The 142,808-nt window shown below is 45.1% G+C and overlaps 2 protein-coding genes across 2 annotated transcripts in view; both read left to right on the top strand.

The window, feature by feature from the left end:
• The first annotated feature begins 29,822 nt into the window (after positions 1-29,822).
• LOC143984226 (beta-1,4-galactosyltransferase 4-like) lies at positions 29,823-84,921 on the top strand. The gene is made up of 6 exons (XM_077484512.1): positions 29,823-30,216; positions 35,392-35,624; positions 38,592-38,779; positions 55,302-55,424; positions 80,997-81,101; positions 84,705-84,921. The coding sequence occupies exons 1-6, from the start codon at positions 29,955-29,957 to the stop codon at positions 84,838-84,840; spliced, it is 1,047 nt and encodes a 348-aa protein (XP_077340638.1). The 5' UTR covers positions 29,823-29,954; the 3' UTR covers positions 84,841-84,921.
• A 25,669-nt stretch (positions 84,922-110,590) lies between these two features.
• Positions 110,591-142,808, top strand: part of LOC143981701 (beta-1,4-galactosyltransferase 4-like) — a 181,186-nt gene continuing 148,968 nt past the window's right edge. The window contains exon 1 of the mRNA XM_077479720.1: positions 110,591-110,731. The gene's annotated coding sequence lies outside the window, so the exon portion shown is untranslated. The remainder of the gene's footprint in view (positions 110,732-142,808) is intronic.

Genomic DNA, 142,808 nt, shown 5'->3' with positions numbered 1-142,808 from the left:
GGGATGGAGGGATGGACATGACAGAGATGTGACGGAGAGAAGTATGTATAATAAATAAGGCAGAGGGATTGATGAGCAGACATAGGGATGGAGGGATGGATGAGCAGACATAGGGATGGATGAGCAGACATAGGGATGGAGGGATTGATGAGCAGACATAGGGATGGAGGGATGGATGAGCAGACATAGGGATGGAGGGATGGATGAGCAGGCATAGGGATGTACATGAGAGAGATATAAAGCTGGGATGCATGTAAAAATAATATTACTGCCTAGGCAATGTGGTTGGGGGGTGGGGCGTTTTTGTTTATATTGTGTATGAGCAGTACATGCTTGCTGGTGCATGAATACAGTAAAGGAAATCATCTAAATAAACATTATATTGCAAATTGACAGTAATTAAATAGTCCCCTATAATGCTTGGTTAAAGATTACCTTGTTGGTTAATATAAACTTTAGAGGCTGCAGCTGTTTTCTTGTCTCTTTGACTTTAGTTTTGAAGATCTTACGTTATGATTCTAGTCTGCAGACTGCTAGGGGGCGGAGCCAAGGCGGGGCTGTGTAGATCAGTGCAAAATCCTAATAAGGAATAGAAGGAGGTGCTGCATCACTGCAGACACACCCACAAACCACCAGCCTCTGTGTCTCTCTGTTACGTACAGAGCGTCTCCACGCAGGGCTGTAGTACTAGCCTGGGGCGAGCATAACTCCTCACCACCACACACCAACGGCTCGAGAGACAGTGAGAAGCAACCAGGAAGTACTACAGAAAGAGAAGATTTTGAAGAGGGACCAGTGACAATTGGAGAGGAACAGAAAGAACAGGTAAGTGAAATAGCACTGCCTCAGCTTAGAAGAAGATAATAAGCTAATAAAAAAAATAACTTTACAACCCCTTTAAGCACCACACTTTCTTTTTCACATCTATTTTGTTGCTGTTTGTCTATAGCAGTGTTGGCTGCTAAGTTGCACTATTAGTTCTTCCACAGCGCAGTACATATCATTTTTTCTCTAACAAAAAACAGGAAAAAAGAAAAAAAACATCTAAAATGCATCAAAAACACATCAAAAAAACGCCCAGAACGGTTTAAAAAAGTGCATGCAGAAACCCATCTGGAACTGATATTGAGCGTGTTTTAGTAGTGGGAACCAGCCCTGTCAATGCACACCAGTGGCGGCTGGTGGTAAACTTTTTTTTCTGGGGGGGGGGGGGGCAGTAAACAGCACCCCCCCCCCCCCCAAAAAGGATTACCACCAGCCATCACTGGTGTAAGCCAGTACTGTCAGAGCTGGTTCACACCACTAAAACGCACCCCATATCAGTCCCAGATGGGTTTCTGCATGCACCTTTTTGGACGCATTCTAGAGCATTTTTAAATGCATCCAAACCCAAGAACAACAATGTAATATATTGCAGCTTACCAGTCTAAAGATGTGCTGGCTGCATTAGTTTTCTTTATCAGTCTTTTTATCCTCACAGGGAAGGGGGTACAAAGGATGCTGAAGAGTTGATGGGCAGGGGGTACAAGTGATGCTGAGGAGTCACAGAGAAGGGGGTGCCAGGGATGCTGAGGAGACAGAGGGAAGGGGGTACAAGGGATTCTGATGAGTCAGAGGGAAGATGGCACAGGGGAGGCTGAGGAGTCCTAGATAGGGGGTGCAAGGGATGCTGAGGAGTCTCAGGGAAGGGGATGCAAGGGAGGCTGAGGAGTCCTAGAGAGGGCGGTGCAAGGGATGCTGAAGAGTCAGTGAAGTGGGTACAAGGGATGTTGATGAGGTAGTGGGAAGGGGTTGCAAGGGATGCTGAGGGGTCAGAGGGAAGTGGGTACAGGGGAGGCTGAGAAGTCAGGAGTGGTGGTGCAAGGGATGCTGAAGAGTCAGAGAAGGGGGTACAGGGGAGGCTGAGGAGTCACAGAAAATGGGGTACAAGGGATGCTGAGGAGTCAGATGGAAGGAAATATAACAGATGCTGACAAGTCAGAAGGGAGGTGAAACAAGGGAGGCTAAGAGGTCACAAGGAAGGGTGTACAAGGGATGTTGAAGAATCAGAGGGAAGGGGGTACAAGGGATGTTGAAGAGTCAGGGGGAAAGGGGTACAAGGGATGTTGAAGAGTCAGGGGGAAGGGGGTACAAGGGATGCTGGAGAGTGTGAGAAAAGAGAGTACAAAAGAATTCTGAGAGTAGTTACCAGACTCTCTCTCAGTTCAGTATGAAACTCTTTCTATATTCTCTTGTTTGATGGTCTGAACAATTGAAACCAATTTCTGCATATAAAGCACACAGCATGCTGCCTCCAAAGGTGTATTGTGGTGTTGATGACTTTAACTAGGCTGAGATGATGTCATCAGTCTGAGCGTTGTCACCTTATACCATGAAGTATGTGACCAGCGGCCATCATGGTGGGATCACCAAGGATTTATTAATAGCTGTAGATTTAAAAAGATTGAAAATAACTTTTGATCTGATATTAACATGTTGAAGCTTATAATACACACTATTGCCTTTACACACACATGAACTTTAAAGCGGAGGTCCACCCTAAAGTGGAGCTTCCACTCATTGGAACCCTCCCCCCCTCCGGCACCACAATTGGCACCTTTCAGGGGGGGGAGGGGGGTGCAGGTACCTGTACAGTACAGGTATCTGCACCCACTTCCGGCATAGATATCTGCAGAATATACGCCCCTTTCCGCAGAATCTACGCCCCTTTCCGCAGGTCCCCCGCTGTCTGCTGGGAAACACACGGATCCCAGAGACAGCGGGGACCATCCTTATTGCGCAGCACGACTCGCGCATGTGCAGTAGGGAACCGGGAAATGAAGCCGCAAGGCTCCACTTCCTGATTCGCATAGCCAAGATGGCGGCGGCAGCACCCGAGAGACGATTGAGAGATCGGCTTCGGGTGCCGACATCGCGGGCGCGCTGGGCGGTTAAGTGTCAATATTTTAAAAGTCAGCAGCTGCAGTATTTGTAGCTGCTGGCTTTTAAAAAAAAAAAACTGCGGAACTCCCACTTTAATATCATCTAAGTCTTAGTCCGTAGGGTACAATACTGAGTTGGCCCACCCTTTGCAGCTATAACAGCTTCAACTCTTCTGGGAAAGCTGTCCACAAGGTTTAGGAGTGTGTCTATGGGAATGTTTGACCATTCTTCCAGAAGAGCATTTGTGAGGTCAGGCACTGATGGAGATGAGAAGGCCTGGCTCGCAGTCTCCACTCTAATTCATACCAAAGGTGTTCTATTGGGTTAAGGCCAGGACTCTGTGCAGGCCAGGCAAGTTCCTTCACCCCAAACTCACTCATCCATGTTTTTATGGACCTTACTTTGTGCACTGGTGTGCAGTGATGTTGGAACAGGAATAGGTCATCCCCAAACTGTTCCCACAAAGTTGGGAGCATGAAATTGTCCAAAATGTCTTGGTATGCTGACAACTTAAGAGTTCCCTTCACTGGAACTAAGCGGCCAAGCCCAACTCCTGAAAAATAACCCCACACCATAATCCCCCCCTCCACTAAATGATTTGAACCAGTGCACAAAGCAAGGTCCATAAAGACATGGATGAGCGAGTTTGGGTGGAAGAACTTCACTGGCCCTGACTTTAACCTGATAGAACACCTTTGGGATGAATTAGAGTGGAGACAGCATCAGTGCCTGACCTCCTAAACCTTGTGGACGGCCTTCCCAGAAGAGATGAAGCTGTTATAGCTGCAAAGGGTGGGCAACTCAGTATTGTACCCTACGGACAAAAACTGGGATGCCATTAAATTTCATGTGCGTGTAAAGGCAGGTGTCCCAATACTTTTGGTAATATAGTGTATTTTGGTGATTGGGTTTACATGTACTTTAAATATTCAGTACTATATCTAACCACCAAGTGGCACTGTTATTCTATTCCTTTATCCAGGATAAGCAAGGTTTTTTCAGATATTTAACTACTTCAGCCCCGGAAGATTCGGCAGGTAATTTTTTGCAATACGGCGCTGCATCGCTTTAACTGACAATTACGCAGTCGTGTGACGCTGTACCCAAACATACGTTTATTGCCACAAATAGAGCTTTCTTTTGGTGGTATTTGATCATCTCTGCTGTATTTATTTTTTGCGCTATAAACAAAAAAGAACGACAATGTTGAAAAAAAACACAATATTTTGTACTTTTTGCTATACTAAATATCCCCAATTTTTTTTTTTTTTTTAAAAGCTAATTTTTTTTCTCAGTTTTGGCTGATATGTATTCTTCTACATGGTAATAAAAATCGCAATAAGTGTATTTTGATTGGTTTGCGCAAAAGTTATAGTGTCTACAAAATAAGGGATAGATTTAAGGCATTTTTATTATTGTTATTATTTTATTTATTTTTTTACTAGTAATGGCGGCGATCTGCAATTTTTATCGGGACTGCAACATTATGCACATCGGACACTTTTGACACATTTTTGGGACCACTGGCATTTATACAGCCATCAGTGCTATAAAAATGCACTGATTACTGTATAAATGTATCTGGCAGGGAAGGGGTTAACAGTAGGGGGCAACCAAGGGGTTAACTGTGTTACCTAGGGAGTGACTCTAACTCTGGGGGGGGGGGTGGGACTGCCTAGGTGAGCAGAGCAAACGTTGTTCATACTTATAATGAACAACAGATCGTAAACAACATGTTTACATTGACAGATCTCCATTCTGTCTCTGTGTGGAGCGATCGCGGGTGCTTGGCGGTCGCACGCGCATTGGCTCCCGCGTCGCAACCCATATTGAACAAAAGGCGAACTGATGTACAGTTACGTTGGTTCGCCCAGGGGAGCCAACCTAGTCAGCGGTAGGAACTGAAGCTGATTAAGCCTTGACAATGAACTTCTCTTTTTTGGTTGTTTTTTTTATCTGTTTAACCACTTAAAGAGGGAGTCCACCTAAAAAAAAAAAAAAAAAATTAAAAGCCAGCAGCTACAAATACTGCAGCTGCTGACTTTTAATAAGTGGACACTTACCTTTCCTGGAGTCCAGCGATGTCGGCAGCTGAAGCCGAGCAATCGCTCAGCTCTCGGCTGCTGCCGGCACCTTTCTCGATGAGGGAATCAGGAAGTGAAGCATTGCAGCTTGCGCATGCGCGAGTCACACAGCGCAATGAGAATGGTCCGCGCTGTCTCTGAGACCTGTGTGTGTTCCAACAGACAGCATCACGGGACAGGAAGAGGCGTAGACTCCCGTGGGAGTCTATGCCCAGAAGTGGGTGCAAATACATGTCTTAGACAGGTATCTGCACCCCCCTCCCCCTTGAAAGGTGTCAACTGTGACACCAACGGGAGGGAGGGTTCCGAAAAGCGGAGGTTAAATTTTTGTGTGAACCTCTGCTTTAAAGACCAGGCCTATTTTTCACAGTCCATATGAGTACCTGTCACAGTTCTTACCAAGTACCTGTCACGACCCTTCAGAGTACCCAAATACCAGTCACCAGCCCATCAGAGTACCAGAATACCTATCTGTAGTCCATCAGAGTACCTGAGTACCTGTCACCAGCCCATCAAAGTACCCGAGTACCTGTCACCAGCCCATCAGAGTACCCGGGTACTTGTCACCAGCCCATCAGAGTAACCAAGTACCTGTCACCAGCCCATCAGAGTAACCAAGTACCTGTCACCAGCCCATCAGAGTACCCTAGTACCTGTCTGCAGCTCATCAAGTTACTCAAGTACCTGGCTCCAGCCCATCAGAGTACCCGAGTACCTATCTGCAGCCCATCAGAGTACCCGAGTACCTATCTGCAGCCCATCAGAGTACCCGAGTACCTATTTGCAGCCCATGCCTCATAGAATTTACGCTGGGGTGTTTGCTTTCCAAAATGGGGTCATTTTGTGGGTAATTCTACTGTCCTGGTGCTCAAGGATCTTCAAAAGTGTGATAGGTATGCATGAAATGAGATGTGTAATTTATACTCCTAGAACGCCTGAAGGTACTACTTCAATGTTGTGCCTCTGTATGTGTCCAGGCTGTGTAAAAGTCTCACACATGTGGTATTGCCATACTTGGTAAGAGTAGCAGAATGTATTTTGGGGTGTAGTTTTTGCTATATACTTGCTATGTGTTAGAAATATCTAATAAATTTAAGTTTGTGTAAAAAAAATGCGTTTTCATTTTCTTTGCACATTTTCCAAAAACTTCTGGAAAAAAATGAGCCATTCAAAAGACTTATTATGTCTCATAGATTATACGTTGGGGTGTTTTCTTTCCAAAATGGGGTCATTTTGTGGGCAATTCCATTGTCCTGGTGCTCCAGGGCCTTAGAAAATGTAATAGGTGGTTGAGAAATGAGATGTGTAATTTTTGCTTGTAGAACGCCTGAAGGTGCTACTTTACTGTTTGGTCCTCTGTATGTGGCCAGGCTGTGTAAAAGTCTCACACATGTGGTATCGACACACTCAAGAAGAGTAGCAGAACATATTTTGGTGTGTAATTTGTTGTATGCATATGCTGTGTGTGAGAAATAACCTGATAATATGATAATTTTGTAAAAAAAATAAAAAATAAATCTTAATTTTGCAAAGAATTGTGGGAAAACGTAAAAAAACTCACCACCCTACGTACTTAATACCTTGGAATGTCTACTTTCTAAAGAGGGGTAATTTGGGGGGTATTTGTACTTTCCTGACTTGTTAGGGTCTCAAGAAATGAGGTACACCTGATGTACTGAAGGCCTGATCAGAAGTGATCAATTTTCAGCGATTGGCACCATAGTTTGTAGACTCTATAGCTTTTACAAAGACCAAATAATATACACTAATTTGGGTTATTTTTACCAAAGATATGTAGCAGTATAAAGTTTGGCCAAAATTTATGAAGAAAAATTACTAATTATCAAAATTAGAAACAAAAAAAGGCATTTTTTTCACAAAATGTACGGTCTTTTTTTATTTATAGCACGAAAAATTAAAAACCCAATAGTTTGGTTAGTTAGTGCTTAAATACCACCAAATGAAAACTCTATTTGTGTGAAAAAAAGGACGCAAATTTCATACGGGTACAGTGTTGCATGACTGAGTAATTGTCATTCAAAGTGTGAGAGCGCTGAAAGCTTAAAATTGGTCTGGGCAGGAAAGGTGTGTAAGTGCACTGTATTGAGGTTAAAAAAAAAAAGGATCACTTTTATTCCTATTACAAAATACTGGAATAAACATCCCTTGTAATATAAAAAAAAACATGACATGGTTAATGTGAGATCTGGGGTCAAAATTCCTCAGATCTCACATTTACACTTAAATGCAATAAAAAATATATTAAAAAAAGTTAGTTTTTTTTTTGCATTAAAAAATCAATGTCTCTTTTAGGCTGCATTCACACCTGAGCGTAGCGTTTTCAAGCGTTTTTTGCAGCGTTTTTTACCGCAATTTGCGCGTTTTTTCCCGCGATTTGCAGCGTTTTTTTACCGCGATTCGCAGCGTTTTTTAACGCGTTTTGTCGCGAATTTGTGCAGGGCAAAAGGTCACCAATGTTAAAAGAAGAAAAACGCCCAAATCAGCCCGATTCGTAGGGCTTCAGGCGACTTGGAGTGGAGATGTGAACCATCTCCATTGAGAATAACGTATTTTTTCCCCTCCAGCGTTTTGTAGCTTCAGGCGTCAAGCTACAAAACGCTCAAGTGTGAATGGGGTCTTAAGGCCATTGGGCGACGCAACCTTTATCGTCGCTTCTGTCATCCAACCTCACTGAGTCGAGTGGGGGGCCATCTTTCCCTCACTCGACTTAGTGCCTCTGAGGGGAAAAGATCGGATCGTCTAGGCTGCTACCGATGGCTCGGTAAATGGCGGAGACAACCGGAACTCAGCAGGAGGAGGCACCTCTCCCGACACCGATTAAAAGTGATCTTGCGGCGAATGGAGGGGGGGGTTGCTCTGTAGTTCAGTCCTAGGATGACAATTCTGCACCTTTTTATAGATACTCTATAGTGAGCATTGCCACCCTGGGAAAGGAAGTGTGTTGTTGGCAGGATCGCATGGTGAAAAGGAAAACAAAAAGCATGAAAAATGAAAGCTAATGCAGCCACTACATCTAAAGGCTGATAAACCACAATATATTAAATTTTGCTTCTTAGGTTTAGATACACTTAAAGGCCTCATTCACAGAGGGGCCTGAGGCCCATACAGTTTGAATGGGGTTTGGCACGCGTGTAAATGAAGCTCCACAAGTTTATTTTGACCTTTTACAGTGCAGTATCTTTGCATTGCTTCCTTTATGTACAATACCCCGTCATCCTGCCGATCCTCCTGCTTTCCTATTTCAAAACTGACCACACCAGGGCATGGAAGCACATCCGTCTCAGTGTGGTCAGTTTGGTTGATTTCGCTACCCATTTACCTGGAGGCACTGCCATGCTGGGCCAGAAGATGGGATCATGGCGCTTGGGAAAATTTGTAGCAGATTTCAACATGCTTCATTAAAAATTGGTTGGTTTCCCATCTACCTGGCGGCACCCCAGGGCCAACAGAGGGGATTGTGGAGCTTTGGAAACACGGCAGGGGTTCGCCGCTGCTGCTGACACATGCCATGCATCGTGCCGGTGAAAAATGTTAAAGTAATTTTCTATCAAAATTTCTAGCAGATTTCAGCACATTATGTGAAAAATTGGTTGTTTCCCTTCCCATCTACCTGGCAGCACCACCGTGCCCAAGCCCAGGCTGGCAGGTGGTATCGTGGAGCTTGGGAAAATTTCTAACATATTTCAACACACTTCGTGAAATATTTGTTGGCTTCCTTTCCCATCTACCTGGCAGTACCGCCATGCCGAGTCGGCAAGTGGGATCGTGGAGCTTGTGAAAACTAACTTATAGTAGATTTCAGCACATTATGTGAAAAATTGGTTGGTATCCCTTCCCATCTACCTGCCGACACCACCAAGCCCGGGCCAGCAAGTGGGATCGTGGAGGTTTGGAAAATTTCTAGCAGATTTCAACACGCTTCCTGAAATATTGGTTGGTTTCCCTTCTTATCTAGTATCTACCTGGTGGCACCTCCGTGCAGGGCTCAAGTCCAGTCTGGCAAGTGGGATCATGGAGCTTAGGAAAGCTTCTAGCAGATTTCAACACGTTTAGTAAAAAATTGGTTAGTTTCCCTTTCCATCTACCTGACGGCACTAGCCGCACCACCATGCCGGGCCCGAGCCCAGTTCGGCAAGGGGGATCATGGAGCTTGGGAAATTTTCTAGCAGATTTCAACACGCTTCAAGAAAAATTGTTTTTTTTTACATTCCCATTTACTTGGAAGCACCACTGTGTCAGACCTGAGCCTGGGCCGGCAGCGGGATTGTGGAGCTTGGAAAAATTTCTAGCAGATTTAAACATAATATGGTAAAAATTGGTTGGTATCCCTTCCCATCTACCTGAAGGAACAGCTGTGCAAGGCCCAAGCCCAGGCCGGCAGGTGAGATCGTGGACCTTGGGAAAATTCTAATAGATTTCAGCACATTATGTGAAAAATTGGTTTGTATCCCTTCCCATCTACCTGCCGGCACCACCAAGCCCAGGCCAGCAAGTGGGATAGTGGAGCTTGGAAACATTTCTAGCAGATTTCAACATGCTTTGTGAAAAGTTGGTTGGTTTACCTTCTTATCTAGTATCTATCTGGTGGCACCTCTGTGCTGGGCCCGAGCCCAGTCTGGCAAGTGTGATCATAAAGCTTGGGAAATTTTCTAGCAGATTTCAACACGTTTTGTGAAAAATTGGTTGTTATCCGTTCCCATTTACCTGGAAGCACCACTGTGTCAGACCCGAGCCTGGGCTGGCAGCGGGATTGTGGAGCTTAGCAAAATTTCTAGCAGATTTCAACATATTATGTGAAAAATTGATTGGCATCCCTTCCCATCTACCCGGAGGAACCGCTGTGCAGGGCCCGAGCCCGGGCCGGCAGGTGGGATCGTGGAGCTTGGGAAATCTTCTAGCAGATTTCAACACATTTTGTGAAAAATTGGTTGGTATCCCTTCCCATCTACCTGGCTGTACCACCATGCCAGTCCCGAGCCCAGTTCTGCAAGTGGGATCATGGTGATTGGGAAATTTTCTAGCATATTTAAACACGCTTCAAGAAAAATTGTTTGTTTTCCCTTCATATTTTCCTTGGAAGCACCACTGTGTCGGACCCGAACCTGGGTCGGCAGTGGGATTGTGGAGCTTGGTAAAATTTCTAGCAGATTTCAATATATTATGTGAAAAATTGTTTGGTGTCCCTTCCCATCTACTTTGTGGCACTACCGTACCAGGCCCGAGCCAAGTCTGGCAAGTGGGATTGTGGAGCTTGGGAAATTCTCTAGCAGATTTCAACACATTTTGTGAAAAATTGGTTGGTATCCCTTCCCATCTACCTGGCAGCACCACCGTCCTGAGCCCAGGTCAGCAGGTGAGATTGTGGAGCTTGGGGAAATTTCTAGCAGATTTCAACACCCTTCAAGAAAAATTGGTTGGTACCTCTTCCCATCTACCTGGCGGCACCACTGCGCCGGGCCCAAGCCTGAGCGGGCAGGTGGGATCGTGGAGCTTGGGAAAATTTCTAGCAGATTTCAACACACTTTGTGAAAAATTGGTTGGTTTCCCTTCTTATCTAGGTTCTACCTGTTGGCACCGCTGTGCTGGCCCCGAGCCCAGCTCGGCAAGAGGGATCGTTCAGCTTGGGAAATCTTCTAGCAGATTTCAAAAGGTTTTGTGAAAAATTGGTTGATATCCCTTCCCATCTACCTGGCAGCACCACCGTCCCGAGCCCAGGCTGGCAGGTGAGATTGTGGAGCTTGGGAAAAATTCTAGCAGATTTCAACACGCTTCAAGAAAAATTGGTTGGTATGTCTTCCCATCTACCTGGCGACATCAGCGTGCTGAGCCAAAGCCCGGGCCAGCAGGTGTGATCATGGAGCTTGGGAAAATTTCTAGCACATTTCAACACCTTTTGTGAAAAATGTATAAAGTGTTTTAAAAAAATGAATGAAAAAAAGGACAGACTGTCAGGGCTGGGCTCAGCCCTTCCTTCTCCAAGCTGGCCACTCAGCTGTCAGCTAATTGCCTCCTTTCTCTCCACAGTGACTCACATGTTGTTGATATCCTGCTCATCAATCCTGCCTACTTAAGCCGTCCAGCCCAGATGATCTCTGCCTTCGCCTTGGTCACATCTCTAGAGAAGCTCTCCTGTTAAAAACTTGCTTGGCTGACATTCCTTCTGGCTCCAGATCCTGCTTGCTGTTCTACTACGCTCATCTTTGGCTCCCTGACATTTTGGCTTGTTTGACTATCCGTTCCAGTTCCTGAACTCTAAATATGTTTTGACTATGTTTACTCTGTTTACCTTTTTATTATTATTATTATTATTAAACAAGTGTGATTTAACTGTAATTCTGTCTCAGTCATGGTTTCTGACACAGACACAGATAGATATAAAGTAAAGCTGGAAGCACACAAAAAATAAATACAAATAATGACTCCACATGGGGTATCGTGTTGCCATCCTTGCGTACATCACACCGTCCCCCCAATTGTGCAGCCAGCATCCCCACTGCTGTGCCTGTGTGGTAAGGCAGCAACCCAGGCTGTCTGCCACATGGCACATAGGCTGCCCTGTGTACATGGGGAGAGGAGGAGGAGGAGGAGAGGAGGAGGATCAGAGGAGAGGCACTACTCACACAGGCTTCGCTCGCTCTGCACATAGGGATGTTCACTATTTATTCCAAGCTGGCAGAAAACTCCCCACACAGAGGCCCAATTGTTCCTGAGAGGAGCCCCAAATCTGCTGCTTGGAAGGATGACACTTGGCAGGTGAGTGGAGATCCTTTATTCTGCCATATTTATCTACTGTGAAGCCTTTACAGGGGTGCATTTATAAAAATAAAGTTGTATCACTGTTTGGCAAGTATATTCATTGTGTGTGAATTAATCGTCAATCACTGCTTAATTTTAGGGCTTGTTTATAAGAGCAGCAATTGTTACCACCCCTCTAAAAAGCAATTAAGTGTGGACTTCTTTTCAGACGGGTGATATGTTGCCTCCTCTCGGCCTGTTTTAACTCTGAAAACGCAGACCCATCTCACTGCAACCGCATGCATTGCCCGCAGTTGCATTGCCCGCAGCTGCGATGCGGTCTCGTTCACTTGAATGGATTGCGTTTTGCGGCGTTTCGCAGCGGTACTGTCATTTGAATGGACATTATTATTATGTTCATGCAAATTGGAAAAAAATCTAATTTTGGAGTATCTTCTCTTTTGATCGAATGTTCTTGGAATGTTTTCTATCCAGTACTCCTTATAACCACCAAAGAAATCCATACAATAATGTGTATGATAGTTGGATTATAATCCAATCCAATCCAATTTTTTTTGGGTGGGGGGGGTGTGGCTATTAGTTGTCTTTGTCCCCTGGTGTTTCATTAGGGAGAATTCCCTTAACTTCCTGTCTTTACAAGTAGTAAAGAAGAATCCTTATCAATGTGGGGAAAATGCCTCAGAGGGCTTGTCTACGTTAGCCTTACCCACTGAAGAGCGATTTGCTGTACATTGTTTTTCAGAGGGTGTTTGACAGGCCGTGCAGTGTGACTTGATTTCAAAGTTGGATTCAGTGTGAACGGGGGGTGGGGTGGGGGGGCATAATGTCACTGGTGATGGCAGTGGCAGTTAGTCAGTTCCCCCCCCCCCCCAGCATCATTGACCACCGCACTATCACAGTCCCATTAAAACACGCTGATCACCGCCATCGCTATATAATTTACATTACAAATAAAAATTCCAGTATATATATCCCATAGTTTGTAGATGCCATAACTTTCACACAAACCAATCAATAGACAATTATTGGGATTTTGTCCGTCGGATCTTGTCCGAAACTGTTGCATACACACGGTCGGACTAAGTTGTCGAAAAATCCGATCATTCAGAACGTGATGACGTAATTTTGTTACGATGGGACTACGTTCAGGCTAGTAGCCAATAGCTTTGATGTGGGAATTTGATCTGAGCATGCGTGGCACTTGGTCCGATAAAAATTCTCTACACATGATCGGAGTATGTCCGATCGAACCAGTTGGTCGGGAAATATTTCCAACAAGTTGGAAAATTGGGTCCGACGGATATTCTGACGGAATCAGTCCGATGCATACCACACACAGTCGGATTATCCGACAACACGGTCCGATAGGACACATTCCGACGGATTCTCCGACCGTGTGTACAAGGGCTAGGAGTACCTGAACTTCCTTTTCCAACCCTCTGATCCCAAGTTAAAAGACTGTTTAATTGACTGAGTTTTTGTAAATAAAATCCATTCAAGTGGATCTGTTGTCAGTCTTGAGTTACTGGGCTATTTACCACGGGACATCCCCTAGACATGCCAGAAGAAGAAACAAAGGTAACAGTAAGCCCAAGAAAAATTTGAATATCGTGCAAAAGTTCATTTATTTCACAAATGCAACTTAAAAGGTGAAACTAATATAGACTCATTACATGCAAAGCACAATAGAATATCAGATCTCAGAAAAGTATAAGCATGCATACTGTATGTACTCAGTACTTGGTTTGGGCCCCTTTTGCAGCAATTACTGCCTCAATGCGGTGTGGCATTGAAGCGATCAGCCTCTGGCACTGCTGAGGTGTTATGGAAGACCCCAGGATGCTTCAATAGCGACTTCAGCTCTTCTACATTGTTCTGTCTCATGTCTCTCATCTTTCTCTTGGCAATGCCCCGTCAATTCTCTATAGGGTTCGGGTCAGGTGAGTTTGCTGTCCAATCAAGCACAGTAACCCCCCACGGTCATTGAACCAGGTTTTGGTGATTTTGGCAGTGTGGGCAGGTGCCAAGTCCTGCTGGAAAATGAAGTCATCATCCCCATAGAGCTCGTCTGCGGAAGGAAGCACAAAGTGCTCCAAAATCTCCTGGTAGATGGCTACGTTGACCCTGGACTTATTGAAGCACAGTGGACCAACACCAGCAGATGACACGGCTCCCCAAATCAACACAGACTGTAGAAACTTCACACTGGACTTCCAGCATCTTGCAGTGTGTGCCTCTCTATTCTTCCTCCATACTCTGGGTCCTTGGTTTCCAAATGAGAAGCAAAATTTGCTCTCATCAGAAAAGAGGACTTTGGAGCACTGAGCAACAGACCAGGTCTGCTTTTCTTTAGCCCAGGTTAGACGCTTCTGACGTTGTTTGTTGTTCAGGAGTGTCTTGACAAGAGCAATACGACATTTGAAGCCCATGTCCAGGATCCGTCTGTGTGTGGTGGCTCTTGATGCAATGACTCCAGCCTCAGTCCACTCCTTCTGAAAGTCCTCAACTAAGGATGAGCTCGGGCGTGTTCGCACAGCCCACGTGCAGAGCCCGCCAGGAAGTTGGCACTGTGCTGTGCTAATCACAGGCAGCGAGACATTTCCCCGATCTCTGCAGCCGCGCATCTGGACAATGTCTCACTGCCTGTGATTAGCGCAGCACAGTGCCGACTTCCTGGCGGGCTCTGCACGTGGGCTGTGCGAACACGCTCAAGCTCATCCTTATCCCCAACACTTTTGAATGGCCTTTTCCTGACAATCCTCTCCAGGCTGTGGTCATCCCTGCTGCTTGTGCACCTTTTCCTTCCACACTTTTCCCTTCCACATAACTTTCTATTAATGAGCTTTGATACAGCACTTTGGGAACATCCAACTTATTTTGTAATTACCTTTTGAGGCTTTCCCTCCTTATAGAGGGTGTCAATGATGGTTCTCTTAGGGGGGTACTCACTTTTGTTGCCAGCGGTTTAGACATTAATGGCTGTGGGAGGGGACAGCAAATTTACACTGTTATACAAGCTGTATACTCACAAACTGTAGCAAAGTGTAATTTCTTCAGTGTTGTCACATGAAAAGATAGAAGAAAATATTTACAAAAATGTGAGGGGTGTACTCACTTTTGTGAGATACTGTATGTATGTGTATACATAGCTATCTATCTATCTATCTATCTATATATATATATATATATATATATATATATATATATATATATATATATATATATATATATATATATATATATATATGCTGTATATATGCAGTGCAGGACACCGCATGTGATTCAGATAGGAACTGCGCTGCATTCTTATTCACATCACACGCAATATCTGTGTGGTGCGATTTGAGCGAATGATTTCTATGGCTCAAAATCGCACCAAAGCCGCACAAAAAAAGGTGCCGGATCCTTTTTTTTTTTATTGGATCACATGGGTGTTCACATGTACCATTTTGGGGGTGTCATTAACATTTGCATGAAAGTTGTGTGATTTCAGTGTGGTGTGTTTCCCTCACCGCATATACAGTATGTGAACTGAGCCTTCAAGACACCTCAAAACGAGGTTGCAAACGCAGTGTGTTTGCCTGCACCGGATCACATGGTACAGTTGTACCATGCAATGTGGTTCCTGTGCGATTTTATAAAGTAATGCATGCGAAAAACTTTTGGTGCGGTCCGGCGCATTTTCAACCCATTCTTTTTTAATCGCACTGCACCCGGATCGCACAGTATTTAATCCCTTTATCTCTGCATGCCCTTCACTTTTAGCGGGCCATGGATGGTTGGAATCTTGATCTATCCAGCTGAGTATTGATCTATGTATGCACAGGCTGATCGTACCTAAGTTGATCCACCGATTGACTTGGGTACTGCCAACATGTCGGATTTTTAGCTTGCGATTATTGTGTTCTCCCAGCCAGGATGGCGCCCCGCTCCACAGCAGGTCCTTCTTCTTCTTGCCAATTGCGGCATACCTGAATGCTGCCAGGTGCTGCTGACCGTGGTGAGCGGGATCCTCAACTTCATACAGAGGCCACCGATAAGCTCTGTTGATTCTACACAATGGTGAATGCTTTTTAAGATTGTTTATTTGATTCAAGTGCCCGTATTGCACTGAGTCAGGGTACTATTGTTGGTTTTATTTTGTTGCCAGCGCTGGCAGTTGTTTCTACATCATTAGGCAGAGCTGCAGGATCCGCGTGGTGTACTCATTTATTTAGTGGATCCCTCTCTTTTTTTCGGACTGATGCCAGCTGCTTTAATTATTCATCTAAAACACTAGACAGTGGTTGCATAAGCGTGCACCCTCTTATAATTCGGGATGTGGCTGTGTTCAGAAATAAGCAATCACAGTCAAACTCATGTTAACCACTTCAATACCGGGCCCTTTCTTCCTCTTCCTGCCCAGACCATTTTTCAGCTTTCAGCCCTGTGCAACTTTGAATGACAATTGCGCGGTCACGTAACACTGTACCTATATGAATTTTTTTAATCATTTTCTTCACACAAAAAGAGCTTTCTGATGGGCACTGATGGGCAGAGATGTGCACTGATGAGGTGGCATTTATGGGCACTGTTTAGGTGGGACTGGTGAGGATGCACTAATATGTCGTGTTGATGGTCACTGATAGGTGGCAGCACTTATAGGTGGCACTGATGAGTAGCACTGATAGGTGGCACTGATGGGCACTGATAGTCAGCACTGGCGGGCACTGATAGGTGGTACAGATAGGTGGCACTGATGAACAGGCACTGATGGGCATTGATGGGCAGCACTGATGGGTACTGAAATGCAGCACTGACTGGCATCACTGATGGGCTCTAATTAGGTGGCACTGGTGAGTATGCACTAATATGCTGCGCTGATGGGCGGCACTGATATGCCTCACTGATGAGCACTGATGGGCAGCACTGGTAAGCACTGATAGGTGGCTCAGGTAGGTGGCACTGATGAAAGGCATTGATGGGCAGCACTGATGGGTACTGAAAGACAGCACTGACTGGCATCACTAATGGGCACGGATTGGTAGCACTGATGGGCACTGATTGATGTCACTGGGGAGCTTTACTGTAATCAGGGCACTGATGATCAGATGGCTAAATAGGAGTCAGTACACACCTGCCATCATTTAATTTCAGACCAGTGTGGAGTGGTAAGTGGGGTACCCCAAGGCTCTGTCTTGGGACCAATTCTGTCTAATTTATTCATAAATGGGATAAATAGCTCAATCTCAGTTTGGATGATACAAAAATAAGCAGGGCAAAAACTTAACGTCAGTATATAGACATTTTACAGAAAGACCTGAACAAAATAATGGGTTGGGCAACTACATGGCAAATGAGGTTTAATGTGGAGAAATGTAAGGTAATGCACTTGGGGGCAAAAAACATAAATACAAACTACTCACTGGAGAAAAACCTCTGGGGGGAACCAAGGATGGAGAAAGATCTGGGGGTCCTAGTGAAAGATGGACTGTGCAATAGCACGCAGTGTCAAGCTGCAGCGACCAATGCGGGCAGAATATTAGCATGCATAAAAAAGGGGATACACTACAGAGATAGAACGATACTCCTGCCACTTTATAAAACTCTGGTCTGGCCACATCTGGAGTATTCTGTCCAGTTCTGGTCACCAGTTCTTTAGAAGAGATGTGCTGGAGAGAGTCCAAAGAAGGACAACAATAGTTGGGGGGGATGGAGGCTCTCAATTACGATAAGCGATTAAAAGCACTAAATGTATTCTCACTGGAGAAAAGAAGCTTGAGAGGGGACATGATAGCGATTTACAAATACCTCAATGGTAATCCCAGCATAGGAAAAAAGCTATTCAATCGCATGGGGTGTAAGAGGACACTGGGACACACAATGAGATTGGAGAAGCAGTTAAATCTTAAGCAGCTTTGGGGGTTTTTCACTGTCAGGGTAATAAGATTGTGGAACTCTCTTCCACAATCGGTGGTTTCAGTGGGGAGTATTGATATTTTTAAAAAGACTCTTGGATGTGCATCTTAAAGAACACAATATACAGGGATATGTGAAATGATTATCAACGCTGGCACACATACTGTAACACCTACACAAGAATTTCCAAGACATTAGATATACCATGGAACACAGTGAAGACAGTCATCATCAAGTGGAGAAAATATGGCACAACAATGACATTACCAAGAACTGGACGTCCCTCCAAAATTGATTAAAAGCAATATTAAAGGAGCTGCAGGAATATCTGGCAAGTACTGGCTGTGTGGTCCATGTGACAACAATCTCCCGTATTCTTCCTATGTCTGGGCTATGGAGTAGAGTGGAAAGACAGAAGCTTTTTCTTACCAAGAAAAATATCCAAGCCCAGGTAAATTTTACAAAAGCACATCTGAAGTATCTGAAAAGCATGTGGGGAAATGTGTACTGGTCTGATGAAACCAAGGTTGAACTTTTTTCAGCATGACAACGACCCAAAGCATAAATCCAAATCAACAAAAGGAATGGCTTCACCTGTAGAAGATTAAAGTTTCTGAATGGCCCAGATTGAATCCAATTGAAAATCTGTGGGGTGATCTGAAAAGGGCTGTGCACAGGAGATGTCCTCGCAATCTGTCAGATTTGGAGTGTTTTTGCAAAGAAGAGCGGCAAATATTGCCAAGATGTGCCATGCTGATAGACTCATGCCCAAAAAGACTACAGAGTACTGTAATAAAATCAAAAGGTACTTCAACAAAGTATTAGTTTAAGACCCATTTCACACCAAGGGCATTTTGCAGGCGCTATAGCGTTATAAATAGCGCCTGCAATCCGCCCTTAACCACTTCCCGACCAGCACACGACGATGTACGTAGACAGAATGGCACGGGCAGGCATATTGGCGTACATGTACATCCAATCTTCAATGCCGCCCTGCTATCAGGAGCGCGCCGCCGGCGGCGCGCTCCCGCGCTGGTCGGGAACCCCGTGAGTCCGGTCGCGGGACCCGCGGACTCGATCGCCGCGGGCATCCCCGCGATCGTCTCACGGGACGGCTGAATGGAGGAAATGCAGTGTAAACAGCATTTCTCCATTCTGCCTAGCAACTAGTGATGCTGATCTCTGCTCCATATGATTGGAGCAGAGATCAGTGTTCACTAAATGAAAGCCCAACCCCCCCACAGCTAGTAACACACCCCTAGGAACACTTAACCCCTACACTGCCACCCACTGGTTAACTCCTTCACTGCCAGTGTCATTTACACAGGAATCACTGCATTTATATAGCAGTGATTACTGTATAAATGACAATGGTCCCAAAAATGTGTCAAAAATGTCCGATGGGTCCCCCACAATGTCGCAGTCACAATAAAAATCGCTGATCGCCGCCATTACTAGTAAAAAAAAATAATAATAAAAAATTATTAATAAAAATGTTATAAAACTATCCCTATTTTGTAAACGCTATAACTTTTGCGCAAACCAATCAATAATCGCTTATTGTGATTTTTTTTACCAAAAATATGTAGAAGAATACGCATCGGCCTAAACTGAGGGAAAAAAATGTTTTTTTATATATTTTTGGGGATATTTATTATAACAAAAAGTAAAAAATAATGCGTTTTTTTCAAAATTGTCGCTCTATTTTTGTTTATAGCGCAAAAAATAAAAACCGCAGGGGTGATCAAATACCACCAAAAGAAAGCTCTATTTGTGAAAAAAAAGGACGTCAATTATGTTTGGGAGCCACGTTGCACGCCTGCGCAATTGTCAGTTAAAGCGACGCATTGCCGAATCGCAAAAAGTGGTCTAGTCTTTGACCAGCAAAATTGGTCCGGTCTGAAAGTGGTTAAACTGCTGCTCCATTGTCTCCAATGTGAAAGCCCGCTCCTCCACCGCTGCTCCCCATCGAAATCAATGGGGCAGTGCTGCAATACCGCTGGCAAAACGCCGCTATTGCAGCGTGTTGCAGATGGATTTAACCCTTTCTCGGCCGCTAGTGGTGTGTAAAAGCGCCCCGCTAACGGCCGAAATACGCTGCAAATCCGATGGTAAAACTGCGTTTTACCGACGATCTTGGTGTAAAAGGGTGTGCACTCTTACGCAAACAAAATTATTTTTATTTTTTTATCTTTACTTTCACCTAAAAGATTTCAGTTTGTTTTTCAACTGGGTTGTACAGTTTATAGGTCACATTAAAGGTGGAAAAAGTTTTGAAATGTGTACTGTATGTTCCTAAAGCTGAGCTCCACCCAAAAGGGGTAGCTCCGCTTGTATGCATTCCCCCTCCACTGCCGCATTTGACATTTTTTTTTTGGGGGGGGGGGGGGCGGATACCTGTCAAACCCAGGTACCCGCTTCCACTTCCACTTCCAGGTAAGATCGCCACCGCGGCAATCTATTAAATTTCAAGCCCCTCCTCCTTTCCCCCCCTGCTGCCTTCTGGGAGACACACAGAGGTCCCAGAAGTCATCAGGACCATTCAGAAAGCGCAGCGTGACTCATGCATGCACAGTAGGGAACAGGCTGTGAAGCCGTGAGGCTTCACTTCCTGTTTCCCTTAGTGAAAATGCCACCGCCCGATCCCACAGCCGATGGGGTGCTGACATTGCGGAATATGTGTTCTTATATTAAAAGTCAGCGGCTACAGTACTGATAAGCAATGGTGAGGCTGCATTGATGGGCACTGGTGAGGTTGCATTGCTGGGCACTGGTCAGGCTGCATTGAAGGGCACTAGTGAGGGCTGCATTGCTGGGCACCGGTGAGGCTGCATAGATGAGCATTGGTAAGGCTGCATTGCTGGGCACTGGTAAGGCTGAATTGCTGGTTACTGGTAAGGCTGCATTGCTGGGCACTGGTTAGGCTGCATAGATGGGCACTGGTCAGGCTGCATTGCTGGACACTGGTCAGGCTGCATTGCTGGGCACTGGTGAAGCTGCATAAATGGGCACTTGTCAGGCTGCATTGCTGGGCACTGGTCAGGCTGCATAGATGGGCACTTTTCAGGCTGCATTGCTGGGCACTGGTCAGGCTGCATAGATGGGCACTGGTCAGGCTGCATAGATGGGCACTGGTCAGGTTGTATTGCTGGGCACTGGTGAGGTTGCATAGATGGGCACTTGTCAGGCTGCATTGCTGGGCACTGGTCAGGCTGCATAGATGGGCATTGGTCAGGCTGCATAAATGGGCACAGCTGAGCCCTGCATTCTTTATGTAGCACACTGCTGAGCCCTGCTTTTATGCAGCACACTGCTGAAACTTGCATTCTTTATGTAGTGCACTCCTGAGCCCTGCATTCTTTATGTAACACACTCCTGAGCCTTGCATGCTTTATGTAGTGCACTCCTGAGATCTGCATTCTTTATGTAGCACTAGGGATGAGCTTCGTGTTCGAGTCGAACATACGTTCGACTCGAGCATCGGCTGTTTCGCCCGTTTGGCGAATTCCAAACTTTATGGGCCATCGCGCCAAATTCGTGTGACGCTCACGGCCCACAATGCACTGCGATGGCACAGTGCATTGCTGGCTCTAGATTGGCCAAGCATGCACTGTGACCCCGCATGCTTGGCCAATCACAGCGCCGGCAGCGAGGAGAGCCATGATTGGCCACAGGCAGGATGCCTGTGGCCAATCATAGCTCAGGCTGTGTAGTACACGCCCCACACTATATAAGGCCGCCAGCGCGGCGGCCTTGTGTAGTGTGTTGGCGTCTGTAGCAGTTAGTGGGTGTTCTGTGTACCTTCAACACAGTATACACCGATCGTTATCGGCCGATTTTTCGTTCTTGCTCTTCTGTAGTGGTTGTTGTCTGCGTTCCCTGACCGCAGTATACACCGCTATATTCACCTATATAGCTAGCGATATATCTATCTTTTATGATAGAGCTTGCAGTCAGTGTTAGGAGATTGTGTGTGCTGTCTGCGTGCTCTGAACCCAGTATACACCGCTATATCCACCTATATAGCTAACTATCTTGCTCGCTTTAAATAGAGCTGTCAGTCAGTGTTAGGAGATTGTGCGTGCTGTCTGCGTGCTCTGAACGCAGTATACACCGCTATATCCACCTATATAGCTAACTATCTTGCTCGTTTTAAATAGAGCTTGCAGTCAGCGGTAGGAGATTGTGCGTGCTGTCTGCGTGCTCTGAAAAAGACGGATGGCAAAACAAATTATACAGGGGTAATAACCCTTCCCTATGTTTTCCAAAAAGCTTAAAAATAGTTTTTTTGACTGGAGCTACACTTTAAAAATGTACCAGTTGAAAATTACAAACAGATTCAACTTAACACAACAAACCTACACAGTCCCTGTCTTGTATACTGCTGTTCTGAGTATATAGGGCCTGGGGGGCCATACGTATTTCCTTTTTTTAATATGGGTACAGGGTTCTCCTTAATATGCGTACAAGACCCAAAGGGGCTGGTAATGGGCAGGGAGGGCTACCCATGCCATTTTTCTCAATGATTTTCAACCATATTGCAGGAACCAGATATAACATTAAAACCGCAAGCAGTTTTAAATGACGTTATTTCCGTTAAATGTCATTTTGTGCAGGGACTGTTCTAAACACGGGAAACACGTGGCACTTCACAGGCATACTACAGACACCCCCCAGGCACCATATTTAAAGGAATATTTCACTTTTTTTTTCACTTTAATCGTCATTAAAATCAGTGCTCCCGCCAAAACTGACGTTTTTAAAACTTTTTTTTGCATTGGTCCATGTCCCCTGGGGCAGGAGCCAGGTCCCCAAACCCTTTTTAGGACAGTATCTTGTATATTAGCCGTTAAAATTAGCACTTTTAATTTCGAACGTTCGAGTCCCATAGACTTCAATGGGGTTCTAACGTTCGTACGAATTTGGGGTCCGTTCGAAAGTTCTGGTGCGAACCGAACCGGGGGGTGTTCGGCTCATCCCTATGTAGCACACGTCTGAGCCCTGCATTCTTCATTTCGCGCACTCCTAAACCCTGCATTCTTTATGTAGCGCACTCCTGAGCCTTGCATTCTTTATGTAGTGCACTCCTGAGCCCTGCATTCTTTATGTAGCGCACTTCTGAGCCCTGTATTCTTCATTTAGCGCACTCCGACCCCTGCATTCTTTATGTAGTGCACTTCTGACCCCTGCATTCTTTATGTAACGCACTCCTGAACTCTGCACTCTGTTTTTTCTTTATCTTATCTTCATAAAATTTGTTAGTCATACCTCAAACGATTCTATGAAGTATCTTTTTTTTTTTTTATCTCGTTGACGAAATGTGAGAAATAATATATATATATATATATATATCATACAATCATTCCATAAATACATACCACATACACTGCATACATAATAAAAAAAATAAAAAAATATTAAAAATAGCATGTATATGTAGAAATTGTTATGTCACGAGTAGGTTTTGGTAAATGCAGCAGGCCAAAATTAAATGTGGATCATTGGCATTTCCTATATTTCTAGTGTTTCAAAAATATAAAAGAGAGAGGGAGTGGCAATTATCGAGTCCTGTGACTTTATTACCACTGAATACCTGGCATGCTGGCTGATCGTGTCCTCATGGTGCACCTGCTGCCAGCTCTTAAAAGGCTTGTGTCTTCTTAGATATTTGGTGTCCAGGAACCTGTCAGTGGATCTTGTAAACCATAGATTCATGTACTACAGGACAAAGGAACAGTACAAAGTCATATAGGAAGAACAAAAGACAAAACTATTTATTGTGGTACTTAGACCTCATGTACACTGGGCGTTTAGCCCCAGTGCATGTGATCCTGGCATTCTCATGCAGTCTGAAGGTACAGACACACCATCCAGCTCCACTACCGGCAGCCTTAAACTGTATGAGGGGCTCACTCCTATAGTCTCCTCACGTATCACTAATTTACGAACAGACATATCTGCCTGGATGTCACACCACTTCCTTCAACTCAACCTATCCAGAACTGAGCTCATAATTATCCCTCCCCCACATGCCCCTTCCCCTGATCTCTCTGTCAAGATCGATGGCACAACTATCTGCCCATCCCCGCACGCCAAGGTTCTAGGTGTAATCCTGGACTCCGAACTATCCTTTCGGCCTCACATCCAATCACTGTCCAAATCTTGCCGCCTTAGCCTCTGCAACATCTCCAAAATACGCCCATTTCTAACCAATGACACCACAAAGCTCCTAATTTACTTCCTGATCATCTCTCGCCTCGACTACTGCAACTCCCTCCTCATTGGATTACCTCTACATAGTCTATCACCTCTTCAGTCCAATATGAATGCTGCTGCCAGGCTCATCCAGCTTACCAACCGCTCTGTGTCTGCTACTCCTCACTGTCAATCCCTCCACTGGCTCCTGCTCACCCAACTAATTCAATTCAAAATGCTAACAATAATTTACAAAGCCACCTACAACTCTGTCCCCAACTACATCACTAGCCTAGTCTCAAAATACCAACCAACTCGTTCTCTTTGTTCCTCCCAAGACCTCCTGCTCTCTAGCTCCCTTGTCACTCTCGCCTTCAGGACTTTTCCAGAGCCTCTCCTATTCTATAGAACTCCATACCCCAATCTGTTCGATTATCTCCTACTCTGTTTGCTTTTAGACGATCTCTGAAAACCCATCTCTTCTAAAAAGCCTATTCTGCCCCCACCTAACAACTGCACTTTAATTTTCTCCATCTCCTCCTCTCCCCCACAGCTATTACCCTTTGTATCACTTGACCCTCCCTCCTAGATTGTAAGCTCTAACGAGCAGGGCCCTCTGATCCCTCCTGTATTGAATTGTATTGTAACTGTACTGTTTGCCCTCATGTTGTAAAGCGCTGCGCAAACTGTGCTATAAAGTCATGGTCGAAATTGTTGGCACCCCATAATTTTTTCCAGAAAAGCAAGTATTTATCACAGAAAAGTATTGCAGTAACACATGTTTTGCTATACACATGTTTATTCCCTTTGTGTGTATTGGAACAAAACAAAAAAAGGGAGGAAAAAAAGCACATTGGACATGGACATGGACATTGGACAAAATTCCAAAAATGAGCTGGTCCAAAAATTCTTTGCACCCTTTCAAAATTATGGATAAATAAGATTGTTTCAAGCATGTGATGCTCCTTTAAACTCACCTGGGGCAAGTAACAGGTGTGAGCAATATAAAAACCACACTTGAAAGCGGATAAAAAGGAGAGAAGTTCACTTAGGCCCCTTTCACACTGGGGCGGTTTTCAGGCGTTACAGCGCTAAAAATAGCGCCTGTGTAGCGCCTGAAAAAACCGGCCCCTTTCACTCCAGTGTGAAAGCCGTAGGGCTTTCACACTGGAGCGGTGCGCTAGCAGGACGGTGAAAAAGTCCTGCTAGCCGCATTTTTGGAGTGGTGAAGGGGCAGTGTATTCACCGCTGCTAAACCGCTCCTAACTATTGAAATCAATGGGACAGCGCGGCTATACCGCCGGCAAAGCGCCGCTGCAGCGGTGCTTTGCGAGCGGTTTTAACCCTTTTTCGGCCGCTAGCGGGGGTTAAAACCACCCCGCTAGCGCCCGCAGACCGCCGTTAAAACGACGGTAAAGCGCCGCTAAAAATGGCGGCGTTTTACCGCCGACGGCCGCACCGCCCCAGTGTGAAAGGGGCCTTAGGCCGCGTACACACGGGCGGATTGTCTGCCCAACTAAGTTCGTCAGACAATCCGACAGACAGTCCGTTCAACTTTTGAATGAACGGACTTGACCACACACGATGAACAGACAGTCCGCTGAAAACTTGCGCGATGACGTGTACAGCACGTACGACGGGACTAGAAAAACGACGTCCAATACACTGCAATGCAACCTTCGGCCGTGTAAATCCTTTCTGAGCATGCGCCATACTTAGTCCGTCCAACTTGCCTACACACGAGCGGACTGTCCGCTGAAACCAAGTTTGGACGGACAAAACCAAGTTTGGACGGACAAAATTACGGAAATTCCGAAAGACAAAGTCCGTCAGACTGTCCGCTGAAAAAGTCAGCTGAAGCCCACACACGAGCGGATTGTCCGCTGAAACACGGTTCAGCGGACTAAGTTGGGCAGACAATCCGCCCGTGTGTACGCGGCCTTAGTCTTTGCATTGTGTGTCTGTGAGTGCCACACTAAGCACGGACAACAGAAAGAGGAGAAGAGAACTGTCTGAGGACTTGAGAACCAAAATTGTGGAAAAATATCAACAATCTCAAGGTTACAAGTCCATCTCCAGAGATCTAGATTTGCCTTTGTGCACAGTGCGCAATGTTATCAAGAAGATTGCAACCCATGGCACCATAGCTAATCTCTCTGGGCATGGACGGAAGAGAAAAATTTATGAAAGCTTGCAACGCAGGATAGTCCGGATGGTGGATAAGCCCCAAACAAGTTCCAAAGAAATTTAAGCTGTCCTGCAGGCTCAGGGAGCATCAGTGTCAGCGCGAACTATCCGTCGACATTTAAATTAAATGAAACGCTATGGCAGGAGACCCGGGAGGACCCCACTGCTGACACAGAGGCATAAAAAAGCAAGACTACAGTTTGCCAAAATGTACTTGAGTAAGCCAAAATTCTTCTGGGAAAACGTCTTGTGGACATATGAGACCAAGATACAGGGCCGTCTTTAATATTGATTGGACCCTTGGGCAAAACTTTTTTTGCCCCCCTCCCCCCCCATGCATTTTTTCTCTATACCTGCTCTGAGACATACAATAAATAGCAGCTAGACTCAAAATCAGTTTACTGAATCAGATCAGGTAGCTATTGCGATTGGTTGCCAGAGGTTACAGTGTATCATTACTGCTCACTGACTGGTTGCTAGACATTACAGTACACATTACGGCTCACTGACTAGTTGCTAAAGGTTACAGCACATGATTTCTGCTTGTTGATTGGCTGCTAGAAATTACTATGGATATGACCTCAGGGGGGCATGATATACATATCAATGCCGCCGGCCATTCATATTCACATATGAATGCCAGTAATTTACATGTAAACACAGGGTCTGCAGGTGAGTCATCTGTACACAACAAAAGGGCAGAGCTGGGCAGCATTAGTAGCAGCACTTCACACTGAGATCTTGGGACACAGCACGGGACTAAAACCTCAAGGAACAAGGGAATTTAAACCAGGATAGTTGGCAAGTATGAGGCAGCTGCTTTGGGCCCCACAACAATGATAGGGCCCAGGGCAACTGCTCCTTTTGCCATGCCTTAAAAACGGCCCTGCCAAGATAGAGCTTTTTGGTAAAGCACATCATTCTACTGTTTACTGAAAACGGAATGAGGCCTACAAAGAAAAGAACATAGTACCTACAGTGAAATTTGGTGGAGGTTTAATGATGTTTTGGGGTTGTTTGCTGCTTCTGGCACTGGGTGCCTTGAATGTGTGCAAGGCATCATGAAATCTGAGGATTACCAAAAGATTTTGGGTCCCACTGTAGAGCCCAGTGTCAGAAAGCTGGGTTTGCGTCCGAGATATTGGGTCTTCCAGCAGGACAATGACCCCAAACATACATCAAAAAACACCCAGAAATGGATGGCAACAAAGCGCTGGAGAGTTCTAAAGTGGTCAGCAATGAGTCCAGAGCTAAATCCCATTGAACACCTGTGGAGAGATCTTAAAATTGCTGTTGGGAAAAGGTGCCCTTCCAATAAGAGAGACCTGGAGCAGTTTGCAAAGGAAGAGTGGTCCAAAATTCCGGGTGAGAGGTGTAAGAAGCTTATTGATGGTTATAGGAAGTGACTGATTTCAGTTAATTTTTCCAAAGGGTGTGCAACCAAATATTAAGTTAAGGGTGCCAAGAATTTTGACCGGACCATTTTTGGAGTTTTATGTGACATTATGTCCAATTTGCTTTTCTTCCTCCCTTTTTTTTGTTTTGTTCCAATACACACAGAGGGAATAAACATGTGTTACTGCAATACTTTTCTATGATAAATACTTGATTTTATGGAAAGATTTCTGGGGTGCCAACAATTTCGGCCATGACTGTATATACAGACATTGAAAAAAACTCAAAATGTATCTAAACCCCAAAACCAAAAATGTAATATATTACAATTTAGCAGCCCTTAGATGTGATAGCTGCATTCATTTTCTTTTTTTTAGGCTCCCCCCCCTCTTTTTCTACCAGGTTATCCTGCTAGTAAAACACTTCCTGCTGTAGGGTGACCACACTCACTCGCTGTTCTGTATAAGCACAATGGCAACAAGATACAGAATCCAACCCCACCCTTATTCTGCATAACAAAGAGGAATGGGGTTCTGCAGTCCTAGCTGATGTAGATCAAACTGGAAGGGTGGGCTTCTCTACCACATCTTGCCCAACAATCCTGGTAGATGTGAGGGAACAGAGTGGCATGAGAACCAGTGTTGCAGACTGTGCCAGCTGCCAGGTGGGTGGGACAGATGACTGTGAACCAGGTAAGAACCATATGAAGAAACAAGGTAGCACCTGACCAGTAGATAAAAATGAAACAGGACACAAGCTGAAGGTCTTCAACAGCTGGGTAGTGAGGTGCAGGAACATCAGGCAGAGTTCAGTAACAGCTATGTAAGGGGGTAATGGTAAAATTTCCTGTTTGGCCATTAGGAGGCACTCTCTTCATAGATAAGAAGTGGATTGTTTGAAAGATGGGGAGGAGTTTGGGCAAGATGTTGAGACAAACAGTAGTGTGACTCTGGAGCTGCCCCCTAGGAGACTTGGTGGGGCCTATTGTATAGAGATGTAGCTCTTCCAGCTATTGGTATTCTCCCACTGGGGAACACCAGAAAAGTCCTAGTGCCCTGGATAGGCGTGAGTTGGGGACAGAACATAGGTGGCCCGACCTGGGAAAGTGCTGACTGCTACCATGTTGTGTGCTGTGCCCTAAAGTTGCGGCAATAAAACTTTGAAAGTCTATCGGACTTGCCTCTTCTTGCTACCAATGGCCTATCTTTGGTATTGGTACCGGCTCAGCCAGGTAGGTTGTGGGGGAAGCGCTGGGCATGGTCATGTACATGTGCTAGTGACTAAGCACCAGTAAGGGTGTGAAACGCGTTTGCTATATCTGATTTCTCTACCTCCATTTGCTGTATGGACTATGGTTTTTATTCAATAAAGGTGATTATATTGGAGTGTGACTGTCCAGATCCTTTCATTTACATGTGCTGGTGAATGTATGCTACTTGGCTCCCTCAGAGTGCAGAGGAGACACACCAACGTGAAATTAGGGCAGGAGGCTTGTTAGTGGTACCAGAAATGAAAGTTTATGCCCACGTTCATTTGGGCCTGCCTACAGCTGTGTAGCAAGGTACTGAATCAGATGGCAAGGAAGGAGACTCCAAAACACAGGCTGAGGTCAGAGAAGCTCCAGAGGCCGGTCAAAGACAAGCCAGGTCATACTCAGGAAGACATAAGTAGGTCCCAGGTAATTCAGAAACTAGCTGAAGACCACAATCTGTCCATGTGATACTCCAATTTATAGGCTGTTTGGTGCCAATACCAGTTCTTCTAAGCCCTTGTACACACAGTCGGAGAATCTGTCGGAATGAGTCTTATCGGACCGTGTCGTCAGATAATCCGACTGTGTGTGGTATGCATCGGACTGATTCCGTCTGAATCTCCGTCCAACCAAATTTTCCAACATGTTGGAAATATTTACCGACCAACTGGGCCGGACGGACCTAATCCGATCATGTGTAGAGCATTTTGATCGGACCAAGTGCCACGCATGCTCAGATCAAATTCCTACATCAAAGCTATTGGCTACTAGCCTGAACGTAGTCCCATCGTAACGAAATTACGTCATCACGTTCTGAAAGATCTGATTTTTCGCCAACTTGGCCCGACCGTGTGTATGGAACAGTTTCGGACACAATCCGTCGGACTAAATCCGACAGGCAAAATCCGACGGATTTGGTTGCCAAAATCTCCGACCATGTGTACAGGGGCTTATGCTTCCTTTCAAATATCTAAACTGCTCTAAACTCTAAAACTTTTTCTAAATTTCTGCAAGGCTTGAATATCGTTGATACTTCCCTTTTAGTGGCCAAAAAACAGCCTTTGCATTGATGGAAAGCACTCATTTCATCTCTTTTCTTCTTTCAGGTTGGATCGTTGGTGTGTTGGACTTGAGTGATGTGACCTGTCCCGAGGACGGACTGCTTGGTGGTCGACCCTCGAAGATGAGATGACCTGAGGTGGTTTGCGACTTGATATTGGCGGTGCAGCGATTCGGAGCCAGCGATGATGGGACTGGGTAGCACCATTGGCAATTTCTTCTCTAGGAAAGGACTGCTGCTGTCCATCGCTGTTTGTTTGATAGCAATTGGCTGGGTCAGCTTCTACTTGCGGGACAGCACATATTTTATCCCCACATATAAGGCGCTGGATAATTTTTCCAGGTATCTGCCACTTGATGGGAGGTCAGAAGACGAAACCACATCGTCTGTGGAACAGATTGTCCAAGAAGAATCAAACGTTTGCCCTGCTCTGTCTCCATATTTGAGTGAGTACACTACGGTGTTCTGTGATGAAAGCAATCCAATCCTAGTGTGCAGTCTGCAGCATAGGTGCCAAGGCTCAGTGTAGGGAATGTATAGGGAAGGCAACACCTATACACCTGTTTTCCGAGGCTCAATGTGTCTTCTCACACTATATACAATATTTAAGAAAGAAGAGCCATCAACTCCAAAATCATAGAAACACAGAAAAGTGATGGCAGAAAGACTGAGTAGTATATCGAGTCTGATCATTTTTAAATTTGTTTTGTTTTTTTTCATTAACCTTGTTGTCTGACTATAGATTTATGTTCATCCCAAGCATGTTTGAAGCCATTTACCGTTGACTGTCTCACTACCTCTTTTATGAATTTATTCTAATCATCAACCACCCTTTCAGCAAAATAATACTTTCTAACATTTTGAATATTCCTCCAGTTAGTTTGAGGTCATGTTCCCGTGTTCTTGATTTTGGTTTCATATTGAAAATATCGCCTTCCTGAACCTTATTCACCCCCTTGATTTACTGTATGTAAAGGTTTCAATCATGTCTCCCCTTAAAATTTTCAATCATGTCCTTCATGCAAACATTTATTGGATACATATGAGCATTAAAAAGCAAACAGCTGACCCCTTTCGGCGTGAGCTTTAGTCACAGCCATAACTATGACAGATCATTCCCTTCCTACAGAGATCTGTGTTGTTTATCAACACAGGGCTCTGGGCTGTGATTGGACACAGCCGATCAGCAGGTCCCGGCCACGAATCATTGGCTTACTGAGCCCAGCACCACCTCTTCAGAGGCTGCTAGCCCTCCTGGCTGCAGCTGCCTCTCTCCACTTGCCGTGCCACCACAGTCCACTTCACTGGCTCTGCACCCATCCCAGACTGCGCTATCTCAGCCCTTTCAGGCGTGCCTACCCAGCCCTTCCAGATTGTGTGTCACTCACCAGCCCTCCTACCTGCAACCTGTTGTTCCACCCTGAAGACTTTGCCTGGCAGTGCTCTGCTGCTGTCCTCTCCTTGCTCCTATGCCACCGCTCCAGGACACTTCTGGCTGTTCTCAGAGGGCCTTGTCCGCACCCAAGTCCAGGCCCAAGGTCAACCCCCCCTCAGCTCCTTCCAGGCCACAACACCTTAGCACTCCATGTCAAGTTTCCACACCAGACAACTCCTCCCCAGTTGGGCTGACCCTGAGCATTTAAGGATGCCTGCCCCCTGCCAATCCAGATTGGGAATTGGTCAGGGCTCCTCAAAATACTCGAGGCAGCTCCACCTTTCCTCTCCTCCTTCCTTTCCAGAAGACTCTACTACATCCTGGAAAGAAGTGTAAGGTCTCAGTGATGCTGCTTGTGAGTCACCCAGCTCTGCCTGAGTCACTCCCAACCCAGATCAAAGTAAACAGGCCAAGCTGCCAGCAAAGTCTGCCTAAATGTACCTATCCTTAAAGGAGTTGTAAAGGCAGAAGTTTTTCTTATCTTAATGCACTATTGCATTAAGATAAAAAAAAACCTTCTGTGTGTAGCAACCTCCCCAGCACCCCCCTCCCCCCCCCCAATTACTTAGCTGAGCCTCTTCTCTCTCCAGCGATGTCCACAAGTGTCTAAGCCATCCGGCGAAACTCCCCTTGATTGGCTGAGACACAGCAGTGGCGCCATTGGCTACTGCGGCTGTCAATGAAAGATAGTCAGCCAATCATGGGAGAAAGGGGGCGGGCCAGGTCAGGATTCTGTGTCTGAATGGACACACGGAACTCTGACTCGGCTCGGGTGCCCCCATAGACAGCTGCTGGCTGAGGGGACACTCGATAGGAGGGAGGGGCCAGGAGCAGCAATGAGGGACCCGAGAAAAGGAGGATCCAGGCTGCTATGTGCAAAACCAACTGCACAGAGGTGGTAAGTATAACATGTTTGTTATTTAATTAATTTTTTTAATTAGACTTTACAATCACTTCAACAAAGGCACCTACACTACTAGAGGGTGCTACACTAATATGAGATTACATTTATGTAAATCACATTTTGAAGAAAAATATAAAATTTTTCCCTGCTGTGCTTGATTAGACCAATTTGTAATGGAAAGGGTAGGTACAGACCAAGCTAGATTAGTACCAAAAGGAAAACTCTGTTCTAGGTATAAACAGCACTAATGAATCTAGACACTAGGAACACAAGTTTGTAACTGATATTTTTGCTTTCATTACAATTTTTCTCTTCTTTGTACTTTTTTCCTAATATTTACTATAAGAGGGAGTGTCTTGTTGACCACTTGAGTACCAGCCTGTACATATCCCTTCGTTACCGAGTAATTTTTTTCAGGTTTCAGCGCTGTGATAGTTTGACTGACAACTACTTTGTCAAGTAACACTGAACCTAAATGAATTGTAAAAAAGGGTTAAAAACGATCCCACACTGAATTGAACGTCTTCTCGCCCAGCCAAGGCTGGTGCAAGGACTTTTGACACCCTAGGCGAAACCCAATTTTGCCGCCCACTCTGGCTCCATCCACCCCCTGTGCCCCGCCCATGTATACCCCACCTTTTTAATGAAGTGCCCATCAAATGCTACCTCACCAGCACCCATCAAATGCAGCTTCTCCAGTGCCCATCACATGCAGCCTCACCAGCGCCCATCAAATGCAGCCTCACCAGCGCCCATCAAATGCAGCCTCTCCAGCGCCCATCAAATGCAGCCTCTCCAGGGCCCATCAAATGCAGCCTCTCCAGCGCCCATCAAATTCTGCCTCACCAGTGCCCATCAAATGCTACCTCACCAGTGCCCATCAAAGGCAGCCTCACCAGCACCCATCAAATTCTACCTCACCAGCGTTCCATCAAAATCAGCCTCACCAGTGCCTATCAAATGCTACCTCACCAGGGCTCCATCAAACGCAGCCTCACTAGCGCCCATCAAACGCTACCTCACCAGCGCCCATCAAATGCTAAAAAGAAAAAAAAAATCATGTTTCATGGTTTGTTATAAAATTTTGCAAACAGGTAATCTTTCTCCTTCATTGATATGCGCTGATGAGGCGGCACTGGTGGGCACTGATAGGCACAGTTAAGGTGGCACTGATGGGGACAGCTAAGTGTTACTGATAGATACCACTGAAGATGACACTAATGGGCACTGATGGGCACTGGTAGGTGACACTGATAGACATTTGTAGGTGACACTGATGGGCAGCACTCTTGATGAGGCACTGATTGTGGGCACTGATAGGTGGCACTGATAGGTAGCGCTGGTGGGCACTGGTAGGGGGCACTGTTGTGTACTGTTAGGTGGCACTGGCAGTTGGCACAGATGAGCTTGGGGCAATCTCTTTGATCGGGACCGATGTCCCTCTCACAGCCGCCGGTGATCTGCTTTTTTTTTCTCCTCACGGTGTCAGCGTGAGGAGAAAAAAATAGCCGATTACCAGCTCTGTTTACATCACATGATCAGCTATCATTGGCTGACAGCTGATCATGTGGTAAGGTGTGAGGATTGACCCCTTACTCTGATCTGTGATTAGCGGGAAGACGTCAATAGATGTACTCCCGGCAAAGTATTTCTGTGCTGTAACCATCCTTTGGCTATAGTGCGGATCTGAAGCAGTTAAGCTGACCCGCCAACACTGTAAGCACATTTTAGATGATAGTGCGTCCTCCAAACAACCTGAGAGACCAGCCTTCATCTTGGCTCTCTCCAGCAGCTGGATCTTCTCAGCTTGGCTTGGCTTCTTCCACGCTGGGCAAGACAGCCGAAGGACCACCTTAGGATTAGTAGGCCCCAGACAGGCTTCTGGCCCTACTTGCAGAGCTCACTCCAGCAGCATGTACTCAGGCCAGGAGGGCCTGAGGTAAGAAAGAGCGAACACATGGCCCAGCCCAGGGGTCAAGTCCTGGGGAAAAAAGTGTGGGAACTCCCACCCAAGATCCACTCCCCCCCCACCAAAAAATAAATAAATGATACGCTCATATGCACTTCAATAGCACGCTTCAAAAGTGGTATTTTTCATCCAATTTTCGTATCGTGTGTATGAAGCTTAACTGTTAGTATATAAAAAACAAAACAATCCTCAATAAACATAAATACGGTAATTCTCTGAATAATCAGCATTCATTCAGTTGTGCTTCCATGCAAATGTGAACATCATGTTCTGATCTTTATTGGGGAATGTTATTTTGTATACAGAGTGTTTATGTGGTGAGTTTACAGTTTTCATTGAACAGAGTTTGGATAACACAGGGTTAAACGGAAAGGTCATAAATCAACTGCACATTATCTGGACAGAATGCTTGGGGAGATAGTGATGTGTTCCTGCTTAGGAGATGTATGTTAGCTTGGTGGGCTGCAAACTCTGCAGGGCTCCAACACACACTCGCTGCTATTCCAACCCTTCACATATTTCCACATAAACTTCCCTCCTGGCATTAAACTTTGGCAGGTATTGTGCTCAGGTTACCACCCCAAACTGATGTTCCTCCCTCAGCTCACCTCTCTCCCTGCATGTCCTGTGAGCAGAATAGCTGATCTACCCGTCAGCTAGACCTAGACCTGATCTACCCGTCAGCTAGACCTAGACCTGATCTACCCATCAGCTAGCTGTGATTGACAGGTAGATCGAAGCGGAAGGTGTCATGGGGCCCCCTATTGGCAATGCCTGAATGGTCAGGTGTGCGGCACTTACTATTGCAAGCTGTGTCGGCTGCTAATGGGAACTGAGTTCCTGTTGTGGAAAAAGTACAGGAACTCCGTTCCCATGTGTTCCTGCAGGACTTGAGCCCTGGCCCAGCCCAAATAAATATCCTTTCCCAGAATGCACCAGCGGCCAAAAACTTCCTACTGGGCTGTCCGGAAGAAGAATAAATATTCATAGCTCAATCTAGTTGTACTTCTCATACTGACCCGTGGCACCAGTGACACTTACTGGCGACAGTGAGAAATGCACAACCTAACTGAGATTCGGGAAAAAGACCAGATAAACTCTACAATTAGTCTGAGCTGTGTACAGCTCAGCCAAAAATCGAAATTTACATTATTGCCTCAGGTTAGTACCAGGGGGCTACACTTGTAAAGTGTATGTCCTGTTCATTCATAATTTTAACATTTCAAGCCTTTGTAGGCATAAAGGGGTAGGACAGGGAATACTTACTATTGCTTACTGGCCTGCCTTTACAGTACTGACCTTTCATTTTACAGAGGGGGCCATACCACTCTCCTTTGACCCTTCCTTGAATCTAGAAGAATTACATAAAAAGTATCCCAATGTGGACAATGGTCGCTACCACCCAGACAGCTGCAGGGCCCAGCAACGCGTGGCCATCCTCATTCCACATCGGAACCGGGAGAAACACCTCCTCTACCTACTGGACAACCTCCACCCCTTCCTGCAGCGGCAGCAGCTGGACTACGGCATCTACGTCATTCATCAGGTGAGACCACATTGACTTAAATTTAAAGCTAAAATGTAATCTTAGCAGAGGACAGGGGGTCACCTCTGGCGGAGCAGACGACAGGGGTCACCTCTGGCGGAGCAGAGGGCAGGGGGTCACCTCTGGCGGAGCAGAGGACAGGGGGTCACCTTTGGCGGAGCAGAGGACAGGGGGTCACCTCTGGCGGAGCAGAAGACAGGGGGTCACCTCTGGCGGAGCAGAGGATAGGGGTCCCCGTTGGTATAGCAGAGGACAGGGGTCCCCATTGGTAGAGCAGAGGACAGGGGTCCCCATTGGTAGAGCAGAGGACAGGGGTCACCTCTGGTGGAGCAGAGGACAGGGGTCACCTCTGGCGGAGCAGAGGACAGGGGGTCACCTCTGGCGGAGCAGAGGACAGGGGGTCACCTCTGGCGGAGCAGAGGACAGGGGGTCACCTCTGGCGGAGCAGAGGACAGGGGGTCACCTCTGGCGGAGCAGAGGACAGGGGGTCACCTCTGGCGGAGCAGAGGACAGGGGGTCACCTCTGGCGGAGCAGAGGACAGGGGGTCACCTCTGGCGGAGCAGAGGACAGGGGGTGACCTCTGGCGGAGCAGAGGACATGGGGTGACCTTTAGCGGAGCAGAGGACATGGGGTGACCTCTGGCGGAGCAGAGGACATGGGGTGGTCTCTGGCGGAGCAGAGGACATGGGGTGACCTCTGGCGGAGCAGAGGACATGGGGTGACCTCTGGCGGAGCAGAGGACATGGGGTGACCTCTGGCGGAGCAGAGGACAGGGGGTCACCTTTGGCGGAGCAGAGGACGGGGGGTCACCTTTGGCGGAGCAGAGGACGGGGGGTCACCTTTGGCGGAGCAGAGGACAGGGGTCACCTTTGGCGGAGCAGAGGACAGGGGTCACCTTTGGCGGAGCAGAGGACAGGGGGTCACCTTTGGCGGAGCAGAGGACAGGGGGTCACCTTTGGCGGAGCAGAGGACAGGGGGTCACCTCTGGCGGAGCAGAGGACAGGGGGTCACCTCTGGCGGAGCAGAGGACAGGGGGTCACCTCTGGCGGAGCAGAGGACAGGGTGACCTCTGGCGGAGCAGAGGACAGGGGGTCACCTCTGGCGGAGCAGAGGATAGGGGTCCCCGTTGGTAGAGCAGAGGATAGGGGTCCCCGTTGGTAGAGCAGAGGACAGGGGTCCCAGTTGGTAGAGCAGAGGACAGGGGGTCACCTCTGACAGAGCAGAGGACAGTGGTTCCCGCTGACAGGATAGAACACAGGGGTCACCACTGGAAGGAGAAAGGACAGGGGTCACCGGTGATAGGGCACTTAGCATAGCTCCCATCCCTGCACTGTACATACACAGCCTGAGAACAGGGAGCAAGATCTCCTCCTTGGACCTTCCCAATCCCCACACAACACAGAGCTCAAATCGGATTCTCTTTCACACAGCTATGATCTGCACTGTGTGTAGCTGGTGGCTATGTTGCACTTCTGACCTGTGAAATTCCTTGGTCAGAACGGCAGTGCGGCTGTATTAACCAGCTTTACGCAGTGCAGTGCACATAGCTGTGTGAGAATCAGATTTCAGCTCTGTGTTATGTGGAGAAGAGCCGAGGAGGAGATCTTGCTGCCTGTGCTCAGGCTGTACATATACAGTACAGGCATGGGAGACTGCCAGGCACAGCATCAGGTGTGTGTGGGGGGGGGGGTGTGAGTGGAAAACTTTGGGGGGGGGGAGGCGCTGTCTACCCCAGCTCCCACTAGATTCAGCCCTAATGTAAGGGGAGGCACTGACTTGGCAAGTTTAACAGTCGACTGGAATTTACCCAATAAAACATAGGAAAAACCTATTTAAAAAGATCCAACAAGCCTTAAAAAAATTCCTCCATCTGATACCAATGATGGGGCACTATTCTTCCCACTGATACCAATGATGGGGCACTATTCGTTCCACTGATACCAATGATAGGACACTATTCCCCCCACTGATACCAATGATGGGGCACTATTCTTGCCACTGATACTAATGATGGGGCACTATTCCTTCCACTGACACCAATGATGGGGCACTATTCCTCCCACTGATACCAATGATGGGCCACTATTCCTCCCACTGATACCAATGATGGGCCACTATTCCTCCCACTGATACCAATGATGGGGCACTATTCTTCCCACTGATACCAATGATGGGGCACTATTCTTCCCACTGACGCCAATGATGGGGCACTATTCCTCCCACTGACACCAATGATGGGGCACTATTCCTCCCACTGACACCAATGATGGGGCACTATTCCTCCCACTGATACCAATGATGGGGCACTATTCCTCCCACTGACACCAATGATGGGCCACTATTCCTCCCACTGATACCAATGATGGGCCACTATTCCTCCCACTGATACCAATGATGGGGCACTATTCTTTCTCTACTAAACATGTAAACATGCAAACATTTTGTAATGACGTTTTATTTTACTTCCACTGACCACCAATTCTGAGGCATTGCTTACTCCCACTAACGCTGGGGTAAATCAGCCAGAGTGTTGCATTAAAGCAGGAGTCTCCAAACTTTCTAAGCAAAGGGCCAGTTTACTGTCCTTCAAAATTCAGGGGGGCCGGACTACTGTCAGTGGGAGTAGAAAATGTTGTGATGTCCAGTAGGAGTAAATAATGCACCATCTTTGGTGTCTTCAGTGGGAGTAAGAGTGGACCATCAATGCTATTAATAGAAGGAATTATGCCCCATCATTGGTATCAGTAGAAGGAATCGTGCCCCTTTGATGGTGTCAGTGGGAGGAATAGTGCCCATTGTTGGTGTCAGAAATGATGCCCCATTGTTGGTGGTAGTGGATATAATGGTGCCCCAAGGGCCGGATAAAGGCAAGCAAAGGGCTGCAGTTTGGAGACCACTACTTTAAAGTATCCCTTTAATTGCCTGTCTTATTCATTGAAAAGGTGTCCCTTTCATTGTCACCACAGGCCGGTGACGAGAAATTCAACAGAGCCAAGTTACTCAACGTGGGGTACATAGAAGCATTGAAAGAAGAGAAATGGGACTGTTTTATCTTACACGATGTGGACCTGGTACCCGAGAACGATTTCAACACCTACCTGTGCGACACCGAGCCCAAACACCTGGTGGTTGGCCGCAACATCACCGGATACAAGTAGGGAAGCAGATAGTACAGCCATTTCCTTTGTTTTGGGCAATGTTTTAGCCTGTAAAAAGATCTGTGAAATATTTGTTTAATTGATTTTCATAGGAGAGAAGAAAGACTTTTGCACAAGATTAGCTCAGTGGAGTGCCCCTCGACTCGGCTGCAAGAGGGCTACTGTACCATTTGCAGTCTGAATTATCAGTCATAATTTCTTATAAATGAGCTGGGCTTACATAGGAAAGATTCAGGTTGGCTTTCTTATCATGACCAGATTGATATCTAAAAGCCCAGGCCAAACAAAAAAAAATATCTTTAGCCAAATTTCTTTCTTTAATGTTTTGGCTAGAGAGGAGGAGGATTAGAAGTGATCCGGGTGGTTTTATAGCCACTCAATTACTTTTACAGTAATGGAAAGGCCTCTCCTGCTGCCACCAACAGTGGTTTCTGGGCTCCTGTTTCCTCCAATGAGCCTTGGTCTGTAGAAAATGATCAGGAAGGCTCCTGCACAGGGCCGTCTTTAAGGCAGGGCAAAAGGGGCACCTGCCCTGGGCCCTGTCATTGTTGTGGGGCCCAAAGCAGCTGCCTCATACTTGGCAACTATCCCAGTGTAAATTCCCTTGTCCCTTGAAGTTTTAGTCCCAATATCTCAGTGTGAAGTGATGGTACTAATGCTGCCCAGCTCTGCCCTATTGTTGTGTACAGATAACTCACCTGCAGACCCTGTGTTTACATGTAAATAACCGGCATTGATATGTAAATAGTGGCGGCATTACTAAGTAAATAGATGCGGCCGGCAGCATTGATATGTACATAAAGGTGGCATTCATATGTGTATCATGCTCCCCTGCAGTGAGGAGATGATGTGCTGTAACCTCCAGCAACCAATCAGTGAGCAGTATTACTTTACAGTAATCTCTAGTAACCAATTAACAAGCAGAAATCATTTGCTGTAACCTCCAGCAACTAATCAGTGAGCTGTAATGTATGCTGTAACCTCTAGCAACCAGTCATTAAGCAGTAATGATATGCTGTAACTGTTGGTAACCAATCGCAATTGCTGCCTGATCTGATACAGTAAACTGATTTTGAGTCTAGCTGCTATTTATTGTATGTCTCAGAGCAGGTGGAGAGCAAAACTGCATGGGGGGGGGAGCCCCAAGAAATTTTTTGCCCAGGGTCCAATCAGTATTAAAGAAGGCCCTGCTCCTGCACAGGAGATGGAGGAACTTCCATTCCCCTATCCCCTCTGTGATGAATCCTGGTGTCACAGCTGTCATCCCCTGGCTGTTACAGCCAGGGAAGCAACTGATCAATTCTGATTTGTGTTTCATCAGCTGCTTTAGAGGACAGGAGAGACATCAGGAGTCTCTCCATTAAGAGTATATGTCACTGTCCAAAGTTACCACAAAAGGGCTTGTTCACAGTGTCGGCTAGTTCTCAATATTTTATGGGAGGGAGGGCAAACAAACATGCCCCCCTCACTCACACTTGTTTTTCACAAAATTGTCATATTAACAGGTAATTTTTCTCACATGGAATATGCGTATTTGCAACTATACTCCCCTCTGTGATGAATCCTGGTGTCACAGCTGTCATCCCCTGGCTGTTACAGCCAGGGAAGCAACTGATCAATTCTGATTTGTGTTTCATCAGCTGCTTTAGAGGACAGGAGAGACATCAGGAGTCTCTCCATTAAGAGTATATGTCACTGTCCAAAGTTACCACAAAAGGGCTTGTTCACAGTGTCGGCTAGTTCTCAATATTTTATGGGAGGGAGGGCAAACAAACATGCCCCCCTCACTCACACTTGTTTTTCACAAAATTGTCATATTAACAGGTAATTTTTCTCACATGGAATATGCGTATTTGCAACTATACCCCAAAACACATTCTGCTATCCCTCCTGAGTATGGTGATACCACATGTGTAAGACTTTTTCACAGCCTGGCCACATACAGAGGACCAACATGCAGGGAGCACCGTCAGGTGTTCTAGGAGCATAAATGACACATTTAATTTCTTGACTACTTATTACACTTTTGAAGGCCCTGGAGCAACAGGAAAATGGAAACACCCAAAAAGTACTCCATTTTGGAAAGCAAACACCCCAACACTTAATCTAGGTGGCATAAGGAGTGTTTTGAACATGTCATGTCATTTTTTTTCCACAAGTTTTTGGAAAATGTGGAAAAAATGAAAATGCATTTTTTTTTATTTTTTTACACAAAGTTGTCAATTTCTAAGATATGTCTAACACATAGCATGTACATAGCAAAAATTACACCCCAAAATACATTCTGCTACTCCTCCTGAGTATGGCGATACCACATGTGAGACTTGTACACAGCCTGGCCACATACAGAGGCCCAATATTCAAGGAGCACCTTCAGGTGTTCTAGGGACATAAATTCCACATCTAATTTCCTGACTACCTATTACACTTTTGTAGGGCACTGAGAGCACTGTAGTGGCACTGGTGGGCACTTTACTAGCATGGATGCACAGTGATGTGGCACAGATGAGCACTCATGTGGTATGGGTGAGACATGGATGAGCGCTGATGGACATGGATGTGGTTGTGCAGCACTTTGTAAAATTGTCCTGCAGCCTCCTTGGACAGATGATGTGTCCTAGCAGGCTGCGGGAGGTGAGGGGGCAGGGCAAGCAACTTCCTCCTCCCCTAGGAGTGGATTTTGAAAGTGAAAGTGTACTTGCTCCCTTTAATCATTTTTTGGACCGGTATTCTGGCAAAAACTGTCCCCCCATCGGATAGTGTCCGCCCCGTACTGCGCAGGAGCAGCGCTTGTGCAGTACGGAGGACAAGGAGACTCCGAAAGTGTCCGAAGATGAACGGCGCCTGCTCACTTAATAGTACCTTCTGCCCTGAGTCCAGGTTCAAGCCCCACCATGCAAGTTGACATACGGTAGCACTTAGTAACAGGGCCCCTCGCGGGCTTGCCGTGCTTTGGGCACCGCCTCGCTTCGCTCGGCAATTTTTCATTCTGACTCTATATCCACTTGGATGGTGGGGATTGAACCTGGTCTCACTGCACAGGCCTGTCCATCTTTGGAGACCTTCGGCTTCTCCTTGTCCTCGGTACTGCACAAGCGCAGTACAGGGCGGACACTATCCGACGGGGGACAGTATTTGACACAACACCGGCCTACATACATTCACTGCGGCAGGGCGACCCTTTAGCACCAAATCACATAGCTGTAAGTGATTCTCGTCTTCGGCTCTCGTGCACGCTTCCACTGTAATTGGACACAGCAGGAGCCAATCACCAGATCTGGCGATCTTTTGTAGCAAGGCAGAACGCCAGTCTGCCTATGTAAACAAGGCAGAACGCTGTTCTGCCAGAAAGGAAAATGAAGATCTCATGTTTCTGCTAAGCCTACAGTTAAAAAAAACACATAGTGAACACATTTAACTTTTTGATTGCCCCTCATGTTAACTCCTTCCCTGCCAGTGTCATTTATACCGTGACAGTGCACTTTTTTTAGCACTGATCACTTTATTGGTGTCGCTGGTTCCCAAAAATTGTCACTTAGTGTCCAATTTGTCTGCCGCAATGTCGCAGTCACGCTAAAAATCGCTGATCGCTGCCATTACTAGTAAAAAAATGAAGAAAAAAATAAACAGTCCCTAAAAAATCCCATAGTTTGTAGAGGATTAAACTTTTAAGCAAACCAATCAATATACGCTTATTGTTTTGTTTTTTTTACCAAAAATATGTAGCAGAATACATATTGGCCTAAATTTATGAGAAAAATTCGATGTTTAAAATTTTTTATTGGAAATGTTTTATAGCAGAAAATAAAAAATATAGTTTTTTTTTCAAAATTGTCGGCCTTTATTTTTTTTATAGTGCAAAAAAAACAAAAAAACGCAGAGGTGATCAAATACCACCAAAAGAAAGCTCTATTTGTGGGGGGAAAAAAGGACATACATATTGTTTGGGTACAGCGTCGCACGACTGCATAATTGTGAGTTAAATTAACGCAGTTCAGTATTGCAAAAAATGGCCTGGTCATGAAGGGTGGTAAAATCTTCCGGAGCTGAAGTGGTTAAAGCATGTTATACAGCACAAGCACTCTTCTGTATAATGTGCTTTACCTGATTTCCTGTCACGTCACTAGGCAATGGGTGAAAATGTAGCGCTATAAAGATCGAATGGAAAAACAATGTGAAAATATGTAAAAATGTATGTGAACGAGTCCCAACTAAATGAATGCGAGGACAATGAATGGGTTCCAAATAGGTCAGTCCAACCAAGTGAGGGTTCTGCCCAAAACCAGAAATGCGATGACAGCTGAAAGAATGTAACATCCGTAGAATGAGAATATCCAAGAACAGTAGAAATGGTTACTCTTACCAGATCCCAAGGACCCGAGTGCCAGCGGCACCAGGTCACACAGGCATGGATACCGCAATCAACGTTTCGGCAAAGATGATCCAGGGGTTCCTCAGCAGCCTTCAAAAGCCAGGAAAGCTCTGGATGGAATCACGTTGGCAGAGACGATCATGGAGGACGGGATGGAGCAGTCAAGCAGAAAGATCGACATATATATGCAAAAAAAGGAAAGCACTGTTTATTTATTGAAGTTTCTTTCCTTACAAGGTAGACTCTTCAGGCTTGTATCTCCAAGTGTCTTTTCCAAATGTCGAAAAGACACTTGGAGATACAAGTCTGAAGAGTCTACCTTGTAAGGAAATAAACTTCCATAAATAAACAGTGCTTTCCTATTTTTGCATATATATATATGTCGATCTTTCTGCTTGACTGCTCCATCCCATCCTTCATGATCGTCTCTGCCAACGTGATTCCATCCAGAGCTTTCCTGGCTTTTGAAGGCTGCTGAGGAACCCCTGGATCATCTTTGCCGAAACGTTGATTGCGGTTCCATCAGGGCTGGACTGGGACAGAAATTTGGCCCTGGACTTCATTCAGACCGGCCCACTTACATTTTGAGTGTCCCATCAGCACCCACTTACATCAGAGGGCCCCATCACCAGCCCCCTTACAACAGAGTGTCCAATCAGCACCCCCTTACATCAGAGTGTCCCACCAGCACCCCCTTACATCAGAGTGTCCCATCAGCACCCCCTTACATCAGAATGTTCCATCAACAGCCCCTTACATCAGAATGTTCCATCAACAGCCCCTTACATCAGAGTGTCCCATCAGCAGCCCCCTTACATCAGAGTGGCCCACTGAGCCATCGGCCCACCGGGAAACTCCCGGTAGTCCCGATGGCCAGTACATGCCTGGCCTGTGTGACCTGGTCTCGCTGGCACTCAGGTCCTTGGGATCTGGTAAGAGTAACCATTTCTACTGTTCTTGGATATTCTCATTCTACGGATGTTACATTCTTTCAGCTGTCATCGCATTTCGGGTTTGGGCAGAACCCCCACTTGGTTGGACTGACCTATTTGGAACCCATTCATTGTCCTCACATTCATTTAGTTGGGACTCGTTCACATACATTTTTACATATTTTCACATTGATTTACCATTCGATCTTTATAGCGCTACATTTTCACCCATTGTTTATTATGAATGTCTGTCACATTTTTGTGTAGCTGCTTCTTCCTTTTTCACAGAGTAGCGCAGTATTTTTTCACACGTCACTAGGCAGAACGGGGAAATGCCTTGTTCAAAGGCATCTCCCCGTTCTTTGGCTCCGTGACATGATCGCGGGCCCCCGGTGGACATCGAGTCCACGGGACCGGTGGGCACGGTCATGTAGCACGCGCCCACAATGCCGCAATTTAAAGGGGACAAACCGGTACGCCCATTTGCCCAGCCCCACCATTGTGCTGACGTAGATTGTTGTGCGCTGGTTGGCTAGTGGTTAATGGTACAAGTGTAACTAAAAAATGGTAATCAATAAACATACAGTATATTGCTGAAAGTTCATATATAAAATTCATATATTGAATCTATGACATTATTGTTTTTGATTTATAGTGCAGCACTGTTTATTGATTATTAGACTTGTGCACAGCGGAAAATTTTGTTTAGTTTTGGTTCGTTGTCATTCGTAAAATACATAATTTCGTTCTGTTATATTCGTTATGTTACGTTAATAAGTTTTCGGATTATTTGTTACTATTCGTAGAGTGTCGATATTCGTTATACTGAATCTCGAATCCTGACGAATTCATTCGTTATATGCGCTATAATTTCGTTCGTATTTGTTGAAATTCGCTATTTATGTATGTACATGCATTCCTGATAATGATTTGTAGTTTGGAAAGTCGTTTGTTTATTGAATCTTTTAACACACACAATGACAACGTCTCTTCTCCTGGGCTCAAATAAAATACAACACCCTTCTCACTAAGTTCTCAGGAATGCACTTTGCCAGTAATCCAACCTCTGGCACAAAATGAATCAGCTGATTGGACTGTAAGATTTACTTTGAGCTGACCTTTTGTTTCATTAGATCTTTAAATAATTATCGAATCATGTCGAATTTATTTGTTATATCCGCTATAATTTCGTTTGTATTCCTTGTAATTCGTTATTTTTTCATTCGGACATTCGGATGCATCCAAATGTCTGATAGATGCAAAATTGGGCCGAATTTCGATTGGTAACGAAACGAATTGCACAAGCCTATAGATTACCGTATTTTTCGGACTATAAGGCGCACGTAAAAGCCTAAATTTTCTCCCAAAAACGACCGTGCGCCTTATAATCCGGTGCGCCTTATATATGACCTGTTGACATCGCTGGAGTTCTTTGTTAACAGTATCTGTCAGATGGGCGCGCATGGAGTCACAGATCAATAGGGATGGAGATTTGTGGAAAAAGCCACCCGGTCTCTTGACGTTAACCTTCGGACTATAAGGCGCACGTAAAAGCCTAAATTTTCTCACAAAATCGACCGTGCGCCTTATAGTCCGATGCGCCTTATATATATGGAAATATCCATTTTATCAGCCGGTCGTTGCTAGTGCGCCTTATAATCCGGTGCGCCTTATAGTCCGATGCGCCTTATATATGGAAATATCCATTTTATCAGCCGGTCGTTGCTAGTGCGCCTTATAATCCGGTGTGCCTTATAGTCCGAAAAATACGGTATTTGAATCTTGTGGTATAGTACTCATGCAGGACATACATGTGTGAATTCAGAATGATTTGTTAATCGAAAATCAAAAATTTGGTGTGTTTTGTAATCCAATGGTGACATCATTGATTTTTGAAATTCCACCAACCAAGCCTTCAATTTCACCTCATTTTGTTGCGAAGAAAAAAATTTGTGGCCGGGAATCTTCTTGTCTTTCCAGGTCACAGCTAATGCGCATTTATTTATTTTTTTTATTTATATTTCTTGCACGATTCTCCCATCATTGATTAGAAATGCGTTTGTTTTTCAAAAAATTTCCAACTTGCCCGATCACTCAAATTTGATGGCCACCCCAAAATCGGCCGTTGCACTAATGGTCAAAAATCAAACGATTATTCAAAGGTGCGATTTTTTTTTTTCAAACGAAAAAACGGTTGGAATTCAACACGTGTATAGCCGTCATTAGGGGCTGATTGACTAAAACTGGAGAGTGCAACATCTGGTGCAGCTGTGTATGGTAGCCAATCAGCTTCTAACTTCAGCTTCTTCAATTAGGCTTTGACAATAAAAACTGGAAGCTGATTGGTTTCTATGCATAGCTGCACCAGATTTTGCACTCTCCAGTTTTAGTAAATCAACCCCAATGCTGCTATAACACAGTATGCAAACACCCAATACCAAGAGCCTCAAAAAATAATTACATAAACCCCAAATAGTGTTATGATCACAAATAGAAATAATACAGATCAAAAGTGCTTTCCGACAATACGAGGTGTCTATAAAGTTCGGTGAATGGTGTAAAAAAACAAAAACAAAATAGAAGATACAAACAAATTACCTTTATTAGCCTTTAAAATAAATCGGCATTCTTCACAACACACTTTTGCCAATTTTCATAAAGCTTCTGGAAACTGGACATGTGCGGTTCGTTTCATTCCGAATTGAAATTTGAAGACGTTTCGTTATTCGGAAATCCGAATGTATCCAAATTAGAAAAGTCATGAATTTAAACGAATCCGAAACAAAACAAAATTTCGGACGAAATTCGAATAGTTTCCCAATCGAATTAAAATATTTTTAGAATACGAATTTCATGAGGAGAATAAAATAGAATAGAAAAGAAGATAAAATAATAGAATATAGTAGAGCAAAACAGAACAGAATACAAAATAAAAGAATAGAATAGAAAAATAAAACAGAAAAGAGTAGAGTAAAACAGAACAAAATACAATATAAAATAAAAGAACACAATAGAATTAGAATAGGAAAAAAAAAAGAGATTCTGTAGAAATTGTACAAATTGTAAAAGTTGGTTGTCGGGAGTGGGAACTTTTAGCCCTTGTACACACGGTTGGACACTCCGACGGAAAATGTCAGATCGGACCGTGTTGTCAGATAATCCGACCGTGTGCGGGCTCCATCGGACTGTTTCCGTCAGAATATCCGACCGACAAAGTTTTAGAGCTGGGCTGTAAAATTTTCCGACAACATGATCTGATTGGACTTTGTCCGATCGTGTGTAGAGAATTCCGATCGGACAAAGTGCCACGCATGCTCAGATCAAATTCCTAGACCAAAGCTATTGGCTACTAGCCTGAACGTAGTCCCGTCGTAACGAAATAAAGTCATCACGTTCTGAACGGTTGGATTTTCCGACAACTTTGTCCGATCGTATGTATGCAACACCAGTTTCGGACAAAATCCATCAGACAAAATCCAATGGATTTGGTTGTCGGAATGTCCTACCGTTTGTACAAGGGCTTAGAGTAAGAAGTATAGAGCTAAGTTGGTATGAATATTTTTATATACTTCAGGAATATTAAATGTAATGTGTTATGTCAACATGTAATGTACAGTATATGGTTGCATTTTTTTATATGTTGAGTCTTTTTGAACTTTATGAATGTTATGTCTTTTTTTTATAAATAATAAAAAGAGTTGGAAACAGAAAAAAAAAAGAATAGAATAGAATGAAATAGACTATAACCATCTTCTGAAATTTGAATTTCAATTGAATAGAAGCAAAAGAAAAACAATAGAATAGAAAGTATATAACCATTTCCCAAAATAGATAGATAAATAGAAAAGAATAGATTAGAATAGAACAGAAAATAAAAGAATAAACAAGACTGGAATAGAAAATAATAGAATAGAAAGAAACAATAGAATAGAAATAATATAACCATCTTCTGAAAGGAATATGTAAACAAGGCAGATTGTTTTCCTGTCAAAAGGGAAGGTATTGATCCTGTGTTTCTGCAAAGCAAAAAATATTAAGTTGTTTTCAAAATTGTCGTTCTCTTTTTGTTTATAGCACAAAAAATAAAAAAACACAGAGGCGATCAAATACCACTGAAATAAAACTCTATCTGTGGGAAAAAAATAAGGTCTCAAAGAGTTATCAGTTCTAGACTGTTCCAAAAAATCTTTCAATTCATACCCAGAAAAAAAAAAAGTGTACCTCAAATAATAAAATACCCCCAAAAATATTTTATTTTTTTATTTTTTACCAGGGCTCTCGCATCAAATTAACTTTTTTTTTTAATAACAAATGCATTCACAATGCACCATACTTAATGTCATCAAATTATTTTACAGAAAATGACAGTGCTACAGATTGATAAGGAATTGTAATTTTTAATAACATTCAATTACAATATGGCTTGCGTAGCAATTGTATATGGCACATTATTATATATTTTTTTATTTATTTAGAGTTACTCTTTAAGTGTCATATAGACATAATTAAATGTGAGTACATTGATTTAAACAATAAAAATACAATATATATATATATATATATATATATATATATATATATATATATATACACACACACACGCCAGAGCTACAATGGAATGGTTTAGATGATAGCATATTTATGTGTTAGAATGGCCCAGTCACAGTCCAGACCTAAATCCTTTTGCAAATCTGTGGCAAGACTTGAAAATTGCTATTCACAGACGCTCTCCATCCAATCTGACAGAACTTGAGATATTTTTCAAAGAAGAAGAATGGGCAAAAATTTCCCTCTCTAGATGTGCAAAGCTGGTAGAGACATCCCTAAAAAGACTTGCGGCTGTAATTGCAGCGAAAGGGGATTCTACAAAGTATTGACTCCGGGGGGCGCCATACAAATGTACCCCACACTTTTCACATGTTTATTTGTAAATCATTTTGAAAACCATTTTATAATTTTTTTTCCACTTCACAATTTTGTGCCACTTTGTGTTGGTCTATCACATAAAATCCCAATAAAATACATTTATGTTTCTGGTTGTAACATGAAAAAAAATAAAAAGTTCAAGGGGTATGAATAATTTTCCAAGGCACTCTAGCTAGATTAAAAAAAAAAAAAAAAAATCATATATATATATTATATATATATATATATATATATATATATATATATATATATATATATATATATATATATATATATATATTTTTTTTTTTTAAATATATGGTATTATACTATTCGGAGTACGTTTTCTCTTTGGGGGTGAATTGAACAGTATGAACGATGTTTGGAAGGCTTATAGGAAGGATTTAGTACTACTAACAAGCCTTTGAGATTTATCGCATTTAAGGTCAATAAGCTTTGGTGAGTGACCCTGCCCAGCGCTGGGTGTGATGTGTACTCAAGTCGCACTGACATTGTTACAGATTTTTTTTTTTTAAGAGTAAATTGAATTTTTATTTTAGTATTATTTTTTCAACACAAGGTTATCTGTTTAGTCGGATCATTTGGTTGGTGCAAAAGTGGATATATACAGGTGCATATCATAAAATTAGAATATCAAAAGGTTAATTTAGTTCAGTAATTCAATTCAAAAAGTGAAACATTGATTTTTTAACACAGAAACTTTGGCTTACTGAAAAGTATGTCCATGTACAGTATAATATGCACTCAATACTTGGTCAGGGCTCCTTTTGCATGAATTACGGCATCGATGCGGGGTGGCATGGAGGCGATCAGCCTGTGGTCTTGCTGAGGTGTTATGGAAGCCCAGGTTGCTTAGATAGAGGCCTTCAGCTCATCTACATTGTTGGGTCTGGTGCTTCTCATCTTCCTCTTGATAATACCCCACAGATTCTCTATGGGGTTTAGGTCAGGAGAGTTTACGGGCCAATCAAGCACATTGATACCATGATCATTAAACCAGGTATTGGTACTTTTGGCAGTGTGGGCAGGTGCCAAGTCCTGCTGGAAAATAAAACCAGCATCTCTCTGGTCAACAGAGATAAGCATGAAGTGCTCTAGAATGTCCTGCTAGAGGGTTTCACTGGACTTTTTTTTGACTGTTGCTATTCACGGAACTATGACTTTTCAATCATGTACATTTATTACAATTTTTATATGTAAAGTGCTTCATTTAAAGTCCCAGGACCTTTTGGAATTTACCAGACTACAGGTATTGAAGAAACACAGCATCATCTGGGCCTTTGCACACAGGACCTTTTCACAGCTGTGTCTTCAGGTTCAGGTTGTGGAATAGCCAAGTCATCCGTTTACATAAGAACGGATGACTGGCCAGGTCAATGGGCCAAAATGTTTCTCTTTAGATGGAAGACAATAGAAGCAATACATGCTTCTGTAAACTCTGGCCGGCTTCTCGCACCCTGGTACAATGACAGTGAGATTAATCGCCATTTTACTCCCTAACAGTTAACTCTTCTTCAGCCAAGAGTGCTTTTTTCTTTACGTTTCAGCGCTGTCTCAGTTCTCGCACACTGCACATTATACCTTTCAGCGTTGGCAGTGTCTCATAACAAATGATCCATAATTATCTTTTTTCCGGGACAGATTAGGCTTCACCATTTGCTGTCCTAAAGCTGGTTTAAACCGTCCTGGATTTCAAATGGTTAAAACCAAGCTCATGGCTGCAGCTGCACCCATGAGCTTGGTATCATTATTTTTCAACCGGCAATTGGCTGTTCGGTAAAATCAATCAATAGGGATGAGCCGAACCCCCCTCGGTTCGGTTCGCACCACCACCAGAACCTTCGAATGGACCAAAAATTCTTACGAACTTTAGAACCCTATTAAAGTCTATGGGACTCAAACGTTCCAAATCAAAAGTGCTAATTTAAAGGCTAATATGCAAGATATGCAACAGACAACACCAGCAATAAGGGGTATCTTCAGGTGTATACTGCGCTGGAGGCACACAACACCCACTAACTCCTGCAGATGGCTGTATTAGAGAACACCAGCAATAAAGGGTAGATACAGGTGTATACTGTGCTGTGCTGGAGGCACACAACACCCACTAACTACTGCAGATGCCTTTATTATAGAACACCAGCAATAAAGGGTAGATACAGGTGTATACTGTGCTGGAGGCACACAACACCACTTTAACTTTAAGATGCCTGAGAAAAGAACACACTGTCCATCTGTTTCCCCCTCCCCTCTCTTCTCTTTTCATTCTCCAGTCCTTATCCATCCTTGCTCCCCTTTTCCCCTTTACATCCCTATACTTATCTCCTTTCTAAGTCTGTTAGAAAATGGAAAATGAAGGGAGGAGTACCGGCTAATGCCGAATGAGACCCAACAAATTGGTTACTACCGCGACCGTGTCACCATACTTGTTCCCTATCAGAACAGTATTAGCTGTGGTTTGACCCTTATCTTACTCTGTTTTGATCTGTAATGCTGGGAATTCTCCCTTTCTTGGTGTTCAATAAAAATTTTATATTTGAAAAAAAAAAAGAACACACTGTCTCTGCCTATCTAGCTCTTTCCCTACACGCCGGAACACACTACACAAAGCCGCCACGCTGGCGGCCTTATATAGTGTGGGGCGTGTACTAAACCCCCTGAGCTATAATTGGCCTCCTCGTTGCCGGCGCTGTGATTGGCCAAGCATGCGGGGTCACAGTGCATGCTTGGCCAATCATGAGCCAGCAATGCACTGCGATGGCGTAGTGCATTGCATTATGGGGCGTTCATGCCACACAAATTTGGTGCGAACGGTCCACAAAGATCTGAATTTGCCAAACAGATAAACGACTCAAACCCCGAGTTCATCCCTAGTTGTGAGTCATGGTGGGTGCAAAGGTGGTAAAAGTCATTGGGCGCCAGACACTTCTTGGATGTAAAAGAGGTTTATTTCTTTAATAAAGGTCCTTTTTATATTTTGTAGGGGAAAGAGGGTTAGGGCCAGAACACCCTTAAAGAGGAAGTATACCCTGATGGGTTTACTTCTTCTTTGTCTCCCTGCAAAGGTAAAGCATAATGGGCTACTATGCATCACATAGTAGCCCATTATGTGTCACTTACCTGACACAGGACCCAGCGATGTCACCTCTGTCCCCTGTAGCACGGAGCGTCCATCTTGTTCCGGGTATCGCTGCTCCGGCCACTCATAGCGCCGGAGCAGCGATGACGTCACTCCCGCTCATGCGCACGGGAGCCGCCGCTAACGGCATATCGCCATTAGCAGCGGCATACTGCTAACGGCGATAGTGCGCCTGCGCACCGCTGTCTACAGCGCATGCGCCGTAGACAGCTGTGCCTGTCTTTTTGTAAATATCTTCTAAACCGTGCAGGTTTAGGAGATATTTCTTGGACCTATAGGTAAGCCTTAATCTAAGGGTTTACAACCACTTTAAGTAGTTGCAATTTTAAATGGCAGAATCTGAGACTTCAACAGGAGGACAGCCGTACAGGGAAAGGCCCCAGCAAGCTGCCACTTCTGCACGTGCAGGATTGCTGTCTCCTATGGCAACTGTACTTAAACAACTTCTAACTCAAAGTAACATTTATCTTAGCTGTACTACAACTTCTCCTTGTAGTTCTTGAGCTCCTGGTCTCTCACTTGACCCTCTGAATCCCATGAGCTCCTCAAGGCATTTGTGGTGGTATCTCCCTCAAGCGTCACCCACGCTTCCCTGATGGGTCCCTAGCTTGACACTTCGGCTATCTTCAAACTTCACCCTTGCTTACCGGCTTGGTCCCTAGCTTGACACACAAGGCTGCTCTGCAAGCGTCACCTACACTGGATGTGTCACTGATTTGATTACCGCCTGAAGTTTCCAGATTCTCCACCATTCCCGTTCGGTTAGAATACGGCTCTGGTACTTGCTTCAGTAAGTCACTGTGGTCCCTGGAAAAGGCGATTGGTCCCTTTGTGGTGACAACTTCCCTTCTATCTCTGAACACTGACAGGTTCTCAGGCCGGCAGAACCGTCACTTCTGGTTGGACTGCAAGCCGCAGTCCCAATCCTGCGGTGCCCTTTTACTTCTGGATAGGCCCTCACACAACCTGGCAGCCTGATGCCCCCAGGATAGGCCCAATCTCCGGCCTAGCAGCCCAGGGCATATGACACACATCCACCCAGATGGCGGTCTGGGTGGCACACAAGAACCCAGATCACCTGACCTCACCCAAATATACAGGCTCTCCCAGCAGGCCAAGAGATCAACAAAATCCCTGCCCATCTGGTGGTAGAAGAGGAAAGTACAACCAGGCCAAACTTATGGAGAAGCCAATGGATCCTTAGTAATTAACTACAGTAGCTACTCCTGACAGGGAGTTTGGTGAGGAGCTCCCTGACTAAACCCCAGGGGGCGCTAAACTTACAATATTTTTTATTTTAGTGCTCGGCTGCAATATATTTTCCTGAAGAAGCAGGCCATGACCCGTGAAACGCAACTCCGTCGAAGCTACTGCAAGCCTCTTATCCCATAACTGCAGTGGGGCTGATGAGAATCAACACTACGTTTTTCATGTTTGTGGTACATGTGTACATCTCTATGTCTAAATATTATAAAATTGTATGAATAAATCTTTTGATAATTTGTTTACCCATTTGGTACCGTCAAAATCCTTCAAATCCAGTATGTTAGGGCCATTTGTGTAGTCTATTTCCAGGATGAGGTACCGGACATATGCTGTCCATCATTTGAGGTCCCTCTTTTGAGGCCGCCTCCCATTTTTTCTTTCAATTACAACAGCTCACTCTCATCCTCCCTGGATACACTTAATCTCTTCTCTACATACAGATGCTCTTCTCTACATTCGTCCAATGCTGCATCTGTCCCCCGCCGCTTCTAAGACTGAGAACTGAGTGATCAAAATTTGCCAATCACACAGTTTCCAGTCTTCTGTGAGCAGAGAGCCGGTGACTCTCAGTCACCGGTTCTCTGCTCTGGCCCTCCATCACTCACTGTGGCACTGGGCTATGAGGGGGCGGGAGTGGCTGGCTCAGTCTCCCAGAGGCTCACTGAGAGGCTGAGCCATCTGCCAGTCCAGACATCTGGGTGTATCCCAACTGCAAAGTCATGAGCAATCCAGAGCCTGGACCGGTTGAGTGGCATCGGCCAACAGCAGGCTTAAGCTTGTTGTCAGCTGAAAATGGGCCCTAAAACAGTGGAGCAGGGCGCTGGCAGGGCGTCAGAAAAAGTCCTGCCAGCAGCTTTTCTGGAGTGCATTAGGAGCGGTGAACTCACCACTCCTAAAGCACCCCTGCCCATTGAAATCAGTGTGCAGCGCCACTGTAGCAGTGCTTTGTGGGTGGTTTTAACCCTTTTTCGGCTGCTAGCAGGGGTTAAAAGCGCCCTGCTAGCGGCCGAATAGCGTTGCAAAAACGTCAGTAAAGCTAAAATAGCAGTGTTTTACCGTCGAGGCCCGGGACAGCTCAGTGTGAAAGGGCTCTCACTGTAATAGTCAGCACTACTACTAGCCCTGATCTCCCTGCCCCACCGCATACTGATTACATGGGGGGGGTGGGGGGCTCTTGGTTGGCACTGCCACCATTTAATGAATATATTGTTATCTTTTCAGTGAATGCAAGGCTTTCTCTAATTTGACTCCAGTGAGTTAAAGTGATTGTTCTTGCGCTTGCCTTATCGTTGTCTGTATAATCAGGGGTGTGTAGTGGGTGGGTGAACTAGGGCTGGACTTTGTCAGTGGTATGTGGCATGTGGTCTGTCATAGCTTGAGTCATAGTCAGGTGTCCGTCCATGCATTAAGGCGCAAGGAAGACTATATGGCAGCATTTCTGCACACTGGAGACTGAGAACCGAGCGTTCAGTGGTCTTTAAATCGCTCAGTTCTCAGTCTTTAGAAAATGACTGGCAGATTTTTTGCAAGGCATAATATATGGCAGCATTTCTTCAGATTCTGTGCCACTGCTTCACCTCTTGCCTGCTAACCTCCTTAAGAACATCAGCAGGCTGGTGACACCCACCCTGAGTATCCTGTGTCCTGTGAGTCTACCCAAGCAACTCCCACCCAACAGCTTACAAAACCAACACCTTCACCAACGCAATCCTAATTTAACTTTTAGGAGTTGGCCAAGATTTTAGATTAATTGCATGGCAATAATACATAAATGACCTAAAGGTTGCTGTTCATATATTTTTGTGGAGTTATTTTATATGCATTCTCTTATGAGATTGAGCTGCATTCCATCCTCTCTGACTCATGTCTCTCTTCACCTGCAGGTTGCGGTATAAAGGGTATTTCGGAGGTGTGACTGCCATGACCACGAACCAGTTTGCCAAGGTGAACGGTTATTCAAACAATTACTGGGGCTGGGGAGGTGAGGACGATGACCTACGGATCAGGTAAGGGAAATTTTCAGCCCTGGGGCTACAATGTTCTCGCTGTACTATCCTATGGTGCAACTCGTTGACCTTTTATTGGTACTTTCCTTAACACAATTTCACTTTTACATGCCCCGCAGTAAACTTACACTATATTATCAAAAGTATTAGGACATCTGCCTTTACATGAACTGTATTGGAATCCCAGTCTTAGCCCTTGTACACACGCAACCTCAGGCAAAAAGTGTAGCAAAGCATTGCGGCCAGGTGAGGATGTAATGTTAGCATTGGGGTGGGGGCGATAAAAACAGGTGGCTGAGCAGTGCTTATTAGCCCTTGTACACACGGTTGGACATTCCGACAACCAAATCCGTCGGATTTTGTCCGACGGATTTTGTCCGAAACTGTTGCATACACACGGTCGGACAAAGTTGTCGGAAAATCCAATCGTTCAGAATGTGGTGACGTTATTTCGTTACGACGGGACTACGTTCAGGCTAGTAGCCAATAGCTTTGGTCTAGGAATTTGATCTGAGCATGCGTGGCACTTTGTCCGATCGGAATTCTCTACACATGATTGGAAAAGGTCCGATCGGATCATGTTGTCGGAAAGTTTTATAGCCAAGCTGGAAAACTTGGTTCATCTGATATTCTGATGGAAACAGTCCGATGGAGCCCACACGCGGTCGGATTATCCGACAACACGGTCCGATCGGACATTTTCTGTCGGAATGTCCAACCGTGTGTACAAGGGCTTAGTCAGTAGGGTTCAATATTGAGTTGGCCCACCCTTTGCAGCTATAACAGCTTCAACTCTTCTGGGAAGGCCGTCCACAAGGTTTAGGAGTGTGTCTATGGGAATGTTTGACCATTCTTCCAGAAGCGCATTGGAAAAAAAATGTAAAAAATGAATCGGTTCAACATAATGAATACAGTGAAATGAAATTTTTCAATTAACAAATGCTTCCAAAATGAAACGAAAATTTCCAGTGTGCACATGTGTAATAAAAATATACAAATATATAAAAGCACAAGTATTTATTGTGCCAATTTTCCCAAAAAATTAAGGTGAGAAACACCTTACACATATAAAAGGCATTGAAGAATTATAATGCCCCAACAAATTGTTGTTCTGTCACCACTTTTCGTGAGGACCATTTCATCAGGGCATTAGGCACCAATCTTTACAAATGCTGTAGCACAAATATGTCAGACCAGGAACGAAACAAACTGACATAGCATTCATGGGAGTAGACAGTCTCCCCGGTAGAGACTGGACAAGGGATCACCCAGGTATAAATTTATAGAATGCATTCAAAATCTGTACAAAATCTGGGCACAAATCAAGTAGCCAACAATGTATATGCATTAGGATGGCAGGGATGTCTATTTGCACTCATAACGCAACAATATAAACCGTGAAAATGGGGCGCAATCCAGTTTGCCCAAACTTGGTGAACAACCTGGTAGTGATGTAACAGATTCTCGACACCACATGTCCCAGTCTGTTTACGAATGGAAACGTTTTCATATGTTGTTGTGGTTTCCTGAGGGCTATATCTAAAGTCCCATTTTTCCAATAATTTTATTGCTGTTTATTATGGGATGATTCCCTTAGGAGATCTGCAAAAAAATGAAATAAATGTTAATATACTGCAGGATATCTGATGGAAATAAATAGTAATCTGCAAAAAAAAAAAAAAAGAAGTGAAATGGCTGTTAATAGTCTACAGGAGATCTTCTAAAAAAAAGAAATAGACGCTAATAGTCTGCAGGAAATCTGGTGAGAAAACGAAATAGATACCAATAGTCTGCAGGAGATCTGCAAAAAAATGAAATAGATGCTAATAGTCTAATAGTAACAAATAGTAATCTGCAAAAGAAATAAAAAATGAAATAGATAGTATCTATATTCTATTCTGTTCTACTGTTTTTCTAGTCTATTCTCTATTTCTATTCAAATCTTTTCTATTCAAATTCAAATTCATTCTATAAGAAATTCGAATGTCGGAAAGAAATATATATATATATATATATATATATTATAAAACCACCATCTTCCGAAATTCGAATTTAGTATATAATGATTTCGATTTTAATAGAATATAAAAGAATAGACTAGAAAAACAATAGAACAGAACAGAATAAAATATAATATATTCTGTTCTATCGTTTTTTTCTAGTCTATTTTCTATTTTATTATAATCTTTTCTTTCCAAATTTAAAATTAATTAATTAAAAAATGTGAATTCATACTATTCGAAATTCTAATTTATTCTATTTGAAATTTGAATTTCAGAGGATGGTTGTATATTCTTTCCATTTTATTCTATTAAATTATATTTTTTTCTAATCTTTTCTATTTGAATTAGAAATTTTGGAAGATGGTTAGTTACTTACTTATATACATCTGTCACATCAACTTCTCATACTTGCAGTGTACCAGTGCAAAAAAACACACACATCTTATTTCATTTATATTTATCACATCAATGAAGTTGTCAGCATGCCTGATTGAAGAAGTCACAGATGTCGATCGCAAGGCAAGTACATATGCTGTATGTCATTGTCCACTTGCCACAAGTTGTGTATTGTCCACTTGCTACATCACCTGCCATAAGTTGTGTATTGTCCACTTGCAATGACACCTGCCACAAGTGCCACGTGACCTGCCACATGACCAAGTTGTGGATTGTCCACTTGCCACATCACCTGCCACAAGTTGTGGGGTTCCTAGAACCAAGTGACCCAGAGATATGGACAATATGTCAAGTACTTTTCTGCAGAAGAGAATGACCTTTTGCGACCCGACTATTGGGCCACGTATCTCGGGGTCACTTGTAGCTAGGAACCCCAAATTTGGTATGCAAACACAGTAGAACTAGCACTACAAAATCTCCAATTTGGGTTATTTCAACCAAATTCGAAAATATTTCCACCGGATTCTAAATGATTTCAACATGATTCGAAATTATTTCAACCGCATTTGAAACTATTTCAACTGGATTCGAAAATATTTTGCGACCCGAATTTAGGGCCATGTATCTCGGGGTCACTTGGTGCTAGAAACCCCAAATTCTAGTTCTACTGTGTTTGCATACCAAATTTGGGGTTTCTAGCTACAAGTGGCCCCAAGATACGTGGCCCCGAATTCAGGCCACAAAATGTAATTTTTCGAATTTGATTCGAATTTCGTTTAAATTTGTTAGCATTGTAATTCGGTAATTCGGATGCATCCGAATGTCCGAATAATGAAAATTCGTCCGAATTTCGATTCAGAACGAAACGAGATGCACATGCCTATTTAGGTCTGGACTGGGCCATTCTAACATATGAATAGGCTTAGATCTAAACCATTCCATGGTAGCTCTGGCTGTATGTTTAGGGTCCTTGTCCTGCTGAAAGGTGAACCTCCGCCCCAGTCTCAAGTCTTTTGCAGACTCTAAAGCCGCGTACACCCGATCGGAATTTCCAACGGGAAATTTCCGATGTGAGCTTGTTGTCGGAAAGTCAGACCGCGTGTATGCTCCATCAAACATTTGCTGTCGAAATTTCCTTACACAAATGTTTGAGAGCAAGTTCTCAAATGTTCCGACAACAAAACTTTGTTGAACAAGGACACACTTACTCTTTCCCCCATCTATTGTGTATCACCACTGCGCTAAACAAAAAACTATAAACTAAGCCGCCACTTTAAAAAAACAAAATGTGTACAATATTCCTTATCTAAACAGTAGAATAAGCAGCGCTGAATATAAATCCACACCAGTGAATTCAAAAATATTAAAGATGATAGACCCAGTCCAGTGAACATGAATTACTAAATGTTACTACACTGTGCAAGCCCTGCCCCGAGCATACAGAAAATAGAGAAAATTAATTAATAGTTTGTATCGAAATTAATTAACACAAATTATTATATAGTGCATATCACCAGATGAATAGTGATAACAAATATATACGATCTGTTGAAAAAAATATCCTGTGACTAAATATTATTCAACACTAAAAGTAAATAAACAAATAACGAGAATCAAATGAATTGTTTCAAGTTCTATCAAACAATGTCCACTTCCTAAAAACATTGTTATGCCGCATACACACGATCAAACAGTCTGGGGGAAAAGTCCGGCAAACTCAAGTCCGCCAAACAATCCCCCCGTGTGTAGCCTCCGGCATACTTTTTTGACCCGACAGTACGGCGGACTTATAATTTTGGTTTGCACAAAAATTTGCACGCCGTACTCGCATTTCGGCGGACAATCCGGCCGTGTGTATGCCAGTCCGCTGTACTTTTGAAATGAGCAGACTTTTCCCGCCCGGAGAAAAGTCCGCTCATTTCGAGCGGGTCTCCAGGTAGGCGGGGCCCGCGAAGGAGACGTCGCTGGCCCCGCCGCCTGGTATGGACTTAAAGGGGAACCCCAACGCCGAAAAAAATTGGCGTGGGGGTCCCCCCCCAAGTCCACAACAGACCCTTGTCCGAGCACGCTACCCGGCCGGCCAAGAAAGGGGGGCGAGCGAGCGCCCCCCACCTCCTTAGCCGTACCAGGCCGCGTGCCCTCAACATGGGGGGTGCCTTGGGGAAGGGGGGCCGCGCGGCCCCCCCACCCCAAAGCACCTTGTCCCCATGTTGATGAGGACAAGGGCCTCTTCCCGACAACCCTGGCCGTTGGTTGTCGGGGTCTGCGGGCGGGGGGGCTTATCGGAATCCGGGAGCCCCCTTTAATAAGGGGGCCCCGGGATAACGGTCCCCCACCCTATGTGAATGAGTATGGGGTACGATGTACCCCTACCCATTCACCTGTAAAAAAAAGGTACAAAAAAAAACACAACACACGAGATAAAATACTTTATTGCACAGCTCCGGGGGTATCTTCTTGTAGCTCTTTTGCTAGCGGAGGAGTCCGGCTTTCTTCCTCGCCGCCGGCCTCTTCTCCCGACTTCGGGGGTCTTGTCCCCCTCTTTGGTTCTTCTGCCGGGCCACCGCGCCTTCTTATAGCTCTTTTACAGGCGGTGGCCCGGTCTTCTGTCGCCGCTGCCGCCTTCCGTTCTTCTTCTTCTTCTCCTGGAGATGTTGACTCGACGCTCTCTCCGGCCACAATGCCAGGGACGCACTGCGCGGCCACTTATATAGGGACAAGGGGCGGTGTCACATGGCTTTATGTCACATGGGTTGGTGTCACTTGGTGACCCCGCCCCCTTACGATGTCACAGTCCCCATGTGACATCAACCCATGTGACCAACCCATGTGACATAAAGCCATGTGACACCGCCCCTTGTCCCGATATAACTGGCCGCGCAGCGTGTCCCTGGCATTGTGGCCGGAGAGATCGTCGAGTCAACATCTCCTGGAGAAGAAGGAGAAGAAGAAGAAGAACGGAAGGCGGCAGCAGCGACAGAAGACCGGGCCACCGCCTGTAAAAGAGCTATAAGAAGGCGCGGTGGCCCGGCAGAAGAACCGAAGAGGGGGACAAGACCCCCGAAGTCGGGAGAAGAGGCCGGCAGCGAGGAAGAAAGCCGGACTCCTCCGCTAGCAAAAGAGCTACAAGAAGATAGCGGAGGAGTCCGGCGAGAAGACCCCCGAAGACGGAAGACCCCCGGAGCTGTGCAATAAAGTATTTTATCTCGTGTGTTGTGTTTTTTTTTGTACTTTTTTTTTACAGGTGAATGGGTAGGGGTACATTGTACCCCATACTCATTCACATAGGGTGGGGGACCGGTATCCGGGGGCCCCCTTATTAAGCCCCCCGCCCGCAGACCCCGACAACCAACGGCCAGGGTTGTCGGGAAGAGGCCCTTGTCCTCATCAACATGGGGACAAGGTGCTTTGGGGTGGGGGGGCCAAGCGGCCCCCCCTTCCCCAAGGCACCCCCCATGTTGAGGGCACGCGGCCTGGTACGGCTCAGGAGGGGGGTCGCACGCTCGCCCCCCTTTCCTGGCCGGCCGGGTAGCGTGCTCGGACAAGGGTCTGTTGTGGACTTGGGGGACCCCCACGCTGATTTTTTTCGGTGTTGGGGGTTCCCCTTTAAGTCCATACCAGGCGGCAGGGCCAGCGACATCTCCTTCGCGGGCCCCGCCTACCTGGAGACCCGCTCGAAATGAGCGGACTTTCCTTCGCGTGTGTGGGCGAGTCCGTTCATTTTGAAAGTACGGCGGACTTAGTACGGCGGACTTAGTACGCCGTATTAGTCCGCTGAAAAAGTGCCGTGTGTGGGCAAGTAGCCCGTTCGAAAATTCCGACGGACAGTTTGGCGGACGTCCGCCAGACTAAGTACGTCGGACAGACGGCTACGTGTGTACGCGGCTTTACCAACACCACTGTGAAAGCTCATGAGAATATGATGTATCCCAGTAAAATCATAGTCCATACGTTGAATCTTCAGATCATAATCCAAATAATGGAATAGTGAAAAAAAAAACGTTTAACCAGTGTCTCTTGAATAAACAGCAGATTTCATCTACACTCCTCCACCACACCGCTCTAGATGTGACTCCTTTCCCCTTATGTGATTACACTCACCCGCTGTATATGCCTCACACTTTCGTGTTTGGCTGGATGTGCTTTTTCCCTTTACAGGGTTTAAATGGGGTATCCAGGTTTCCACTCCAGAATGCAGGGCTAGTACCATGGCTGTTCTCATAAACGCCACGGATGTTTCCATAGGTGTCACGGCTGTTCCCATAGATACTCTCATGCAACAAAGAAAAGATTTACTTCCATAGCGTGATACAGTATAAATCCTTCATTTGATTCTCGTTATTTGTTTATTTACTTTTAGTGTTGAATAATATTTAGTCACAGGATATTTTTTTCAACAGATCGTATATATTTGTTATCACTATTCATCTGGTGATATGCACTATATAATAATTTGTGTTAATTAATTTCGATACAAACTATTAATTAATTTTCTCTATTTTCTGTATGCTCGGGGCAGGGCTTGCACAGTGTAGTAACATTTAGTAATTCATGTTCACTGGACTGGGTCTATCATCTTTAATATTTTTGAATTCACTGGTGTGGATTTATATTCAGCGCTGCTTATTCTACTGTTTAGATAAGGAATATTGTACACATTTTGTTTTTTTTAAAGTGGCGGCTTAGTTTATAGTTTTTTGTTTAACGCAGTGGTGATACACAATAGATGGGGGAAAGAGTAAGTGTGTCCTTGTTTTACATATTATTTATATAATCACCTGCTGCTATGGATGCTATCAGGATCTGTCGAACAGACAGATCAACCCTGACAACATCTTCTCAACTAATTGTGAGATGAGTGAAGGGGAGTTAGATATATCAGGGATTTTTAAATAAAACCTTGATTACCTGCTGGAGCAGTAGGCTTGAACATGGTGGGATGTTTTGACCTCTGTTACTATCAGAAGGAAGGGTTAATTTTTGTTATGGTACCCCTGCGGATTGGTTTATGTGGGTCGCACCAAACGGATGTTAGGAGTGCGAATCTCTGAACATCCAGGAAACACCCGGAAGGGGTTCCAGTGCCATGGTGTGTCATTGCACTTTGAGGAACACCATTAGTAGGATTTTGTATATATGTGTGTTGCACGCGCACTGCAAGCAGTGTGATCACACATATATAAATATATGTATTTTTATATATTTTTATTTGGTTTATTTTTATTTGGTAACAATGTTTTTAGGAAGTGGACATTGTTTGATAGAACTTGAAACAATTCATTTGATTCTCGTTATTTGTTTATTTACTTTTAGTGTTGAATAATATTTAGTCACAGGATATTTTTTTCAACAGATCGTATATATTTGATATCACTATTCATCTGGTGATATGCACTATATAATAATTTGTGTTAATTAATTTCGATACAAACTATTAATTAATTTTCTCTATTTTCTGTATGCTCGGGGCAGGGCTTGCACAGTGTAGTAACATTTAGTAATTCATGTTCACTGCACTGGGTCTATCATCTTTAATATTTTTGAATTCACTGGTGTGGATTTATATTCAGCGCTGCTTATTCTACTGTTTAGATAAGGAATATTGTAAACAAAACTTTGTTGTCAGAAAGTCAGATCATGTATACACAGGTCCGAAGCACAAAAGTCCACGCATGCTCAGAATTAAGTATGAGACGGAAGCGCTCGGTCTTGCAAAACTAGCCATCATAATGGAAATAGCACATTCGTCACACAGCAAATTTTTAAATCTTTCAATGCAGCGCATTTTCTTCTTTATAATGCTAGAATAATGAAGTTGCTTTGCTGCTGATATTCACACAGAGTTCTGACAAACTGATTTTTTATTATTTCTTGTGATCTGATGAATAATCTTTGTTTTTGTTGTTTTTTTTTTTTTATCAAGATCTCCAGAATATTTATTTATTTATTTTTTATAGTGATCTCCTTTTTTTTTTTTTTTTTTACATTTCTCCAGATCTGCAGAATAGGGTTTTTTTTTTTGTTTTTTGTTTTTCTAGCGATCTCCATAATATTTTTTGTTGTTTTGTGTGTCAAGTTACCACACCATTATTATCTTTATTTTTTTTACCTCAAAGAGATTGGTTGGTGTTGGTGTCCCTTGTTAATTTGACATTGTATTTTTGAAATGTACCTGCCTACTCACAAACAAACTGTCCTGTTTGAAGTAAAACACATAGCCAAGTATTTGTCAAAACAAAAATTAGGCTGTGTTCTTACAACAGCCTTCGTCTTTTGCTAGACCACACCAAACCCAGGCCATCACTCTTAAATAGGGTTGTAACTTTTTCTTCAAGCCAAATCTGAACACTTTAGCGACGCACACCAAAAATATATATTTTTTAGCATACACTATACCAGGGATATGCAATTAGCGGACCTCCAGCTGTAGCAAAACTACAAGTCCCATCAGGCCTCTGCCTCTGGGTGTCATGCTTGTGGCTGTCAGAGTCTTGCTATGCCTCATGGGACTTGTAGTTCTGCAACAACTGGAGGTCCACTAATTGCATATCCCTGCACTATAGGATTGTAACAGATCCGGGACACCTTTGGGCGCTCCAAAGAGAATAGTAATGTGGCGTGCATAGTGCCCCCTCACCCTCCTATGGGGCCCTGTTCTGAGCCACATTCCTGTCTGAATATTGTGTCCGGGTTTCAGGTGGACTGAAACCTGAACACATGATTTAAAACCCGAACTGTCCCGGTGAATCCCGGACAGTTGGCAACCCTACTCTTAAAGTGGTTGTAAACCCTCCCCCACAACTCTGTCCTATGTAAATCAGAATAAAAAACCCTAATAAACACTGCTTGTAGATATCTCCTTACTTGCTTAGTATTGTTGTAATCCTTTTTGTTCCTTAGAATGAAATCACTTAGCATGCCCAGATCTCCCCTGATTTACAGCACACTCTATGTGCTTATCTATCTGTTATTAGGACTTCCTACGGCACAACAGTGAACTTCCAGGAGACTTCAGAATCATTCAGAGCTTCCTCCTACACACCATGTGACCATGTGACATGACATGCAGTGTAAATTTGGCCATTACTGCAGTCTTATCAGCTGAAGCTGATAAGACTGACAAAGGGAAACATTAGACATCGGCAGTATAGTAAATACTATGAAATAAAACAAGTCAGCTATGAACAGGGAAGCAGGGTTGCCATAGAAACATTGGATTGAGAAGGAGGCTTGGTTAACAGTACAGGAAGTGCTCAATGTAAGGGCAGAAATACACTCTACTGTGGATTCAGAAAACAATACTTAAGATGGTGCTGCCTAACCCCTGGAAACAAGTTTTTTAAAGTTTCTTTAAACAGTAAGTAATATGCGATTTGGGTTGGATTACAGTGGCTATAGTCTGATAATTACTTATTATGATGGACTAAATGAAGAGAAGCATCAGAGTGGGAGAGTTTACTTCCTCTTTAACACTTCCTTCCACGCTTCCTTCCAGGCTGCTGTGGTGGTGTCAGGGCTGGCTTAGCCCTTCCTTCTCTAGGCTGGCTGCTCAGCTGTTGGCTAATTGCCAGCTCTCATCTCTCTCCACAGTTACCAGCTGTTCCTGATCATGCTCGTCTGACCTGCCTACTTAAAGCTGTCCAGCTCACTTCACCTCTGCCTTCACCTTGGTCACATCACAAGAAACCATCTCCTGCGGTTCTGTTTAAAGACTGGCTTGCTGACATCCCTTCTGGCTCCTTATCCTGCTTGCTGTTGCTCTACTTGGATCTCTGACTTCTGGCCTGGCTGATTACCCGATCTGGTTCTTGAACTCTGGCCTGGCTGACTACTCGATCCGGTTAATGGACTCTGGCTATGCTTTGACTACGCTTTTTCTATTTACCTTTTTATTTTTATTTAATAAACAATTGTGATTTAATTGTACTTCTGTCTCGGTCTGATTAATGGTTTCTGACAGATGGGTTGGGTGGCTGTGTTGTTGGATGTGTTGTTGGAGCTGTTGCTGGAGGTGGTGGAGGAGTAATATGGTCCAACTCACACACGTGGCTTTTAGTTGTGAGTTGGCCCCTCATCCCCTTGTTTAGGGCCTGAAGTATTACTTCCTCACAGATGAGGCGTTGGCCCTCCTCCATTCCTTTCAGTTTACTGGCCTTCATACAGCCTAAGGACTTGTGGACATCAGGGGTTGTTGTGAGGACCACAGTAGCCTGCCGAATCGAATCAAATCAGATTCTTCGCCTTCCTGGTCCTTTTTGTTGGAAGGCGGAGGGGAGGAACCTGGGATTTGGTCAGGCTGCTGGGCCAGGCTGCTGGGCACGGTCACCTCCTGGCTGCCACTTTCCACACCCTCCTCCTGGCTGAGACTTTCCGGTGTATGAAAATGGGACATAGTTTTAGTTTTTTGGTCATCAATCACACACAATTTTCAGATCATGACTGTTGCAAATTGAATGTTAACAAATAGAAACAAATTGAGACTATCATTCTGACCCCAGCACTTTTCATTCTTGTCCCCAACATTTTTGGCTGCTATTGTCTATTGATATGTAAACCACTTTGTTAAATCAGAAATTAGTGATCAATAATAGCATCTAGTTAACGTCATTACATTTTTGACAAGAAATATGTTGAACAATGCTATACCTGGCTCAAGCTGGGCTCCTCCACATCTTCCTGGGTGGAAGGCCCAGGTTGGACTTCTGAAGCCTCATCTGATGTGGAAGGAAGGGTTGATAACGATGGTCTGGGTTCATTCTGGTCGGACAAAAACCGCAGTCTGTCATAGTACCACAGCCTGGGGACATATATGTCATCTGCAGCTGCTCCTGATCTCATGGAATCCTGGACCTTTTTGCGCTCAGTATTTTATGTGTTCCTCAGGCCACCAATTTTGGCCTTCAAATAGGGGATGTCTGCTGTGGGAGCCACCAGCTTCACCAATTCCAACAGTTTCTCCAGCGCTGCCTTCCTCTTTAGCTTGTTGGAGTAATCTCGGTGTTTGACTTGCCATAGACATGGCAGCTCCCTGTACGTGTCTATAAAGTTTGGTAAGAATTCTGGATCTGTAAATTTATCCATTTTATCTGCAAGACAGAACACAAGACAAACCCTAATGTCAGGCTAAACGCTCCTAATCTTGTCCCAATATAGGCCTCAATCTATAAGCAGTATAGACTACTAACCACTGATGCCCCAAATTAAAATTGTACCTTTTGTTTGTGCGATCGGCATTTACGATACTCCATCCCCCGCTCACAGATCTTACGTATGAAACACGCGTGTTATGCTTTATATACACTGCACATGCGTGAAACTCCGCCACTGACCTTCTTTCTAGTGTATTCTCGCCCCTTCTCTGTCGGCACAGTGGGAGAGCACGCGGCGGAAACAGAGTAGGTGCCTGCAGAGAGCGGCAACGAGGAAAGCCCAGAGCAAGGCAGTTCCTGATTCAGGAGGAGATATAAGGCCTCAAATATGCCCTTTGTAGAGATGGTAGAGATGGTGGACATCTTGAAGAGGGCAGACTATGATGGGAAGTATGGACCTTACCCAAATGTGAGAAAGGCCAAGATCATGACTAAAGTTGTGAGAAGTCTGCACAGTAATTTTGGGGTGCGACGATCCAAGGAGCAATTGAGGAAATGCTGATCAGATCTGAAATTGAGGGAGCATGATCAGTATAGAAGGATCGCATGATCAGTATAGAAGGATCGGGAAACTGCTTCTAAAAGGTACATTTTTGTCGTTTGTTCCTATTATTATTATTATTACTTTATTGCTGCTCCATGTGCTTTTCTTTACTGTTGTAAAGTTTAACCACTTAACCCCCCGGACCATTTTGCAGGCCAAAGACCAGAGCACTTTTTGCGATTCGGCACTGCGTCGATTTAACTGACAATTTCGCGGCCGTGCCACGTTGCTCCCTAACAAAATTGACATCCTTTTGTTCCCACAAATAGAGCTTTCTTTTGGTGGTATTTGATCACCCCGGCGGTTTTTATTTTTTGCGCTATAAACAAAAAAAAGCGTAAATTAAAAAAAAAAAACGCATTATTTTTTACATTTTGCTATAATAAATATCCCCCAAAAATATATCTAAAAAAATTTTTTTCCTCAGTTTAGGCCAATACGTATTCTTCTACATATTCTTGGTAAGAAAAATCGCTATAAGCGTTTATTGATTGGTTTGCGAAAAAGTTATAGCGTTTACAAAATAGGGGATAGTTTTATGGCATTTTTATTAATAATTTTTTTTTACTAGTAATGGCAGAAACATCAGACACTTTTGACACATGTTTGGGACCATTGTCATTTATACAGCAATCAGTGCTATACAAATACACTGATTCCTGTGTAAATTACACTGGCAGTGAAGGATTTAACCACTAGGGGGTGGGGAGGGGTTAAGTGAGCCCTGGGGAGTTTTTCCAACTGTGGGGAGGGCATGGCTGTGCATGACATGTCACTGATCTCTGCCCCGATCACAGGGAGCAGAGATCAGTGACACTGTCACTAGGCAGAACAAAGAGATGCTTGTTTACATTAGCATCTCCCCGTTCTTCCTCTCCGTGAGACGATCGTGGGTTATCCTGTGGCAATCAAGTCCGCGGGACCCGCAATCAGACTCATGGAGGTCCTGACCGGTGGGAAGGCGATGGCATGGCGACAAATTTAAAGGGACCTACCTACACGCGTATTTGCCTGTCCGTGCCATTCTGCCAACATACATTGGTGTGCGCCGGTCGGCAAGTGGTTAAAATGGCAAGTTTGAAGTTCGTGGGCACAGTAATCGTTCGTATTAAACATCGTTCTTTCGCCCGCTAATACGACATTTTTGGCAGATGCAGGTTAACAGGTTAACATGCCTACTTGTATAAAAAGAAGTTTAGTACATTGTTGTCTAGATGTGTTTGTAACTAGAATGAAATGCAAACTTGATTCAGTGTAAGGAGAGGACACTCAGCAGCTGTTTACTATCTGGACGCAGGAGCACTAGTGTGGGACACCAGAACAACCTTGTTAGGGTGTCCCACACAGATGCTCCAGTGGAAACTGGGGGTCTCTCCATGTGTGAAACTTTAACAAAAAAGGTAAGTATTCAGGCTTTGGAAAGGGAAAAAAATCAAGTTTTTAGCTTGGAACTCAGCCAAAACAGACAATTGGACGACACTTCCAAGCAATGTTTCATATTATTATTTCTTGCCTCAAATATCTGTGTGCTAAGTATACCTTTTTTGTATTCACATAGGGGAGAAAAGAATAGGGATATATGAGAACAGCAGGAACCACACCTCTCCTGAAAAAGGGGGAATCCCCACACACCATGAAGAAGATGTGGATTCCGCGGTTCAGGAAGTGGGCGAAATGGTGACTACAACAGGTCAGTGTCTGAGACCACAGCTTCAGGTAATAGATGTATGCCTGCATATTTAGAATACATGGTGTGTATTTTTTTTTTTTAGGTGATGTGAATGTTGTGGAAGAAGAAACTCACTTCAACAGTGCAAGTGCACAGATCCTGATCAGCAAAATAATGGTGTGCAATCGTGAATTAGTGAAGGTCAAGGAAAGCATCAACAATGTTGAAAAAAGACTCACCAACATCATTGACGTTTTAGCCAAAATCTAATAAAAAAAAAAAAAAAAATCAATGTTGTTATTTTTTATTTTTTAATATAAATTTTAAAGTAATTTGAAATCCAAATTTTGAAGATGCACACTATGGGGGTTTATTTGCGAAAGGCAAATCCACTTTGCACTACAAGTGAAAACTACAAGTGCAAAGTACACTTGAAATTGCACTGAAAGTGAACTTGGAAGTGCAGTCACTGTAGATCCGAGGGGGGCATGCAAGTGCACTTTCAGTGCAATTTCAAGTGCACTTTGCAAGTGCAAATTTTATTTGCCTTTCGAAGATAACTCCCGGTGTGTCAACATGTACTATCAGCCATCATGGTATAACAATGTACGCGTTTTGTGGGTGCAACCCCTTCCTCTTATCTACTTTAGTTGTGAGGTAGGGGCTGCACGCACAAAACGCGTACATTGATATCCCATGATGGCAGATTGCACATGTTGATACACTGTGTGTCTTTTCCTTACATCTATCAAAATAGATGTAGGGAAAAGACACACATTTTAGGCATGGGATCATGATGGAAATCCACATTTTGCCTTCACTTTATCAAAGTTGAACTTTGTAAGTTCCTGAGTTGTGGATGTTATGGTTTTAAACATGCCTATTTAGCCACAAAAAGGTCATATACTGTCACACATACATGTTTTATACACCAAAGATGTTGGTTTGTTAAAAAAAACCTTTTATAATGCACATGTGAATGTGATTGGAGTAAAATGTTTTATACGCAACAGTGTGCGGCTTCTTCTTTCAATGCTCAATACCAGTTTTTGGAATACCGTATTTTTCGGACGATAAGGCGCACCGGATTATAAGGCGCACTAGCAACGACCGGCTGATATAATGGATATTTCCATATATAAGGCGCATCGGACTATAAGGCGCACTGGATTATAAGGCGCATTTAATGAAACACAACTCGGATGCGGTACTGTAAGTCAAATTTTATTCAACTCTTTAGCAATAACCATAAAATGGTCTATAACAATAACTCTTAACACTGTTCAATTAAATACAAAACCAGACACTCACTTTTTCACTTTATTCTTCAATAACTCTTAACACTGTTCAGTTACCGGTGAATACCGTACAAAACCAGACACTCACTTTTTCACTTTATTCTTCTCCCGCAAATCCATCAAATTCTTCATCTTCAGTGTCTGAGTTTAACAATTGGGCAATTTCGGCATCAAGCACGCCCGTATCCCTCTCATCATTCTCATCAGTATCCGAGTCAGGCTCGTTGCTGTCATCGGTACCGGTACTTAGCTGTTCAGTGATAATTCCGGACTTCTTGAAAGCTCGGATTACACTGGTGACTGATACCTTCGCCCAGGCATCCACGATCCACTGGCAGATAGTGGCGTAACTCGCCCGGCGTTGCCTCCCTGTGTTGGTGAATGTGTGTTCGCCTTCTGTCATCCAATGCTCCCACGCAGCTCGCAGTTTAACTTTAAACGACCTGTTGACACCTATATCTAGTGGCTGCAGTTCTTTGGTTAATCCACCCGGAATGATGGCAAGCACCGAATTAGTTTTCTTCACTTGGGCTTTGACAGTATCTGTCAGATGGGCGCGCATGGAGTCACAGACCAATAGGGATGGAGATTCGTGGAAAAAGCCACCCGGTCTCTTGACGTAAACCTCTCTCAGCCACTCACTCATCTTCTCCTCGTCCATCCAGCCCTTCGGGTTAGCCTTGATGATGATGCCAACCGGAAACTTTTCTTTTGGCAGAGTCTTCCTCTTGAAAATTACCATGGGTGGTAGTTTCTGGCCATTAGCCTGGCAACCGAGAACTACAGTGAAGGATGACTTTTCATTTCCTGTAGTGCGTATAGATACCGTACTGGTCCCTGTTCTCTCGACAGTACGGTTTACAGGGATATCAAAGGTAAGGGGGACCTCGTCCATGTTGGTGATGTGCTCTGGTCGGATTTTCTGTTCATTGATCTTGTTCTTGCAGTAGGTATGGAAAATGGCCAGCTTTTCTTCGTAATCCTTTGGCAGTTGCTGTGACATAGTGGTTCTTGTGCGGATAGAGAGATTCCGCCTTTTCATGAAACGGAAGCACCAAGAGGGACCTCCTCGAAAGTCGTTGATCTCCATGTCGCGTGCGATCGCTGTTGCTTTGAGTCGAATAGAGACAGTAGAGACGCTTCTACCTGCGGTTCTCTGTTCAATAACCCACTGTTCAATTTTGTCCTCCAACTGTGGCCATCTTGCTTTGTTTCCTCGGAAACTCAGTTTGGTCTTCTTTACCTGGCGCAGGGCATCTTCTTGCTTCCTCCACTTCCGTACCATTGATTCATTAATGTTGAATTCTCTCGCAGCTACTCTATTTCCATGCTCTACTGCATGACTGATAGCCTTCAGTTTGAAATCCGCTTCGTAAGCATGTCTCTTAACAGGAGCCATTTTTGGGGCAGCGGGTATACCGTAGAAAATGAACGAATGAATGCGCACACCTCCTGACTAAGATGGCCGTAATGCTCACGAAGCTGCACTGCTTGGATTGGGCATTACGGCCATCTTAGTCAGGAGGTGTGCGCATTCATTCGTTCATTTTCTACGGTATACCCGCTGCCCCAAAAATGGCTCCTGTTAAGAGACATGCTTACGAAGCGGATTTCAAACTCATCGCTATCAGTCACGCAGTAGAACAACCTGAGAGAGGTTTACGGTACGTCAGTTTACGGTAAGAGACCGGGTGGCTTTTTCCACGAATCTCCATCCCTATTTATCTGTGACTCCATGCGCGCCCATCTGACAGATACTGTTAAAGCCCAAGTGAAGAAAACGAATTCGGTGCTTGCCATCATTCCGAGTGCATTAACCAAAGAACTCCAGCGATGTCAACAGGTCATATATAAGGCGCACCGGATTATAAGGCGCACGGTCGATTTTGTGAGAAAATTTAGGCTTTTACGTGCGCCTTATAGTCCGAAAAATACGGTAAGTTGGTGTAGTTACAGTGGCAATGGGGGTTATTTACTGAAGGCAAATGCACTTTGGACTCCAAGTGGCGTTTCAGTGCACTTGTAGTGCAAAGTGGATTTGCCTTTAGTAAATAACCCCCACAGTGCTCTAAAATTTGACCCAATCTTGCAACCAATTAATTCAACGAGTTGAAAAGGATGATTATTTTTATCATTAATGCATTACATACATTAACAACAAAACAATGTGTGTGTGTGTGTGTGTGTGTGTGTGTGTGTGTGTGTGTGTGTGTGTAGCAAACCCATAGCACAACATAATAGTTAGCTGAAGAAGAGATTATCACCTCATGTATCAATTAAGTTACGTTTGCACTATTGAAGAAAATGGGCAAAAATAAAAAGTCCATTGGAGAACCTGGGAGACAGCTAAAAAAACACAAACAGTAAATCATATGAAATATGAGTTCAGTTTTTAACAACCAATTTATTTAAAACATGTTAGACATTATCTGGCATATCAATGGCCCCCTACCCACAAAGTACTCTAGATATCTTTGCCGTACATCACGGAGCGCTTTGGAGGGGCAAGCTAGGATGGCCAGCTTCAAGTGCCATCAGAGTTGGATCCGGTAAGCCGGCCTCAGTCGCAACTGAGGCCACATAGTTGGCTGCGTTTTTGCATAAAAAGTTGTGTAAAATGCAGCATGAAAGAACAATGTGATTTAGTTTATATTCCGCCATATTTATAGCAGTGAGGAATAGGCGGAACTGGCTGGCCATTATGCCAAAGGCATTTTCCACCACTCTTCTGTCTCTTGCCAGCCGGTAATTAAAAGCCCTCTGGTCCAAAGTGAGGGTCCTCATGAGGAATGGTCCCCCAGCACAAAGGCTTCATCTGCTACAAAGATGAATAGGAGTCCCGCCACGTTGTCTACTGGAGGTGGCAAGCCCAAGCTACCATTCTGGAGCCATCTGTAAAACTCTGTCTTGGCGATAACTCCTTCATCCGACATCTGGACATTTTTCCCCACGTCCACATACAAGGCATTTACCGCCGGATTTGCGGCGCATTTCGGGTGCTTTTACCCCCCGCTAGCGGCCGCGAAAGGGTTAAAACCGCCGGCAATACGCCGCAATAGCGGTGTTTTGCCGGCGGTATTACAGCGCTGCCCCACTGATTTCAATGGGGAGCAGCGGTGGAGGAGCGGTAAACACACCGCTCCAAAGAAGCTGCTGGCAGGACTTTTTTCTGACGTCCTGCCAGTGCACCGCTGTAGTGTGAAATCCCTCGGGCTTTCACACTACATACAATGGTGCAGCTTCTTTAGGGTGGATTGCAGGTGCTTTTTCTAATGCTATAGCGACTGCAAAACGCCCTGGTGTGAAAGGGGTCTAAGAGTCGGTTCACACTGAGGCAGCACGACTTGCAGCGCAACTGCTCCAGGCGACCTGCACACGACCGCAGCGGCAACTTGCAAAACGACTTCTGTCAATGCAAGTCGCCTGAAGTTGCCCCAAAAGTAGTGCAAGAACCCTTTTCTAAGTCGGAGCGACTTGAGTCGCTCCTATTAGAATGGTTCCATAGTACAGAATGGGATACGACTTGTCAGGCAAGTTCCTTTTCCCCAAACTTGCTCATCCATGTCTTTATGGACATTGCTTTGTGCACTGGTCCAAATCATTTGATGGAGGGGGGATTATGGAGTGGGGGTTGTTTTTCAGGGGTTGGGCTTGGCCCCTTAGTTCCAGTGAAGGGAACTCTTAAGGCATCAGCATACCAAGACATATTGGACCATTTCATGCTTCCAACTTTGTGGGAACAGTTTGGAGATGGTCCCTTCTTGTTCAAACATAACTGTGCACAAAGAAAGGTCCATAAAGACACGGATGAGACACGGATGAGCAAGTTTGGGGTGGAGGAACTTCACTGGCCTGCACACTTCTGAGTCCTGAACTCAACCTGGTAGAACACCTTTGGGATGTCTGTGAGCCAGGCCTTCAGTTCAATCTCCATAGTTGCTTTTTTTGATCATATTAGATAATTTAGATATTTATGCATCTCATTGCAGAATGAGCGTGCTTGCTCCTGAAGAGTGATTTAATGCCACGAAACGCGCCGAGCTAACATATTCCATGTTCAATACCCACCATAATATTTTTACATCAAACTGTTTCATATGCATTATGTGTCCGTAGGAATATATATGTGTGTGTGTGAATTTTGTTGGAATTTTCATTATAATGTAATACTGTTTTGTACTTTCATATATACTTACATAAAGATTATATAGGAAATCCCTCAGGGTTTTTTTTAGCAGCAAGATGATATTCAAGGCAAATGACAATAGTTTCTTAAAAATTAGTAGTTCTTTATTTATATCATAGTATCAAAAGGGGGGGGGGGGGATATGGGCATGGATGCATGGGAGTCGTAAAAAGCAATTCTGGTAAAAGGTCTTCTTCAGGGGTTTTTATTCAATGTGAGACTGCTGCTAAAAAAAAAAAAAAAAACCCTGATGGATTTCCTATTCAATTTAACGGATTGGGGTGTGCAGCCTTAACAACTCATACACTGTTTTCCCGAAAATAAGACCTAGCGTGATTGTCGGTAATGGCTGCAATATAAGCCCTACCCCCAAATAAGCCCTACCCTGTTTCCCCGAAAATAAGCCCTACCCTGAAAATAAGACCTACAACTAGGGCTTATTTGGGGGGTAGGGCTTATATTGCAGCCATCACCGACAATCACGCTAGGTCTTATTTTCGGGGAAACAGGGTATATATGTAGAGAGAGAGTGAGAGATCACCGTTCCTGGTAGGTCAAGCGACAGTAGAAAACCTTCTCATCCAGCTTGGAAGCCCAGGTGCCGGCAATGCATATAGCAATCAAAAACAGGAAGAAGATCTGGACAGCCGCACTCAAAAAACATTTATTTTTTTGCCTTTCATTCAAAAATCCTTGTGAACAAAAATACAAACCACGGCAGGAACAGACAGGAGCTAACGCGTTTCACACGTCAATGCAGTGCTTAGTCACAGCACTACATTGAAGTGAGAAAACGAGTTAGCTCCTGTCTGTTCCTGCTGTAGCTTGTATTTATTTTTTTTCACAAGAATTTTTGAATAAAAAGGCAAAAAAAGTTTTTGGAGTGCGGCTGACCAGATCTTCTTCCATATATATGTGTTATCTATTCTACATAAAGATTATATATACCCATTATGTATTAAACGTAAACCCGATTTATGAAATTTGAGCTGAGCACACGTATCTGCAGTGTTTTCTTATCTCATCTCTTCAAAGCACTAAGTCCCCTGGCTTTCCCCTGCTCCGTTCTTCTGTTATCAGCATGATAACTTCTGACAAGTTCTCAGACACGTGTGATAAAACCAGCCTGAATTTTGTGTCCGGGAGGGTGCTATAAATCGATTAGCAGAAAGCTGCTCTACTCACGGGACAGCTCTCTAAGTCCCTGCCTATGTGGAAGGGGGGTGTGTTCCTTCCTTCCAATCAGCTGTCTCCCAGTGTAACCCAACACTACACTGCTACTGCTGAATGAGGACCTGGAAATTCTAACACAATGTGCACTTTCTAAACAGTATATAAAGCTGAAGACAGCAGATATACATGTACAACTTATGTAGGGAGTTTTGTTTCATCTGTGTATCATCGGCAGTTGTTCACTTCACTGGGTATATGTGAGGGCTTATCTAGCAGTGTAGCAGTGTAGATGACATCATTTTGTGCCTGCAGACTGAGGTTGGAGAATGTAAACAACATCTTCTGTCTGTCATCCCCTTCCTGATATCGCATGTCCTACAGAGCCATTGCATGCCATACAGTGTCATCACATGCCGTACAGTGTCATCACATGCCATACAGTGTCATCACATGCCATACAGTGTCATTACATAGCCTGCAGAGCCACTGTATGGCATGCAATGGCATTGCACAACATGCGATGGCATTGTAACGGCATGCAATGTCCCTGTAGGGCATGTGATGACACTGTATGGCAATGCAATGACACTGTATGGCAATGCAATGTCTCTGTAGGGCATGTGATGACACTGTATGGCATGCAATGGCTCTGTAGGACATGCGATATCAGGAAGGGGGTGACAGACAGAAGATGTTGTTTACATTCTCCAACCTCAGTCTGCAGGCACAAAATGATGTCATCTACACTGCTAGGAGTGACATCCCCTATAGCTGCACTCCCCTGGGCCTCCCCTTACCTGCATCCACTGGAACTCATCCTCTGGCAGAGCCCGCGCCATGTCCCTGCCTGACACCGGAACTGCACCTCCACCTCTCTGCTCAATGGTATCCTTATAGTCCAGGGTCGCCAAGTTTCCTGTCCCTGTCACTTATGATTTGAGAGCAGTGCCATGTCAAGCTACCCAAGATTTCTCAAAGACACCAATGTTAACAACTTCAATACCCGGCACTAAATGTCTATCATTTGCTTCCCACAAATAGAGCTTTCTTTTGGTGGTATTTGATCACCACTGCGGTTTTTATTTTTTGCTAAACAAATTATGTTTCTGTTATGAAAATGTTTCTCTTTCACTGACGGGCACTGATGATGTTGTACTAATGGGCACTGATAAGGCAGCACTGGTTAGGTGGCACTGATGGGCGGCACTAATATGTAGAATTGATGGGCACTGATAGGTGGCACTGATATGCAGCACTGATGGGCACCGATAGGTGGCACTGATATGCAGCACTAATTGGCACCGATAGGTGGCACTAATAATATGCAGCACTGATGGGCAACTATAGGTGGCACTGATGGGCACTGATGGTCGGCACAGATGGGCAATGATATGTGGCACTGATATGCAGCACTGATGGGCACCGATAGGTGGCACTGATGGGCACTGATAGGCGGCACTGATGGGCAATGATAGGTGGCACTGATATGCAGCACTGATGGGCACCGATAGGCAGCACTGATATGGAGCACTGATGGGCACCAATAGGTGGCGCTGATATGAAGCACTGATGGGCGCCGATAGGCAGCACTGATATGCAGCACTGATGGGCACCGATAGACAGCACTGATATGAAGCACTGATGGGCACTGATAGGTGGCACTGATATGCAGCACTGATGAGCACCGATAGGTGGCACTGATATGCAGCACTGATGGGGCACCTATAGGCGGCACTCATGGGCAATGATAGGCGGCGCTCATTTGCAGCACTGATGGGCACCGATATATGGCATTAATGGGCAATGATAGTTGGCACTGATATGCAGCACTGATGAGCACCGATAGGTAGCACTGATATGCAGCGCTGATGGGCACCTATAGGCGGCACTGATGGGCAATGATAGGTGGCGCTGATATGCAGCACTGATGGGCACCGATATGTGGCACTAATGGGCATTGATAGGTGGCAATGATATGCAGCACTGATGAGCACCGATAGGTGGCACTGATATGCAGCACTGATGAGCACCAATAGACGGCACTGATATGGAGCACTGATGGGCACCGATAGAGGGGCAATGATAGGTGGCACTGCGCCACCATTCACCGCCCGATGCAGCAATGTTTCGGGCTCTGTTCCCTGGCGAGTGTTGTGACGCAAAGGGGCGGAGCCCAGTGGCAAATTCAAAAAAGTACAAAAAACATAACACACACAATACATTGTAATCTGTAAATGACATTACTGAATCGTTGCTGTCATCACTTTGTGTCTGATGTCGAATTTCCCCACGAACCACTATCGTTCAATTCTGCAAGTGATTCTAATTCACTATTGCTGTTTTCTAGCTGTTATAAAAACGCTTTTGATGTAGAGGGATGCTTTCCATTGTCCAGATTGTGATAGGCCCTCAAATAGCCCAGTAGCCAGATGCCCCCAAGATAGGCATCAGGCTCTGGCCTAGCTGCCCGGGCAATACAACACATGTCCACCCAGACAGCTGTCCAGATATCACAAAACACCGATCACCTGACCTCACCCAATTAAATAGGCTCTCTCACCAGGCCAAGGGACCCAAGAAGATCCCTCCATTGGCGGAGATACCCTATCTATTCCTAATCTGTCCTTGCAATGCCCATGTCTTTTCTAATGCCATCAGATACCCGGCCACCTAGTGACAGAAGAAAGAAGTGCAGCAACTCCAGAATTAGGGTGGAATCAATTGATCTCCTATCAATTGGCCAAGGCAACTATACCTTGCAGGTAAATTTGCTAGCAACCCTGCCTAAAAATCAGGGTGCTACAATTACATTATTGAATAAAATGTATTATTATATTATTTTGTATAATTATTTATAGTTATTTATTATAATTTATGATTTCGTGTTTCAAACTTTATCATACCCAGGATGTCTACTAGATTCTTGTTTGGACAGATTTAGGTGTGTTATTCCTAAAGCCGCGTACACACGGGCGGACTGTATGGCCAACTTAGTCCGCCGAAACATATTTCAGCGGACAGTCCGCTCGTGTGTGGGCTTCAGCTGACTTTTTCAGCGTGCAGTCTGGCGTACTAAGTATTTCGGAATTTCCGTAATACTGTCCGTCGTACTTTGGTTTCAGCGGACAATCCGCTCGTGAGTAGGCTAGTTCGACGGACTAAGAATGGCGCATGCTCAGAAAGGATTTACACGGCAGAAGGGTGCATTGCTGTGTATTGGACTTCCTATTTCTAGTCCCGTCGTACGTGCTGTACACGTCATCGCGCAAGCTTTCGACGGACTGTTTGTGCATCCGTGTGTGGTCAAGTCCGTTCATTCGAAAGTATAACGGACTGTCCGTCAGATTGTATGACGGAATAAGTAGGCCATACAATCCGCCCGTGTGTACGCGGCTTTAGAATTACAAGCCTGCAATATAAAACAACAAATTTCCATGCAAAACAATGTACAGTTGTCACATTCAAAAATCAGACATAATCATACCACCAGGGAGGCTAAGGTTGGTAACATGGATTCCCCTAATTTCCAGGGATTTCTTCTCACTTCCTGTTTGGCTGTGGTATAAGGAAGTAAAGGTAAATTCCCCCCAATGGGACACAGATGGAAGAACAAAAATGACTGGTTATAACCCTCCCTTAATCCAAAATGAAAAAAAAAAGGTTTCTACTTTAAGCTCCAATGACTTTGCCTAGGCTTAGATGATATAATCAGTCTGCTGCAGGTAGCAGGAAGCATATCTCCCCTCCCCCTCCAGTGATCAGACAGCAATAGTGGCGGCTGGTGCTCCAAATTTTTTGGGGGGCGCAAACTGAAAAAAAAACTAAATTGCCGCCACTGTGCCCATCAAACACAGCCACTGTGCCATCAAAGGCAGCCACTGTGCCCCATAGAATGCAGCCGCTGTGCCCATCAATTGCCCCCACTGTGCCCATCAAACGCAGCCACTGTACCATCAAAGGCAGCCACTGTGCCCCATAGAATGCAGCCACTGTGCCGCATAGAATGCAGCCACGGTGCCCATCAATTGCCCCCACTGTGCCTTCAAACGCAGCCACTATGCCCATCAATTTTCACCACTGTGCTCATCAAACGCAGCCACTGTGCCCATCAATTGCCGCCACTGTGCCCATCAAATGCAGCCACTGTGCCCATCAAATGCAGCCACTGTGCCCCATAGTATGCAGTAGCCACTGTCCCCATCAAATGCAGCCACTGTACCCATCAAACGCAGCCACTGTGCCCATCAAACGCAGCCACTGTGCCCATCAAACCCAGCCACTGTGCCCATCAATTGCCTTCACTGTGCCATATCAAATGCTGCCATTGAGCCCCCCCGCCGTCCCACCATCTGTCTCCGTGGGACAGCTTCTCGATGTCTTCTCCCATCCTCTCTTCCCGTCCTCTGCTATGATTTGATGCCTAGTGTCCAATCACCGCGCCTGTCGTTTCAGCCAATCAGGTGACGGGTAACAGATACAAGGACCTGATTGGTAGAGAGGTGGTTTAGTGTTAGGAAAGGGAATATTCATTTGTTGACCTACAACCGCCCAGTTGACCTGCGAGCGCCCAGCTTTGCGCTCGCAGGTCACCTTGACACCTATTAGAGCCTATGGCTCTAATCAGGTGCTTCAAAAACACCTCTGCCGCTGTAATTCAGGTGCCCTGCGCATGAAAAGGGGCCGGCGCCTGAATGGGGGGTGGCAGCGGCGGCCATAGATAGATTCATGCAATGCATGAATTTATCTATTGGCGATAGAGAGGGGACTGTGCCTGTGCTCCCTTATGGACCCACCGCCACTGGACAGCAATATTGTAACTTTGCAGGTGGGGTCGTGCAGCAGGGGCAGACCTGAGTGAGTTAGACATTTGTAAACACAGTCAGGAACTGCACAGATACCAGGATTTGCGTCTCTGAGCCTGCATCTCAGTCCGGGAAATAAATGGTGACTCTCCATGATGCCTGAACAAAGATGATGCCATCCTTCTAGGGAGAAAAGCAGATGAAGGCAATTGTCAGGGCGAGAGCTGTGACCTCTGTAATAAATACCTGGAGGTGGTACACTTTGGTAACAATTTAAATGGCTGGTGGTATGATATGCGTGTAGTTGTACTTTAGGTCATTATCTAAACCCAGCGTTCATATTTATTTCCAGGGTGACCTATAATAAGATGATGGTGGTCCGGCCACCCCAGGAGATCGCCCGGTACACCATGCTCTTCCACACCAGGGACTCCGGAAACACAGAAAACAGAAGGAGGTGAGATGGAGATACATTGTAACCTTATATACTCGGACCTCGTTATCCTGTCTGAGTGTTCCAGCCAATCATTACATTCCGTGGTCCCCGTCCTACGTCTGCATTAGGCCGCATTCGCATTTGGAATCATGGGTGGAATAAGCGCAGTTCTGCCTGCGATTTCAAATTGTGGTAAAACGCACATTTGTACCATTTATCCTGCGAGTTTGCCATGATTGTCGCACAACAAAACTTTCCGAGAATTGAGGCAAAAGGCACGTGTGTAAAGTCATGCCTGGCTCCAGACCAAAATTTGGTCCCCAAGGTTCTCTGCCGCAGCAAAAGCACATAGGCAGACTGTTCACGTGAATGGGCTGCTCAATGCTCGAAAAAGCGGAATCGGGTGAAAATTGGGCACACAAAATCACAAGTGGGCATTAGGCTGCATTCACACCTGGGCGTTCTGAAATCAAATTTCAAAACTCTCTGCTAAAATGACAAATTGCACAACGAGAATTTCAGACGTCATTCATTTGAACCAATTGCCGACCACAATACGTATATGTACGTTGCAGTTTGCAAGTGATTTACTGGGGTTATGGCTGAAGGTATCAGACAGCCATAACCTTGGTATTTTTTTTTTGGCTGGCTTTCTTCTGAAAGGGTTCACTGAACTGCTTTCCAAAGCCGGCGTCTCTTCGGCTTACCGTTTTCACCAACGCTCCTTAAAAACGATCCCCCTGCTGGTCACAGAGGTGAACAAAGGCCAGATCATCTTTGATCGTCTCTATGGCTTCGGAGGACTGGAGCGACGTCATGACATCACTTCCGGTCTAGGGTGGAAGTAAATACTTTTTTTTTTTTTTTTTGAAAGCAAAAGATCACACTTTATTTTTTTTGCTTTTAAAGGTAAAGAAGAGATTTGGGGTATTTTTGATCTCTCCATAAAGAGGACCTGTCATCATTATTACAAGGGATGTTTACATTCTTTGTAATAGGAATAAAAGTCATCAAAAAAATAAATGAAAAAAAGAATAGTGTAAAAATAAAATAAATAAATAAATAGGATTTATTTATTTTTTAAAGCTCCCCCATTCCTCTGCGCTTGCGTGCAGAAGCAAACACATAAGCATGTCGCGCACGCATATGTAAACGGTTTTTCGCACCGCACATGTGAGGTATCGCCGCAAACGTTAGAGCAAGAGAGAGCAATAATTCTAGCACTGGAACTTCTCTGTAACTCTAAACAGGTGACCTGTAAACAATTTTGAAAGTGTCGCCTATGGAAATTTTTAGGTACCATAATCTATTTACTCGACGTAACATCATCTTTTTTTCTTTTTTTTTTTTTGTGTGTATTTTTTACTGAAAATATAGGTTTGAAAAATTGCACAATTGCACAAGGTGGAGGTTTAAATAATAAAATGTATGTTTTATCATGTGTGCTACAAATGAGAAAAAAAATCTCCAGCAGCAAAAAGGGTTAAAACATTTATATATCCACTGTGATGCGCCAAGGAAGGACATGGACATAGTGTTTGTCAACCCAAGTGAAGCCCTTCATATTGGCAAAGGACCACATATAACGTTCAGTATATGTAGTGCTGGAAAGGACTGCCAGAGATTGCATATGCCCTAGAGCGGCCTTTCTCAAAATGTTTACTCTATTGCAGTGGTGGTCTCCGAACTGCAGCCTGGAGGGGGCTGGACGTGGCCCTTTCCTTGCCTTTATCCAGCCTCTGGGGCACTATCCCTCTCACTGACACCAATGATGGGGCACTATCCCTCTCACTGACACTTTTGCTCCACCTGACCCCAATGATGGAACACTATCCCTCTCACTGACACCAATGATGGAACACTATCCCTCTCACTGACACTAATGATGGAACACTATCCCTCTCACTGACACCAATGATAGAACGCTATCCCTCTCACTGACACCAATGATGGAACACTATCCCTCTCACTGACACTTTTGCTCCCCCTGACCCCAATGATAGAACACTATCCCTCTCACTGACACCAATGATGGAACACTATCCCTCTCACTGACACTTTTGCTCCCCCTGACCCCAATGATGGAACACTATCCCTCTCACTGACACCAATGATGGAACACTATCCCTCTCACTGACACTAATGATGGAACACTATCCCTCTCACTGACACCAATGATGGGGCACTATTCCTCTCACTGACACCAATGATGGGGCACTATTCCTCTCACTGACACCAATGATGGGGCACTATTCCTCTCACTGACACCAATGATGGTGCACTGTTCCTTTCATGGATTTATTCCTCCCACTAATACCAATGAAGGGACCGATATTCTCCCCACTGACACCAATGATAGGGCACTATTCCTCTCACTGACACAAAAAATGGGGTACTATTTCTCTCACTGACACCAATGATGGTGCACTGTTCCTTTCATGGACGCCAATGATGGGGAACTATTCCTCTCAGTGACACCAATGACGGGGCACTATTCCCCCCACTGACACCAATGATGGACCCTTTTTCTCTCACTGACACCAATGATGGTGGACTGCTCCTTTCATTGATGCCAATGATGGGGCACTATTCCTCTCACTGACACCATGACAGGGCACTATTCCTCCCACTGACACCAACAATAGGGCATTATTACCAACACCAGGACATTTTCTATTCCCACTGGTCACAGTCCAGCCCCTCTAAAGGATAGTGAACTGGCCCTTTGTTTAGAAAGTTAGGAGACCCCTGCCCTAGAGGAACTCTTAAAATAGATTATAGGTCTTAGAGTCTAATATAATGCATAGGGAAACATTGGGAAAATACCTCTTACATTGATGGTCAGTGGGAAGACTGTCCTCCTTACAGTGATGATCCTAATGCCACTCTTAGCCCTTGTACACACGGTCAGACATTCCGACAACAAAATCCGTCAGATTTTGTCCGAAACTGGTGTTGCATACACACGGTCGGACAAAGTTGTCGGAAAATCCGATCGTTCGTAACGCGATGACGTTATTTAGTTATAACAGGACTACGTTCAGGCTAGTAGCCAATAGCTTTGGTCTAGGAATTTGATCTGAGCATGCGTGGCACTTTGTCCGATCGGAATTCTCTACAAACGATAGGACAAAGTCCGATCGGATCATGTTGTCGGAAAATTTTTATATCCAGCTCTCAAACTTTGTTGGTCAGACATTCCGACAGAAAAAGTCAGATGAAGCCCACACACGGTCGGATTATCCGACAACGCGGTCCGATCGGACATTTTCCTTCGGAATGTCCGACCGTGTGTACAAGGGCCAAGAAGTGTTGGCACTAAAAGTTTGCCAGAGAAGAGGTCAGTCAGCCACAGCTCAAGGAATCCATAATAAACTTTGTAGGAACCCTAGAGTTCCACAAAAACCTTATTGAGAATGGTTTGCCTAGAGGAAATGATGGTCAGGCACTGTGGCTATAATACGGTTGTGGTTAGAGGCTGAAGACAAGCCTCAGAAGATGGGCACACAACAAATACCAAAGGTTTGCTGGTTGGGCTACAGGGGCATAGATCTCCCTAGGCTGGTCATTAAGATATTCATTTGTTTAATCCCCACATCACATGATCTCTTCTCTCATACACAGATTGGAGCTCTTGAAGGAAGCATCCAAAGTCTGGAAGACGGACGGTCTGAATTCCTGCACCTACCAGCTGCTGTCGGTGGAACACAAACCACTTTACTTAAACATCACAGTGGACATAGGAAAGGCACCGTATTAGTTGGACATTCACACATAACTAGTTTTGCTATAGGGACTGCAGCCTGTGCAACCGGAACTGTCCTGATTCTATAGATCTCCTTTTCACATATCAGAAGAGAAGGCGTTCAGAAACCCCCCCCCCCCCTCCCCCCCAATCAACAATCCAAACCCCAAGGGAAGAAAAACTTTTCTAGTGACTATATCAGAAGTACAGTAAAAAGATCGGAGCTCCACAAGTGTTGAATAACTCCAGTAAGATTAAATTTTTTGCAACAAGGGGTCAAGAAGCCAACATGTTTGGGGGCTCATAGCTCCCCATTTATCAGGGTTCGAACGATGACAGTAAAGTTGTAAAATCAACATATAGCAAGATAGTGCTTTAGAGCTTTTAGTCAGGCAACATGATGCAAACGTGTTACCAGACTTAGCCCTTGTACACACGGTCGGAGATTCCGACGGATTGTGTCCGATCGGACCGTTTTGTCGGATAATCCGACTGTGTGTGGTCTTCATCGGACTGTTTCCGTCGGAGTATCCAACGGACCAAGTTTTCCAACTTTCCTGTAAAATTTTCCGACAACATGATCCGATCGGACCTTGTCCGATCATGTGTAGAGAATTCCGATCGGACAAAGTGCCACGCATGCTCAGATCAAATTCCTACACCAAAGCTATTGGCTACTAGCCTGAACGTAGTCCCGTCGTAACGAAATAACGTCATCACGTTATGAACGATCTGATTTTCCAACAACTTTGTCCGACCGTGTGTATGCAACAGTTTCGGACAAAATCCATCGGACAAAATCCAACGGACAAAATCCGATGGTTTTGGTTGTCTGAATGTCCGACCGTGTGTACAAGGGCTTATTCAAGCTTTGTGATGCTCTCTCTCTTGTATTGTCCTTCAAACTGCTCCAGGGACCTAGGCCATCTCCGTTTACAGAGATCTGTCTCTAAAAGCTTAATACTCACCTCCATATCTGCCATTCCCAGGGTCCAGTACTCCAACACATATCTTGTTGGAGACCACATTAGAGTGGATAAAAGACATTACTGAACTTTTCTAAAAGTGACCCATGAACCAGTTATATGGAGCAGGGCTGGATTAACGTAGGGGCTATTGGAGCTGCAGCTCCAGGCCCCTACCTTAATATAGGCCCAGCCACCCAAAAACATGACATGGAAAGCAATCGGTCAACGGGAAGAGATCTCCCCTGACGGGCTTTCCATTCCACATGCACCGCCTGGGCAGGGTGGTGAGATTGATAATGTGCACTGCATGAGCAGTCCTAACAGAAGCCTGGGGCATGCCAATGCAGGGCTCTTACAGAAGTCTGGGGCTTCCATAGTGTTAGGCCTGCACAGCTACACTCTTTCAGCTCAGAGTGCACGCCAATGCACGGCCCTTACAGAAACTTGGCAAATCAAATGTCAGGCTTCCCTAGTGTTATGCCTGTGTGGCTGCACACTTTTTAGTTTGGGGGCATGCCAGTACAGGCTCTTAGAAAGCAGAAGGGTGCCCAGTAAAAAGCCCACCAAAATCCTCAGCACCAAGCACATGATGCTCTTAATCCAGCCCTGATATGGAGATGTAGCCTATTGAATCATTAGGAATTGGTTCCATAACTCCTGTCATGCTATTTCCTAGAAGATCAATAGGCTGAGCGTTGTTTCTTGCTCACAAAGGCACACAAGTGCACCTAAAAGGGGCACTAAGGGCCCATTCACTCTAGTGCGTTGCAGCAATGCTCGTAAATTTAATTGCGGTATTTCCACATTAATGTTGTTTTGTAGGTACTTCATTTTGAATGAGCTGCTAAGGTACCACAATGCGCATTAAAGGCTAAGTCCACCTTTTAGACCGTGTTGGTATTACACTCAAACTTAGGGTGTATTGTGAAACACTGTTGCAATGCCCAACCTCAACAACCACATGCCCTCCTCCCCCCTTACCTGAATCACGGGGTGCAGTATACTGGTCAAGTCAAATCACCCAAGTTTGGGAATTATGAATGAAAGTTCTTTCAAGTTCTATTCACCAGCATGGCAAAAGAATTCAGTAAAAGGGGGATGACATCGCCACAATAGTAGTTGAGCCACATTTCATCTGCCCCCCTAACAGAAGGTTTGTACTTCTATATTATAGACCTGGGGCTGGGGATGAACACTGCAAGAACCTGTGTATTGCACCTGATTTAATGCAAAAACAAAAGTAGAAGAGCACATTGATCGATAATATCAGTGTTGCTGTATTTAATACTTTTAAGGAAAAGATGGGCCGAGCCTTTAAACCGGACTTGTCTTTTTTGTTTTCTATAATGCACAAAAGGACTGCACAGTGTTTTAAGTGTTATGTGATATCAAGTTGGCCTAAAAAAGCCACATCACTATTTAAATTCAAAAGGACTAAAAGTGACTAAGCATGGCAGGACTTTAAAGGCACAACACAGATTAGCAGTTTAAAGTATACAGTTTATTGTACATTCACAATATGTATAATTTTAAAAGCATTTATAAATTTAGTCAAAATTCAGATTTTACATGAAAAATAAAATGGACCTTTTGTTCTCAAAACTATCCCAGTTAGGGTACATGTGCTTGTAATCCAACATTTTGCTTAATCATCAAATTTGATTGTTTCTGCAAACTCAACACGTTTCTTGTAATTAATCCACTTCATCAGGAGCTTAAAGTATAACTAAAGGCAAAACTTTTTTGATTTGGATAGAGAGGAGAGGGATTAGAAAGCTTGTCAGTTTTTAGTGCTGTCTGTGCCCTCTGTTATGGGGGTTCATCCTCTCTATTTGTCATGTATACCATTATTATTAAATGTGTAAGTAAAAGAAAATCCCAAATTTTGGGTCGTCCGCAGAAATGTAATAGAAGTGAAATCTTCCAATGGGTACGCTAGTTCTGGTGAGCTTGCAGTCCCCAGGGAATCTCTTTAATTTGCAGAATTTTCATCTCACTTCCTGTTTGGCTATGGGACAGGAAGTGAAGGGAAATCTCCGTAGTGAGACACAGATGGTGAAAAAAAAATCTGACAAGGGTTATAACCCTCCCTTACTCTATCCAAAATGAAAAAAAAAATATTGCCTATAGTTCTACTTTAATAACAGAATATATAAATATAAAACTACATAAAGCTACACCATATTTATAGCAATTACAGTGCAAATATATATGTTATGGAAAAAAGTGTTCCTGCAAGTACCTGGACTCATACCAGGAAGGGGAGGGATAAGCCAAAACCCCAACAGGGATATAAGATCAAGGGGTAGAGCCCCTCAAAGGCTTTAACCTTTAAGGTTCCCTTTTTTTCCCCTTTTAAAAAAACATGCATGTCATACTTGCCAGTTGGTTTTGCACAGAGTGGCCCCGATCCTCCTCTTCTGGGGTCCCTCCGAGGCGCTCCTAGCTCCTCCCCGCATCGAATGACCTGACTGAGAATCGCCTGCCTTCGGGTCACCTGTGCGTGAGCGCTCCTGTGTCCTGCTGCTGCGTCCATAGACACAGGCAGAAGGATTCGGCACCGTCCACCGGCGTCCAGTTCATTGGATTTGATTGACAGAAGCAGGAGCCAATGGCTGTGATGCTATCAGGCTATCCAATCAAGAGCCGAGACACTGGCCAGAGAGTGTGTGCGCGTGTCCGGCGTGGGAACGATCATGCTCAGGTGAGTAAAAGGGGGGGGGTGCGGGACTGCTGCACTACAAAAGGGTTTTTCACCTCAATGCATACAATGCATAGAATACATTGAGGTGAAAAACAGGCAGGGCTTACAACCCCTTTAAAGGGTAAAACACTTGAGAGGCTTGAGGAGCTCTACCCCTTGATCTTACCTCCCTGTTGGGGTTTTGGCTTATCTCTTCCCTTGCTAGTATAAAATCAAGGGGTAGAGCCCCTCAAGAGCTCTACCCTTCAAGGGGTAGAGCCCTTGAGGGGCTCTAGTACTTGATTTTATCACTCTGTTGGGGTTTTGGCTTATCTTTCCCCTTGCTGATTTAAAATCAAGGGAGGGGTAGAGCCCTTGAGGAACTTGAGGGGCTCTACCACTTAATTTTTTACCAGCAAGAGCAGGGATAAGCCAAAACCCCAACAGGAAGATAAAAGTTGTAGAGCCCATCAAGGGCCCCTTGATTTTATCTCTCTGTAGGGGTTTTGACTTATTCCTCCCTTAGCTGGTATGTGACCAGGTAATTTCAGGAACTTCATAAGATATATATGAATTTGCACTGTGATTGCTATAAATATGTTGAAACTTTATATATTGTTACATCTTTTATATATTCTGCTATTAAGCTCCTGATGAAGTGGATCAATTCCAAGAAATGCATCACGTTTGCAGAAAGAATCAATTGAATTTGTTAGTCTGATTAACCACTTCAGCCCCGGAAGGATTTACCCCCTTTCCTGAACAGAACATTTTTAGCGATTCAGCACTCAGTCGCTTTAGCTTACAATTGCGCGGTCGTGGAACGTCGTACCCAAACAAAATTGATGTCCCTTTTTCCCCACAAATAGAGCTTTCTTTTGGTGGTATAAACAATTTTGAAAAAAAAAAAAAGCTATATTTTTTACTTTTTGCTATAATAAATACTCCCCCCCCCCAAAAAAAAAAAAAAAAAAATATATATATATATATATATATATATATATATATATATATATATATATATATATATATATAAAAATTCTTCATCAGTTTAGGCTGATATGTATTCTTCTACATATTTTTGGTAAAAGAAAAATGTGCAATAAGCATGTATTGATTGGTTTGCACAAAAGTTATAGCGTCTACACAAACTTTATACTTAAAGTGGTTGTAAACCCTTACAAACCACTTTGACCTACAGGTAAGCCTAGATTAAGGCTTACCTGTAGGTCCAAGAAATATCTCCTAAACCTATACGGTTTAGGAGATATTTACCTGAAGACAGCCACCGCTGTCTACGACGCATGCGCCGTAGACAGGGGTGCGCAGGCGCACTGGGTAAGCTGCAGATCGCGGCGATATGCCGTGAGTGTCGGCTCCCGTGCGCATGTGCGGGAGTGACGTCATCGCTGCTCCGGCGAATCACAGCGCCGGAGCAGAGAGACCCACCAAGAAGATGGACGCTCGGAACTACAGGGGACAGCGGTGACATCGCTGGCTCCTGTGTCAGGTAAGTGACACATAATGGACTTCTATGCGATGCATAGTAGTCCATTATGCTTTACCTTTGCAGGGAATCAAAGAGGAAGTAAACCCATCAGGGTTTACTTCCTCTTTAAAGGCAGATTAACAGTTAAAGGTCCTGACATGTTTGGTCATTTTAGTCCTTTTGGTTTTTCATGTGTTGCTGTATCAAGCAGTAAATCACATGTTTTGTAACTATTAGCAGGTCATTGAATCATGTGCTTGGAAGCTTGTTGTATGCAGAGAATACTTTACTTTTATGGAGAATTAGCAATGCATGTCTAAGCCCCTGTACACACGGTCGGAGATTTCGACAACCAAATCCGTCGGATTTTGTCCGTCGGATCTTGTCCGAAACTGTTGCATACACACGGTCGGACTAAGTTGTCGAAAAATCCGATCATTCAGAACGTGATGACGTTATTTCGTTACGATGGGACTACGTTCAGGCTAGTAGCCAATAGCTTTGATGTAGGAATTTGATCTGAGCATGCGTGGCACTTGGTCCGATCAAAATTCTCTACACATGATCTGAGTATGTCCGATCGAACCAGTTGGTCGGAAAATATTTCCAACAAGTTGGAAAATTGGGTCCGACGGATATTCCGACAGAATCAGTCCGATGCAGACCACACACAGTCAAATTATCCGACAACGCGGTCCGATAGGACACATTCCGACGGATTTTCCGACCGTGTGTACAAGGGCTTACAGTAAACAAGACAATACAAGTACATATATTGAGGAAAGACAAGCACTTCCTCTAGTTACCTTACCATAGAATACACATTATAACACTGCAGTGCCATCTGCTGGATAGAAAGGTATAATGCGTATATATATATATATATATATATATATATATATATATATATATATATATAGTTCACATTATAAAGCAACTTTACATTACATGTTGTTGTTCTTCCAACAGTAACATACTAGTTTTAACCACTTAACAACCGCCCATTGCCAATTAACGGCTTCAGGGCGGTTGTTTAACTCTGAGAGGCCGTTAATTAACGGCCTCCCAGAATTCTGCTCTCGCGCGCCCCCTGGGGCGCGCACACGAGAGCATCCGTGACCGCTGGGTCCAGTGGACCCGGCGCATCACGAATCACAGTAAACGGCCACTCATCGCGGCCATTTACCACGTGATCGCTCCGTCAAATGACGGAGTGATCACTTGTAAACAAGCCGGCGTCATGTTATGACGCCGGTTCCTCCCTCCCCCTCTCTGTACCGATCGGTACAGCGGAGGGGGAAGAGATCGGTGTCAGCAGCGATGTGGGCTGCATCTGCAGTGCCCACATCGCTGCTCACCGAAAATTAACCCCTCAATTCCCTGCATTATTCTGCAATACCCTGCCATTACTCTGCAATACCCTGCCATTACTCTGCAATACCCTGCCATTACTCTGCATTACTCTGCAATGCCCTGCAACACTCTGCAATGCCCTGCAACACTCTGCAATGCCCTGCAACACTCTGCAATGCCCTGCAACACTCCGCAATGCCCTGCAACACTCCGCAATGCCCTGCAACACTCCGCAACACCCTGCAACACCCTGCAACACCCTGCAACACCCTGCAACACTCTGCAACACCTTGCAACACTCTGCACCACTCCACAACACTCTGCAACACTCCGCAATACCCTGCAATACTCTGCAACACCCTGCAACACCCTGCAACACTCTGCAACACTCTGCAACACCCTGCAACACCCTGCAACACTCCGCAACACTCCGCAACACTCCGCAACACCCGCCAATACCCTGCAACACTCTGCAATGCTCTGCAACACCCGCCAATACCCTGCAACACTCTGCAATGCTCTGCAACACCCGCCAATACCCTGCAATGCTCTGCAACGCAGTACTCTGCAATGCCATACTCTGAGATACCCAGCCATAGTCGGTGATACCCTGCAATACCCAGCCATAGACATCCCCCCCCGTCCCGCCGCCCTCCGGTGCTTCTACCGAATCGCTAATACGATCAAAGCCAGAATCTTTTTTTTTTTTCAGGCTTCCCAGCTTAGAGGTGAGATGTGGGTCTTATTGACCCCACATCTCACTGTAAAGAGGACCTGTCATGCCATATTCCTATTAGGCCGCGTACACACGCGCGGACTGTTCGCCCAACTTTGTCCGTCCAACAGTTTCGGCAAACAGTCCGCTCAAACTTAGCATGGACGGACATGGCCACACACGACGGACGAACAGTTTGCTGAAACCGTGCGCGATGACGTGAACGGCACGTACGACGGGACGAAAAATACGACGTCCTATACACTGCATTATAGCTTTCGGCGTGAAAATCCTTTCTGAGCATGCGCGCAACTTTGTTTGACGAACAAGCCTACACACGGGCGGACTGTTCGCTCAAACAAGGTTTCAGCGGACAGTTTTTCGGAAATTCCGAAAAACCTTGTCCGTCCAACTGTCCGCTGAAACTGTCCGCTGAAAGCCCACACACGAGCGGACTGTCCGCCCAAACACTGTTCAGCGGACAAAGTTGGGCGAACAGTCCGCCCGTGTGTACGCGGCCTTACAAGGGATGTTTACATTCCTTGTAATAGGAATAAAAGTGATCAAAAAAATTATTTTTGGGGAAAAAAATGTCAAACTAAAATAAATAAAGTAAAATGAACAATAAAAAAAATGTTTTTTTTTAAAGCGCCCCTGTCCCCATGTGCTCGCATGCAGAAGCGAACGCATACGTAAGTCCCGCCCACATATGAAAACGGTGTTCAAACCACACATGTGAGGTATCGCTGCGAACGTTAGAGCGAGAGCAATAATTCTAGCCCTAGACCTCCTCTGTAACTCAAAGCATATAACCTGTAAAAAAAAATTAAATCGTCGCCTATGGGGATTTTTAAGTAGCGACGTTTGGCGCCATTCCACGAGCGTGTGCAATTTTGAAGAGTGACATATTAGGTATCTATTTACTCAGCGTAACTTCATCTTTCACATTATGCAAAAATTGGGCTAACTTTACTGTGTTTTTTTTTTTAAGCACAAAACTGTTTTTTTTCCAAAAAAAAGCATTCGAAAAATTACTGCGCAAATACCGTGTGAGATAAAAAGTTGCAAAGACCACCATTGTATTCTCCAGGGTGTTTGCTAAAAAAAAATATATAATGTTTTGGAGTTCTATGTAATTTTCTAGCAAATAAATGATGATTTTTACATGTAGGAGAGAAATGTCAGAATTGTCCTGGGTGCTCCAGAACACCTGATGGCGCTCCCTGCATGTTGGGCCTCTGTATGTGGCCACACTGTGTAAAAGTCTCACACATGTGGTATCGCCATACTCGGGAGTAATAGCAGAATGTGTTTTGGGGTGTAATTTGTGGTATGCATATGCTGTATGTGAGAAATAACCTGATAATATGACAATTTTGTGAAAAAAAAAAAAAAAAGTAAAAAGAATCTTGATTTTGCAAAGAATTGTGGGAAAAAATGACAACTTCAAAAAACTCATCATGCCTCTTACTAAATACCTTGGAATGTCTTCTTTCCAAAAAGGGGTCATTTGGGGGGTATTTGTACTTTTCTGGCATGTTAGGGTCTCAAGAATTGAAATAGGCCGTCAGTACTTCAGGTGTGATCAATTTTCAGATATTGGCACCATAGCTTATGGACTCTATAATTTTCACAAAGACCAAATAATATCCACCAATTTGTACTTATTTTTACCAAAGATATGTAGTGGTATAAATTTTGGCCAAAATTTATGAAGAAAAAATTACTAATCTGCTAAATATTCTAACAGAAACAAAGAAAAATTCATTTTTTTACAGAATTTTCGGTATTTTTTCTTTTATAGCACAAAAAATAAAAAACCCAGCGGTGATTAAATACCACCAAAAGAAAGCTCTATTTGTGTGAAAAAAAGGACAAAAATTTCATATAGGTCCAGTGTTGCATGACTGAGTAATTGTCATTCAAAATGCGAGAGCACCGAAAGCTGAAAATTGGTCTGGTTATTAAGGGTGTTTAAGTGCCCAGTGGTCAAGTGGTTAATGGGCTCAGCAAGCCCAAACCAACCTATACCAAAATCTGCATTGTGTTGCATGAGCAGTGCATTCAAAATATATGGACTGCCTTACCGCAATGTACTGCTATGCACTAAAGAGTGCTAGAGGTCCAAGTTCATATATGTGGAAGAACTTTTAGTAACATTCATGGTTACATGTATACTGTATGTAAACGTTTTCAGGGACTTTTCATAAACTAGTACATTCCAGACAAAGGCCTTACACTGGAGATCAATATTTTATTACAGCTGATTTCCTGTCCAGATAACTTCCAGAGGTAAACTGCCAACTTACCAGTGGATGCTAGTGCTCAATTTTCTAGGGCTCCCGGGCAATCGCTTCCTGATTTGCTGGGAGAAGGAGACATTAGCAAATACAGACATTATAAAATATTAATTCGCTAATGTCACACAACTGGGTGCAGTGCTCTGCAACCCAAGCCCACCCATTTTGAAGCCAATTACATGTCTGCTCCTCTGTGCAGTTCCTCCTTAGCACCTCCTGGCCTGACACCTTGTCAGAAAGGAAGTAGGAAAATTCCACTTTACTTTCTGTTGTGTATTACCCCAGCAACACTCACCGGAACATAAGACTGTCATTACAACAGCAAAAACCTACCTACCGCCTGTGACTCATAAAGAGTTCCCTAAGTGTGGCAATACACATTCAATGGCACCTTATGATAGGTTTCAAGGACAGATAAAGCTCACCATGAGCCAAAAGTTATTTTCAATAGTGTAGTAGTTTTTATTAAAAATGGGTTAAAATCTCAAATAAACATATACAAATGTAAACCACTTACATAGAAAGCTGCTGCCGACCTGTAACGGGGCAACATCAGCAGCACTAGAAACTCAACCCTGACGTGTTTCATCCAGTTTTTACTTGGTTCAAAAAGTACAGTACTGCTGCTTTTATTGATCTTGTTATTCATACTTGTTTACCTTTCAGTCAAGTTATTTATGTGGTTTATACCCAGAACGTGTGTTTCCTTGGAAAAGTACCCTGCACTACAAATGCAACTTCTGAATAGAGATGTCCCAAATCAGAGCATTATGTCCCAGATCCAGAGCGTTATGTTTAATGGAGACCTACAATGGACCCTTGCAACCATACACCCAAAACCTGAGGGAATGGCCTCGAGAAGACGGAAGGCCCTTGGCCATTAGGAAGATGCCTGCCATGTTCCTACCTGGACATTCCTTGGGACAACAGGCAATACTTTTACCTTTCATTTCAGGGTGATATCATCGAAAAGTGGGGCGGTCGATAAAGATGAACCTTTATAGCACTGCTTTAAATATAATACAAAATGGATACTAGTCTACAGAAGTTATCAAGGGGTCCTAATACTGACGCGTTTTGTCCAATCAGATGTTATCAAAGGGCCCTGACCCCATTAATACATCCAATTGGACGAAATGTGTTGGGAAGAGTTTCTAGTGCTGACGTCAACTCACGGTGAGTTTTATCTGTCTATCAGAAGGTGCCATTGAATGAGGATTGCTCCACCTACTCCAGAGGGAACTTGTGAGCCACAGGCATTTTTAGTGTTGTGATGACAGCCTTATGTTCTGGTTTCCTAAGCACTTTGGCACGAGCAAGCATGTAATATGGTGGTGGACGGTCATCTCTACTACTCACTTTCTTGATTTACTGTGTATTGAATTTATGGGGCTTTATGATCATCATTATTTATGGACTTTTCTGTTAATTTTTGTTGAGTTGCGCTACACATTTTGTTGTTTATATGTTCGTTTTGGGTTTTGCTATGCTACCCTTATGCGAGAGCAGCCACGTTTTTATTTTTCACAGTGCAGATTAATTTATTTTCAATAATTCTACATTGCACAGCCTACTGGACCAATCTTTTCCTGGGAAGGTGGTATAGCAACTAATGAACTGCGTTTTTTAGAGTATAGAATGTGTGGAAAGTACACCTTATTTTGAATTACATTTTGTTATAGAGTAAAGCAAATCATAGAGAGATGTGACGTTTCGTATAGGTTAAGGGCTCTTTTATTAATAGAGCAAAGTCACCCATACTGAGGACTTTTAACTACAATGCACGGTCCATACAATGATTTATTAAAGTGCAATACTGAGTTCTCCATGCTTGGAAAATAGCCTCAATATGTTGAATTTCTTCATGGAGGATTTTGCATTTTACAGAATGTTTCTAAACCTTTTTTCAGTCATGCTAGCCTAAATGTTTACAAAATCACAAGGCACCACAGTCTAAAGTGTAAAAAACAGAAATGTTCCTTACCATCAATGGGAAACCTGAACCTGGGGTGATGCACATAACCACGATGAGTCATGATTAAGGCTTGAGCGGGTGAAATGTGTTGGCGTTCTTTCTGACTGTATTTCACTGTCTTACAATAAAGAATAATAATTTTGCTGATTATATCGATGTCTTGGCATTTCTTCATGGACAATATATTTGGTAAGATTCCACAGACCTTAGAACTTTGGCAGTTGGTTTTTGAGCCATCCCAGGACTATAGGGGAGGTTGCAGCGTGACCACAGTTGTCTTCATGAGGTACACAACTGAAATGATGAAATTCACTTCTTATCAGAAGTCCCGCTTTATATTAGAGCTGCCCAGCTTACATCAGAGTGCTCCTTCCCCTGAGTCTCTCCCTATCATATAAGAAGCTTCCCTTTCCATCAAAATTTCCCCATCACATCAAAGGCCCCCTCATTACATCAGCACCCCCCCTTCCCAATGTCCCCTCATTATATCAGAGTTCCCATTAGCAGTCCATTAGCATCACATCAGAATCCTTCCATCATAGAATCCTCTCATCATATCTGAGTTCCCACCATTTTCATGAGAGTCCCCCATCGCAGAGTCACTTCTTCCCATAAGAGGCCTTACAGCTTACAGCTCCAGCAGCATAGCAGAGCAGATCTGGATATAGGTGCACTTCTGTCCTCTCCTGAATGTCAGGGGCAGCCTTCATGTTGCCTTCCCTGGATCAAGGTCATGAGTTTGGTGCCTGGTCCCAGAGCTTCATTGTTTTTTTTATGGTGCTGGCGGCAAGCCTGCCCACACCATTACAACACGATGGGCAAACTGCTTCCCGTGTTAGTGGCACTCTAGTTGAGAAATGCTGCTTTAGCCTGTTGCTGCTTATGCACTTTAATAAATCACTATATAGAGTAAAGTGGTTGTAAACCCTTACAAACCACTTTGACCTACAGGTAAGCCTAGATTAAGGCTTACCTGTAGGTCCAAGAAATATCTCCTAAACCTACATGGTTTAAGAGATATTTACAAAAAGACAGGCACCGGCGATATGCCGTTAATGGCGGCTCCCGTTCGCATGTGTGGGAGTGACGTCATCGCTGCTCCGCCGCTGTGAGTGGCCGGAGCAGTGATACCCGGAAGAAGATGGACGCTATGTACTACAGGGGACAGCGGTGACATCTCTGGCTCCTGTGTCAGGTAAGTGACACATAAACGGCTACTACGCGATGTATAGTAGCCCATTATGCTTTACCTTTGCAGGGAGACAAAGAAGAAGTAAACCCATCAGGTTGGGTTTACTTCCTCTTTAATAACAATGGGTTCCACCATCAAGGCATAAGTGACAAAGGTGTGATGGTAACTTATTCTACCAAATTAGGACATAAAGAGGAAGTAAACCCTGATGGGTTTACTTCCTCTTTTTTTCCCTGCAAAGGTAAAGCATAATGGACTACTATGCATCGCATAGTAGTCCATTATGTGTCACTTACCTGACACAGGAGCCAGCGAAGTCGCCGCTGATCCCTGTAGTCCGCCGCGTCCATCTTGCTGGTGGCGTCTCGCAGCTCCGACCAATGACAGCGGCGAAGCCGCGATGACGTCACTCCCGCGCATGCGCACGGGAGTCGCGCCTCGCAGCTCCGCCGCTGTCATACGGCGAAGCCGCGATGACGTCACTCCCGCGCATGCGCACGGGAGTCGACAAATTTGGCAAATCCATTCTTGGATTTGCCGCATTTAGTGCGCATGCGCGCCGCTGTCTACGGCGCATGCGCCGTAGACAGCGGTGCCCATTTTCGGGCAAATATCTCCTAAACCATATAGGTTTAGGAGATATTGCTTGGACCTACAGGTAAGCCTTAATCTAGGCTTACCTATAGGTCCAAGTTGTTTGGAAGGGTTTACTTCCTCTTAATCAATAAAACAGAGTTCTAAATCTTCAACCATCTATCAAAAAAAAAAAAGAATGTTTGTGTCTAATCTAATCCACAACTATTTAAGGAGAAATTCGTTGAACTATGTTGCCTCAGTTGGGCCTGAGGCCGGCCTTATTACTGAACAAACCCTGACAGCACTTGAAGCTGGCCGTCCTGGCTTGCCCCCCCAAAGTGCCGCGAGGTCCATATAAAATATATGGAATACTTTGCGGGTAGGGGGGCCATTGATATGCCAGCAAATGTCTGAGACATTTTTTAAATAAATATATTTTTGAAACAGAACTAATATTTGCTTTGATTTACTGCTTGTTTTTTTTTAGCTGTCTCCTAGGTTATCTAATGGTCTTTTTTTTTGGCCTTTTTCTTCTATAGTGCAAATGAAATTTCTTTGATACATGAGGTGACAATCTCTTCTTCTGCAAACTATTATGTTGTGGGTCTGCCACACACACACCTTGTTTTTGTTGTTAATGTATATAATGCATTACTGAGAAAAATATTCAGAATTTTCAGCACCATGAATGCAATTTGGGGAGTCATGAAAATGGCGTGATTGTGGCAAATTATAAAGCACTGTGGGTGTTATTTACGTAAAGGCAAATCCACTTTGCACTACAAGTGCACTGCAAAAATGCACTTGAAACTACACTGAAAAGTGGATTTGCCTTTAGTAAATAACTCCCATTGTCACTGTAAACACCAACGTTTACTCCAAAAACTGCTTTTGAGCATTGAAAGAAGAAGCCACACATTGTTGAGTAGAAAACTTTTTACTCAAAGCACATGTGCATTTAGAAAAGGGTTTTTGAACAAACCAACATCTTTGGTGTAGAACATTATTTTTTGGCACATTAATTAGAAATAGCCTTTTTTGGTTAAACAAGCATGTTTGAAAACATAGCATACACAACTCAGGAGCTTACAAACTTCAACTTTGATAAAGTGAATGCAATATCAGGCATTAGTGTGTCAAAACTGTGTTGATATTGCCTTCATCAGATGGGGTGATGTCACCCCTGTAAAAGCCAAATTTTGAAGATGCACACAAATTGAGAGTCAAAATGGGGATTTCCCTCCTGATCCCATGCCTAATGTCAACATGTGCCATCTCCCATCATGGAGGATCAATGGACATGTTTTGGGGGTGCAACCCCTTCCTCTCAGCTACTTTAGTTGCAAAGATGGGGTTGCACCCACAAAACGCATACATTGATATCCCCTGACGGCAGATAGCACATGTTGACACACTGTGTGCATCTTCAAAATTTGTTTTTTAAAATACTTTAAAACCTTTTTTCAAAAGCAAAAATATACGATAAAAAAGGGTTACATTTTTGTGTGTTCTAGATTCTCCCTAAAATATCGATGATATTCTTCATTTTTTGTTGAACATCATTGATGTTTTGCTTTAGATTTTCTAAATCATGATTGCACTCCATTATCTCCCCGATGAGGATCTGGGTACTTTCACTTGTAAAATCACATTCTTCTTCCACAACATCCACATCACCTAAAAAAAAAAAAAAACACCATGTATTATAAATATGCAGCCATCCATCTATTACCTGAAGCTGTGGTCTCAGACACTCACCTGTTGTGGAGAATATTTTGCCAACTTCCAAAACGTCTCCTTCCTCATCCTCTGCTTGTGTTTTGGTGACTTCCCCTTCTTCAGGAGGTGGGGGTCCCTGGTATCTTCAGACATCCTGTGTATTTTCTCCCCTGTGTGAATAAAAAAAGGTATACTTAGAACAAAATTATTTGAAGCCAGATATAGGAATATGAAACATTGCTTGGAAGTGTCATACAATTGTGTGTTTTGGCAGAGTTCCAAGCTGAAGAAATTTTTATTTCCTTTCCAATGCTGGAATACTTCCCTTTTTTGGACAAGTTTCACACACGGAGACACCCCAAGTGTCCACTGGAGCACCTGTGTGGGACACCCTAAAAAGTTTGTTTTGGTGTCCCACACTAGTGCTCCTGCGTCGAGATGTGTAAGCAGCTGCTGAGTGTCCTCTCCTTACACTGAATCAAGTTTGCACTTCATTCTTCTTACAAACCCATCTAGACCACAAACTTCTTTTAATTCAAATAGGCCTGAACAAATGTAGTTAACCTGCATCTGCCGAAAACATTGTATTTTAGTGGGCGAACAAACAATGTTTCCTACGACCGATTAATGTGCCCATGACCATGAAAGTTGCCATTTTAAACTGTACAACAGTAAAGAAAAGCACATGGACCAGTATGCAAGTAATAATAATTATAGGAAAACAAGACAATTACTTACTTTTTAGAAGCACTCTTGATTTTTTTGTACTGATCCTGCTCCCTCAATTTGAGGTTTCCTCAGTTGATCCTTGGATCGCCGTACCCCAAAATTCTTCTGCAGACTCTTCACAACTTTAGCCATGATCTTTGCCTTTCTGATATTTGGGTTTGGGTAAAGTCCATGCTTCCCATCATAGTCGGCCCTCTTCAAGATGTCCACCATCTCCACCATCTCTACAAAGAACATATTTGGGGCCTTAAATCTCCTGTGGGATCAGGACGTTCGTGGCTTCGGGCTGTCGTAAAAAAAATGATATTCATGAAATCACAAGAAATAATAAAGAAATCAGTTTGTGAGAACTCTGTGTGAATATGAGCAGCAAAACAACTTCATTCTTCTAGGATTATAAAGAAAAAGAGAATGCTCTGCATTAAAAGATTTCAAAATTTGCAGCGTGACGAATGTGCTATCTCCATTACGAATGCTAGTTTTACCAGACCGAGCACTTCCGTCTCATAATTTATTGTGAGCATGCGTGGAACTTTTGCACATGATCGGAATTTACGTGAACGGACTTTGTTGTCGGAAAATTTGAGAACCAGATCTCAAATTTTGTGCAACGGAAATTATACTACAGCAGGTCCCACGAGCCGTCGTAGCTATACATTGGCTCCTTCAAATTGGATAGAAGGCACGCGCCCGCTGCACTGCAGGGGTTCCGCTGGTTCTGGCCGACGGTTGCGTCGACCGCCAGCCACGAGCGATCACGGGCACGAGAGGCAGTACAGGGAGGTGTGTGTGTAAACGCATAAATCCCTGTTTTGTTCTGTGAGGAGAGACAGATCGTGAGTTCCTATTAGCTCGTAACCACGATCTGTCATCCCCTCTAGTCACTCCCATCGCCCTACAGTTAGAACACACAGTCAGTGAACACAGTTAACCCCTTGATCACCCCGTTAACCCCTTCCCTGCTAGTGACATTTATACAGTAATCAATGCATTTTTATAGCACTGATCGTTGTATAATTGTCAATCGTCCCAAAAATGTGTCAAAAGTTTCCGATGTGTCCAACATAATGTCACAGTCCCAATAAAAATCGTAGCTTGCCGCCATTACTAGTAAAAAAAAATAATAATAAATAAAATGCCATACAACTATCCCCTATTTTATAACTTTTGCACAAACCAATCAATATACGCTTATTGTGATTTTTTATTACCAATAATATGTAGAAGAATACACAACGGCCTAAACTGAGAAAAAAATTTGCTTTAAAAAATAAATAAAATTGGGGATATTTATTATAGCAAAAAGTACAAACTATTGTGTTTTTTTCAAAATTGTCACTCTTTTCTTATTTATATCGCAAAAAATAAAAAACTACCAAAAGAAAGCTCTATTTGTGGGGAAAACAGGAAATCAATTTTGTTTGGGTGTAGCAGCGCACAACTGCGCAATTGCCAGTTAAAGCGACGACTACAGGTGTTAACAACCACTAACTGTGAAGGTGAGAGCCACAATTATTGTCAATAGAAATGTTTGCGACACACCATCTGTGTACATAGATATGTGTGCACTGTGCGGCTGCATGCACTGATACCCCCACATTATTATCTTTCCTATAGGTGCTGAGTTCAGGGTGCTTTGAATATCTGCATTTTCAATTTAGATACATATGCTGACATGGCATATCTTTAGGTATAGTATATTTATATATGTATGTGCACACACAGCTATGTATGTGTATGCATGTATATTCACATTTCTGCTTGTGCATCTGTCTCTATATAACAGCCATTATATAGCTATAGATATAGACCCTCCGGGGTGGGTCGTCCTTTCCTGGGCCCCTGGCAATCAGATGCTTTTTGGTAAGAAAATTGATCGTTGGGGGATTCACAGCAGACGCTTTATCTACATAAAATGCTACTATATGTATATATAAAGAATTCATATCTGTTTACTGTATTTGTGATTAAAGTGGAGGTCCACCCTAAAGTGGACCTTCCGCTCATCGGAACCCTCCCCCCCTCCGGCGCCACAATTGGCACCTTTCAGGGGGGAGGGGGGTGCAGGTACCTGTACAGTACAGATATCTGCACCCACTTCCGGGATAGCTCTCTGCGGAAAGGGGCGTAGATTACGCCCCTTTCCGAAAGTCCCCCGCTGCCTGCTGGGAAACACACGGATCCCAGAGGGTCCATCCTTATTGCGCAGCGCGACTCGCGCATGCGCAGTAGGGAACCGGGAAATGAAGCCGAAAGGCTCCACTTCCTGATTCCCATACCCAAGATGGCGGCGGCAGCACCCGAGAGACGATCGAGAGATCTGCTTCGGGTGCCGACATCGCGGGCGCGCTGGACAGGTAAGTGTCACTATTTTAAAAGTCAGCAGCTGCAGTATTTGTTGCTGCTGGCTTTAAAAAAAAATAAAAAATGCGGAGTCCCGGCGGACTCCCGCTTTAATTAGTATTTTCATTATTTTCATAGTTTTGTGATAATCATCTTTTAAACACCATCTAACTGTATAAAGCTCCTGAAGAAGCGGCTAATGTAAAGCTGCGAAACATGTAGAGCAACCAAAATACAGATGGTATCTATGTTCTAGTTGTCACAATGTGGTGCAACTATAGAATTTTGTCTTGATTATCACTATGGGGGTTATTTACGAAAAGGCAAATCCAGTTTGCACTGAAAGTGCACTTGGAAGTGCAGTCGCTCTAAATCTAAGGGGTAGATCTGAAATGAGGGGAAGCTCTGCTGATTTTATCATCCAGTCATGTGCAAGCTAAAATGCAGTTTTTTATTTTCCTTCCATGTCCCCCTCAGATCTACAGCGACTTTACTTTCAAGTGCACTTGCAGCGCAAAGTGTATTTGCCTTTAGTAAATAACCCCCTATGTGTTTTAATCTGTTAAAAATCATCATCATATGTATTTTTGTAATCCATTTTTTCAAATATTTTACTTCTGACTGTCTAGCATCAGTTGATATATGGTACCATTGAACTCCAACATAGCCTCTCCCTTCCTATTTTTATATAGTTCTAAAAGTTGGGTTGGAGATCTCCATAAAAGCAGTCAACGTCAGCTTCTTCAGCGTCAGAGGTCGGTGCATAAACTTGGATTACTGTGATGTTGAGTTGTTTGCCTTGGATACGGATTGAGATCATCCTGTCGTTTTTGGCATTGTACCCCAGTACTGCTTTCTTCACTCTTTTGTTGATTATGAGGTCTACACCATTTCTTCTGAGAGATTCTTGTCCACAGTAGTAGATATAGAAGTCATCTGAGTTGAACTCGCCCATTCCAGTCCATTTTAGTTCGCTAATTCCCAAGATAGCGATGTTCAATCTTGCCATCTCCTGTTTGACCACATCCAGCCTACCTTGATTCATTGATCTTACATTCCAGGTTGCTCTGCAGCATTCTTCTTTACAGCATCGGACTTTACTTTCACTCCTACCATCCGCAGCTGAGAGTCCATGCGGCTTTGACCCAGCCATTTCATTAATTCTGGAGCTACATGTTATTGCCCTCAGCTCTTCCCCAGTAGAACATTGGACACCTTCCTGTCTGGAGGACTCATCTTCCGGTGTCATATCTGGTAGCCTTTTGTTTCTGTTCATGAGGTTTTCTTGGCAGGGACACTGGAGTGGGTTGCCATTTCCTTCTCTGGTAGATCACGTTTTGTCAGAATTCTCCACTGTGACCAGTCTGTCCCGGCTGAGCCTACATGGCATAGCTCATAGCTTCACTGAATTATGCAAGCCCCTTTTCCACGGCAAGGCAGTGACCCACAAAGGGATATCATATGCATATTAGGGCCCAAATTAGACAGGAGCCATGTCTTTGGATTGTGGGAGGAAACCCAGCCAAGCAAACTCCATGCAGGAAGCATCCTGGTTGGGATTTGGACTGAGGATCCTAGAGCTACAAGGCAGAAGTACTAACCTCTAAGCTGAACATGCTACAACTGGACTGATTGGTACCCACATGTTATAAAGCACCACTCAGTCCAGGAGTAATGCCCACCCTATGTAGCCAAGAAGAAGCCTCCGTGACATCACCGGACTGGTTAGCAGACTGCAGGTAAAAGATACAGCTTATGTATAGGATGGCTTTGGTTGATACCTTTACTTCAGATGCAGTTCTGCTTTAAAGAAACACCACTGACACCAGTGCTGAGGGGTTATTATTGCAGGCACTGACACTGATGCTGGGGATCAATATTGTGGTCACTGACACCAATGCTGGGGGTTATTATTGTGGTCACTGACACCAATGCTGGGGGTTATTATTGGGGTTACTGACACCAGTGCTGTGGGCTATTATTTGGGCTACTGACACCAGTGCTGGGGGTTATTATTGGGGTCACTGACACTAGTGCTGGGGGTTATTATTGTGGTCACTGATACTAGAGCTCGGGGTTATTATTGGGGTCACTGACACCAATTTTGGAGGTTATAGCTGCAGTCGCTAACACCAATGCTGAGGGTTATCATTGGGTTCACTGACAGTAGTGCTGGGGATTTTTATTGCACTCAGAGACACCAATGCTGGGGGTTATTACTGTTGTCACTAACACCAGTGCTGGGGGTTATTATTATGTCCACTGGAGACAATGCTGTGGAATGTCATTGCAGCAACTGACACCAATGCACTATAGCTCATTAATTTTGAGTAGGCTGCCTAATTTGACGCAATGCACCTCAATGCACGAAAACATACTGGTCTTGTACGGCCCTGTGGAAATATTAGGGTCCACACTTGAGGTCCTCTATTGTTTTCAAATTGACTCCTACTGCCAAAGAGAGTGTTTCCCTTACTGTGGTGATTCAGTTTTGCCGGCAGCAAAAATGTAAAGGGGAAACCTGATGGAGACTGTGATATAATGGGGGCTCTGATGGGGACCCCAAAGTAAGGAGGGGCTCTGATGTAAGGGGAGACTCTGTGGGAGTCAAGTTTATTTGGAATGTCTTTGCTTTGTTTTAGTGAAGTTCTTTCTCTGTTGTTCATACCATGCTGATTACAAAAAGATCCAGGTAAAACACACAATGTCGCCCTACATTTCACTGCTTTTTGAGGTAAGTGGGTAGGGCTATGATGTACCCGATACCCATTCACATGGGGGGGGGGGTAGGGCTGGGATCTGGGGGCCCCCTTTTTAAAGAGGGAGCTTCCAGATTCTGATAAGCCCCCCACCCACAGACCCCGAAAACCACTGGCCAGGGTTGTCGGGAAGAGGCCCTTGTCTCCATCAACATGGGTGGCAAGGTGCATTGGGTGAGGCGGAAATTTTTTGTTTTCTTTTTTTACATTCAGCTTTCAGCTGGAAATCCTGCAGACAGCTGATGACTCATCGGTTAAGGACATGGCCGCCAGCTTCCCGGCCCCCTGCTTAGCATTCAGCTATATACAGCTATTACCAGCTATATACAGTGTGTTTAACCACTTCCCACCCTCCGGGAAGTGGTTCTTTTATCCTGAGTGGGCGTCATATGGCGTCCAGTAGGATAACATGCCAGCATGCACCCATGGTGGTGTGCAGCGCGGCAATCGCGAGTGCAGCGTGTAAGTCTGAAACGCCGCATCCCCGATTGTGATAAGAAGCCTCTGTCAGATCGGTGGCTCTCCCTGTCGGGGGAGGGGGGTCTGTGCTGATAATCAGCACATTGATTACCAGTACAGCCCCCTCAGATGTGCCAATCACATGCTAATAATTGCCCAGCAGTGACCCATAATAAAAGACTGCCAGTGCCCACCAGAGTACCAATCAGAGTCCACCACAGTGCCAATCAGTGCCCAGCATTAACACCTGTCAGTAACACATCAGTACCTCATCATCAGTGCTGTCCATCAGTGCCACCTGTCAGTGGCAATCAGTGCTGCCTGTCAGAGCCCATCACAGCTGCCTGTCAGTGCCCATCAGTGCTGCATATCAGTGCCGCCTTTTTGTGCCCATCAGTGTTGCATTTCAGTGCTCATCAATTCTACATGTAGCACTAACCCACGAAGGAGATGCTGGTTTTATTGGACTTACCGTTACCTTCTTCTCCGCGATTTGTGTCTAGGGGTGTCCCATGGTAGATGGCCCAGAAACTTCAGAGACCGACGACAGATCCGCTTAAAGGGATTTTTATTTGCAAAAATGTAGTTAACGAACAGTCTCTTAGTATAGGATCAGAGGGTTAGGAGGAAAAGTTCAGGTACTCTTAGTGTCAAAGTCAATAATAAAGAACTTGCTTACTTCGACTGAATCCAGAGAATAGCCATTCACAGCTGAATGTTCACTCAAGTTGGATAGTCCCTCTCTCACAAGGCCTAGCAGCCAACAAGGTACTTAAAGTGATTGTAAACCCTTACAAACCACTTTGACCTACAGGTAAGCCTAGATTAAGGCTTACCTGTAGGTCCAAGAAATATCTCCTAAACCTATACGGTTTAGAAGATATTTACCTGAAGACAGCCACCTCTGTCTACGGCGCATGCGCCGTAGACAGCGGCGTGCAGGCGCACTGGGTAAGCCGCAGATCGCGGCGATATTCCGCGAGTGTCGGCTCCCGTGCGCATGCGTAGGAGTGACGTCATCGCTGCTCTGGCGAATCACAGCGCCGGAGCAGCGAGAACCACGGAGACCCACCTAGAAGATGGACGCTCGGAACTACAGGGGACAGCGGTGACATTGCTGGCTCCTGTGTCAGGTAAGTGACACATAATGGGCTACTATGCGATGCATAGTAGCCCATTATGCTTTACCTTTGTAGGGAGGCAAAGAAGAAGTAAACCCATCAGGGTTTTTCTTCCTCTTTAAATCAGGAATAAGTCTCTGCCACAGACGTTGTTGTAGAACATGTGGGAAACTAGAATTTGTAGAACACTCGTGTAATACCTGGATCTTTCAGCCGGTTTGGCGATACCTACGAGACAGGATTCACTTAAGTACTTCAGCTCTACCAGGCTCTTACTAAGAAGCCAACCCGTACGTGGCCTTCTTCTGAAGAGTCCTCCCCTGGATAGCTACGAAGTTGCTGGGCTTCTCCGCGACCGGAGACGGCACCGGACCACCTCGAAATCCTTTCTTTAGTTTCCTTGCCTTGGGCTAGCCAGCCCCGAGACATAAAGTCAGGTGGATCCGCACCCCAGGCCATAGCCTTCCTGGGGGCTGGTCAGGAGGACCAGGACCATGGAGTCAGAACATACTTCCGGACCAGAAACTCGAACCATGTGAAATCCGCATTTTAAGTACCCTCTTCCAGAAAGCACAGCAAGAGTGACACTCCCACTGGGCGGGATCTGAGAGAAAGTAACCTTAAAGCACCCAACCAGACTGTGGTTCTATGCCTGCCAGAAGAGACAGTGCCCCCTGGTGGCCAGGCTGAACACCCTATAGTCAAGTCAGACTGATGCTGAGGTCAAAATTTTGAATAATTATACCCAAACCAAACTGCAGTTCAGGTGTAACCTTAAATTTCAAAAACATAGCGTGTGCTCTTCAGGAGCCGGCGCTACATACATATCAGTGCCTCCTCATCAGTGCCACTTTATCAGTGCTGCCTCATCAGTGCCCATCAGTGCTGCCTCATCAGTGCCGCCTCATTAGTGCCCATCAGTGAAGGGGAAAACAAAATTGTATGACACAAACTGAGAAAAAGAAAGCTCTATTTGTGGGAAGAAAATTATAAAAAATTTGTTTAGGTACAGTGTTGCATGACCGCGCAATTGTCATTCAAAGCGCAACAGCGCTGAACGCTAAACATTTTCATGGGCAGGAAGGGGGGAAAGTGCCCGATATTGAAGTGGTTAAAGAAGAAAAAAAATTTAAAAGTAAAAAGCAAAATGCATGAAAACTGCATGCAAAAACGCATGAAGAATGGAAAAAGATAGCTATTGCAATATGTCACCAACTTGTTCATTCCATACCTAGAAGACTTGGTGCTGTCCTTACAAATCATGGAGGTCACACGAAATTCTAGATGGAGTCGTTTTTGTTTTGGGGTGTTTCATTTTTGCATCAACTGAAGATTTTGTAATCTAAGTTTTATATATATATATATATATATATATATATATATATATATATATATATTATATAAAAGAACAGAAAGTATATCTGCCTGTTTTTTTTTTGTAATACATGTTTTTTTTTTTTTATTGTTAACTTTTTTGATCTATGTTTATCACAAGCATTTTTTAAAGGGGAGGTCCACCCTAAAAAAAAAAAAAAAAAATACCTAAAAAGGCTCCAACAAAATGAAAAAAAAAAAATGTTTTTCACTTGCCAGAAATGGCTGTTGCTAGGCAGATCGTCCTACTCTGCCTCTCCCTATTCCGCGGTGATCTTCGGTCTTCTCCTCCTCGCGTTGTCTTCTGAAGAATGGGGCGCGGTGTGTTGTGGGAACTGTGCGTGTCCCACAACACAGCGCAATCCATTCACGACTCGCGCATGCGCAGTAGGAAACGGCCTGTTTCCCTTACTTTGAATGGTGGTGCCGGGACCCGAGAGCCGAGGGACGGGTTGGCCTCGGGCGGCCGACATCGCAGGCACCCTAGAAAGGTAAGTGCTTATTAAAAGTCAGCAGCTACAGTGTTTGTAGCTGCTGATTTTTTTTTTTTTTCCGCTTGCCCACCACTTTAAGCGTATTAACTGTTGATTTGGCTCATTTGCCTTTCAGTAAAATAATACTTTCTAGGATTCGTTTTGAACTTTCCTTCAGTTCGTTTTAGGTCATGTCCCACTGACTATATGTATAATAGGGCCCTCTAGTGGCTCTTCTGTGAAACTACATGCGAATATACTATTCAGCTAAAACTTATTCCATACTCACCCCAATTTCCTCTTCCTGAAGCCTAATATATAAACATTATAACATATTAAATGAATTAATTATTTTTGATGCATTATTATTTAATCAATAAGTTACATTTTTTTTAATTGTATGACTTCATTTGTTAAATGGTAAAGTTATTTATTATTACTTTAATAATGTATATCTATTTTTTAAACTATTTACTCATTTATATTGATATTTAATTTATAATTATTAACTAATTATTTTTGATGTATTATTATTTAATCAATAAGTTAGATTTTTTTTTTTATTGTATGACTTCATTGATTAAATGGTAAAGTTATTTATTATTACTTTAATAATGTATACCTATTTTTTTTAAAAACGATTTACTAATTTATGTTGATATTTAATTTATAATTATTAACTAATTATTTTTTATGTATTATTATTTAATCAATACGTTAGAGTTTTTTATTGTATGACTTAATTTATTAAATGGTAAAGTTATTTATTATTACTTTATTAATGTATATCTATTTTTTTTACTATTTACTCATTTATATTGATATTTAATTTATAATTATTAACTAATTATTGTTGAGGCATTATTATTTAATCGATACGTTAGATTTATTTATTGTATGACTTCATTTATTAAATGGTAAAGATATTTATTATTACTTTATTAATTGATATCTATTTTTTTTAAACGATTTACTCATTTATTATGATATTTAATTTATAATTATTAACTAATTATTTTTGATTCATTATTATTTAATCAATAAGTTAGATTTTTTTTTTATTGTATGAATTCATTTATTAAATGGTAAAGTTATTTATTATTACTTTATTAATTTATATCTATTTTTTTAAATATTTACTAATTTATATTGATATTTAATTTATAATTATTAACTAATTATTTTTGATGCATTAGAATTTAATCAATAAATTTGATATTTTTTTTAATTGTATGACTTCATGTATTAAATGGTAAAGTTATTTATTATTACTTTATTAATGTATATCTATTTTTTTTAACTATTTACTAAATTATATTGATATTTAATTTATAATTATTAACTATTTATCAATTTAAAAAAGTTGAATATTTTATTGCTTGTTGTGGAACTTGAATTACTTTGCCATTCCGAACTCTCTGCAATCCTGAGCCCTGTTTTCTAGGGGAGTGTGCCCTTCACAAACATGGCGGTTACCACACTTCCTGCCCACACCAGCTGACCGACCTCTCTCTCTCTCTCTCTCTAGCGCTGTACGTGCCGATCTGTCCGTTCGGTCCTCCCGCTCTCTATAGTTCATAACGGGACAGGAGCAGCAGCGAGTGCCTTGGGGGGAGAGGCAGGTGTAGCGCTCCCCATATGTACCATAGGTAGCGGCGCCCTCCTGTGTTCACTGCCTGTAAGTACACGCTTGTTTATCCGCTGATTGCTATTATTAGTAACATTGTATCGTTTTTTTCTATACATTGTATCTGTGTGTGTTCCTGTGTGCCCAGAGCCTGGATTGGCCAGTCCAGGGCTGTGTGTTGTTATGGAGGAGCCTGTGGGGGCTGGCAAGGTATGCTGGGATTTGTAGTTCCACAGGTGCTATGGCTCTCGGCTCATTGATGTATTGGTGGCCCCCTGGCTGGGGCTCATCGATTGGCGTTTCTGGACGTTCGTCTTATGATCTGATGTCGCTCGCGGCGGCCATTTCCAAATCCAAGCCGAATCTTCTCGCTCTTTATTGCTGCGCGCTAACACTGCGACCGAAATCGTAAACCGAGGCGAAAAGCGTTTGCGGCGGATCGGAAAAGTTCCATTTCGCTTGTACGCTGATTGTGTGGGGCGATCATGAAATAATCTCGCTTTAACCACTTCAGCCCCAGAGGATTTTACCCCCCCCCCTTCCTTACCAGAGCACTTTTTGCGATTCGGCACTGCGTTGCTTTAACTGACAATTGCGCGGTCGTGCGACGTGGCACCCAAACAAAATTGACGTCCTTTGTTTGCCACAAATGGAGCTTTCTTTTGGTGGTATTTGATCACCTCTGCGGTTTTTATTTTTTGTGCTATAAACAAAAGAAGAGAATTTTGAAAAAAAAAAAAACACAATATTTTTTTACTTTTTGCTATAATAAATATCCCATTAAAAAAAAAAAAAAATCTTTTCCTCAGTTTATGTATTCTAATAGATATTTTTGGTAAAAAAAAACACAATAAGCGTATATTGATTGGTTTGTGCAAAAGTTATAGCGTCTCAAAATAGGGGCTAGATTTATGGCATTTTTTTTCATAATATATATATATATATATATATATATATATATATATATTAATTAAAAAAAAATTATATTATATGGAAAAAAAAATATATATATAATATATAATTAATTAAAAAAAAATTATATCTTATTTTTTATTGTGACGGACATATCGGACACTTTTGACACCATTTTGGGACCATTGTCATTTACACAGCGATCGGTGCTATAAAATTGCACTGATTGCTGTGTAAATGTGAGTAGCAGGGAAGGGGTTAACACCAGAGGGCGCTGTAGAGGTTAATTATGTTCCCTGGGAGTGATTCTAACTGTGGGGAGAGGGGACTCACAAGGGGAGGAGACCGATCGGTGTTTCTCTGTACTGAGAACACACCATCGGTCTCCTCTCCACTAACAGGACGTGGATCTGTGTGTTTACATACACACAGATCCACGGTCCTGCTGTGTTCCCGGGGCAATCGCGGGTGCCCCCCGGCGGACATCGTGCCCGCCGGGCACGCGCGCCAGGTCCCGAGTGACGTCAAGGAGGCAGTGTTCTCCACCCACAGACCCATGCCTAGCGTAGTGCCAATGGTGGGGTGTTTCCTCGTATCCAGAGGGAACCAGTCGAGACACCACATTGCCCCCTTCAATGGGATATATACCTGATCGCGCTCTATTTGCGTCCACAGCTTGAATTGTGCATGTCTGTTCCAGTCGATGATTCTCCCTAAGTGTACCGCCTGATCATAAATCTTTATTCCTGGGAGGGTCAGACCACCACAATACTTTGGGAGAGTCAAGTATAGCTTCCAGGTTTTAGTCTCGGTTCACACAAATACGATGCAGGAAACACGGTATAAATGTATTGCTGTATAGATGACAATGGTCCCAAAAATGTGTAAAAAATGTCCGATGTGTCCGCCATAATGTCGCAGTCACAATAAAAATCGCTGATCGCCGCCATTACTAGTAAAAAAAAAAATAATAATAAAAATGCTATAAAACTATCCCCTATTTTGTAAACGCTATAACTTTTGCTCAAACCAATCAATAATCGCTAATTGTGATTTTTTTTTTTTTTTTTTACAAAAAATATGTAGAAGAATATGTATCGGCCTAAACTGAGGGAAAAAATTTTTTTTTTATATATATTTTTTGGGGATATTTATTATAGCAAAAAGTAAAAAATATTGCATTTTTTTTTTTCAGAATTGTCGCTCTATTTTTGTTTATAGCGCAAAAAATAAAAACCGTAGAGGTGATCAAATACCACCATAAGAAAGCTGTATTTGTGGGGGGAAAAAATACACCAATTTTGTTTGGGAGCCACGTCGCACGACCGCGCAATTGTCAGTTAAAGCGACACAGTGCTGAATTGCAAAAAGGTGCCTGGTCCTTTGGCTGCAAACTGGTCCGGGGCTTCAGTGATTAAGGAAAAAAAATGATATTTAAATGCCCATCAATGCAGCCTTGCCTGTCATTGCAGCCTTGCCCCAGTGTCATTTGCAGCCTTGTCATTGCAGTCTTAAAGTTTAAAAATGGCGCCGCCGAGATACAGAGTCCTGTGTATCTCAGCAGCTCTCGGGTCCTCTCGGCGGTGTAACGACATAGTCGGCGATCCATCGCAGTTTGCTACGGAAGTGATGTTCCGTCGCCTCCATCTTGGTACACCCCACACTCGTCCACAGCAAGGGTACACTAAGAAGGGGGGGAAAGGGGACATGTTGTTACACCCACCGGAGTTTTGCATTTTAAGCGTATTTATAACAGTAAAGTCAGTTTCTATAGTGAAATACAGGACTTGGAACTCCATCTGACTACTTTGATCTTGAATTTTAAAAGCGGCGGCATCCCTGCTCATCTCACAGAAGTTCGCTGCTTTTAAAATTCAAGATCTAAGTAGTCAGACGGAGTTGTAAGTCCTTTTATTTCACTATATACTAACTTTAATGTTATAAACACGTGTAAAATGCAAAACTCCGGTGGGTGTAACGTGTCTGCTTTACCCCTTCTTAAAGTATCCTTACTGTGGTGGATGAGTGTGGGGTGTAGCAAGATGATGGAACGTCACTTCGGTAGCAAACTGCGATGGGTCGCTGAATATTACAGGGGCTCTCCGGTCCTCTCGCAGAGCCAAGAGTAGCCGTGTGGGCTCGGCTCACAGTCACGGCCAGTCCCAGTGTCCATCATAGGGCAGGACTGGGCGTGACTGTGAGCAGAGCCGAGCCGAGTACACTTGGCTATGTATCTTAGCTGGGCCCCCTATTAGTCGGGGTCCATGGGCTTGAGCCTAGTCAAGCCCAATGGTAAGTCTGGCTCTGAGGAGAAGCATTCTCCTGGCGGGGGGGGGCCTTACCTTGCGGGCATGCTCCAGAGTTCAGCATTTGCATCCATAGACACTGAATGTAGGACTCAGCCCTGCGTCATTGGCTTTGATTGACAGCAGAGGGAGCCAATGGCTACGCTGCCAACAGTCTAGCTATTCAAGAGTCGAGAACCCCCGGGCAGAGAGGAAGAGCGTGTCTCCGGCGGCGGGAGGGGGATACAGGACTCGGGTGAGTAAATCGGGGGGGGGGGGGGGGGGTCAGTGGGGCAGCACAGTGGTGTAGTGGTTAGCACTTTCACCTAGCAGCAATAGGGTTGCTGGTTCAAATCCCGACCACGACACTATCTGCCTGGAGTTTGCATGTTCTCCCTGTGCCTGTGTGGGTTTCCTCCGGGTAATCCGGTTTCCTCCCACACTCCGAAGACATGCTGGTAGGTTAATTAGACCCTGTCCAAAAAAAATTGGCCGTAATATGTGTATGTGTATGTATGTCAATGTTGTAAGTGTGTCGGGACTCTACAGGTTAAAGGACCGCATAAATAGCTGCAGATGGACACCGGTGGCAAGAAAAAGCGCCCTGAGGCGATTCAGTTCGTATAGGTAGCACTATACAAGTCATTCATTCATTCATTCGTAGAAGTTTTTTTTTCACCTTAATGCATATTAAAATATTAATTTGCTTTTCAAACGCAGATGGGTGTGCTCCGAGCGCAATGCTCTGCTCCACGAGCCCATCCTATTTTGAAGCCTATTAGAGCCTCTGGTGCTTAAAAAGACAACCCCCCCCCCCCCCCACCAACGCTGTAATTCATGTGTCCTGAAAGGGGCCGGAAGCATGGATAGGAAGTGGTCGTGGATCTATCCATTAACCATATAGGGGGTGGCGTGGATAGAGGGGACGGTGCCCATGCGCCCTTAATGGGTGGGCTGCCTCCTAATGGCAGAGCTGAATGCAAACTGCAGAAAGGGGGAGCAGAGAGAGCAGGAGAATGTGGGTGAAGCATAAGGTGACATCCTGTGTACATGGGCAGCACAGTGGCTAAGTGGTTAGCACTTCCACCGATCACTGGGGTCATCGGCTTGAACCCCAACCACGGCATTACCTGCCTGGAGTTTGCATGTTTGCATTTTCTGCCTGTCCCTGCATGGGTTTAATCTGGGTACTCCCGGTTTCCTCCCACACTCCAAAGACATGCTGGTAGGGTAATTGGCTCCCTGTCTAAATTGGCCCTAGTGTATGTATAAATGTGAGTTAGGGACCTTTATATTGTCAGCTCCTTAAGGGCATGGACTTGAATCCATGTACAATATACTTTATATGTGAAGTGTTGTGTAAATTGACAGCGCTATACAAGTACCTGTAATAAATAAAAATAAAAAATGCAAAGCATTGTGCAAAATAATGGCATTATAAAAATCTTGTAGAATAATAATATTATTATTATTATTATTATTATTATTATTATTATTATTATTATTATTATTAATAATAATATCAGTGCTGTGGGGTAGAAGAGCAGAACCACATGGTTGAATGTAGCAGGTACCAACAATGATGGCACTATTCCTCCCACTCATACCAATGACTGGGCACTATTCCTCCCACTGATACCAATGACTGGGAACTATTCCTCCCACTCATACCAATGGCTGGCAACTATTGCTTCTCCGCTTAACCACAGGGGTGCTATGTCATTTTGTACTCTTACTGACCACCAAGCCTGGGGTATTAGCTGCTCCCACTATCCACAGTCTGGTCCCCTAAAGTCTGGAGGACAGTACAGTTTTTTTTTTTTTTTTTCCCCGAATGTTTGGAGACCCCTGGTCTAGAGTATTGTACGCAGAAATGCTTCACTTATAGAAACCGATGTAGGAAGGAAATAAAAAAAAAGGTTATTTCCATGTGGGAATGGTCAAAAGCAAAGCTTCTAGGTAAAAAAAAAGCCCAACCCTGAGTTTATACTTGTAACTTAAATAAAAAGTCCACTTTTCATATATAGCAGCACATGCACACTTTTCCCAAAAAGTGAGTTAATCAAAGTTCTGATCAGTGTCCAGAAAATAAGGTGCTTGTTCTATCCGTTCCTCTTGTGATTTAGGTACAGCTTCCACCATGTAGTTCACCACTTGTGGAACACCAACGATCCCCCTTTGGGGATGCACTCACCGAACACTTGAAATCATAAGCCTTTACACTGCCATTACACCGTCCTTCTTTGGCCACTAGATGTCTCCCTTATTGGAATTCGGTTTTCTCATATGAAAGAACAAAGATGTACAAACATAGCGTGATACTGTTTAACACTATTTTATTTATAAAAAAACCAACATATAAATGCGTACCAAATAGAAAAATGTTCAAGCATTAAAAAGTACTGTGCCTTATCCCACTGGTTCAATTGCGCTCGAGGAGAAACGAACGTCCTCAGATGAAGTCGGAAGTGACGAAACGCGTCAGGGTGTAACCATCCCGGAAGTGACGAGTGCGCCTCAATCCCTGCGTTCCATCGAGCTGAGGAAGGCGGAAGTGAAGCTTCTGCTGTGCATAGCAAAACGTTCGTTTCTCCTCGAGCACAACTGAACCAGCGGGATAAGGCACAGTACTTTTTTAATGCTTGAACATTTTTCTATTTGGTACGCATTTATATGTTGTTTTTTTTTATAAATAAATAGTGTTAAACAGTATCACGCTATGTTTGGACATCTTTGTTCTTTCATATGAGAAAACCGAATTCCCATAAGGGAGGCATCTAGTGGCCAAAGAAGGACGGTGTAATGGCAGTGTAAAGGCTTATGATTTCAAGTGTTCGGTGAGTGCAACCCCAAAGGGGGATCGTTGGTGTTCCACAAGTGGTGAACTACATGGTGGAAGCTGTACCTAAATCACAAGAGGAACGGATAGAACAAGCACCTTATTTTCTGGACACTGATCAGAACTTTGATTAACTCACTTTTTGGGAAAAGTGTGCATGCGCTGCTATATATGAAAAGTGGACTTTTTATTTAAGTTACAATTTTTATATATGCCAATCTGCAGCCTCTTTGTCCTTCTGCAGCCTCTCTGTGCCATTTTGCACCGATCTGCATGTATAAAAAACATACGGCGGCCATGCCAGGTTTCAAAAGCCGCACCTCTCCTCCTCGTCTGTGACAGACGGCGGCCATTCCGTAGTATGAGGATGAGCGGATGTCCGTGATAGGCGGACCACTGACTGCTGGGAAATTGAGTGTTCCGCCTATCACAGACAGGGAGGCGCGGCTTTTGAACAGTGGAATGGCCGCCGTCTGTCTGCACGACACGCAGATCAGGTAGGCAGACGGCGGTGACTCGAGTATAAGCCGAGGGGGGCACTTTCAGCCTAAAAAAAGGGGCTGAAAATCTCGGCTTATACTCGAGTATATACGGTATATTTCTGTGTTTTTAAAAAAGCAGCAGCTTTAAAGTGTGGTTTTTACGTAAGTGAGTACCGCATAAGTACTGTATTTTAAGTTTGTATATTGGCATCCAAGAGTGCGGAGCAGTGTGCTATTTGGGCCGGCTTTTGTAATTTTTAGCATACTTTTTTTATACTGAGTTTATACTTCATGGTAATTCCGCAGAGGACTCTAGACACCACTAGAAGCTGAACTACAAAACAGACTGCCAAAGTCCAGAACCTGTTTTTCCTACAACCCTTTTGCCTCGAGTCCTGTTTGCTAGGAAATTGGAGATCAGCTATAACAGAAGTTAAGTGACTTTTAGTGTATGCAATTTGCACACAGACAATTTCATTTCCTAGGAAAGAGCAGATGGTGCGTTTAGAGTGTACTCCCAGTAATGTTATCTAGTTGTCATAGACGGCGCCCCGGTCTCTAATGTTCGGAAGCTGGTGGGACTGGCAACCAATCATCTGACCACTGTGAGAGCCAATTTCAGTAATCACTTCATCAAGTAAGTTCTTCCTTTCCCCAGGATGTAAAGACCCTGTTATAGAGACACTGGGGTTTGGTGGGGGGCCCAAAATTTCGCAAGAGCTGATAACCGTATTATCAGCTGTACTTTCTCAGCCAATAGTTGACATGGCCCACCTACACAACAACAATACCTATTTTCCTTTTTGGTTTTGAAAATGATAGCAAACCAGTTTTGTGCAAACACTGCTTAGTTTTAACAATCTGAATTTTATATTTCTATGTAATACAGTGGGAAAGTGGAGTGTACTCGTAAAACAGTTTTACTGGCACAACCTTTTATTCTAGTGTGTGCAGAAGATTGTGCCAACTCTGTTTAGTCCATTACTATGTGACCTCAATAATCTCACCAGCCCATGTTGTACCAGATGTAATATGTTGAGTACTTGGTGTGTAGACAAGAAAAAATTCTAGTAAAAAGAAGAAATGCAATAAAACATAACTTTTACTGCCATGCAAACATAAATAATTCATTTTATTTTTATATTCAGTCTTCGTTTTGTAACATAATGTTGAATCGTAAAAGAGTAAGAACAAAACGTCTGAGAGGAGGCTAAATGTGCACCTAATATTTGTAACTTTCTTGTGCCCGTCTTGGGGTCTCATACCCGTACTGAGACATAGAAATATACATAGAGTAAAAGCCCACCATTTTTTTCAGCTCCTGAGGAGCTGCGGGTGGTTGGCCATAGAAACGAATGGTCATACTCGGGTAAACGCAGATGCTTTAGATTAGTGGTCTCCAAACTTTCTAAACAAAAGGCCAATTTACTGCCCTTATGACTTTAAGGGTCCTGGATGACCGCACTCCAACAGATCTACTTTATGGATATTAAAAAAAACGGGCAGAATCACTTGTAGTGGGGGAACCGGAGCAAGGCTGACATGTTTTGCGTGTTATTCGGAACCTCTGTCAGAGATCTCTATTGTAATCTCGTTTGCAAGCTGGGTGAGGACCCTCTCTGCAGGTGTGTGGGGTGTGGATGGTGTGGACTGACCTGGAGCAGCGGTTCGTCAATGACTTTAGGGGGGCTGGACTATGGCCAGTGGGAGTAGAATATATCTCAAGCTTAATGGTCAGTGGGAGTAAATAAATTGCATAGTGCTCCATCGTTGAGGCACCTTTCCGCCTACAGACACCAACAACGGGTACCGTTCCTCCTACTCATATTAATGATGGAGCACCATTCCTCCCACTGACACCAATGATGGGGCACTATTCCTCCCACTGACACCAATGATGGGGCACTATTCCTCCCACTGACACCAATGATGGGGCACTATTCCTCCCACTGACATCAATGATGGGGCACTATTCCTCCCACTGACACCAATGATGGGGCACTATTCCTCCCACTGACATCAATGATGGGGCACTATTCCCCCCCACCCCACTGACACCGTTGGTGGGACACTATTCTCTCCCCCCCCACTGACACCGTTGGTGGGACACTATTCTCCCCCCCCCCACTGACATCGTTGGTGGGACACTATTCTCCCCCCCCCCCCACTGACATCGTTGGTGGGACACTATTCTCCCCCCCCCCACTGACATCGTTGGTGGGACACTATTCTCCCCCCCCCCCACTGACATCGTTGGTGGGACACTATTCTCCCCCCCCCACTGACATCGTTGGTGGGACACTATTCTCCCCCCCCCCACTGACATCGTTGGTGGGACACTATTCTCCCCCCCCCCACTGACATCGTTGGTGGGACACTATTCTCCCCCCCCCCCACTGACATCGTTGGTGGGACACTATTCTCCCCCCCCCCCACTGACATCGTTGGTGGGACACTATTCTCCCCCCCCCCCACTGACATCGTTGGTGGGACACTATTCTCCCCCCCCCACTGACATCGTTGGTGGGACACTATTCTCCCCCCCCACTGACATCGTTGGTGGGACACTATTCTCCCCCCCCCCACTGACATCGTTGGTGGGACACTATTGCCCCCCCACTGACACCGTTGGTGGGACACTATTCTCCCCCCCCCACTGACATCGTTGGTGGGACACTATTGCCCCCCCACTGACACCGTTGGTGGGACACTATTCTCCCCCCCCACTGACATCGTTGGTGGGACACTATTCTCCCCCCCACTGACACCGTTGGTGGGACACTATTCTCCCCCCCCCACTGACATCGTTGGTGGGACACTATTCTCCCCCCCCCCACTGACATCGTTGATGGGACACCATTCTCCCCCCCCCACTGACATCGTTGGTGGGACACTATTCTCCCCCCCCCCACTGACATCGTTGGTGGGACACTATTCTCCCCCCCCCCCACTGACATCGTTGATGGGACACCATTCTCCCCCCCCCCACTGACATCGTTGGTGGGACACTATTCTCCCCCCCCCCACTGACATCGTTGGTGGGACACTATTCTCCCCCCCCCCACTGACATCGTTGGTGGGACACTATTCTCCCCCCCCCCACTGACATCGTTGGTGGGACACTATTCTCCCCCCCCCCACTGACATCGTTGGTGGGACACTATTCTCCCCCCCCCCACTGACATCGTTGGTGGGACACTATTCTCCCCCCCCCCACTGACATCGTTGGTGGGACACTATTCTCCCCCCCCCCCCCACTGACATCGTTGGTGGGACACTATTCTCCCCCCCCCCCCCCCCCACTGACATCGTTGGTGGGACACTATTCTCCCCCCCCCCCCCCCCACTGACATCGTTGGTGGGACACTATTCTCCCCCCCCCCCCCCCCACTGACACCATTGGTGGGACACTATTCTCCCCCCCCCCACTGACATCGTTGGTGGGACACTATTGCCCCCCCACTGACATCGTTGGTGGGACACTATTGCCCCCCCACTGACATCGTTGGTGGGACACTATTGCCCCCACCCACTGACACCGTTGGTGGGACACTATTCCCCCCCACCCACTGACACCGTTGGTGGGACACTATTCCCCCCCCCACTGACGCCATTGTTGGTGTCGGTTGAAGTAATAGTGTCTGACTGTTGGTGTTAGTGGGCGGAATAGTACCCCATCATTTGTGCCTGGGGGAGGCATAATGCCCCATCGTTTGCATCAGAGGGAGGAATGGGGCCTCGGGACACAGATAATGACATGGACCCCAATTTGGAGACCATTACTTTTGTGCATCAGCTTAAACACATGAATGCATATTCTTGTGTTTGGGGGAATACATCATACAGTATATTAGCAAAAGTATTGGGACACCTGCCTTTACATGCACATGAACTTTGATGGCATCCCAGTCTTAGTCCGTAGGGTTCAATATTGAGTTTTTGCCCTTTGCAGCTATAACAGCTTCAACTCTTCTGTGAAGGTTGTCCACAAGGTTTAGGAGTGTTTAGGAGTGTGTCTATGGGAATGTTTGACCGTTCTTTCAGAAGCACCTTTGTGAGATCAGGTACTGATGTTGGATGAGAAGGCCTGGCTCGCAGTCTGCGCTCTAATTCATCCCAAAGGTGTTCTATCGAGTTGAGCTCAGGACTTTGTGCAGGTCAGCAATGTTCCTCCACCCCAAACTCACTCATCCATGTCTTTATGGACCTTGCTTTGTGCACGGGTGCGCAGTCATGTTGGAACAGGAAGGGGCCATCCCCAAACTGTTGAAACAAAGTTGCGAGTATGAAATTGTACAAAATGTCTTGGTATGCTGACGTCTTAAGAGTTCCCTTCACTGGAACTAAGCGGCCAAGCCCAACTCCTGAAAAACCACCCCACACCATAATCTCCCCTCCACCAAATGGTTTGGACCAATGCACAAAGCAAGGTCCATAATGGACCACATGGATGAGCGAGATTTGGGGTGGAGAAACTTGACTGCACTTCTGGAAGAATGGTCAAACATTCCCATAGACACACTCCTAAACCTTGTGGACGACCTTCCCAGAAGAGTTGAAGCTGTTCTAGCTGCAAAGGGTGGGCCAACTCAATATTGAACCCTACGGACTAAGACTGGGATGCCAATAGTTCATGTGCGTGTAAAGGCAGGCGTCCCGATACTTTTGGTAATATAGTGTATGTACACATTGCTGCACAGGAATCTGGTCACGATTTTCTGGCGGGGTAATTTGGTATTTTTTGCACTTATTGAGCAGGTAAAACAAATCTCTTTCAATGTTCTATTTAACAGACTAAAAGGGACGAATAAGAAGTCCATTGTTGGGGTTTACATGCACTTGAATGGTTTTGCCCCATAGGACTCCATCACACATAAATACAGCCCCGGCTGGCGCTATACTTTGATGGAATGGGACTCGATGTAAGCTCCATGTTTGGCATTCCGCTGCTGCCAACAGGGTGTCTTCCAGAGTTCCGTGGATCGGATTCCCTGGGTAGGGTTCCAAGTTCATCTACAAAAGCCGAGGAACGTTACGCCTTGCAGCTCATGCTGAAGCTGGATGGAAAAACCTTTCGCCACTGCCAGTAATCCAGGAACAAACTGAAGCATTAAAGAGGCGCTCAGCCCTGGCAACCGGCGGCGGTGAGAACTTCCTCGGTGTAGGCTCATAGAGCGGACCCTGGGGGATCACTTCCAGGATCCAGGCGAGGGAACGGGTGGATACACTATGACATCACACCCATCATCTGACAGCCTAGGAGAGGCCCTGACAGCACACTAATGAGGATTTGCTGGAAACACGATGAGATCAGCCCAGCTGCAATGAGGCCTTTTCTTTAAAGAAAATATTGTGATTGGATAAATGCAAAGACACCTGGCTACCTCCTTCACAAATACCTAACCAATAATTTAATTTCTAGAAGAAGCATGCAGCAAGTGAAGCCCCAATCTATATACTTGTTAAAGTTTATCCAAACCCAAGAACAACCATGTAATATATTGCAGCTTACCAATCTATAGATGTGCTGGCTGCATTTGTTTTCTTTTTTAGTCTATTTATCCTCGTAGGGATGTGGGTACAGAGGATGCTAAAGAGTTGGTGGGAAGGGGGTGCAAGGGAAGCTGGGGACCCAAAGGGAAGGGGATGCAAGGGACGCTGAGGAGTCACAGGGATGGGGATGCAAGGGACGCTGAGGAGTCATAAGGGGGGTACAGGGGATACATGGAAAGTGGAGGAGTCACAGGGAAGGGGATGCTGTGGACTCGCAGGGATTGGGGTGCAAGGGATGCTGAGGAGTCACAAGAATGGGGATGCATGGGATACTGAGGAGTCAGAAGGGGTACAGGGGATGCATGGAAAGCAGAGGAGTCACAGGGATGGGGATGCAAGGGATGCTGTGGATTCACAGGGATTGGGGTGCAAGGGATGCTGAGGTGTCACAGGGATGGGGATGCAAGGGATGCTGAGGAGCTACAGAGATGGGGGTGCAAGGGAGGCTGAGGAGTCAGAAGGGGGTACAGGGGATGCATGGAAATCTGAGGATTCACAGGGATGGGGATACGAGGGATGCTGAGGAGTCACAGGGAAGGTGATGCAAGGGATGCTGTGGATTCACAGGGATTGGGGTGCAAGGGATGCTGAGGAGTCACAGGGAAGGGGGATGCAAGGGATGCTGAGGAGTCGGAAGGGGTACAGGGGATGCAAGGGAAGCTGAGGAGTCACAGGGATTGGGGTGCAAGGGATGCTGTGGATTCACAGGGATTGGGGTGCAAGGGATGCTGAGGAGCTACAGAGATGGGGGTGCAAGGGAGGCTGAAAAGTCACAGCGATGGGGGTGCAAGGGATGCTGAGGAGTCAGAAGGGGGTACAGGGGATGCATGGAAATCTGAGGAGTCACAGGGATGGGGATACGAGGAATGCTGAGGAGTCACAGGGAAGGGGATGCAAGGGATGCTGTGGATTCACAGGGATTGGGGTACAAGGGATGCTGAGGAGTCACAGGGAAGGGGGATGCAAGGGATGCTGAGGAGTCGGAAGGGGTACAGGGGATGCAAGGGAAGCTGAGTAGTCACAGGGATTGGGGTGCAAGGGATCCTGAGGAGTCAGAAGGGGGTACAGGGGATGCTGAGGAGTCAGAAGGGGGTACAGGGGATGCTGAGGAGTCAGAAGGGGGTACAGGGGATGCTGAGCAGTCAGAACGGGGTGTAAGGGACCCTGACAAATAAGAAGGGAGGGCAAACAAGGCATGCTGGAAAGTGTGAGAGAAGCGGGTACAAAATAATGCTGAGAGTAGTCACCAGGCTCTTTACACTTTAGTATGAAACTATCTCTGTAGCTTCTTGTTTGATGATCTAAACAAACTAAACCAATTTCTGCATATATAACACATGCAGCATGTTCCCTCCTTGTGGTGTTGGTTTTCCAGACAATCACATCACACAGGGACAGGGGGGAATCATCATTCTGGTGTGCATAATGTTTAAATACAGCCCTGGGGGTCGGCAGTGGTATCCTATGCATTTTCTCAGCAAAAGTGGACCCTTTTCCCATATCTGTAGTCTGTATGAGTAATATGATATACATCATATATAAATCAACATGATTCTAGCGATTGGGATTACATGTACTCTAAATTTGCAGTACTATATCTAACCACCAGGTGGCACTGTTATTCAATTTATTATCTTTTTAATCTATACAGGAACAGCAAGGTTTGGGGAAATCCTGGAGTCCTGCTTATACTTTGCATTGTACCTAAGACTATGTTATTGGACCTTTTGGACTAAATCCATGTACAACCATAACAAAAAAATTATATATAAAATATACATCCTTCCATGGATGTTTTTTTATTGGACGGGGGCAGTGAGTGAAAAGGGGTGGGGGTAGGGTGGTAGGAGTTGAAGTTGATTCCTAAAGTCCTGACAATAAACTTCTCCTATATTGATAAGTGCAGAAAAAAAAAAAAGATTCTGACAGAAATCACCTAAAACCTCCATGTGCTCTCTGCCTATTATAGATCAGTGTACTGCTGTTTCACGGCCTCCTGTTGACACCCCCTCCCCCACCCCCTGCACAGCACTTAACTGGAAAGATTAGTGTACTGCTGTCTCTTTGCCTCCTGCTGACACGTTCCCCTACACTGCTCTTAAGCGGAAAGATCAGTGTACTGCTGTTTCTCTGCCTCCTGCTGGAATGTCCTCCAGCATAGTTCTTCACTAGGAAGACCAGCGTACTGCACGTTCTCTGCCTCCTGCTGACACTTCCGCCTACACCACTTTTCCTCCTGCTGACGCATTTCCCTGCACAGCTCAAGGTTCTCTGCACTACTTTTCCTCTGGCTCATGCTGACATATCTCCTGCACAGTACTTCATTAGAGGTTCTCATCAGACTAAAGGAGGCCCGGGACTGTTCTACATCAGTGTATGGCTATCTGCCTTCTACTTACATCCCCTCTGTGCAGCTGTTCATTGGAAAGATCAGTGTACTGCTTTTTTAATTTTTTTGCCTCCTGCTGACATATACACCTGCGCACCCCTTCACTGGGAAGACCAGTGCTTTGCACTATGTCTGCCTCCTGCTGGTAAATCCTCCTGCACAGCTTTTCAATGGAAGATCAGTGTGCTGCTGTTTCCCTGCCTCCTGCTCACAATCAAGAATCCAGTGGTGAGATGATTGGAGCTTTGTGACATGGTGCATTATCCTGCTGGAAGGAGCGATCAGAAGATGGGGACACTGTAGTCATAAAGGGATGGACATGGTCAGCAACAATACTCAGGTAGGCCGCGGGTTTTAAACGATGCTCAATTGGTACTAAGGGGCCCAAAGTGTGCCAAGAAAATATCCTCCATATCATTTCATCACCACCACCAGCCTGAACCATTGATACAAGGCAGGGTGGATCCATGCTTTCATGTTGTTTACACCAAATTCTGACCCGACCATCTGAATGTCGCAGCTGAAATCAAGATTCAACAGACCAGGCAACGTTTTTCCAATCTTCTATTGTCCAATTTTGGTGATCGTGTGAGAATTGTAGCCTCAGTTTCCTGTTCTTAGCTGACAGGAGTGGCACCCAGTGTGGTCTTCTGCTGCTGTAGCCCATCAGCTTCAAGGTTCGATGTGTTGTGCATTCAGAGATGGTATTCTGCATACCTTGGGTGTAACAAGTGGTTATTTGAGTTACTGTTGCCTTTCTATCATCTGGAACCAGTCTGCCCATTCTCCTCTGACATCAACAAGGCATTTTCCTCCACACAACTTCCGCTCACTGGATATTTTCTCTTTTTTTCGGATCATTCTCTGTAAACCTGAGAGATGGTTGTGTGTGAAAATCCCAGTAGATCAGCAGTTTTTGAAATACTCAGACCAGCCCATCTGGTGCCAACAACCCTGCCATGTTCAAAGCCACTTAAATCCCCTTTCTTCCCCATTCTGATGCTTGGATTGAACTTCAGCAAGTCGTCTTCACCACGTCTAGATGTGTAAATGCATTGAGTTGCCTTCTCTGACTCTTTTCACCTTCCGTTTGAGGATGCCCCACAGATGCTCAATAGGGTTTAGGTCTGGAGACATGTTTAGCCAGTCCATTACCTTTACCCTCAGATTCTTTAGCAAGGCAGTGATTGTCTTAGAGGTGTGTTTGGGGTGGTTATCATGTTGGAATACTGCCCTGCGGCCCAGTCTCTGAGGGGAGGGGCTCATGCTCTGTTTCAGTATGTATCTAGCTTCGGTATGTCACAGTACATGTTGGCATTCATGGATCCCATGTGATCGCAGAGGCCAATCACAGCAGCCCTTTACCACATGATCAGCCGTCAGCCAGTAGTTGGCTTTTCTCTCCTCATGCTGACAGCGCGAGGAGAAAAGAGAGCCGATAACTGATAATCAGTGCTGCCTATCGGTGCCACCTCATTTAGTCTTTTTTTTCCCGTTTTTTAACAAAAACCCCAGTGGTGATTAACCACTTGCTTACTGGGCACTTAAACCCCCCTCAGTCCCAGACCAATTTTCAGCTTTCAGCGCTGATGCACTTTGAATGACAATTGCGCGGGCATACAACACTGTACCCAAATGAAATTTCTATCATTTTTTTCCCACAAATAGAGCTTTCTTTTGGTGGTATTTAGTTACAGCTCGGAGTTTTATTTTTTGCTAAACAAACAAAAAAAGATGCAAAAAAAAAATAAAAAAAAATCATGTTTTAATAGTTTGTTATAAAATTTTGCGGGTCATTTTTCTCCTTCATTGAAGTGCGCTGATAAGGCGGCACTGATAGGCTGCATTGGTGGGCACTGATGGGCTGCATTGGTGGGCACTGATAGGCTGCATTGGTGGGCACTGATAGGCTGCACTTGTGGGCACTGATAGGCATAGTTAAGGCGGCACTAATAGGCACAGATAAGGCGGCACCGATGGGCACAGATAAGGCGGCACTGATGGGCAAAGATGGGCACAGATAAGATGGCACGGATGGGTGGCACGGATAAGTGGCACGGATGGGTGGCACGGATGGGCACTGATAGGTACCACAGATAGATGGGACTGATGGGCACTGATAGGTGGCACTGATAGGTGGCTCTGATAGGTGGCACTGCTGGGCACTGATGGGCGGCACTGCTGGGCACTGATGGGCGGCACTGCTGGGCACTGATGGGCGGCACTGGGGTGCAGCACCTTTGAGGCAGATTGGGTGGCACTGTGGGGTGGCACTGTGGGGTGGCACTGTGGGGTGGCACTGTGGGTGGCACTGTGGGGTGGCACTGTGGGCATTATGGGCACAGACGGGGGGCACTTACTTTTACTTTGTTATTTTTCAGGATGGCACTGCGGGAGGCAGGTGGGCACTGGCAGGTGGCATGTGGTGCCTTTCATTGCTGGCCGTGATCGGGACTGATGTCCCGATCACGGCCGCCGGTGATCGGCTTTTTTTTTTTCTCCTCGCGCTGTCAGCGCGAGGAGGAATAATAGCCGATTACCGGCTCCGTTCTATCACATGATCAGCTGTCATTGGCTGACAGCTGATCACGTGATAAGGGGTCGGGATCGACCCCTTACACGGATCGGTGATCAGGCGAGTCTCACGGACTCGCCGATCACAGAGCGCGCCGCGCGCGCCCCTCAGGGGGCGCGCAGGCCGCTCGTAACCAGGACGACGTCAATAGACGTAGTCCTGGAAATCTAGGTCCGCGCTAATGCCGTCATTCGGCAATAGCGCGGTACCCAAGTGGTTAAATCCCATCAAAAGAAAAGCTTGATTTGTGTGGAAAAAAAACAGTAAAAATGTCATTTGTGTACAGTGTTGTATGACCGCGCAATTGTCATTCAAAGTGTGACATCGGCCTGGGCCGTGGGGGGTAAAATCTCCCAGTAGACAAGTAGTTAATAATGCTGACAAAGATATCACCACAAGGAAATCCCTTTTTTTTAATTTTTTTTTTGTTTTTTTGCTTTTTGTTTTTTTTTTAATTTTTCAGTGGTTGCTTCCTGATATTTTCTTGCTGAGAAGTCACCAGGAAGAAGATTTGGGGTGGCCCCTGTCATGTTTGCTGAGATGTCAGCGATGGATAAGGGGTTATCAGATCAGTCACATGTCTGGAGAAATTCCGCTTCCATCAGTTGGTCACATCACTATTCATGTCTTTTATGTTTTCGTTGTTGAAGAAATAAATCGAAGGTAAACAAATGTTTCTTGCCTGAGGGCCGGTCCACACAAGCAAATGGAGTGTGGGAAAGGTGTTCTGTTGTATGTTTCCCACACCGTGCTTGACACCAACGAAGGGGCACTACTCATCCTACTAACACCAAGGATGGGGCACTACTCATCCTACTAACACCAAGGATGGGGCACTACTCATCCCAGTGACACCAAGGATGGGGCACTACTCATCCCAGTGACACCAAGGATGGGGCACTACTCATCCCAGTGACACCAAGGATGGGGCACTACTCATCCCAGTGACACCAAGGATGGGGCACTACTCATCCCAGTGACACCAAGGATGGGGCACTACTCATCCCAGTGACACCAAGGATGGGGCACTACTCATCCCAGTGACACCAAGGATGGGGCACTACTCATCCCAGTGACACCAAGGATGGGGCACTACTCATCCCAGTGACACCAAGGATGGGGCACTACTCATCCCAGTGACACCAAGGATGGGGCACTATTCCTCCCAGCAACACCAATGATGGGGCACTATTCCTCCCAGCAACACCAATGATGGGGCACTATTCCTCCCAGAGACACCAATGATGGGGCACTATTCCTCCCAGCGACGCCAATGATGGGGCACTATTCCTCCCAGCGACGCCAAGGATGGAGCACTATTCCTCCCATCGACGCCAAGGATGGGGCACTATTCCTCCCATCGACGCCAAGGATGGGGCACTATTCCTCCCAGCGACGCCAAGGATGGGGCACTATTGCTCCCATCGACGCCAAGGATGGGGCACGATTGCTCCCAGCGACGCCAAGGATGGGGCACGATTGCTCCCAGCGACGCCAAGGATGGGGCACGATTGCTCCCAGCGACACCAAGGATGGGGCACGATTGCTCCCAGCGACACCAAGGATGGGGCACGATTGCTCCCAGCGACGCCAAGGATGGGGCACGATTGCTCCCAGCGACGCCAAGGATGGGGCACGATTGCTCCCAGCGACGCCAAGGATGGGGCACGATTGCTCCCAGCGACGCCAAGGATGGGGCACGATTGCTCCCAGCGACGCCAAGGATGGGGCACGATTGCTCCCAGCGACGCCAAGGATGGGGCACGATTGCTCCCAGCGACGCCAAGGATGGGGCACGATTGCTCCCAGCGACGCCAAGGATGGGGCACGATTGCTCCCAGCGACGCCAAGGATGGGGCACGATTGCTCCCAGCGACGCCAAGGATGGGGCACGATTGCTCCCAGCGACGCCAAGGATGGGGCACGATTGCTCCCAGCGACGCCAAGGATGGGGCACGATTGCTCCCAGCGACGCCAAGGATGGGGCACGATTGCTCCCAGCGACGCCAAGGATGGGGCACGATTGCTCCCAGCGACGCCAAGGATGGGGCACGATTGCTCCCAGCGACGCCAAGGATGGGGCACGATTGCTCCCAGCGACGCCAAGGATGGGGCACGATTGCTCCCAGCGACGCCAAGGATGGGGCACGATTGCTCCCAGCGACGCCAAGGATGGGGCACGATTGCTCCCAGCGACGCCAAGGATGGGGCACGATTGCTCCCAGCGACGCCAAGGATGGGGCACGATTGCTCCCAGCGACGCCAAGGATGGGGCACGATTGCTCCCAGCGACGCCAAGGATGGGGCACGATTGCTCCCAGCGACGCCAAGGATGGGGCAGTATCGCTCCCAGCGACACCAAGGATGGGGCAGTATCGCTCCCAGCGACGCCAAGGATCGGGCATTGTTTACTCCCACTGATACCAGGGCATTTCTACTACTCTTGGCCACAGTCCGGCCCCCCTAAAGTTTAAACAGTAAACTGGCCCTTTGTTTAGAAAGCTTGGAGAACCCTGCTCTAAGAGATGTGGTTAAACACTTGCAGTACTCGAATAACAATTAACAGAACTGAACTGCATTTTCCTAGCAACAGTATATAAAGACAGTCCTAACCTGCAATAACAGTCCCCGTTTTGTCACACTGGCCAGTGATTAATGAGAAAGGAACAAAAAAACCTTGGCTAGTAAAGTTGGGGCCCTTGAAGAAAGCACAACTGTTCCCAGCAGACAACAGACTAACCTGTGCAATGTTAGTCTCCTACCAAACCCAGAGTGCCCCAGACATGTGCTCTAATTCAGTTCAAGTCAGACAGAAATAGGAGTTGCTGTGGTCTCTCTCTTTCAATCCCGCTGAGACAGTCCCTCTCCTCCTTCCTTACAAGAGGTGGGAGTTCTCTGTAGTACAGTCTGCACTCACCGGGCATACAAATCACTAGTGATGGACGAACGTTTCGCCCGGCGGTCGTTTCGCGGCGAATTTCCGACATTCGCGGTCCGCACGTTCGAACGCCTTTTTCCGTCGTTCGCCGCGGCGGACTTACGTGTTTAATGTATACAAGAACTTTAACCTTTGGTGACACGTTTATCATGTGATACAGGACAGCCAATTGAGACATGACAGCACATGGACACTTGTACATTCCCCCTAACCTATAAATACACCCGATCCGGTGGCCATTTTACATTCTTTCTTCTGTTACGATAGGGACAGGTTCCTGTGTGGAGTAGGGAGAGATAAACCACTAGCTATTTGGTACACAAAAGTTCTTTTCAGGACTGGTATAGGTGTTAGGTGTTGATAGGTTTGCTGTGCTGCTGATTCTTGCAGCAGCCTGAGTGTCTTTTGTTAGTTTAGAGAAAGGGAAAGGACGGTGTATGCTACAGGGACAGCCAGATTAGTCTTTCATCATCATCATCATCATCATCATCATTAGCTGTTACTATCAAGGTCCACAAAAGAGCTGTTCCAGTAACCACTAATCGTTCTCTTTTTTTGCCAATTTGTATAGGGACAGGAAGGAAGCAGTGTTGTCAGGCAGTGAGGGTAATTTTAAAGACTTGCTGTTATTATTAGTTCCACAAAGGTTCTTTTCAGGACTGGTATCAGTGGTACAGTAATAGGCTTGTACATGTATAATATTCTTTCTTCCAAATATAGAAAGGATATTATACTTGACTGCTGCCCTTCTGCTGCAGTCTGCTAAACATTCACAACTCACTTGTTCCACAAAAGTTCTTATAAGGACTGGTAACTTGGTATAGGGTGCTACGGTACATAGGCTTGAGTGCGGTACAGTCTGCTGTTCTGTAAGGACCGCTATCGGTCCACAATAGATAGGGTTGACGTGCACCACTGCTGACCGCTGCCCTATACTGCAGCAGTCCTTCAGCGGTATAGGGACTGACGTACAGTCTGCTAATCACTAACACACAACCTGCTTGTTCCACAAAAGTTCTTATAAGGACTGGTAACTTGGTATAGGGTGCTACGGTACATAGGCTTGAGTGCGGTACAGTCTGCTGTTCTGTAAGGACCGCTATCGGTCCACAATAGATAGGGTTGACGTGCACCACTGCTGACCGCTGCCCTATACTGCAGCAGTCCTTCAGCGGTATAGGGACTGACGTACAGTCTGCTAAACACTAATACACAACCTGCTTGGTCCACAAAAGTTCTTATAAGGACTGGTAACTTGGTATAGGGTGCTACGGTACATAGGCTTGAGTGCGGTACAGTCTGCTGTTCTGTAAGGACCGCTATAGGTCCACAATAGATAGGGTTGACGTGCACCACTGCTGACCGCTCACCTATACTGCAGCAGTCCTTCAGCGGTATAGGGACTGACGTACAGTCTGCTAATCACTAACACACAACCTGCTTGTTCCACAAAAGTTCTTATAAGGACTGGTAACTTGGTATAGGGTGCTACGGTACATAGGCTTGAGTGCGGTACAGTCTGCTGTTCTGTAAGGACCGCTATCGGTCCACAATAGATAGGGTTGACGTGCACCACTGCTGACCGCTGCCCTATACTGCAGCAGTCCTTCAGCGGTATAGGGACTGACGTACAGTCTGCTAAACACTAATACACAACCTGCTTGGTCCACAAAAGTTCTTATAAGGACTGGTAACTTGGTATAGGGTGCTACGGTACATAGGCTTGAGTGCGGTACAGTCTGCTGTTCTGTAAGGACCGCTATAGGTCCACAATAGATAGGGTTGACGTGCACCACTGCTGACCGCTCACCTATACTGCAGCAGTCCTTCAGCGGTATAGGGACTGACGTACAGTCTGCTAATCACTAACACACAACCTGCTTGTTCCACAAAAGTTCTTATAAGGACTGGTAACTTGGTATAGGGTGCTACGGTACATAGGCTTGAGTGCGGTACAGTCTGCTGTTCTGTAAGGACCGCTATCGGTCCACAATAGATAGGGTTGACGTGCACCACTGCTGACCGCTGCCCTATACTGCAGCAGTCCTTCAGCGGTATAGGGACTGACGTACAGTCTGCTAAACACTAATACACAACCTGCTTGGTCCACAAAAGTTCTTATAAGGACTGGTAACTTGGTATAGGGTGCTACGGTACATAGGCTTGAGTGCGGTACAGTCTGCTGTTCTGTAAGGACCGCTATCGGTCCACAATAGATAGGGTTGACGTGCACCACTGCTGACCGCTGCCCTATACTGCAGCAGTCCTTCAGCGGTATAGGGACTGACGTACAGTCTGCTAAACACTAATACACAACCTGCTTGGTCCACAAAAGTTCTTATAAGGACTGGTAACTTGGTATAGGGTGCTACGGTACATAGGCTTGAGTGCGGTACAGTCTGCTGTTCTGTAAGGACCGCTATCGGTCCACAATAGATAGGGTTGACGTGCACCACTGCTGACCGCTCACCTATACTGCAGCAGTCCTTCAGCGGTATAGGGACTGACGTACAGTCTGCTAATCACTAACACACAACCTGCTTGTTCCACAAAAGTTCTTATAAGGACTGGTAACTTGGTATAGGGTGCTACGGTACATAGGCTTGAGTGCGGTACAGTCTGCTGTTCTGTAAGGACCGCTATCGGTCCACAATAGATAGGGTTGACGTGCACCACTGCTGACCGCTGCCCTATACTGCAGCAGTCCTTCATCGGTATAGGGACTAAGAGTTTTGTCACAGGGTCATTTAAAAAATGACAGGCAGAGGAAGAGGCAGGCCCTTCCGCAGGGGTGGTAGGGGTAGGGCAGGAGCAACAGGCTTGAGCCAAAGTGGGAAGTTGCAGAAGGTGCGTTCAATTACTTTAAAGGATGCACCAGACTTGGTTGAGTGGCTCGCTCAGCCTTACTCTTCTGCACCCTCCTCATCCTCTCGATCTGCACCCTCTTCTTCACTCTCTGCTATGTGCACCCCCAAAGACACTACCACCAACAACACGACCACCACCACCACCACCACATACCTTCCGCTTGAGTCACTGGAATTATTTTCCGATCCATATCAAGAGGACATTTCTGATGCGCAGCCACTCTTGGTATTGGATCAGGAAGAGGAGGTAGCAACAAGCGCTACTCAGCAGTCTGACGCCAGTACCCAGATCAGCCCAAGGAGGAGGTTGGTCCCCGGTGTTGCTGCCTACTCCGAGATCTCTACTTATAGCGGTGGGGAAGGTGACGTTGATGATGACGTGTCTAGTGATGTCACGTGGGTGCCCACAAGAGAGGAAGAGGAGGGGAGTTCAGAGGGAGATATGGACCAGCAGATAGGGAGGAGAAGCAGCAATGACTTACATTGCACAGCAGGGACAAAGCAGACTGCAAATGTATCAGAAGCGAGTCATCGACCATGTACGGTCACATCTGGCGCTCCCAGGACACCGGCACATGGCTCCGCAGTGTGGGCTTTTTTTAACGTGTCCGCTGCTGACAATAGTGTTGCCATCTGCAATCTTTGCAGTCAACGCGTTAGTCGCGGTAAGCCCAATACTCACCTAGGGACGACCGCCTTAAGAAGGCACATGAGCAGCCATCACCGAGCCCAGTGGGAGCAACGGAACACACAAAGCCACACTGCAGGCTCTCACCGTCCAGCCTCGTCTTCTACTTCTCCTTCTCCTCTCTCCTCACAATTGTCCTCCACTCCACCTTCCATCACGCCAAGCTCACATTTTTCTGCAAAAAGGCAGGCTTCCGTGGGCCTAATGTTTGAGCGTAAAAAAATGATGACGCCGGATAACCCTCTTGCCCAACGGTTGGCGGCTGGCTTGTCAGAACTCATAGCCCGCCAACTACTGCCATATAAACTGGTGGACTCGGAGGCCTTTCGCAAATTTGTGGCCATTGGAACACCACAATGGAAGGTCCCAGGAAGGAAGTATTTCTCAGAGAAGGGCATCCCAGAGCTATATGGCCATGTTCAGCGGCAAGTGAATGTATCTCTGGCACACAGTGTCGGTGCCAAGATACATCTGACCACAGACACGTGGTCTAGCAAACACGGGCAGGGAAGGTATATCAGTTTTACTGCCCACTGGGTGAACCTTCTGACGGCCGTCAAGCATGTAACCCGTGGCACCCGTGTAGATTTGGTTTTACCGCCACGGATTGCATGCAGGCCTGACTCTTCTTCTCCTCCTCCTACTCCATCCTCCTCCCTCTCCTCCTCAGCTGCCTCCTCCTTTTCCGCTGCTAGCGTCTCTTCCACTGCACCGCCCAAGCTCCCCAGAACCTATTCCACATGCCAGGTGAGACGTTGCCATGCCGTGCTGCGTCTGTTGTGCCTGGAAGCAAAGAGCCACACTGGCCCGGCACTCCTTTCAGCTTTGCGTTCACAGGCAGATGAGTGGCTAACACCGCTCAATTTGACAGTTGGTAAAGTGGTGTGTGACAACGGTGCCAATCTGCTTAGCGCATTGAAACAGGGCAAAATCACGCACGTGCCGTGCATGGCACACGTCTTAAACTTGGTCGTGCAGCGATTCCTTGTCAAATACCCTGGGGTCCAGGACATCTTGCGGCAGGCAAGGAAAATCTCGGCCCATTTCAGAAGATCTTACACGGCCATGGCTCGCCTTGCTGACATTCAGCGGCGACACCATCTGCCGGTCAGACGTCTTATTTGCGATTGCCCGACGCGATGGAACTCAACCTTCTATATGCTTGATAGGCTGCTCCAGCAGAAACGTGCAGTTAACGTCTACCTGTATGAACTCTGCGAAAGAAACGGTTCTGGGGAGCTGGGTTTTTTTTCACCGCGCCAGTGGCTGCTCATGCGCGACACATGCAGACTTCTGCGGCCATTTGAGGAGATCACCAAACTGGTCAGTCGCAGCCATGGCGCCATCAGTGACATGGTACCTTATGCCTTCTTTCTGGAGCGTGCATTGCGTCGTGTCATTGATCAGGCTGTGGAGGAGCAGGAGCGGGAAGATGAGGAAGTCGCAATGCTGGATGAATTCCCAGGGGGGGCTACTCTATCTGAGACAAGTCAACAACAGGAGTCTGATGAGGAGTCAGAGGAGGATGGTGCCGGGGCGGATGAGCAGGAGCAAGAAGAGCATGCTTTAAACCTTTCTGGGATCCCTGTTGTGCGAGGATGGGGAGAGGAGAATGAAGAGGACGACATTATCCTGGATGATGAGCAGGAGCCAGGCCACCACACCGCTTCCACTTTAGTGCAAATGGGGGCCTTCATGCTCCAGTGTTTTAATAGGGACCCCCGTATAAAAAGCATGAGGGTCAAGGACCAGTACTGGGTGGCAACGTACTTAGACCCCCGGTACAAACACAAAATGGCGGAAATGTTACCGCCGTCGCAGAGGGCTGTCAGAATGCAGCACTTCCAGGCCTTGCTTCGAGAAATGCTGCATTCTGCTTTTGCGTGCGCTGGCAGAGGAGCAATTCCCACTCCCAGAGAAGGATTTGCGGGTACCAATCCAACAGCGCCTGCAAGAAGAGGCCGGTTTGAAGATGTGTTGGTGACTTCGGATATGAGGTCATTCTTTCAGCCGACCCATCGACAGGTGTCATCCGGATCCAGCATCAGGGAACGCCTAGACCGTCAGGTGTCCGACTACATTGGGTTAACGGCCGATGTGGACGCTCTGAGGAGTGATGAACCCCTAGACTACTGGGTGGGCAGGCTTGACCTCTGGCCAGAGCTTGCCCAATTTGCAATCGAACTGTTGGCTTGCCCCTCATCCAGTGTCCTGTCCGAAAGGACGTTCAGCGCAGCAGGGGGGATTGTGACCGATAAGCGTACTCGCCTAGCTCACCACAGTGTTAACTACCTCACATTTCTAAAAATGAATGAGGCATGGATCTCGGAGGAATTCAACACATGTGACCAGTAGACCATGTATATGTCTATAAACTATTTTTTTAATCAAGCACACAGACCTTCTTAATTCATTTGGCTCACTTCCTTGTCCCAAAAAAGCACACCGTACTATATGCCCCTACCCTCCTCTTTGAAGAGGTTGAGCGGTGTCATATTTCTACTGGGGCTGCTTATGATATCCCTGTGCTGTGCTGACTTCCTCCTGGGGGTTCTTATTATGAAGGGATCACACTATCCCTGTGCTGTGCTGACTTCCTCCTGGGGGTTCTTATTATGAGGGGATCACACCATCCCTGTGCTGTGCTGACTTCCTCCTGGGGCTGCTTACGGTGCTGCTGTCAGCGCTGTATGTCACGGTGCTGCTGTCAGCGCTGTATGTCACGGTGCTGCTGTCAGCGCTGTATGTCACGGTGCTGCTGTCAGCGCTGTATGTCACGGTGCTGCTGTCAGCGCTGTATGTCACGGTGCTGCTGTCAGCGCTGTATGTCACGGTGCTGCTGTCAGCGCTGTATGTCACGGTGCTGCTGTCAGCGCTGTATGTCAAGGTGCTGCTGTCAGTGCTCTGTATTACGGTGCTGCTGTCAGATGCCTCTATCACGGTGCATGTGTCATTCCGGTATGTCACGCTGCTGGTGATCATCTCCTGCACCCTCTTCTTTGCCTACCCTGGTCCCTGACCTTCCCTCTCCTCCATTGCCTTCATTAGCTCCATAGTCCTGAATTGTTAGAACAATTTCCCAAATAAAATAAAAATGCTTGTAGTTATCGATCCCAAATTCACCTCATACATGTATTATGTCATTGTCCAGATGGTGGGACTACGTTTTACCCCCTAATAATTACCACGTGGCCGCAAATTCGACATGAAGGTTTGCAAAGTCCGCCTCCCATTGAAGTCAATGGGGCCCGCGGCGAACGTTCGGTTTCGCGAACGTTTGGGTCCGTTCGCATTTCGCGTTCGCGAAAAGTCCCGTCGGAAGTTCGTCCATCACTACAAATCACACCTCACTTCTTTCCAGGGAGAAAGGTCCTCAGGTGTGCGTAGGGTTGCCACCTCATCCCTTTAAAACTGAACACATATTATTCACACAGGTTCTGTGGCTGAGTAACTGTTTCCCGACCGATGCACGCCGATATACGTCGGCAGAATGGCACGGTTGGGCAAAGGGGCGTACGGGTACGTACCCTTTATGAAGCAGTGCATCAAGTCCACGGAACCCGCGGTCACGGAGAACGCCCGCAGCACCATTTCTTCAAAGGGGACGTACCTGTACGCCCTTTTTGCCCACCCATGCCATTCTGCCGATGTATATTGGCGTGCAGCGGTCGGGAAACTGTTACGGCGGGGCGGTGCAGCTCTTGTTCTGTGCCACTGTCATGACGGCGGCACAGAACGGCTGCTCTTGCGTGCCTGCGGGGCACGCAGCGCAGAGATCGTGGCCGCACCGTGTTGTGTCCGCGGCTCTTTAACCATGTGATCGGCTGTGTCCAATCACAGCCGGTCACAAGTAAATGCGGAGATGCCAGTAATCGGCTCTCCTCGCCTCACACTGACAGAGTGTGAGGAGAGGAGAGCCGATCAGCATCTCCTCAAAGGGGGACAGCTAGGGAAGTAATCAGGGCACTGATCATCAGTCCCCTGATTACAATATATAAATAAAGTGTAAAAAATACCATGCCCACCAATGCCAGTGATCAGAGCCCACCAGTGGCGGCAATCAGTGCCCACAACTGCCACAAATCAGTGCCCATAAGCCATGCCAGTCAGTGCTGCCAATTAGTGCTGCCATCAATGGCCATCACTGCTGTCCATCAATGCCACCCATCAATGCCCATCAGTGCCCATCTGTACCGCCTATCCATGCTACCTATCGGTGCCTGCCACTGCCACTTATTAGTGCCCATCAGTGACACCTATCAGTGCCCATAAGTGCAGTGTCAGTTTCCTGTTCTTAGCTGACAGGAGTGGCACTCTGTGTAGTCTTCTGCTACTGTAGCCCATCTGCTTCAAGGTTCGTTGTGTTGTTCGTTCAGAGATGGTAATCTGCATACCTTGGTTGTAACAAGAGATTATTTGAGTTAATGTTGCCTTTCTATCATCTGGAAACAGTCTGCCTATTCTCCTCTGACATCGAGGCATTCTCCTCCACACAATTGCCGCTCACTGGATATTTTCTCTTTTTCTGACTCTTGTCCATAAACCCGAGAGGTGGTTGTGTGTGAAAATCCCAGTAGATCAGCAGTATCTGAAATACTCAGACCAGCCCGTCTGGCACCAACAACCACGCCACGTTCAAAGTCAATTAAATCTCCTTTAGTCTCCATTCTGATGCTCAGTTTGAACATTAGCAAGTCATCTTCACCACGACTAGATGCCTAAATGCATTGAGTTGCTGCCGTGTGATTGGCTGATTAGTTGACACATGCAGAACAAAAATTTTTTATTTGTTTAGTTAAATTTTGTTTTTGGAATTTTTGTTTCCTTTATTCAAATTCCATTTGAAAATCTAATTTTATTCTATTTGAAATTCGAATTTTGGAAGATGGTTATATTCTTTTTATTCTATTATGATATATATCCTATTTTATTTTCTTTTCTATTCTATTCTTTTCTATTCAAATTCATTCCCTTCGAAATTCTAATTTCAGAAGATGGTTCTATTCTTTCTGTTTTATTCTATTCTGTTCCATTTTTTTAATTCTATTTAATTCCTTTATTTTCTATTCTATTTTATTCTGTTCTTTTACTTTATATTATATTTTGTTTTACGCTATTATATTCTATTCTCTTATTTTCTAGTCTATTACTTTTTTTTTTTTTTCTTATTCTATTTTATTCTCTTTGGAAATTCAAATTAGTTCAGAAAATGATTCAAATTTTGCCAGAAAATCTGGTTCGTTATTTCGGATTCCGCACATGTCTACGGATTACCAATTTGTGTTAACAAGCAATTGAACGGGTGTATCTAATAACGTGGCCGGTGAGTGGATATGCACCCCTTTTTTTTTTTTTTGACTTGCATTTATACCGACTGGGTTGTTTTACAAGGTAAAGGGATCACATATACTTTAAGCCCTTGTACACACGGTCGGACATTCTGACGGAAAATGTCCGATCGGACCGTGTTGTCGGATAATCTGACCGTGTGCGGGCTCCATCGGACTATTTCCGTCGGAGTATCCGACCGACAAAGTTTTAGAGCTGGGCTATAAAATTTTCCGACAACATGATCCAATCGGATTTGTCCGATCATGTGTAGAGAATTCCGATCGGACAAAGTGCCACGCATGCTCAGATCAAATTCCTAGACCAAAGCTATTGGCTACTAGCCTGAACATAGTCCCATCCTAACGAAATAACGTCATCACGTTCTGAACGATCGGATTTTCCGACAACTTTGTCCGACCGTGTGTATGCAACACAAGTTTCGGACAAAATCCAACGGATTTTGTTGTCGGAATGTCCGACCGTGTGTACAAGGGCTAAAGGAGTTTTTCCCCTTAATGCATTCTATTGGTGCTTGTGGGGATGAACGGGGGAAATTTGTGCTAGAAGGGGAATTACTTTTTTTCTTGGTGGGGGGGGGAGAGATTTGAGCTAAGAGGGAGATTGGGGGGGGGGGGGGTCGGGGGGATTTGTGCTGGGAGTAGGGTTTTAGAGTGGGGGGGGGCTTGGAGGATTTGAAGTGTAAAGGATTTGTTCTAGGGCTGATTTTTATTTTTATATTTTTTTGGGGGGGGGGGGGGGGGCATTTGTGCTGGAGGGATTTCAGCAGGGGAGGCAGATTTGTTCTGGGAGTAGGGAGAATTTATGCTTAGAGGATAATTATGCAGATTAGTGTTCAGTCTCTTTTATTTATTTATTTTTTGGGGGGGGGGGGGGGGGTTTGCTGACACATAATGCTCATACATCTTGGGGGGGCGGGGTTTGGCATGTTCGCCCTGGGTTATAGAAGACCTTGTCCCAGTACTGGTTCCATTGCACATTTCCTACACTGTGCTTGAATGCTCAGCCCTTGTGATCATCTGGGGGAGCCAATGTAATGTTGACAGCACCCCAAACGCAGAGCTGCAGTCCCATGCAATTTTTTGATGCGCCGCACTTTTTTTCCTGTGCTTCCGTGTGAATTGCAGCCCATTAAAATAAATGCGCTGCAAATTCACACCGCATAGAAAGCGCAGCACGCACCGGCAGGTGGCACCGTGGAGAGCGGGAAAATTTCTCGCAGATTTCAACAACACGCTTTGTGAAAAAATGTGTTGGTTTCCCTTCCCATCTACCTGGCGGCACTGCCAGGCCGGGAGGTGGAATCATGGAGCTTGGGGAAATTCCTAGCAGGTTCCATCATTTCGTGAAAAGATGGTTGGTTTCCAACTACCTAGCGACACCGCCATGCCGGGCCTGAGCCTGGGCCGGGGCTGGCAGGTGAGATCACGGAGCTTGGAAAGATTTCTAGCAGCTTTCAACATGCTTTGTGAAAAATTGGTTGGTATGCCTTCCCATCTACCTGGTGGCATAGCCGAGCCTGGGCCATCAGGTGAGATTGTGGAGCTTGGGAAAATTTCTAGCATATTTCAACATGCTTCCAAAAAAATTTGGTTGGTATCCTTTCCCTCTATCCATCTACCTGGCGGCACCGACATGGCGGCCCGAGCCCAGGCCGGCAGGTGGGATAATGGAACTAGGGAAAATTTCTAGCAGATTTGACCACGCTTTGTGAAAAATTGGTTGGTTTGCCTTCCCATCTACCTGGCAGCACCGCCGGGCCCGAGCTCGGGCCAGCAGGTGGGATCGTGGAGCTTGGGGAAACACGACAAAGTAATTTTCTAGCAAAATTGCTAGCAGATTGTGTTGGTTTCCCTTCCCATCTACCTGGCGGCACCGCCGGGCCGGGAGGTGAGATCATGGAGCTTGGGTAAATTTCTAGCAGGTTCCAACATGCTTTGTGAAAAGATGGTTGGTTTCCAACTACCTAGCGGCACTGCCATGCCGGGCCCGAGCTTTGGCTGGCAGGTGAGATCACGGAGCTTGGAAAGACTTCTAGCAGATTTCAACACGCTTTGTGAAAAATTGGTTGGTTTCTCTTCCCACCTATCTGGCGTCACCGCTGAGCCCAGGTCGGCAGGTGGGATCATGGAGCTTGGGAAAATTTCTACCATATTTCAACATGCTTCAAGAAAATTGGTTGGTATCCTTTCCCATCTACCTGGTGGCACCAACATGCCAGCCCAAGCATGGTCACAAGGTCATCTAGCACCCTGGACGAACATGCCAAATTGCACCCCCCCAAGATAGTATTATGTGTCAGAAAAAATCTCCCCCCCCCAAAAAAATAGCACTAATCTGCATGCTTACTCCCTTGGAATAAATTCCCCCTTCTCCAAGTACAAATCAACACAACAAAAATCCCCCCCCCCCCCCCCGAATCTCCTTGCAGCACCCCTCCCCACCTCACATAAAACCACAGTGCCCAGGGCAGCCGCCCCATCCTGCCCACCCCTTGTCCTTGCCTGCCCCTCCTGCCCACCCCTTGTTGGCCCTACTGGCAGGTGGGATAATGGAGCTAGGGAAAATTTCTAGCAGATTTCAATGCACTTCGTGAAAAATTTGGTTGGTTTCCCTTCCCATTTACCTGGCAGCACCGCCTTGCCGGGCCCGAACTAACATCCTGGAGCTTGGGAAAATTTCCAGCATATTTCAACACACTTTGTGAAAAATTTGGTTGGTTTCCCTTCCCATTTACCTGGCAGCACCGCCTTGCCGGGCCCGAACTAACATCCTGGAGCTTGGGAAAATTTCCAGCATATTTCAACACACTTTGTGAAAAATTGGTTGGGTTCTCTTCCCATCTACCTGGAAGTACCGCTAAGCCTTGGCTGGCAAGTGGGATCGTGGAGCTTGGGACAGATGCAGATAGATTTGAAACTTAAAGCGACACGAAAAAATAAAATAAATTGAATTTTCCATCACACATGGGGGGGACCCTGCCCATCCTGTTCCCAATTCACAACAGCTGATGGAAATAACGGTAAGCTGCAGTCATGCTGGGACAGGCACGTGGAATGCTGCATCTTATATCGCACACACACACACGCCGTGTCGTCATCCTTTGCATACATCGCACCGTCCCCTGATTGTGTGGCCGTCATCCCCTCTGCTGTGCCTGTGTGGTAAGGCAGCAACCCAGGCTGTCTGCCACATGGCACAGAGGCTGCCCTGTGTACATGGGGAGAGGAGAAGGAGGAGGGGGGGGGGAG

The sequence above is a fragment of the Lithobates pipiens genome, unplaced genomic scaffold, assembly GCF_037356315.1.
Source record: "Lithobates pipiens isolate NorthernLeopardFrog02 unplaced genomic scaffold, aLitPip1_a1.2 Scaffold_16, whole genome shotgun sequence".
Classification (NCBI taxonomy): Eukaryota; Metazoa; Chordata; class Amphibia; order Anura; family Ranidae; genus Lithobates; species Lithobates pipiens.
The sequence above is the reverse complement of the archived record's forward strand: the minus strand, read 5'-3'. Positions and strand labels throughout refer to the sequence as shown.

Excerpts from the sequence above, each read along its gene's own strand:
- LOC143984226 (XM_077484512.1), top strand. The coding sequence starts at position 29,955 with ATGATGGGACTGGGTAGCACCATTGGCAATTTCTTCTCTAGGAAAGGA. Across the intron at positions 38,780-55,301 it reads CGCAACATCACCGGATACAA|GTTGCGGTATAAAGGGTATT; the intron begins GTAGGGAAGCAG and ends CTTCACCTGCAG. Across the intron at positions 81,102-84,704 it reads AACACAGAAAACAGAAGGAG|ATTGGAGCTCTTGAAGGAAG; the intron begins GTGAGATGGAGA and ends TCTCATACACAG.